The sequence below is a fragment of the Podarcis filfolensis genome (assembly GCF_964270895.1).
Source record: "Podarcis filfolensis genome assembly, chromosome: W".
NCBI lineage: Eukaryota > Metazoa > Chordata > Lepidosauria > Squamata > Lacertidae > Podarcis > Podarcis filfolensis.
In genome coordinates, this window is record NC_139619.1 from 27,427,603 (window position 1) to 27,571,781 (window position 144,179).

Here is a 144,179-nt window from a genome sequence, read left to right on the forward strand (position 1 = left end):
AAAATGCCAACATCACCCCTAACCCCAAAGACTTCTACAAACACATGGAAACCTTCAGAGAGACTTGCTAGAGTGAAACTGTTCAAATCTTCCATGTGACATGATCATAGAATTGTAGAGTTGGAACAGAAGGACCACAAGGATCATCTAGTCCAACCCCCTGCAATGCGGGAATTTTTTGCCCATCATGCGCTTGAACCCACAACCCTGAGATTAAGAGTCTCATGCTCTGCTGACTAAGCTTCACCATGTCTGAATGCACCTCTATTATTCCTTGTAACTGTGTTCAACCTTCATGGGAGAACCTCCATGTTATATTTTGTTGTTTGTTCATTAAGTTTTGACAATGTAATAAAAATACTTGTTTTTTTAAAGGTGGAAAGATTTATTAACCCAAAACATTCATGTCTTTGACTCTTCCTTAGGGCTTTCATAAATAATGTAAATCCAATCTCTTAACAAAACTCAGTTAACAACATTCATCAAAACTAATGAGGGTAGCCATGAGGAGAGAGCTCTGTTTTGAAGGACAGCCCTCTATTCTGAAGGGCCACTGACTCCAAGTCCTAATAAAGAATGATCAGAAGGCACTTTTGCAGCTGCTGATCAACAAACTGAGCAGGCAGGCACACAGGCCACCCCCTTCCATGATATTTATTATACTTCTGTTGAAATTGCAGTCATTATTTCTAAATTTGCATTTATGCTATCAATTGACATAAGCAAATTTTATGCAGACCTCTTTCTCCTTCCTTCTGGTGCCGATAACACCAAGGTTGCAGATTTGATCCCCAAAAGGGGCAGCTGCATATTCCTACATTGCAGGGGGTTGGACTAGATGATCCTCAGGGACCCTTCCAACCCTATGATTCTCTCTCTCTCTTTGGCAATGTGTAAGCCACCACCCTAAAACCAACCTTTCTTCTCTCTCTTTTTCCCCAAATAATCTTTATTAGTTTTTCAATTAGATACTCCACATAAACATATTGTATTACATTTTACATTTATACTTGCTCTTCAGAGCTGACTTCCCTCCTTCCTTCTTCTGGTTTTTTATATCACATGCAATTTTATTGCATTATTTTCTTCCATTTTATATATTGTGATTCATTTTCCATATTTGTCCATAGTGTATCCATAAACAAATAAGTCCTCATGTTTATACAATTCTTGTTGTCCGTCTGTATTCATTTACCACTACTGTTAGTTATATTAGTTTCCTTATACATTTTGCTTCTTCTTATTTTCATTATCCATCACTGTTCTTAATCTTTCCCGTTATGAGGTTTGTTTCCAATTCTACTGGTTTTACTATTTCATCTTATCTTTCCTATATACAACATAATTTTTTCCCATTCTTTTTGAAATGTTTCCTCGCCCTGTTGTCGATTTTCCCCTGTTAGTTTGGCTATTTCTGCATATTCCATTACCTTCTGTCGCCATTCTTCTACTGTTGGTAATTGCTGCTGTTTCCAAACCTGGGCTAGCAGTAGCCTCGTCGCTGCTGTTGCATATAAAAACAGTTTCTGATCGTTCTTAACTATATCTTCTCCTACCATTCCTAACAAGAATGCCTCTGGCTTTTTCAAAAACGTATATCTAAACATATATCTTCTTTAGCTCATTGTATATATTTTTGGGAAAACAAACCTTTCTTCTCGGTGGGCTGTGTCTCCTTAATGTTGCTTGAAGTGCTATCTCATATGTCTACTCAGAAATGAGCCCCAGATACTTCAAGGATGCTTATTCCCAAGCAAGTGGGCCCAGGACAGGTAAGCTAGAGCCACAGCTCAACAGGGCACATGATCCACATTCAGAAGGCCACAGGTTTGATCAGCCACATTGATTATTTGTTAAATTTATATCCTGCCTTTCCATGTACCGTATGGTAGGAATGTGTATTTATTAGATCTTATCCTTCCTTCCTCATGTTTGTGAGTTCAGCAGAGAGCATCTCTTTGCAGCTTAAAAGTCTAGATATCATAGGCCAGTTTTAGCCTTTTACTTCAAGTAATCCAGGATGCTTTAAAGCAGGCTGGATTTTCCTGGTATTTCCTCCTTTTCTCCCACTTAAAACAATAATCACACAAGCAGTCTTGTAAAAGATAAAAATAACATTTACTCACTCAGGATACTTGTTGAAGAGTAACAGATACAGCAGCTTTGTTCAGGCTCAACATGGCAATTCAGTTACAAAGACATACTTAAATCCCGCTTAAGATGGGAGTCTGAGCAATGGAGCTCAGACATGCAGGTTCTTCTTGTTAGAATTCCTGGCTCTGTGATTGCAGTTCTCACCTTTCTGGCTTGGTGATGAGATGAAGAAGTAAGAGTGAAGAGAGGCCAAAAAGAGCCCAGAGGAAGAGACCAGCCAGGTGTGGAGGTTTCCTATGGCTACACCCTTCCGCTGTCAGGGCTCAGAGTGAGTGGCTCTCTCAGAGGTCTCTCTGGCAAACTTTCAGGAAAACTTAGCAAAACCTAACTATGCAACTTTTAGAAGACATCTGAAGGCAGCTCTGTACAGGGAAGTTTTTAATGCTTTATTATGTTTTGCCAGATGGGCAGGGTATAAATAATAAAATTATTATTATTATTTAAATAAGAATGGCTGAAAACAATAATTAAAAAACACACTGATAAACATTTATATATGTTATATATATCTATATCTATATCTTCATAGAATTGTAGAGTTGGAAGGGACCATGTGGGCCATATATTTGTGTGCGTTAAAAACATACAGATAATACACTTAAAAAAGCACAGCACCAGTCCTTTCCTTAAAAACAGTCAGCCAAAGGTCTGTTGGAATGAAACAGTCTGCCAGCAGAAAGACAGCGAGGAAGGAGCCATCCTGGCTTCTCCAGGGAGGGAATTCCAAAGTTGCCTGGGAGGAGCCAGCACTGCGAAGGCCCTCTCCTGCATCCCCACCAAAGGTCGTGGGGGCCAAGAGAAGGTCCTGAAGACCTCAGAGCCTGGGCAGGTTCTTTTGAGGTCATGTGGTCTTTTAGGCACACCTAAGCCGTGTAGCTTTTGGGTTTAGCTTCTGTTAGTTTTAAGTTGCAACCTCGCATACATATGCAAATATAAAAGTTTATTATTTATTTGGTGATTCTGTCGGGCCTTTTAAAGTTAACATAGCTTAGGGCCTCAGCATGTCTTAAACTAGCCATCCGAGTCACCCTCACCTGGTGGAACCTTCACAGCGTCCAAACTGGCCCCTACAAATCAACCCGGAATGCCAAGTACCTTTCATACATATTTGTAAAAAGAGCCGTATCAAAAGCAAAAAAACCATAAGAAGGCAGTTTGTGTCTGTGAAAAGGAACCGTGATGGTCTGCTGTGGGCCAGCTGCTGTGGTTTAACCAGTGCAGAAGAAGCCAGACCACAGTGCACAGTTAAACTAGGGAACTCCCTCCCACAGGAGGAGAGGGCTATGGGAGGCTCTTGGCCACAATGGCTGTGCTCTGCGTCCACAGTTGGAGGCAGAGGTGCCTCTGAAGCCGCAGGAGGGGAGAGGGCTCCTGCATTCAGGTTGTGATTGAGGGCTTCCCATTGAAGCATGTGGTTGGCCACTGGGCTAAACGGGCTCCTTTGGCCTGATCCTGCAGGCTCTTCTTAGGTTTTCATGGCACCAGCCTCCATCTCAACAGAGTGCCTGGCTTGGCAGGGCATCTCTCTGCCCCGGGGAGACCTTGCTAAGGCCCAGCAGGGCTGAGCAATAAATCAGGCTGAGTTCCTCTTCCTCCCTCATTTTTTTTAATGAGCTTCTTCTCTGGCCATGAAAGCCCCCACAAGCATCCTTTAGCAACTTCCTTTCCCCTCCTTCTTTATTTATGGCAAAGGTCCCAGTTTATCTTCCTTGCTGCCACATTCTGATGCTGGTTTATGAGCCGCATTTCATATCACAATTTCTTTTCTTTTTTTAACATGGTCACGTGGCCTTGGAGAAAGCCAAGGAGGCAACTAATCTGTGTCCACCTTGGCCACCATTTGGAGGCGGGAAGTGAATTGGATGAAGGTCCAGTAGCGGCTGGGACTCCTGACACAGGGGTGCCCACGTTGTGAGGGTGAGGGGAACCCCAGTCAATCCTTTTTGGATTGAAACCTAAGCCCAAGGATCTGGCTGTTTCTGCTCCTGGAGACTCACGTGAGGGCCCTTGGCTTCTCCAGCTCAACAGACAACGCAGAGCAAGAAGGATTTCCCAAGTAAGTAATTTAAAGCAGGCCATGCCAAGGCCATTTGCAACAGCTGCAACTCCTCCACTCCTGAAACGATCCCAGCTGAACTGTCCATCCTGTACTCTCTGTGCATTGGTCGCTTGGAAGATTGAAACCCCAGTAAGGTACTGAACTGGGCCTAGGTTTCTGCATTGGCTTCCTGCACAGATCCTCTTTTTCTTGGTGTTGCCTTCACAACTCCAGCAAATCTGTGCCTGTCAGACCAGGAGGTGGGAAGGGGGAAGGGGGGCAGGGGTGGGGGAAGAGGCTGAGCTGCCAGCCTGCTTGCTCCCCACACAAGGAGGGCCAGTGCTACTCTCTTCCCCAGTGGGCAGGGTGGACGCTAAGCTACAATTCAGGACAGTTTTTGCAGGATCCATCTCAGCTCCAACCTGGACTTAACATGCGTCCATACACAGCCCCCCCCTTTAGACCGCAAGCTCTGTTCTGGAACTTACGTGTGAAAGAAGGAGGTTTCTTTGTGGATAAACAATAGTGCCTTATATATAACCACAGCCTTCTCATACCTGGATGCCTAGAAGCCACCATGTTTCAGTTTAGGAAGTTAGGGCCTCAAAGGGAGTGGAGAATGGCTCAAAATGCTGTAAATCCAGACACCAAGTGAATCTCCTTGGGTGGGGCTCTTTCGTGCTTGACTTATCTTTAAGTGTTAGTTGTGCATCTTATTATAGCTATAGCGATGCATCACAATTTTATGTGTGATTCTTCTGTAAGCTTAAGACTTTTGCAATAAAAATATAAAGCAAGGAGGGGGAGAGATAATAATAATAATAATAATAATAATAATAATAATAATAATAATAATAATAATTGTTGTTGTTGTTGTTGTTGTTGTTGTTGTTGTTGTTGTTTGTACCCTGCCCATCTGACTGGGTTGCCCCAGCCACTCTGGGTGGTTTCCAAGACATAAAAACTTCCACCAAACACCAAACATTAAAAAGTTCCCAAAAGTTCTCTATTTCCTTGACATCTGAAGGGAGGGTGTTCCACATGGCGGGCACCACCACCGAGAAGGCCCTCTGCCTGATTCCCTGTTGCTCACTTCTCACAGTGAGGGAACCACCAGAAGGCCCTCAGAGCTGGACCTCAGTCGGGGTGGAGACGCTCCTTCAGGTACACTGGGCTGAGGCTGTTTAGGGCAGGGGTCAGCAAACTTTTTCAGCAGAGAGCTGGTCCACTGTCCCTCAGAACTTGTGGGGGGCTGGACTATATTTTGAAGAAAAGAAATGAACAAATTCTTTTTGTTCATTTTTGTCCACAAATAACCCAGAAATGCATTTTAAATAAAAGCACACATTCTACTCATGTAAAAACACGGTGATTCCTGGACTGTCCACGGGCCAGACTTAGAAATTGATTGGGCTGGATCCAGTCCCCGGACCTTAGTTTGCCTACCCATGGATTAGGGCTTTAAAGGTCAGCACCAACACTTTGAATTGTGCTCGGAAACGTACTGGGAGCCAATGCAGATCTCTCAGGACTGGTGTTAAATGGTCTCGGCGGCCACTCCCAGTCACCAGTCTAGCTGCCGCATTCAGGATTAGTTGTAGTTTCCAGGTCACCTTCAAAGGTAGCCGTACGCAGAGCTTGTTGTAGTAGTCCAAGCGGGAGATAACCAGAGCATGCACCACTCTGGCGAGACAGTCCACGGGCAGATAGGGTGGAGCTGGTAGACAGCTGCCCTGGATACAGAATTGACCTGCGCCTCCATGGACAGCTATGAGTCCAAATGACTCCCAGGCTATGCACTTCAGGGGCACAGTTACCCCATTCAGCGGCGGAGCAAGCCGATTGGGTGCCTGGGGCAGCACGCGCGCCCTGTGCCCAGGGACAGGGCCAGCTACCCGTGGGGCAGGGCAAGCCAGGGCAAGGCGGGGTAGGACACTCTGTGGGGCCTCCAAGGAGTGTTCCTGTCTCCTCCCACTCAGCCGCCCTACAGCTGAGGGGGAGGTGGCGAGTGGACCGTTTGGGGCATTGCAGAGCCTCCGCGCGTCCAAGCCACCGTGTCTCTCCCAGGAGAGATGTGTGGCTTGGGTGCGTTGCAGGCCCCACAGTGAGTGCCGCCCTCAGTGGTGACATCCAGCCTCTACTTAGAAACCTCCAAGAAAGGAGAGTCCACAACCTCCCAAGGGAGACCATTCCACTGCCAAACAGCTCTTACTGTCAGAAAGTTTTTCTGTTTGTTTAGTCGGAATCTCCTCTCTTGTCACTTGAAGCCATTGGTTTGAGTCCTACTCTCCATTGTAGGAGAAAACAAGCTTGCTCCCTCTTCCATGTGACAGCCCTTGAGATATGTGAAGATGACTATCTCATCTCTGCTCACTCTCCTCTTTCCCAGGCTACACAGACCCAGCTCCTTCAAGTGTTCCTTATAAGGCTAGGTTTCCAGACCCTTGATCATCCTGGTTGCCCTCCTCTGTACACCTTCCAGCTTATCAACATCCTTCTTAAACTGTGGTGCCCATAATTTTTTTTTAATATAATTTTTATTAAATTTTTTCATTATATCAATTCCAACATCAAACAAATTTTCACAAATTTCAGTTTTTGGACTTCCATCAGCTTCTCTGTCAAACATCCATATTTTCCCATTTTTACACATTTTCTAAGTTTAATATTGCATTTTAATATTACTTTTTCAATCCTCTTTCTGTTTAACAAATATTCCTCTACCTTTCACAAAGCCTCTTTAAATCCTACTAGCGTTGTTTGTTCATCACATGTACCTCGATGAACTTGTGTTCCCATTGATATCTAATCTTCCCAGTTAGTTTATCCAGTTCAGCATAGTCCATAAGTTTCATTCTCCATTCTTCAAGTGTCGGTATTTCTTCCTGTTTCCATTTTTGGGCCATTAATATTCTTGCTGCTGTTACTGCGTATTGAAAGAGTTTATTGTCCCTTCTATTTATTTCACTTCCTATTATTCCTAACAGAAATGCTTCTGGTTTTTTTTACAAATGTATATTTCAACATTTTCTTCAATTCATTATATATCATTTCCCAGAAACATTTCACTTTCTTACACTCCCACCACATATGAAAAAAGGTTCCTTCTTTTTCTTTACATTTCCAACACTTATTACATGTCTTATACATTTTTGCTAGTTTAACCAGTGTGATATACCATCTATATACCATTTTCATAATGTTCTCTTTTAACGCAGTACATGCTGTAAATTTTATATTTACATTCCATACTTTTTCCCACTCATTCAATTGTATATTGTATCCAAAATCTTTGGCCCAATGTATCATCACCGACTTTACTTCTTCAGCCATCGTTTGCCATTCTAACAACATTTTATACATTTTTGACAATATCTTATAATCACTGTTAATTATCTCTGTTTGAAATTTCGATTCTTTTTCTGCATATCCACTCTCTTTACAGTCCTTTTTAAACATTTCATTTACCTGAAAATAATGCAACCAATCAAACACAAATTCTTTTACTTGTTCGTATGGCTTCATTTTCCACTTTCCTCCTTCTTTAATTATTAATTCTCCATATGTAATCCAGTTCCCTCTCATATTGATTTTCTTTACGCTCATAACCTCTAATGGGGACAACCAGTGTGGAACTTTAGGTTCTAATATATTTTTATACCTATCCCATATTTCTATTAAGGATCTCCGGAAAATATGACTCTCAAAACCTGTCAGGGAACTGCCATCGGAACTAGAGGAGGAGGCGAGGCTCCACAGCGATGCTGGAGAGGGGCCAAGCAGGGAGAGAGGCAGGTCTCCGGCTGGGGAAGAAAATCAGCGCAACACCAGGGATAGAGGGGGGCCGATGGGGGAAGCAGAGAGGAGGCTCCAGGACTCCTCGCAGGAGACCAGCGAGGAGAGCACAGGTCCTCCGCTGCCCACACCCACCCTGCACAGAAGACTTCCGCGCAGGGAAAGTAGGCGGCGACTTGGCGTCAAAGAACTTCTTTGCTGGAAGAGGTTCAAGAAACGCCCACTGACGGATTCTGCTAGCGACTGAACAGCCACAGAGTGGATGGCTGTCCAGACAGAAACGGTTTAACCAGGCAACCTAGCCCAGAGCGGCGGTAACTTACGCACAAGCAACCCCTAAAGCCATTACAAAACCCTTGTGGCTTTTCTTCTTCTCCAACCATAGAGAAATTTTTTGAGAAATTTATTTATTACGGCCATAGGCCCATACAGGTAAAAACAACACCTAAATAACAGCTTGAGCCGTAGGGAAATAAAAAAAAAACAATCGCTAAAACACCACTATAACAATAAAATACTATAAAATGGAAAGGCATACTACGCCTTAATTTGCTTGTAGTGCTCCTTGGCGTCGCTTTTGGGAAAGGACAGCAGCTAGGAACCTAGCCACCTTCAGGGTCGTGTGGGTATCCTTGTCCTGCAAGATTTGGGCAAGGTGGAATTTTGGTGGGGTACCCTCTAGTTTCTGTATGATTGATCCCAACAAATTTGCCCGTGGCACATTGAACAAGGGGCAAGTGAACATAATGTGCTGGAGCGACTCCGGCGTCACCTTATCACATTCGCACACGGCGGGGGCTTGGCCCTTTGAGAACCTATGTCTCAGGACATTGGAGGGAAAAACGTTAAACCTCGCTTTGGTGAAGGCCAGTCTATGGGCAACAGTCGAAAGGGAGGAAAGGTATGATGGAACGCAGTAAGTTAAAGTGATACCAATGTTCTGGGGCGAACAAACACCTCCCCCCAGCGTATAATTTCGCTGTAAATCGATGTCATCCAGTCTTTGGCGGATCAGTCTTTGAGCAGTGATTTGGTCTAGTTTTAGGGAATCTGAGGGAGAGATTCCATAACTCAGGAGTTTGGCATGAATTCTACTAGTCCAAAGGCTAGAGAATTCATCTCGCCATAAGCATTGGACAAGGTAATGGTTTGGTAATCTATGCCACAATGATAACCAGTAATTGAAGACTTGCTTCCACAGGCAAGTTTCTAAGGATGCGACCTTCAATTCTAGTCGCATGGTTCTCCAACCATAGATACGCGTGCCATCCAAATCTGTTACCAAATCCTTCTAAATCTAAAAGTTTGTTATTTTTTAATTTTATCCATGCTTTTAACCAACGGAGACAGGACGCTTCGTAATATAATTTCAAGTCTGGCAGGGTAAAGCCTCCTCTTTCTTTCGCATCTGTTAATAACTTAAATTGTATTCTTGGCTTTTTACCCTGCCAAATATATCTTGAAATTACTCTTTGCCACTCTTTAAAAATCACAGTCCCTTTGATTATAGGAATCATTTGAAATAAAAATAACATCTTTGGAAGCACACTCATTTTAATCGTTGAGATTCTACCCCAAAAAGAGAGTTTCATCCTTCGCCATACCTCCAAATCTTTTTTAATTCCGTTCCACACTGGTACGTAATTATTTTGAAATAAATCAATATTTTTGGAAGTTAACCATATTCCCAAGTATTTCACCTTCTTTGCCACTTCAATCGCTATTTTTTTGTTGCATTATTTCTGTTACATTATGGTCCATGTTTTTTACAATTACTTTCGTTTTTTTCTTATTTAGTATAAACCCGCCTACCTTACCAAATTGGTCAATCTCCTCCAGTACCTCATTTAGACTTTTTAATGGATCTTCTATCGTTATTACCAAATCATCGGCAAAGGCTTTAACTTTATATTCATTCTGACCTACTGTCACCCCTTTTATTAGTTCATTTTGTCTAATCGAATTCAAAAGAACTTCCAGGACCATTATAAATAACAGTGGCGAAAGAGGACATCCCTGTCTTGTACCCTTTGATATCTTCACTTCTTCCGTAATCACATTGTTAACAATCAGTTTTGCTTTCTGTTCTGTATAAATCACACTTATTCCATTATAAAAATCTTTTCCAACCTCCATATACTCTAAATTTTTTAACATAAATTCCCATGATCAAAGGCCTTTTCTGCATCTACAAACATTAGTATAGCTTGTTTCTCATTCCTGGCAGTCAGATATTCCAAAATATTGATTATATTTCTAATATTGTCTTTCATCTGTCTGCCTGGGAGAAAACCAGCTTGATCTTCATGGATGAGTTCTTGCAGAACCTTTTTTAATCTTTTTGCTAATATTCCAGAAAAAAAATTATAATCTGTATTCAACAAAGAAATCGGCCTATAATTCTTAACTTGTGATAAATCAGAGTCTTGCTTGGGAATAAGTGTAATGAAGGCTTCTTTCCAAGATTCCGGGATATCTTTTTCCTTCAAAATGTTATTCATAACTTCTTTCAGTGGTACCGTCAGGATATGTCTCAGTTCTTTATAATAACAAGATGTAAAACCATCTGGTCCTGGAGCTTTCCCTCTTTTTAATTCTTTTATGACCTCTATTATTTCCTCATTCACAATTGGGGCGTTCAGTCTGTCTTTCTTTTCTGTCGGGATCTTCTGCACCTTTTTATCTTTTAAGTATCTTTCTATTTTCTTCATATTATTCTTTTCTCTGTTTCTGTACAAATGACTATAAAAATCCAAGAATCCTTTCCTGATACCTTTCGGATTTTCTATTTCTTCTCCATCCACAACAATTTTATTAATTGTGTTTTGTTCCTTTCTTTTCTTAATTTGCCACGCGAGCCATTTGCCTGACTTGTTAGCAAACTCAAAGTTATTTTGTCTTAACTTTTTGATGTTCCATTCCACCTCTTTATTTATTATCATAGCAAATTGCGTTTGCAGAACTTTAATGTTTTGTTTTATCTTTGAATTATTGGGTTTCTTGATTAATTTTTGTTCATTCTCCATTATTTGTTTTAAAATTTCCTTCTTTCCTCTCTCTCTATATTTATTTTAATTGCATTTTGCTGAATGAAGAATCCTCTCATTACCGCCTTACTTGCATCCCAAACTGTGCTCATCTTTGTGCCTTTATTACAGTTGTCCGTGAAATAGTCCATCAACTTCTTTTGTGCCTCTTGTATGATTTTTTGATCTTCTAAGAGAGAATCGTTAATTCTCCATCTGAATGATCTTTCTTCATAACCCTTTATCTCCAATTTTATTGGGCTGTGATCCGAAATTACTCTAGGTTGAATTTCAATTTGAAGAATTCTTGGAGTTAATTCATTTGAGACCCAAATTTGATCTATTCTTGACATTGACTGATTTGGATCTGAGTAGAATGTAAACTGTTTTTCTAATGGATGTCTAAGTCTCCAAATGTCAATTAGGTTACAATTCTTCATCATCGAAAAAAAAGGCTTAGGTAGTTTCCCCTCTTTGCTAACATCTTTGTCTCTTAATCTGTCCATTTCCATTGAAACTACTCCATTCATATCTCCCATGACTATAATTTTTTGGTCCATATATTCAAACAGTCTTTCTTCCAAATTTTTATAAAAATCAGTCTTATTTCCATTAGGTGCATAGATCCCGACAATTATTAATTTTTCGCCTTGTCATTTGATCTGGATAGCAATAATTCTTCCTTCTTCATCCTTAAAAATTTGTTCAGCTTCAATTTTTTTCTTTACATATAGTACAATCCCTCTTTTTTCCCTTTGTCAGAAGATATGAATTCGTTTCCTAATCTGTTATTAATCAAAATTTTTCTATGTTTCCTTGCCACATGTGTCTCTTGTAGACAAATAATGTCCAAATTTTTCTTTTTTAAATAATATTCAATTTTATTTCTTTTTTTATCATTCATTCCATTAATATTCCAACTCCACAATTTCAGCGCCATGATGACTTCCTGATTAAAATTAATTTAAATTATTAATCTTTATGATATGTCTATATCTTCTTCTTCTTCCTCTTCCTGTTCCTTGTCCGAATTCTCTCCGTTCTCTCCCCTTCTCTCTTTCAAGTGCTTCCCTCCCATAGGATCTACTCCTCCAGCTGCTCCCTTCTCCTCCTCCTCTTCTGCTGTCAATTCCTTGTGCCCATAATTGGACACAGTATTCCAGATGTGTGGGATGTGAAACACAAGAGCAGTCAAGCACAACATTCCTAGAATGAACATGTTTACACATGGGGAGGAATGTTTGTCCAGCCAGCAGGTAAACTTCCTGTTTCCTTCTGGGCTGGGACAGACTTCCTCTGCATGTGACTAGAGGTGGGTGTGGCCTCACCTGTGCAGGTAATGACAAAAGCACAGGGCAGGGCAGCCATCTCTCTCTTTTTGACTATATGCATCGAAGAAGCAACATCTGCTTATGAGATAGTTTCCAGGTGTATGTTACTTTTCTAAGATAAGTCTGCTTTCTGGGATCTGATTGTGAACAGAATGTGAGTAAACTCTTTTTATTCTTTTATAGAAGACTGTGTCGTGTCTTATCTTTTATGAGTGAATAAGGGGAAAATACCAGAACAGTTATTATAGAGGCTTTAGTGAGCCTGACCAAATGCATCCGCTGTGTGTTTAAAAAGGGGAATGTTACTCTGCTAAACTGTGAACTTGTTAACACAAGTTGGAAAGGCTATAACCAAACAATATATCCTCTCCTGCATCCCTGAACATTCCCACAAGATGTGGTCTGACCAAAGCAGAATAGAGTGGGACTATGACTTCCCTTGATCCGGACACTTGACTTTTGTTGATGCAGCCTAGAATAGCATTAACTTTTTTATTTCTGCTGCTGCATCACACTGTTCACTCATGTTCAGCTTGTGGTTCACCAAGACCCCTAGATCCTTTTCACATGTATTGCTAGTAAGCCAGGTGTCCCCCTATCTTATATTTGTGAAGCTGGTCCTTACTGCCTAACTGAAGAACCTGACTTTTGTCCATATTGAAATTTGTTTTGTTAGTTTGGGCCCAGTTCTCCCATCTGTTATAAGGTCATTTTGAATTCTGGTTCTGCCTTCTGAAGCATTAGCTACCTTTCCCGTTTTGGTGTCATCTGCAAATTTACTTCCTTCACCTAAGTTGTTTATAAAGACATTGAATGACAACAGGCCCAGGACAGAACCTTGCGACACCCCACTTGTCACTTATCTCCAGGATTACAAGGAACCATTAGTTAGCACTCTTTGTGTTCAGTCAGTTAACCAGCTACAAATCCACCAAACAGTTTCTTTGTTCAACCCACATTTTACCAGCTTCCTTGCAAGAATATCATGGAGGACTTTGTCAAAATCAAGATACACTTTGCCTAGAGTGTAAGGTCCAACAAATTCACCCATTGCCTTGCTGACAATTTCATTTCCCAGAAGGTGGAAGAAGCAACAAGGGGATCACCCATCTTGGACCTGGTCCTCACCAACAGGCCCATCTATTCCAACATCCATTTCTCACAGTGGATAAAAACAGTTACCTCTGAGAAACCAGCAAGCAGGACTCAAGCACAAGAGCCCTCTCCGCTCCTGTTGTTTCCAGCAACTGGCATTTGGAAGCATAACAACTTCAAACTATGAAAGCAGAGCACAGCCATCAGGATTGGTAGCTATTGATAGCCCTCTCCTCTTCCATTAATTTGTCTGATCCTCATTTAAAACAGTTCCAAGTTAGTGTCTCCTGTGGGAGCGAGTTCCACAGTTTAACAATTTGTTAAAGTGGAAGGGTGCAGCATTCCCTAAAATGGGCCAATCACCAACCAGGGCAGGCAGTGGGAAAGGGGGTTGGTTTTTGGGTGCAGCAACCTGGACACTGAGGAGGCACTTGGGGTGAGGGTGGGGCACACAATTAAAAAAATAATAATAATATTTTTTTTTTATTTTCAATGCAGAATCATAACAAAAATTACAAACATTGAATCCAAAATAATACTATACAAAAAAAAAGGAACATACAAAAAAAAAGCAAAAGAAAAAAAGCAGAGGAAACAAAACAAAACAAAACAAAACCGAAAAGGCACACATCTACAGAAAAAAACCATATCACCATTATAATCTAGTCATTACATACATATACACATATTGACTTCCTTCCTTTGTTCTAAGACCTCAAAAAATTTACTTACTGTATTGTTGTTTCTAATTAGATTACTTCCATCTTTGTACTTTTTTTTTACACACCATTTTTCTTTTTCTTTAACCCTGTAAAGCATCATTCATTACATACCGATATACTTACTCCAGAACAATGTTTTTTTATATACTCTTTAGCACATCCCCATTCTTTTAATAATTTCTGGTCCGATTGTCCCCTTATGAATGTTGTGAGTCTTGCCAGATTTATGTATTCACAAAATTTAATTTGCCATTCTTTCACTGATGGAATTTTTCTCCCTTTCCAGTTTTTTGCTATAAGCATCCTGGCAGATGTTGTTGCATAAAGGAATACTTTCCTTTGATTGTCGGGAATATCATTTGTGATTAAACCTAAAAGGAATGCCGGACTTCCGGTGCAGCGCGATCTCGTAACAAGCGGGGATCTTACCGAGACGAGATCCCGGGCTATTTTGGAGGAGTAGGGGGGGCTTCAGGGCGCGGAGGCCCCCAAAACCACTTCTGGAGGGTGTTCAGAAGGTCTGGTTCCCGGCGTGACCAGAAGCGATCCATCCAGCCGTCAGGTAGCTTCAGGAGAAGCGAAGAGAGCGGTGGGGCGGTTCAGCGGGTCGAGGGAAGCCATTACCTACCTCCAAATAGCGAAGCCCCGAGCTTGCCGAGAGAGCGCTACGCTCTCAATTTGAAGGACTCCGATTGCAAAGAATTTGGAATTTGGGAAATCTAACAGCAAGAAGCTTCGGAGTATTGAGAGAAGTAAGAGGAGTTCAGCTGAAACCCGGAATCAACTTTGGCGCAGCGCAACCCCAGTGCTGGGGGAAAGTGAAAGTGAGTCGCTCTAGCGGATACTTTGTTTCCTCCTTCTCGAATCCCTTAAAAAAGTAACTTTTTATGTAGGTATAGGATACTAAGAGGATTGGGGAAGAGAAGGGGGATCAGGGGCGAATCGCTGGAACTAAGAGCCCTTGATGAAACGGAGGGTTTGATTAGGAGAAAGGAGCACTTCTCCATTATTATTCTTAAAGTGCAAAAGGACAGAGAAACCGGAAGAGAAGGCTCCGACGCCATTAAGAACTTTAGAACGCGGTGGATTGAAGAAAGCCTAAAATAAGGATTACTGTACCAATATTGACTGTGGAAACTATATATTCGCTGGACTTCCTGTAGTTATTTTATCCCTTCTTTTTTTGGAAATCTGGAGTTATAGGAAACTTTACTGTTTCATCAAAGAGCCAGGGAGACCTCCAGCGGTGAGATGGAGACTGCGTAATTTGGTCTCTAATTTTCCTCCTCCCCCCCTCCTTGTTACTCTTCCTGCCTTTTTCTTTTTGGTGTATTTCCTGTTTTTTTTCCCCCTTGCTACATCTTGGTGACCCCCCCGTTTGTGTGGATTAGCCTGTTTGGAGGCAAGAAGAATCCCCCAGTGCAGTGGAGTAGCCTGAGTGGAGGCAAGAAGAATATACAACAAGAACTTCATATTAACTATTTGAAAGATATATATAAGTGGAGAAAGACTATTACTGACGAAAGTTATTAGATAAAAGATTATGAACTGGGGAATTGGTAAAATTGAGGTTAATTAGTCTTAAGTGGTAAGCAAATAATCTGTGTGGGGGAAGTAGGCAGAGGGTGTTGCACGGGGTAGGGAAGAATACAAGAGTCTAAGATGTCGCATACAGTGAAGAAGGGAGCGAATGGAGGGACCCCTGGTGAGAGGAAAGGGTCCAAGCAAGAGATGGACTTCAAGGCAGATATCTTAAAGATGTTTGCGGAAATTAAACAGAGTGAAAAAAATTTAGAACACAAACTAGAGCAGGTAGATAATAAAATCGGGAAAATGGATAAAAAAATGGATGAAACAGTTAGTGAGTTGAAAGGCCAAATTAAAGAAGCGTTTAGAAGAACACAATATGTAGAGGAAGGGTTGAAAAAGACGAGATTGGAACTAAAAGACATTAAACGGGAAGAAGAAAGGATCAGGGTAGAAATAATGGATTTAAATAAAGCACAGGAAGATATGAAGGATGTTATTGCGATGAATGAATTGCGGCAGAGGGAAGTGAATTTGAGGTTTAGAGCTGTGCCGGAGATACAAGGGGAAAATATTAAAGAGAGGTTGATAGCAGAATTGGTGGAATGGATGAACTTACCAGTAGAAGAAATGGCTGGAAATGTTCAAAACGCATTCAGAATGCGTGTGAAAACAACAAGAGTAAAGAAATTTATAGGAGACTGTCTGATTACATTTAAGGATAAAGAAATGAGAAATAGAATCCTACAAAGGAACAGGGAAAAGAGACTGAATATAGGGGGGAACTACATAATTATTTTTAAAGATGTCCCAATCAGATTACTTAAACGAAGAGACTCTTATAAATCTTTGGCACAGACATTGAAGAAAAACAAAATTGAATTTAGATGGGAGTTCCCAGAGGGATTATCATTTACGTATAGAGGTAAGAGACATAGGCTAGTAAACTTAGAAGAAACCGGGAAATTTCTCAGGAAATATAAGGAATTAAGAACAGACGAGAATGGAGTTAAAGGCGCAGAGGGAGGATTGCTAGGAGAACCAGGGACGGAGGAGGAAGAAGAAGGGAGCGAAAGACTGATGGAGGAGGAGGAAGAGGAGGAGGAAGACTCAGCGAATCTATAGAGAAAAAAAAAGGAAAAAAAAAGTTGGGCACTATGGGGTTAAAAATTTGGAATTGGAATATTAATGGGATGAATGATAAAAAAAAGAGGAATAAAATTGAACAATTTCGGAAAAAGAAAAATTTAGATATTATTTGTTTGCAAGAAACGCATGTAGCCAGGAGGCATAAAAAAGTGCTAATTAATAAAAGATTAGGGAATGAATTTGAATCTTCGGATAAAGAAAAGAAAAGAGGGGTGGTATTGTATGTCAAAAATAAGATTGAAGCCAAACAGATCTTTAAAGATGATGAGGGAAGGATGATTGCGGCCCGACTCAATTGGCAAGGAGAAAATTTGGTTGTAGTGGGGGTCTATGCCCCAAATGGTAACAAGACTGAATTTTTTAAAGTTCTAGAAGAGAAACTACTCGAGTATATGGATCAGAAAATTATCCTAATGGGTGATATGAACGGGGTGATTTCCTTAGAGATGGATAGACGGAGAGAAGGTGTAAGTAAAGATGGGAAACTGCCAAAATCTTTTTTCTCTTTGGTAGAAAACTGCAATTTGATTGATATTTGGCGCTTTAGACACCCGTTAGAAAAACAATTTACTTTTCACTCCGAACCGAATCAGTCGATGTCACGGATAGATCAGGTATGGATTTCAAGGGAACTGTGTCCAAGGATCAAACAAATAGAAATTAGACCGAGAGTAATCTCTGATCACAGTCCGATTGAACTGGAACTAGAAAGTTTTGAGAAAAGAACCTTTAGATGGAGATTAAAAGAATATCTTTTAGATGATCAAAAAATTGTAGAGAATGCACAAAAGAAGTTAAAGGAGTATTTCATGGACAATTGTGATAAAGGAACAAAGGTCAAAGTGGTATGGGACGCAAGTAAGGCAGTAATAAGAGGATACTTCATCCAGCAGAATGCAATTAAAAATAAGATTAGAGAGAGAGGGAAAGAGGAAATTTTAAAACAGATAATGGATAATGAACAAAAATTAATTAAAAAACCTGACTGCCGGAAAACAAAAGAAAAGATCAAAATTCTACAGACTCAGTTTGCTACAATAATAAATAGAGAGGTGGAATGGAATATTAAAAGATTAAGACAAAGGAATTTCGAATATTCAAACAAATCAGGCAAATGGCTTGCGTGGCAGATTAAAAAAAGAAAAGAACAAGGGACAATAAATAGAGTAACAGTGGAGGGGAAAGATATAACGGACCCAAAAAGAATTAGGAAGGAGTTTTTGGACTACTATAGAAACCTGTATAAAAATAAGGACAAGAATAACCTGAGGAGAATAGAGAGATTTTTGGAGGACAAAAAGGTGCAGAAAATCCCAACTGATAAAAAACAATACCTAAATACCCCAATCGAAATAGAGGAGATAGAGGAAGCAATTAAAGATTTAAAGAGGGGAAAGGCTCCAGGACCCGATGGCTTTACTGCAGGCTATTATAAAGAGATGAAATCTATTTTGGTGAATCCACTGAGGGAGGTTATGAATAACATTTTAAAAGAAGAAGAAATTCCGGAAACATGGAAAGAGGCATATGTTACGTTCATCCCAAAGCAAGATGCAGATCTAGCCCAGGTTAAAAATTATAGACCGATCTCACTGCTGAACGTAGATTACAAAATCTTTGCAGGAATTCTGGCGAGAAGGATGAAGACTCTACTACTAGAATTTATTCACAGAGACCAAGCGGGTTTCCTCCCAGGAAGGCAGATGAGGGATAATACAAGAAATATAATTAATGTGTTAGAATATCTGTCTGCCAGGTACGACAAACAAGCTATAATGATGTTTGTGGATGCAGAAAAAGCATTCGATAACGTGGTCTGGGATTTTATGCTTAAAAATTTGGAACATATGGAAGTGGGTGAAGATTTTTTGAATGGGATAAAAGCAATTTATACAGAACAGAAGGCAAAATTGATTATAAATAATGTAATAACGGAAGAAATAAAGATACAGAAGGGAACAAGACAAGGTTGCCCACTTTCCCCACTATTATTTATATCGGTGTTAGAAGTCCTTTTGAATTCAATCAGGCAAAATAAAAGAATAAAAGGAGTGAAGATCGGACAAAATGAATATAAGATCAAAGCGTTCGCAGATGACATGGTCATTATGACTGAAGAACCAACAATGGCAATTGAAGAAGTCCTAAAGGAAATCGACCAGTTCGGAGAGATGGCAGGCTTTAAATTGAATAAGAGGAAAACGAAAATGATTGCTAAAAATGTAGACCAAAAAGAAATAGAAATAATTCAACAACAATCACAGATAGAGGTAGTGAAAAAAGTTAAGTATCTTGGAATCTGGGTGACTCCCAAAAATATAGATTTATATAAAAATAACTACGAACTGGTATGGAAGGAAATAAAAAAGGACCTGGAAATCTGGGCTAGGCTGAAATTGTCATTCTGGGGAAGGATTAATACAATTAAGATGAATGTATTACCAAGGTTGCTGTTCCTATTTCAGACCATCCCTATAATTAAGGGGAGTGGAGTTTTTAAAGAGTGGCAGAGAGTACTCTCAAGATACATCTGGCAGGGTAAAAAACCCAGAATCCAATTTAGATTGTTGACAGATATAAGGGAAAGAGGAGGTTATGCACTACCGGACCTGAAATTATATTATGAGGCATCGTGCCTCTGCTGGTTGAAAGACTGGGTCAAACTAGTGAATAATGAGCTGCTCGATTTAGAGGGTTTCGACAACAGGTTCGGTTGGCATGCCTACCTATGGTGTGAGAAAAGGAAAGTACATAAGGGATTTGAAAACCATATCTTTCGAGGTCCACTAATTGAAACATGGGAGAGGTATAAAAACCTGCTAGAAGCTAAAGTTCCACACTGGCTATCACCTCTCGAAGTGTTAAGTGTGAAGAAAATTAATATGAGAAGCAGTTGGCCAACATACAGTCAATTAGTAATTAAGGAAGGCGGGAAATGGAAATTAAAACCGTACGGACAGGTTAAAGAACTTGTATATGATTGGCTACAGTACTTCCAAATAAATGAATTGTTTAAAAAGGACAGCAAAGAAAGAGGATATGTGGATAAAGATTCGAAATTCCAGAGCGAAATTATAAACAACGATGTGAGAACACTATCTAAAATGTATAAGATGCTGTTAGAGTGGAATTTAGGAGATGAGGAAGTCAAGGCAGTAATGATCCACTGGGCTAGAGATGTGGGACATAGTATACAATTTGAAGATTGGGAAAAACTGTGGAAAGAGGGTATAAACTTTTCAGCATCTATGTCAATAAGGGAAAACGTCATGAAGATGTTTTACAGGTGGTATATAACACCTTTAAAACTATCGAAAATGTATAGGGTTTGTAATAAATGCTGGAAATGTAAAGTTCAGGAGGGCTCCTTTTACCACATGTGGTGGGAGTGTAGGAAAGTGAAAGGATTTTGGGAAAAAATATATATTGAACTCAAGAAGATCTTAAAGTATACGTTTACAAAAAAACCAGAAATCTTCCTGTTAGGGATATTAGGGAATGAGATAAAAAAGAAGGATTGTAAATTTGTGTACTATGCGGTTACAGCAGCAAGGGTAATTCTAGCCCAGAAATGGAAACAGCAGGATATACCAACGGTGGATGAGTGGAGATCGAAGTTATTGGACTACGCGGAGTTGGACAAACTGACAGGAAAAATTAGATATCTAAGAGACCAAAAGTTCATTAAGGATTGGGGGAAATATGTAGACTACCTGGAATATGTAAGTGAGGGACTAACAACGCTAGTGGGATTTAAAGAAGCACTGTGAAGCATTAAGAGTTATTGTCTAAAGGAAATAGATGAAAAGAGAAATATATAATGTCAATATAAATTAGGGAATGCGTAATCTAGATTATAATTACGAATGATTTTCGGATAAGCTGAAGGAAGTCCCAAAAGAGAAAGCAATGTAAAATCTTTGATGGAGTACTTAATGTGGTTTTTTTTGTTCTTTTTTCTTATTTGTATTTTATTATTTACATATATATTTTTGTTATTTCTCTATTTGAAGTAAATTAATAAAAATTCATATGAAAAAAAAAAAGAATATTTTTAAAAAACAGTGTCCTCAAGTCAAAACCTGGACATGCTTTGATTAATTTTCTCAAATTACAAGATAGATTATAAGTATAGCATTCAGATAACGGAAGAAATGGGGAAATGATCAAAGAAGCACTTTAACAAATAGATAAGACAGACCCTGTCTTTGAGGAAGACAGAAGCCTACTGGATAGGATAAGTAATTGGGAATTAAGAACACGGTGGCATAAGTTTTGTAAGAACTTATGGGTTTATGGATGTATCTATGTTTCTTTTTTTGTTATTATTTTATTATTTTTGTTCATTTGTGTATGTGTGTGTTTGTTCAGTAAGAAAACTAATAAAAAGCAGAGAGAGAGACTTCAAAAAAAAAAAAAAACCTAAAAGGAATGCCTCCGGTTTTTTACTGAAAGATATTTTAAACATCTTTTTGAGTTCTTCATAAATTTCATTCCAGAATTGTTTAATAGGTCGGCATTCCCACCACATGTGAAACATTGTTCCTATTTCTTTTTTGCATCTCCAACAGGTATTTGATTTTAATTTGTAAATTTTAGCCAATTTTACCAGAGTTAAGTACGGTGGGGCACACAATTTGTGGGGCACACCAAAGGTTCACCTTCTTCCAACTTGCCTAAGCCTTGGGGGATGGCCTTCTGTGATACCATTTCCTCTCCTCTGATTTTTCTCCTGCCGTAGAGGTTATTCAGGGGTCAGCAAACTTTTTCAGCAGGGGGCCGGTCGACTGTCCCCCAGACCTTATGGGGGGCCGGACTATATTTTTTTGGGGGGATGAATGAATGCCTATGCCCCACAAATAACCCAGAGATGCACTTTAAATAAAAGCACACATTCAACTCATGTAAAAACACGCTGGTTCCCATACTGTCCACGGGCTGGATTTAGAAGGTGATTGGGCCAGATCCGGCCCCTGGGCCTTAGTTTGCCTACCCATGGGTTATAATCATTTGTAGGAGGAGCACTGCATTCAGCTCCCTCAGGGCCCGTTTTTGTTTTTCAATTGTTTACAAAGGTATTTCAGGAAGAACTCTTGCTTTGCTTGGTCTTTAGCTTTTTCTGTCTTTTGGTTGTGGTGCTGAGGTCCATCTGGTTGTTTTCTATCAGCTGTAACTCACTAAAAAGATGAATACATTTTCTATAGAAGATTAAGCTGTAGCTGTAAAATTTAAAATGAAGTGTATTTTCACTTCGTGTGTGTGTGTGTGTGTGTGTGTGTGTGTGTGTGCGTGTTACATAACTACCAAGCAACTCCACGGTCTATCTATTTCATTTATACATAAAAAAGAATTCCAATGTATGTACTACTTGAAAACTGATTGCCTTCTTCAAAATATAAAATAAAAGTAAACTATGATTAGGAATGTATAACTGTCAGAGCTGCCCAAGGTCCCAGCTCACAAAGGACCAACGCTGCTTCTTTGTTAAGTACAAAAGTCTTTATTGAAGTTCAGTTTCACTTCCAGAGCCACAGCGCGCAGCTCTACGTCTCAACTGTTAGACTGCTGATGCTCCATCTGAGTCTCCTCCCCCCTGACACCAATTTAAGATTCTAGCCTTACTCCACCTCTTCCTCAGTTCCTTCCGCCTCTGGTTCCGCCTGGCCGTTGGGGTCTCGCCCTTTCTAGCCTCTTCTGACGCTGAGTCCCCTGAGCCTTCCCCCTCCCTCCAGTGGGCTTTAGGAGCTGGTTCCCCATCCGGGTCTCCTGCTGTTCCCCGCGCCTGTACATTTGAACTTGGCGCGCGCGCCCAGCCGGTAACTTTTCTCCTGACCGTTTCACTGCTGCTGCTGTCACTGCTTCCCCCTCTGGGGGGGCTAGCTGCAACTGACCTCCTCTCCGTTGGAGGCGTGGTCAGCCCTGACTCACTCTCTCTCCCCGCTGGAGGAGACGCTGGCCCTGACACATGTGACTCTTCCCCCCCACTACGCTCTGGTGGGGAAACTGGTTCCAATCCCCCACTGCTGCTTTGGGGTTCCCCTCTGTCTCCTTGTTTCTGGTGCGTCCCCCCTGGGACCCCCCTTGCCCTGATCATAGGCGCCCCCTTCTGGGAATTTTCTGATTCGCTGGAGAAGCTCATGGAATCTCTCGGGCCACTGTCATACTCCCCTACGCTGCCCTCGGATTCTTCCCCTTCGCTCTCCATTTCCTCTCTCCCCAGAGCTCCTGCTCCTGAGTCCCTGACAATAAGATATAACAAAAACTAATCTGAATAAAACTGTGCCTCTCAGAGTTCTCTACGGCCCCCCCCCCCCCGACGTCTGCGCCCTAGGCAGCTTTCTAGATGTCCTGATGAGAGCCCCAGCCCTGTGTGCGTGTGAGCGGGGGCGGGGGCGGGGGGAGGCTGCACAGAGCGCCTTCAGGGGGTCCTTCCCGGCCTCTGACAAGGATCTCTTGGCCCTTTCGGCCTGGTGGGACTCTGACTCCCATCAGCCCGAGGAAGCACGGTCAATGGCCAGGGACAATGCGAGGAAACCTACTGTTTTGTTCGCTTTCGATTCCTTTTGCAAGTGCATTACATTTTGCCTTTTCAACTGTCTGAAGCAAGTTGAACTCGTGTATAAAAAAGTGTTTCAGCTCAGCCTCTCTGAGACAACCCACGAAATAATCCAGTAGTCTATTGAAGCATTCGTCGAGATTTGCTGCAATCCATTCATCATCATCACGGGACCACTTGGTACATGCATGAAAAAAGGCAGTTTTGGCAAGGTAAGAATGGACGCGCAGCAACATCGCGCTCGCTGGCCCTGCCGGAGAGTGGTGCGCACGTTGAGGAAGAGCGCAGGGGAAGAGCGAAGCCAGGCTGGAGCGCTTCTGTCTGTTGGTAGATGTTTCTGGGGTTGCTGAAAGCCTGCAGAACCCGAACCAAACCCCTGGGTCCGCCTTGCTCAGGGCCTCAGAGGCTCTCCAAGGATTTCAGGCAAGGAGAGTCTCTCTCAGCCCTGCTTGGAGATGCTGAGCAGGATACACTCGAGGACGTCCTGAACGCGAGGCGGATGCTCTGCCACTGAACCTTGTTGGTCCTTCGCCTCTGCGCCCTGTAGCGCATCAGCAGCACCCAGAGGAGACCTGGTTGGGGGAAATACTCTTGTGCGAAAGGGGGAACCGCTGCAGAAAGAGGGGCTGCGTTGGCCACTCTCTTTTGTCATGTGGATTTCCCCATCACCGCGTTAAAAAAAGATAAAATACTAGGAGCACGTTCTTTTAAATTGCTCATCCCTTCGTTTGAAGGTGGTTCGAAATCCTTTTTCAGGCTTGCTATGGGACATTGGTTTGGCGCGTTCCTCCGTCTTCCGACGCTTCTTTATGTTATGATGATCACGTTTAATGTATCTATTAGCGATACGTGTGTGCTGCGGCTGCTGCCTGAGAGCATAACGCGCTGGTGGCTTACAATATTATTATTACACAATAAAAAAATTAATACATTACAATATTTTATCATAATTACCATTTATAATATGTTACAAAGTATAAATTTTAATATTATATAAAATGTATAGTGTACAATCATAGTATAACAAAAATAATATTAATGTACCCCCTGAATTAATAATAATAATATAAATATTTTATAATATTTTATCGTATTAACATTACTATATCTTACAGAGTGTGCTATAAATTATATAACACAATATTGTATAACAACTCTAATATTTATATGTCTTCTGCCCTCAATATATTATTACATAATTATCATACATTCTAATTTATATTAACATGCTATGAATTGTAATATATTATATTTAAAGTATATAATGTTATGGTATAACAGTAAGATTGATATTTCTCCCCGCCTTCCGAATTACCCAAATCTCTAATAATTTGGAGCGTGATTTGCTGAGTGGGTGGAAGAAAATAAAAACGGCACATGAGGCTGGGCGCGGGGAAAACAAATAAAAACCGCCACCCCCGTTTTTTTTTCACCGGCGGTAGCGGCATGAAGTTCTCCGGCTGACGCGTGTTCTCTTTCGACACAGGCAAAGAAAAGATCCTTCCGAGTCTTGTTTGGTTTTTTCCTGAAAACAATCCGAAACACATTTTGGAAGGGGGGGTGTAATTTTCCCTCCTCCCTCCCACACACTTTTGCTTGGTCCCGGACTCCCCTGAAATCCAGGAAGTCTCCTGGCCGAGGCGAACCGGCCCGGCTGAATCTCCGCGGCGCCTCAGTCTGCGCGCTTTGGGCTGCTGGCCAGTTCCCCGGGCTGACCGTGAGGAGCGAAGTGCGCCACTGGGGAGGCCCGGTCGATGTCACACACGCGTGCACCCACCCAACCATCCAGGGTGAGAGAAAACAAACCCGGAGGGAGACTTTTCCCCCCAAGAGGAGAAGGCCGCTGAATACCCCCCCATGCCCCCGCCCCATGTTTTCCCGAGGAGCACAGAGTTTCGGTCGCTCCAATCTGGAGTGGGGGGGTGGGGGTGGGTGGGAAACCAGGGAGGGAACCAACAGAAGGCCCTCGGCGCTGGACCTCAGTGTCCAGGCAGAACGATGGGGGTTGAGACACTCCTTCAGATATCCTGGACGGAGGCCGTTTAGGGCTTTAAGGGTCAGCACAAGCACTTTGAATTGTGCTTGGAAAGGTACTGGGAGCCAGTGTAGCCCTTTCGCCTCCACTGTTGCTCCTGAGTAGCCAGTGCGCCCCGTCGGGGCCTCAAGTGCATGGAAGCCAGTCTCCAGCTGGGCTGATGAGGATGGGACGTTTCGTCGTCGGGCTGCGCCAGGAGGTGGGGCAAGCGGACATCTGCTCAAAAGGCCGCGGTGGGGGGGGGAGCACTGCCCCCATCGGGTGGGTGGGGGTTCTGACTCCCCACGCCCCACCCCATGGGTATAATGGAGCCCTAACTCTCCACTCCCCAGCGCCCTCCTTCCTCGGCTGGGCGCTTCTTACTCCCGCCCACCCCCATCCCCCCCACCTCAAGAGGCGGTGGAAGAGACTGGGCTAGCGCAGCCTCCCTGCCCAGTTATAAAGGCGGCTGCCCTCCCCTGCCCATCGGTCGGTCGGTGCCGCTGCCAGTCCGCCCTTAGGTCCCGGACCCGCCGCCACCATCACCGCCGATTAAGGCTCAGACGCTGCCCGGCTCTCCTACTTTCAAAGGAGATGATGGATTGCTCCTACGACGATGATCTGGACGAGCTTTGCCCAGTCTGCGAGGACAAGGTATCCGGTTACCATTACGGACTGCTCACCTGCGAGAGTTGCAAGGTAAGGGCCGGCCGTCGAGGGACAGCGACCCGCTCGGGACTGCCTTCCGCAGTCGAGAAAGGGGCTTAGTGGTCTTCTTCTTAGGAAGGAGAGAGGGAAGAGGTTTGAGATCAGGGATCCCCAAATTTGGACCCCCAAAAATGTTTCAGGGCAGCAGCGTGGGCTTGTGGGGTCGGATGCCCTTCTTTTAAAAAAATCCAGGCTCCCCCTTCCCCAATGATCTCCGCTCCACCCGCCGACTGAATAATGACCCCCGGATGGGATTATCATAATAAATGCCGCATTGAAAATTGGCTATCGCCCTGGGCTTCTTAACTGCAGCGCCCTAAAACACCCCAGAGCAAAACCGTCAGTGCAGAAAATTATGGTGGCGTATTTTAATACATGACGCTGGACGTGCGTATTTAAAAGAGGTTCATCTCTCGGCTAGGGATGGGGTTTACAAATATTTGCAGGGCAAAACGGTGAGTACAGGATTGAAAAGGAAATAGTTAGGATGCAAACAAAATTTGAATTATTATCGCTATCACTGCTTCATGGTTATATGAAATAGTGATAACTGCTTCAGTATTATTAAAAATAATCATTAAAATTAAGCCATGCTACTAATATTAGCAACATAAATGCAAATCATTATATTGATTAAAATAGCTCCAAAATTATTGTTAAATATATTTTTCTTAAGCACCAAGCCATCCACATCGAACTCTGGATTACCCAGCGCTTCAGAACAGTATTTCATTAACCCCAGAACCTTTCCCATATTCTGTTGAAAATCCCGGTACATATTTCGACCTGTAGAAGCCGTCAATCATCTTAATTTTCTCGGGCCCATCTCTGTAGCGCAGCCCCACAACGCTCGCCCTGTAGAACCCACAATACGGCCTCAGTTCCTTTGGGGGTTTTGTTTTCGATCATTTGTGATATTTTAGAGGCCACAGGAGGACTGCGAATGTTTATCACTTCTCTTCGAACCCCGATTTTACGGATCGCGAGTTTTAAGGAGTCCGTGATCCGGCGCCCAAAATCGCATGTAACGCCGATTTGATGTCACTCCCATTCAGGAGCGATACGTTCCCTAAGTCTGCTCCGGGGAGGGGGTGGGGGCCGGGGGGCAAATGCTTCCCCTGCGCGGCCTTTTCGTCCCTAAAACTCTTTTCGAAAAATGCGCGGTAGGAATTCTTTGGAAATCTTATCTGAGAATGAATAAAATGCTTCCGGCATAAACGAAATCGACTGGTTTGCGGGCGACTCGATCAGGAAATGTGTCCGGGAAAATGCATCCCGGTCTGGAGTTCTCAAAAGGTGATTCAATGAAGGAGATTCGTCTTTTGGGGAACCGCAAGTCTTAGCAGTTAATATTATTAAAAAACTGAACCTAGGGGAGCGTTTGGCGGTTGGGGATCTGGGGACGCTTTCCGGTGAGCAGCATGTGCACGTCGGGGTGTGGATGTGATGGCAATTATTTTCCAAGAAAGTGCCTTGTATATTTTTAGGCGCGGGAAAATATATGGCTGCGCGAAAGACGCCCGAGGACCCTGCGCGCCTCTTTCCCTGGAGTCGAGGGGGTGAACCAAATGGAGCCCCGGAGCGCTGCACTCGGCCCTTCTGTGCAAAAGGCCTAGTGGTGCTCAGGACCAGACCCGGCTGGCCCGCTCCGTCCTTCTCTCCAGGAACGGGTTTGCGCCAAACAGGGTCTCCGGAGGCCGCCAGAGGACGGTGCTCGGCGGGGGCCCCTGCTGGGAAGGGCCGCTTTGCAAGCGGTGGGTGCGAGAAGGGTTAGGGAGAAATGGGGGGGGGATGAGGCGAATATTGCCCTCCACCCCCCCCCCCACCAAATGATGGCACCCAGCAAGGGCATCCCTTTAAAGTGAGGTTACAGGGAACCAGGCAGAGGGCCTTCTCGGTAGTGGCGCCCGCCCTGTGGAACGCCCTCCCATTAGATGTCAAGGAAATAAGCAGCTATCTTATTTTTAAAAGACATCTGAAGGCAGCCCTGTTTAGGGAAGTTTTTAATATTTAATGCTGTATTGTTTTTAACACTCCATTGGGAGCTGCCCAGAGTGGCTGGGGAAACTCAGCCAGATGGGCGGGGTATTATTATTATTAATAATAATTAAAAAAAATAAAATAAAAATGTCTGTTCTTGGTCATTTTTCTGCTTTGTGGATTTATTTATTTGGGAAGACATTATTCTGTTTTTCTTCGTTCAGTTCGGTTTAGTTTCTTTCCAGTTTCCCCGTCCTCCCTTGCTGTCTCTAAAGGTGTTTTTGCTTGCTTGCTTGCTTGTTTTGAGACGGTGCTTTTGAGATTCCCACCTTAATGGTAGGATCAAGGAAGGTGGGGGAGGGAGAGGCCCAAAGACGGAAGCCTCAGTTTACCAGGATGTGTCTCGGGGTATGTCTGTCACATTTGTCGTGAGGCTCCCACAAAGGAAGGGCAAGGTCCATGGAGTCTCTTCAAACTTCCGGAGGTGCCCCCCATCATGTGTGTGTGTGTGGGGGGGGGGGAATCGGCAGCTCCAGCTTGAAGGCCCGGCCGCCCCCACCCTCACCACCAGCAAAAGGGAGATGCGCTTTCCCTGGGGGACTGATAATGCCCTAAGCGCCTTGCGGGGGTGGGTGGGTTGCCAGTTAGGCCCTGTGAGAAACTCTAGTCTTAAGAAACATCTGCCACCCTGTCTCAGTCTCTCGCTGGAAAAAGTGTATTCCTTCACTTACACTTCAGAATTATAATTAGAATTATTAAATGTATTGCTCACTCTTCACCAGTAGGTCCCAGGGCGGCTTACAACAATCTGAAATTCAGAATTAACAATGTGTGGTAAGCCGGCACTGCTCCCCCCCCCCCCCCCGTGGTTCTTGCAGTTTAACATCCTGGCTGAAGGTTAGATTCCAGGAGGCAGAATATGACAGGGCATGGGGTATCTGCAGACAGGTGCCGGGGCTGAAGCGAGGGGGTCTGGGCAGTGGAGCCAACTGAAGAACCGTGCCCATCTTGCATTCTGAGAAGAGGCGCGCTCTTGAGGCTCCCTTTCCCCAGGGTGAGGCCACCTCTTCTAGGGATTCATCCCTGGAGCTGAGCCGCCCCCCCTGTTCTGAGTCGAAGATCTTTTTATTTAATTGCCTGAGGTTGTGACGTCATTGGCGGCGTGCAGAAGTTCACAAGACAAAATGACTTGCGGAAATGTGCTTTATTTAAAATAATCACAATATAATGTGGTTCTTCTCCTTATGTGGAGGTGGTGATGGTGATGTGATGTGATGGAATTGGAATAATAATAAGAAAAAAATATTTTTACTCCGCCCATTTAATTGGGTTGCCCCAGCCACTCTGTGGGTGGCTTTCAGTATATATATATATATAAAATAGTAAAACACAGTAAAACATTACACCTTACAGAGCTTCCCTATACAGGGTTGCCTTCAGATGTTTCCTAAATGTTATATAATTACTGATCTCCTGATGGGGGGGGGTGTTCCACAGGGCAGGCGCCACTACCGAGAAGGCCCTCTGCCTGGTTCCCTGTAGCTTCACTTCTCGCAGTGAGGGAACTGCCAGAAGGCCCTCGGAGCTGGACCTCAGAGTTTTGGGTGCTTGTCGCCCCTCCTTGATAGGAGTCAGGGAGGTGGCGATGGTGGGGGCCAGAATGGGACAGCTTGATTAGATGCTAATTATATTGGAGCTGTGGTCCCCAAAGGGGTCCCTGGCTTCCCAATTCTCCTCTGCCCCAGTCAGCATGGCCACCGGACTGGTTAGGGGTGATGGGAGTTGTACCCTTTGCTATCAAGTGCTTGGGTCCAGGGTGCTCCGGTTATTGTCCCTGCTCAGCCCTGAAACTCTCCCCGGTTGTGCCACATTTCCCTCCTCCTCTCACCGTTGCTCCATCCCTGCTTTGCTCAAACGTCTCCCTCTTCCATTTCCGAGCTGCCTCATGTGGATATGATATGATATGATATGATTTCACTCCTGGTGCGATGTGTGGTCTTCTGCATGTAGTTCCAAACTGTGATAATTTACAACAGGTACTTTATAATAAGCAAACATCCAAACGTGGAAACTATTATTTTATTTTAAAAGCCACATGTTCGATCTCCAGCTTTTCTAAGTAGCGCTGGGAATGACCCCTGCCCGTGAGCTCTGCTGCCAGTCCATACAGGCAGTGTTGAGTCAGGTGAACCAAAGTTCTGCCTAGGTATGAAGCAGATTTCCATTTTCCTGAACTGCTAAGACCAAAAAAATTAACATGGTATAAGCTTCTTCATCAGATGCATATGGGGACATGACTCTTGGGTTGTGGTATTGTTTAGAGATTGTTGTTGTTGTTGTTTATTATTTATGACTACTTTGGAATGTTTGTAATTGTGTGGGTTTTTTTACATGTTGTAAGCTGCCTTGAATATGGTTTTAACTTTGGAAAGGCAGCACACAAATAAAATGATTGAAAGACAGAGAGAATGTTAACTGTGAAATCAGAGGGAAATTAAATGGATTTATGATTACTAATAGTATCACTATCATCTTACAAAGGGCCCCAAAGTGTCTATCAGCTGTAAAGACAAAAACAGTCTATGCCCACAGACTCACCACCAGAGAGACATGGCACAAAAGAAATAAACAAGGAGGAAGGCAGAGGAAAGCAAGTGTTGGAGCAGTTGCTTCCTGACTGGCCCACGGATGGGGCCAGGTTGGTCTCCCCTTTGCAGTGTTGCTGTTCCTTGAACAGTCCTTCAGATACCCGTGATAAAGGATGCAAAAATGGTTACAGTCACCCTTCCCAGAGCAGAGTTGATGATCATAATGCTTTGGTACATGTGTAGTGGGATACACTCTCACACATATTCAGGTCTCCCGATTCCACCCTGCTGCTTTCCCAGTTGCCCCCCTTGTGTCCCAAAGAGCGCCAGAGGGAACTGGGTTTTGAGACAAGGAGCAGAGCTAGCTATCTAAACACATTTAAAAGGACACAGAATGTTAATTGGCTGAATGCCTGGCTGAAGTAAAACATTTTCGCCAGGCGCCGCAGATATGTATTGGAGGCGACAGCCGAGCCTCCCTGGGGAGAGCGTTCAGCAAGCGGGGAGCCACCACTGAAAAGGCCCGTTCTCCTACTGCAGCTCTCCAGGTCTCCAGTGGAGGGGGCAAACGAAGAAGGGCCTCAGGTGGTACAGTCTTCTCCCTCCTGCACCCGAGCTTCATCTGTGTCGGGTTCACCGTGAGTTCCTCAGAATCATAGGCTCTGCTCTGGAAGGTCTGGCATATTTACTGTACTAAAGCGAGAGCTATAATAATAATAATAAATTTTTATTTATACCCCACCCTTCCCAGTTCAGAAAACCGGGCTCAGGGCGGCTAACAACAAATTTAAAGCACTTAATTGAGGCAACAAAAAACAGCTTAAAATACAGTATAAAACGTGAATAACAATAAACTCAGAATTCAAAAATCAATTGGGGGGGGGGAAATCCATCCAACAAACATTAGATGATCACCAGGGCTAGCTGGCTGAGTTAGTCCTATTTGGGCCAGCGAGGAGACCAGGGGAGAATGAGCTGTGGGATCCCAGAGCAGGTAATCTTCATAAAAAGGGGAGGGGGAGTGAAGAAAGGGGAATAAAAGATTAGGCTAAGTTCAAATTGAGAGCCAGGTGGAATAGCTCTGTTTTACAGGCCCTGCGGAAGGAATTAAATCCTGCAGGGCCCTGGTCTCATGGGACAGAACATTCCACCAGGTCGGAGCCATCACTGAGAAGGCCCTGGCCCTGGTGGAGGATAATCTGACTTCCTTAGGGCCCAGTGTGGGAATGTTCAGGGATGCAGGAGAGGATATATTGTCTGATTATATCCTTATCCAACTTGTGTTAACAAGTTCCCCAATTTCAGCAGAGTAACACATTCCCCTTTATTTTAAGTTTGCAACGGCAGCGTTTGCTCAGGCTCGCTAAAGCCTCTATAATAACTGTTCTGGTAATTTCGCCTTATTCCCTCATAAAATAGAAGAGACGACACAGTCTTTTACAAAAGTATAAAAAGAGTTTACTCACATTCTGTTCACATTCAGATCCCAGAAGGCAGACTTAGCTTAATGAAGTAACATACACTTGGAATCTATCTCTTAAGAAGACAGTCCCTTTGTCCTCTCTTGGGAAGCCAAGAGGGCATCTTTGGCTTAGTAGATGTTGTGTCTTCGATGCATGTGGTGAAAGAGAGAGAGATGGCTGCCCTGCCCTGTGCTTTTGTCATTACCTGCACAGGTGAGGCCACACCCACCTCTAGTCATATGCAGAGGAAGTCTGTCCCAGCCCAGAAGGAAACAGGAAGTTTACCTGCTGGCTGGACAAACATCCCTCCCCATGTGTAAACATGTTCACTCTAGGAATGTTGTACTTGACTGCTCTTGTGTTTCACATCCCACACCCAGGACCTCTAAACTATGATTATTCATGGACCTTAAGGACCTCTGCGGGGCATACCAGGAGAGGTGATCCCGTAAACAGTTCCACTGGGCATACTCAGAGAGCATTTCTGAATTCTCCTCCCAAGTGACAGCTGCTTTGGGCAGGGTGGGGTCTTCAAGGCAAGGAGTGTGGGACCCACCTGTGATCCCTGTTTCTGGGGAATTCTTCGCACTTCCAAACTCCTTGAACTTCTCACACTTCCCCCGCACATTTTATTAAGATGTGGTGTTAAGATGTTAAGAACGGTGGACTCATAATCTGGTGAACCCGGTTCGCTTCCCCACTCCTCCACATGCAGCTGCTGGGTGACCTTGGACTAGTCACACTTCTCTTTTTTTTTTTTTTTTTTTGTTAATTTTTTAATGATTTTCCAACATAAATTAAAACACATTACAACTGACAATACATAGACAAACAAACAAACATATAAACACGTATAATTTCATAACCTCTTTTTCTTAAACTTTATTTCAACTACTTCCCCATACCTCCCTTTTCTGCATCCCTATTTTAAATTTTTCAGCAACCCCTGATTTCAATTACTTATGATTCACTTTCTTAAATCCTTTTTCTCTCACCCACTCATTTATCACTGCAATTCTGTTTTACATTACCCATGACATTTTAGCACTCATTAATTTTACAACAGTTCTTAAGATAAACTTTAAATTTCTTCCAATCTTCTTCCACCGTCTCTTTTCCTTGGTCGCGGATTCTGCCAGTCATCTCAGCCAGTCCCATATAGTCTATCACCTTCGTCTGCCACTCTTCCAGCGTGGGTAGTTCTTGTGTCTTCCAATACTTTGCTAAAAGAACTCTTGCTGCTGTTGTAGCATACATGAAAAACGTCCTATCCTTCCTTGACACCTGTCAGGGAACTGCCATCTGAGACGAAGGAGGTGAAAGGGCTCATGGAGGGTGAGAGAGACCACTCAGCGGAGGAGGGGACCAGCAGGGGGAGAAGTGGAGTTCCAAGGGAAAGTGAGTCGGAGGGAGGGCTCAGAGACACTTCAAGCGAGAACAGTGGGGAGGTTTCAGGACCTCCCGTAGGGACACCCACTCCTCGGCGGAAACTGTCACGCCGAGAGTCCAGAAGACGCGTTTCCGTTAAGGAGCTTTTATGCTGGAAGAAGTTCCGTAAACGCCCACTGTCCGATTCAACGAGCGATTGATGGAGCCATGCTTAAGGAGCTCCATCACAGACAGAGGTTTGGGAACTTAGCCAAACTCTGAGGGATCAGGATTTTACGCACAAGCAGCTCACCATCCCATCACAGCAATCGGACAGTTCCTGAAAGCAGCTTGTGCAGAGAGGCATCATGAGCAACCCAGCCAGAGCCGGAGGAGCAGCAGGTGCTGGAGAAAGTCCAAGTCTGGAAGAAAGGTACAGAGTGTTGGAACTCCAGCTAGCAATGCAAACGGCGAGGCTAGAAGAAAGGAGGGCGCAGGATGCAGAAAAGGCAAAAGGCGCTACACTAGCAAGAAAGATGCCAGGAATGGTGCAGAAGTTTGGGGGGGACCCCAGGAACTACCAAGCTTTTAGGACAGAGATGCAGTATGCTCTCGAACTGCAGTTTAACGACTTTCCCGATGAGGCATTGCGAGTGGCGTTTGTGATTGGCCATCTCGAAGGAGGGGCGAGAGACTGGGTCAGGCCCCTGATGGCAGGGAATAGTGACATGCTGAAGGACGCGAGGAAGTTTTTTCGCGCCATGGATTTGATGTTTTCCAGCGAGATTGAACAGGGACTGGTGCGCAGACAATTGATGGCTTGCAAACAGGGGAGCCGATCGGTTCGTGAGTACTGGACTGAGTTTACAATGTTGATACATAAATTGGGGTGGGACCTATCGGCGGAACCCATTCAAATGCTCTTTGAAGAGGGGCTTTCTTCGGCGGTGAAAGACGAACTTTCCCGGGCGCCCAGGACGGAGTCTATGGACCAGCTGACCAAATCAGCGCTGACCATTGGAGCGCGCCAGGAGGCAAGAGCCTTGGAGAAGCGGGAGGGGAAAGGAGAGCGTTGGAGGGATTTCCGCATTCCAGAGATTCCAGAACCAAGTTTCCCGCCCGGAGAGCCGATGGAAGTTGGAACAGCGCGCGCGCGCGCAGTTTCAAATCCCAGTGAAGGGAGGAAGAAGGAGGGAAAGAGCGCCAAGAAATGTTATCTCTGCCAGCAGCCAGGTCACTTTGCCAGAGTCTGCCCGCAAAGAAAGGAATGGCAAGGGATGGCGGGAGCTGTTGGGGGGAAGGAGGAGGAAGTCCAGGAGCCAGTAAAAGCCAACGCCTGTCTGCCACTGTCAGGGCACTTCAGACAGGCCAAGGAGCAGTAAAAGTGCCCACTCCGGAACCTCCAAGACCAGCCCTAGTAATAGAGGTGTGGCTAGAGCTGGCAAACGGATACCCACTGAAGACCAAGGCGCTGTTGGACTCAGGCAGCTCCTGTAATTTTATGAGCAAGGAGTTTGCAGCTGAACACCAGATACAGACACTCCCTTTAAGCAACCCCCTGCAGGTCACCACGATCGATGGGAGGGAGCTGTTGGGGGGAGAAGTTAGCCTACAGACCGTCCCAATGGTTATGAGGGTGGCAAGGCACACCAAAAGGATAGCGTTCAATGTAGCCACCCTGGGAGGGGCGCCAGTCATTTTGGGAATGAGCTGGCTAGCGTTGCATGACCCGCTAGTGGGCTGGCATCAGAGAGTGGTCTCCTTTGGGTCAGCACATTGCCTGGAACACTGCAAAGAGGGGAAGGTGCCAGAAGGGGCAAAAGCCTCCCTAGCAGGGACGGAAGTGGCGGACAAAGGGAAGGTGCCCAAACAATACGCTGACCTGAGCAAGGTCTTCAGCGAAAGGGAAGCAGATAAACTACCACCGCATAGAGACTTTGACTGCCAAATTAACCTGGTCCCTGGGGCCCAGCTCCCCGTGGGCAAGCTGTACGCCATGTCAGACAGGGAAATGCAGGAGTTGAGGGAGTTTATTGACAAAAACCTGAAGAGAGGTTTCATCAGAGAGTCCAGAGCGGTGGGGGGCAGCCCAGTGTTTTTTGTGGACAAAAAAAACACGGATAAACCGAGATTGGTCGTGGACTACCGGCGGCTAAATGCCGTGTCAGAACCAGTGACTTTCCCCATGCCCAGGATTGATGACATTTTGACCAGGGTGAGGAAGGGAAAGATATTCACGAAACTGGACCTGAGAGGAGCTTACAACCTGATACGAATAAAGAAGGGGGATGAATGGAAGACAACGATGTTCACCCCCCTAGGGGCTTTCGAATATCTCGTTATGCCCTTTGGATTACAAGCAGGCTCCGCCTGTTTTCAATCGCTCATGAACCATGTACTGGGACCTTTGCTCTACAAGAATTGCGTGGCCTTCCTCGATGACGTGCTGATATATTCAGAGAATGAGGAGCAGCATGTAAAGGATGTCAGGGAAGTGCTGAGCCAGCTGCAAGCAAACCAGTTGTGGGTGAAATTGGAGAAGTGTCAGTTCCACACCAAGGAGGTGGAATTCCTGGGGTACCGCTTATCAGACAAGGGATTAGCCATGGATCCAGGCAAGGTCCAGGCGGTGCTGGAATGGAAGACACCGAAAACGAAAAAAGATGTGCAAAGGTTCTTAGGGTTTGGGAATTTTTACCGTAAATTCATCAAGAACTTTGCCCACTTAACGGCTCCCATCACGGACTGTCTAAGCAGCAAGAAGAAATTCGTTTGGACGGCGGAGGCGGAGCACGCTTTTGAGGAATTGAAAAAGGCATTCGCTTCGGAAGAACAGCTCCTGCATGTGGATTTACAAAAACCCATGAGAGTGGAAACTGATGCCTCAGACCGGGCGGTGGGGGCGGTGCTGCTTCAGCCGGGGAGCAATAAGTCGGAATGGAGACCGTGTGCCTTCTTTTCGCGTAAGCTGAACAAATCCGAGAGGAACTACACGGTATATGACCGAGAACTACTCGCCATTCACGAAGCGTTCCGGAGATGGAGACACTTACTAATTGGCGCACAGCATAAGGTGCAAGTGTGTACGGACCACAAGAATTTGGAGTATTGGAGAACGGCACGAGTGCTCAACCAACGACAAGTGAGATGGGCCCAGGAGTTCTCCAAATTCCATTTTGAAATCTGCTATGTGCCAGGTCCAGAAAACATCAGAGCGGACGCTCTCTCTCGCAAACCTGAATATTTGGAGGGGGAGGGAGCGCCAGAAGAGAGACATATTATCCCAGAGGACCACTGGGTGTGTGGTGCGGCCTGGGTGGGGCAAAGAGAACTGGTAGAGGGAACGGTAAATGATGAGTACGCCCAGGATAAGCTCAGAGGTTTAAGGAGAGAGGGAGAAGACCCCGGAGGTTTTGAAGAAAGAAACGGGGCATTGTATTACAAAGGGGCGCTATATATACCCGAAGGGGAATTGAGGGGGAGAGTACTCAAACAGCTGCACGACAATCCCACAGCGGGGCATTTTGGGCAACACAAGACCATGTGGTTGGTGACCAGGGAGTTTTGGTGGCCCAAGGTGAGGGAGGATGTACGGGAGTATGTGAGAAGGTGTGACCAATGCCAGAGAGCCAAAGGAGAAAGGCGGGCACCAGCGGGGTTATTAGAACCGTTACCCACACCAGAACGACCGTGGGAGGCGGTGTCGATAGATTTTATGACTGATCTGCCCAAATCCCAGGGGAAAACCGCCATACTAGTCATAGTAGACCTGTTAACTAAGATGGGTCACTTTGTAGCTTGCTCACATGCAGTCACGGCGGAAGAGACAGCGAAATTGTTTGTAGAACATATTTTTAGGCTGCATGGCGCCCCCTTGAGGGTGGTTTCCGACAGAGGGAAACAGTTCACGTCCAGATTCTGGAGGAAGCTTATGAGCTTGTTGCACGTAGAGGTCAACTTTTCGACTGCCAGGCACCCTGAGACCAATGGGCAGGCGGAGAGGGCAAACGGTATCCTTCAACAATACCTGAGGTGTTATGTCAATGACAGAGAAAACGATTGGGTCGAAAAGTTGGCACTAGCGGAATTTGCTTACAATAATGCAGAGAATGTGTCCACCAGGATGAGCCCCTTTTTGGCTAATTATGGGTGCCACCCCAGGGCGTTTCCGGGGGAAGGAGGAGAGAGATGGAGTGTTCCGGCCGCTGAACTTTTTGTAGAAGAAATGGAAGCGATCCATCGTCAACTCCAACACAACTTAGAAAGGGCCAAAGAAGAATATAAGAGGCAGGCAGACAAGAGCAGAAGGGAAGGTGAAACAATTAGGGTGGGGAGTCGGGTCTGGCTATCAACCCAAGGATTGCCGTTCAAGGGGGGTTGCAAGAAATTGAGACCCAAAAGATTGGGACCATTTGAGGTCATCCAACAGGTCAACCCAGTGGCTTTCAGACTCCGGTTACCGAACCACATGAAACTGCACCCAGTATTCCACAGGTCATTACTGTCACCATACAGGGGGGAAGGTGAAGGGGTATCCACACGGGGGCCAGCCATAGAAGAAAGGGAAAGCCGCAACTATGTGGCGGAAATCATCGACTCCAGGTGGAAGGGTAATCAGGTGGAGTATTTGGTCGCGTGGGAAGGGGAACCGGAGTCGGAAAACACCTGGGTGAAGGCAGAGGAGGTCCATGACGAGATCTTGATCGAAACATTCCACCAAAGGTTCCCCAGGAAACCTCAGCCAGTAGCGAGGTTCCGGAGGGAGTACTTTGGCACCACCGACGATGAGGAGGAACTGGAGGGATTCAGGGAATCGGAGTTGGAAGGAGGTACAGACTCCGAGGAGGAGGAGTACTTGGAAACTGGAAACAGCAAAAGGTGGAGGGAAGTGTTCGAAACTTCGGAAGATGAGGGAGGTTCCTTCAGGGGTTTTGCTCCCTCGCCTCCCGCAGAGGAGGGGAGGGAAGGGGGTGAAGGGGGCCCTGGAGGGGAGGTGGATGTCAGGGAACTGCCATCTGAGACGAAGGAGGTGAAAGGGCTCATGGAGGGTGAGAGAGACCACTCAGCGGAGGAGGGGACCAGCAGGGGGAGAAGTGGAGTTCCAAGGGAAAGTGAGTCGGAGGGAGGGCTCAGAGACACTTCAAGCGAGAACAGTGGGGAGGTTTCAGGACCTCCCGTAGGGACACCCACTCCTCGGCGGAAACTGTCACGCCGAGAGTCCAGAAGACGCGTTTCCGTTAAGGAGCTTTTATGCTGGAAGAAGTTCCGTAAACGCCCACTGTCCGATTCAACGAGCGATTGATGGAGCCATGCTTAAGGAGCTCCATCACAGACAGAGGTTTGGGAACTTAGCCAAACTCTGAGGGATCAGGATTTTACGCACAAGCAGCTCACCATCCCATCACAACACCATTTGGCCTACCATGCCCAGGAGAAAGGCCTCTGGTTTCTTGTGAAAGGTACACTTAAGAACCTTCTTAATTTCATTATAGATCATTTCCCAGAAGACCTTAATCCTTGGGCACGTCCACCAAAGATGGTAAAAAGTACCTTCAGTTTCATTACATTTCCAGCATTTATTATAGGACAAATGATAAATTTTTGCAAGCTTGACTGGGGTCATGTACCACCTATATATCATTTTCATAATATTCTCTCTTAAGGCATTACATGCCGTAAACTTTATACCGGTGGTCCATAACTGTTCCCAGTCAGCAAACATAATGTCATGACCAATATCTTGTGCCCATTTAATCATAGCTGATTTAACCGTCTCATCCTGTGTATTCCATTTCAACAGCAAGTTATACATTCTTGACACATTCTTAGTATTGGGTTCTAACAATTCTGTTTCTAATTTTGATCTCTCCACCTGAAAGCCAATTTTCCTGTCCTGTTTGAATACTTCATTTATCTGGTAATAATGAAGCCAGTCTCTTACTTTAGACTTCAATTTCTCATAACTCTGTAGTTTCACTTTTCCCTCCTCTTGTTCTATAATTTCCCAGTATTTTGGCCATTTAGATTCCATATTAAGTTTTTTCACTTCCTTAGCTTCCATTGGTGACAACCACCTAGGGGTTTTGTTTTCCAACAAATCTTTATACCGAATCCAAACATTATATAGTGCTTTCCTAACAATATGGTTTTTGAAACCTTGGTGAATTTTAACCTTGTCATACCATATATATGCATGCCAACCAAACCTGTTATTGAACCCTTCCAGATCCAAAATGTCTGTGTTTTCAAGAAGCAGCCAGTTTTTCAGCCAGCAAAAAGCCGCTGATTCATAATACAGTTTTAAGTCTGGCAGGGCAAATCCCCCTCTTTCTTTTACATCAGTTAATATCTTAAATTTTATTCTGGGCTTTTTGCCCTGCCAGACAAATCTAGATATCTCTTTCTGCCACCTCTTGAAACAGTCCATTTTATCCACTATCTGCAATGTTTGAAACAAAAACAGCATTCTCGGCAAAACATTCATCTTGATAATAGCAATTCGGCCTAACAAGGAAAGTCTCAAATTTGACCATATTTCTAGATCTTTCTTAACTTCTGTCCAACATTTCTCATAATTGTCTTTAAATAAATTCACATTCTTAGATGTCAAATTAATCCCCAGGTATTTCACTTTCTTTGCTACCATTAATCCGGTTTCACTGTGGAACCTCTCTCTTTCAGCATCTGTTAGATTTTTCTCCAGTACTTTCGTTTTCTGTTTATTCAGCTTAAAACCTGCTACTTGACCAAATACTTGTATTAGCTCTAAAACTCTTTTCGTACTAGTGTCTGGCTCTTGTAAAGTTAATACTAGGTCATCTGCAAACGCTCTCAGTTTATATTGTTTAGCTCCGACCTGAATCCCTTTAACCAGCTGGTCCCCTCTGATCATGTTTAATAAAACCTCCAAGACAGATATAAAAAGTAATGGGGATATTGGGCACCCCTGTCGTGTCCCTTTTTCAATAGCAAATTCTTCAGTGACCACATTATTTACAATTAATTTTGCTTTTTGTTCAAAATAAATTGCACCTATACCATTCTCAAAGCCTTGGCCTACCCCCATCCCTTCAAGATTCTTTTTCATAAAACTCCAAGAGATATTGTCAAAGGCTTTCTCGGCATCCACAAATATTAATACTGCCTTAGTATTAATATTAGCTTCTAATAATTCCATAATATCTATTATATTTCTCACATTGTCAGATAAATGTCTTCCTGGAAGAAAGCCAGCCTGGTCTTTATGAATCTCTCCCACCAAAACTCTCTTCAATCTTTTTGCCAAAATGTCTGCAAAAATTTTGTAATCCACATTAAGTAATGATATAGGGTGGTAGTTCTTAATCTGGTTCTTCTCAGTCTCCAATTTTGGTATAAGTGTAATATACGCTTCTTTCCACGATTCGGGTGCCTTCTTCCCCTCTAAAATTTCATTACAGACTTCCTTCAACGGTTGTACCAGCCATTCTTTCAGAGCTTTGTAGTATCTGGAAGTCAATCCATCTGGTCCTGGAGATTTTCCCAATTGCATATTTTGAATGGCTCCCTCTATTTCTTGCTCAGTTATCTTCTGGTTCAAAATCACTTTACTTTGTTCAGAAATTTTTTGTAATCCATATTTTTTAAGAAATTCTTCTATCTCTTTTTCATTCACCGGCCCTTGTGCGTAAAGTCTCCTGAAATAACTCTGAAAACAGTTTCTAATCTCATTTGGTTTATAAATATTCCTTCCTTCAACTTCTAGGCTTGTAACCATATTCAGTTTTTGTCTCTTCTTCAATTGCCATGCCAGAAGTTTCCCACATTTATCTGCCGATTCAAATGTCCTTTGTCTCATTTGTTTTATTTTCCATTCTATCTCCTGATTCATCAGTTCCATATACTGCCTCTGATAAAACTTAATTTCTCTCAAAATTTCATGTGACTTTGGCTTTGATCTCAGTTTTTTCTCTCCTTCTTTTATCCTTTCCAGAATCTTGTCCTTCTTCTCATTCTGTCTCTTCCTTTTTATAGCATTCTGCTGTATTAAAAATCCTCGCATAACAGCTTTACTTGCGTCCCAAATTACTCTTTTCTCCACCTCTGTTCTCAGATTTATCTCAAAGTAATCCTTCACCGCTTTCTGGGCCTTTTTGTACACCTCTTCATCTCTAAATAGGGAGTCATTCATCCTCCATCTGAAGGAGCCAGCTGTTGTTAAGTTCATCTCCATCTTTACAGCATTATGGTCGGAGCAAGTCTTTGGGCAGATTTCCCCTTTTTTTAATCTTTGGTGCCATCCCACTAGTTACCCAAATTTGGTCAATTCTAGTCCAGGTCATTTTTGCTTCAGAGAAGAAAGTTCCCTCCCTCTCAAGAGGGTTCCTTGTTCTCCAAATGTCAAACAGGTCCATATTGTCTGTCATTTCAAAAAAAGTCTTTGGTAGTCTCCCATCCTTGGAAACCACCTGTCTTTGTGCTTTATCCATGTTTGTAGAGACCACTCCATTCATATCTCCCATCATAATTACATTGTAATCCAGATAGTCCATTAATGTCTCATGCAATTTCTTGAAAAATTCTGACTTCCCTTCATTTGGAGCATAAATTCCTATTATCAATAATTTTTCTCCTTGGACTTGTATTTCAATTGCCAAATATCTTCCTTGTTCATCTTTAAAAATTAACTTAGGGGCCAACTTTTCCTTTGCATAGATCACCACTCCTCTTTTCTTCACTTTATCTGATGAAATAAATTCCTGTCCTAATCTTTTATTAATAAGTAATTTTCGGTGTACTCTGGTCACGTGGGTTTCTTGCAAACAAATCAAATCCAATTGTTCTCTTTTTAAAATATGAAAAACCTCACGCCTTTTTCTGGGAAGATTCAGTCCATTACAATTCCAACTTAGAAATTGCAGAGCCATCTTGTTATTTACTTAATTGTTCCCCCAACTGCCCCAAGCAGTTGTTCTTCCTCTGTCGGTGTTTTGAGCCCAAATGTTAAATTTAAAATATCTGTTACTTCCTTTGCATTTGTAGGTTCCACCACTTCCTTCAAGAAGTCCTCCTCGTTCCTTCCCAAAAATTGTTCTTTGTCTTGCACTGTTTTTATTTTAATTTTCTTTCCTTTGTAGTTAAAAGACAGGCCTTGTGGAAACTCCCATCTAAATAATATATTATTCTTTCTCAACAGAGTGACCAAGTCCTTGTAATGAGCTCTCACCTCCAAAATATATTTAGGGATATCTTTATATATCTGCAGATAGGACTCTTTAATCTCCAGAGTTCTTTGAAAGTGTAGATTTAATATTTTATCCCTCTCCTCCTTAGATCTTAAAGTTATCAGACAGTCCCTTGGACTCTTTCTATTTTGTCTCCTGCCCAATCTACAAGCAGTTACTATCTTGAATTCCTCCTCCTTCAAATTTCCCTGCCAAAATTCCGAAAACTCTTTTGTGAGAAAGTCTATCAAATTATCATTTTCACTTTCTGGAACCAGTCTCAGTCTCAGATTCCTCTCTTTTCTCTGCAATTCCAGTAAAGACAGGGCCGCCTCATGCTCATCCAGCTTTTTGCAGACTGGTACTAACTTTTCCTGTGTAGTTTCTGCAGAAATTTTTGCCTCTTCAGCAATCTTTCGAATTGTAACATTTTCTTCAATTAATTTATTTATTGTCTCTGTATTGGACGTGACACTTTTGGTATTTAAATCTAATTTTGTTGACAGTTCTGTCAACTGTTTGGAATTTTCTGTGCTCTGCTTAGTCAGAGCTTCCAAGGCCTCATTTATTTTGACTAATGCCTGTGTCACTGGCTCCATAGGTATAGTTGTCACTTTTTCCTGTCCAACTGCGCCTGCTGGAGTTGAACCTGATATAGAGCCCCTTTTCTTTTGTGCAGCTTTACTTTTAGCTCTTGTTGTTATCTCTTCTGCTGGGCCACTCATGTCCCAAGGTCTTTCCCACGGGAATTGCTTTTAGATGGAAAACTCCACTGGCTTGCTCTTTACAATCTAATTTGTAACTATTTCCCTACAACCCTGTAGAGGGAGCAGTCCAAAGTCCAAAATACAAAGAAACAAGGATTCCCTTCAAAAGTAGCAACAAATTTTCCAATATGTTTCCAGTAGTAGAGCTGTCAATTAGTAACTTCTGCAAAGTCCCAAACTTATAACAAATAAAGTCCCCACTTTATAGTAAATAGGCAAAGCACCAACTTTATAACAAATCTCTAATGGCAGTTCTCAGTCCCGGTGACTTACTTTCCAGGCAGTCCTTCCCAAGGATTTAAAACGGCAGAAAATTCCACTTCTTTACTTCTTTCATGCAGGTAATGCAAATTAAATCTTCCCCCCCGGCTCCTGCTTGCTAAGGGGGAGGTTCAAATTCAATGTCCGAGTTAATCAGTTTTAAAATTGTTTCCTGTCAAATTGCAGCTTTGTATTTCGTTGCTTTAGCTGTCATGCAGTCCGGAGAAGGCAGACTTCCTTACTTTTTACCTTCCCCGTTTTCAGCCGAATTTCAAAGGTTATTTTAAAGTTGTTGTTCAATCCTACTCACGGGTAATCAAATTGAGTTCCAAATATCAGGAAGGAATCGGCGCTCTCCGTCCATGGCGATGCGGCTTCACTCCACGGGCTGGGTAGCGACTCTCAGCACCGCACTCACACCCGATGCCGCTCCGGAGCCTTTAAAAAGGCTCCTTTGCAGTAAGGGGGGGCGCTTAAGGTACCCACCGAGCCTCCGTGTTCACAGACTTCCGCGCCTGTGATTTTAGGGGTCCCCGCTTCGCCGTAGCGGTCAGACCCAAACTCGTGGAGCAGTCTCCCTGAGCGGAGCTCAGCGGGAGACCGCCATTGAACGCTGGCGCCGACCGGAAGTCGGACTAGTCACACTTCTCTGAAGTCTCTCAGCCCCACTCACCTCATGTTGTGGGGGAGGATGGGAAAAGGAGATTGTGATAAAGCGGGATATCAAATCCAAACTACTCCTCTTCTTCTTCTTCTTCTTCTTCTTCTTCTTCTTCTTCTTCTTCTTCTTCTTATCCTCAGGGCTTCTTCAAGAGAACAGTGCAGAATAACAAGCACTACACGTGTACGGAGAGCCAGAATTGCAAGATCGACAAGACACAACGCAAGAGGTGTCCCTATTGCCGGTTCCAGAAGTGCCTTGTGGTGGGCATGAAACTCGAAGGTGACTCCAGTTGGCATAGTCTTGGGCGGGTGGGAGGGGGTGAGTCTTTGCAACACAGAAGGTAGGTGCTGACGGGAAAGTGCCTTCTGCCAAGTGGGTGGGGGAGGGATCCTGATATCCAGCCTATGTCCTGGATGCTGCTGCCTCTGAGCTAACCGCGGCCAGGAGGGCTTCTGCTTCAGCCCAAACAAGATGTGGGGACGTGAGACTTGACGTGGGCGGGAGTGGGTGGAAGGACTGGTGACTTGACTCCTACCAGCCATTTTCTTCCTCGTTCCCCCTCTTAACCCCCGTTGCTTTTCTACCTCTGAGGGGGCGGGGAAGCAAAACATATAGGTATACATGCATTTCTTGCCTAGAATGCAAAACCTTCCCTGGCCAGGACGTGCGTTTTTGAAAAGAACGCGCCTCCACACACAGCGTCCACCCAAACAACAGTGCCAGGTGGTTTAAAAGAGACTTTTTGAGATGTTCTAGATCTGCTTCCTTTATATCTTTAGCCTCTTTCCCCTCTACCCACCCCGTCCCCTAGTAATCCCCCCCTTCTCCTTCTGCTGGGTTTCCATGTGTCCCGTGTGGGTCTCTAGAAGGAGGGCAGGGACCTTACCCTGCAAGGACTCTTGGAAGTGAGACCATGTAAAATGTAAAGGAGCTGAGTGCTTTTTCTGTGTATGCTGTCAAGCTTAGTTGCAAGCCACAATATCCTTATTACTATTAATTCAGTGTTCCATTTGAGTGGAGGCCCCCTAAGGCCGTTATCATTGGGAAAGTCGGATAATGATGAAAGTATTCTTGTGGTTCCTCAGGAGCCAGTGATGGTAACCAACCTGGAAGGCTTTAAAAGAGGATTGGACGAATTCATGCAGGATGATAAGGCTATCAATGGCAGCAATGCTTTCAGACGTGCTCAGATCCTGCTTGCATGTTTCCCATGGGGGTATCTGGGTGGCCACTGTGAGAACAGGATGCGGGGCTGGATGCCCCCCCCCCCCGCTTGGGCTCCTCTTATGTTCTTGAGGCAAAATGCCTGTGCAGCCTCTTCTGACGCTCTTATGTCCAAAGAGCGTTTCGTGCCCGCAGCCCCACCCGCGTCATAATGCTGACTCTTTGAGAAAGGGCTAGCAATAGGGCGATAATTAAATCTGACAGGACTCCCTCCCCACGTCTCATTGCCCAGGCCCAATTCCTGATGCTCGGTGCGCTTTGCTGGAGAAGTCCTGAAAAAAACCCGCATTTATTTTTATATTGCTTTTAAAACCCGACTTTCCAGCTCTGTTTCCACTGAGTGAGCTGAAGATTGGTATATTTCCCATTTAGAGTCTAGCAATTAAAAAGCCGCAGTACCGATTCAATGCACACTATTTGCTGGTACTCCCAGTTTAAAACCCGACTTTCCAGCTCTGTTTCTGCTGCCGCTGCCGCTGCGGGTTGCTGTCTTGTTCGTGGGGACCTTCCTGCCTTGGAGAGCTGAGGGCTGCCTGTAGCTTGCAGCGGCGTGGCAGCCTGGAGAGCAGGATGGGGCGGCGGCTTTGAACGACATAAAGTGAAAGCAAATTCCTCCATGGGGTGGAAAGGAGGAGGCGAGGCTGGGCGCTGGTCCCGCAGGAGGCTGCTCCACAGCATAGTAGTCTAGGTCTGGAAGGACATGTATCTCCGGGAACCAGTTGGGGTTTCAAATAATAAAAACAAGATAAAAATAGACACACAGAGAGATCATATGAGAGCCATCTTCAAATACATAAAGGGTTGTCGCATGGAAAATGGACCATGCTTGTTTTCTCCTGCTCCGGAGGGTAGGACCCGAACCCATGGTTTCAAGCGACAAGAAAGGAGATTCATTCAGACTCAGCACCAGGAAGAAATTTCTGACAGCCAAAGCTGTTTGACAGTGGAAGGGTCTCCCGCGGGAGGTGATGGTCTCTCCTTCCTCGGAGGCTTTGAAGCAGAGGTTGGAGAGCCACCTGTCAGGGGTTCCGTAGTTGTGATTCCTGCACTGCGGGGGTTGGGCTAGACGACCCTTTGGCTTCCTCCCAACAAAGCCCAAGTAAAGACTACCAATTTTATCAGATCATTAAGGCTAGTTCCATAGTTGCCAGGCTTGCGATGAGGGTTGTCTTGAAAATGATGGTTCTGTTGCCTATGTCATAAAGGAATGCCAAATCATATAAAGTGTCCGGAGGTTCTACTCGTCTTCAAAATCTCAGATATGTGTGCTTCTCTCCATTAAAGCTGTATTCCAGAGTGTGTGGTACAAAGTGTCCAGTGTAAGATTTTGGGCTGTGTTCCACTGAGTTGAAATTATTATTATTATTATTAATTAATTAATTAATTAATTAATTACATTTCTAGGCTGCCCTTCATCCGAGGATCACAGGGCAGTGTACAATATAAAATCACAAAAAATACATCCCTTAGTAACAATTAAAAAACAATGTCCCCCCACAGTTTAGAAGGCCACAGATGATGATGATGATAATTATACCCCACCCATCTGGTTTGGTTTCCCCAGCCACTTTGGGTGGCTTACAGCATATCTAAAAACATAATAAAATTAGCCAAAGGTCTGGCTGAAGAGGAATGTTTTTGCCTGGAACTTAAAGATATGTAGAGATGGCACCAGGCTAGCCCCCCATGGGGAGAGTATCCCACAAGTGGGGAGCCACCACAGGAAAGGCCGCTTCTCATCTTGCTGCCCTCTGGATCTCTCGTGGAGGGGCCACATGAAAAAGGGCCTCAGAGCTTATGGATAGAAGCGGTCCTTGAGGAGTGGTGCTCCTGAGCCATTTAAGGCTTTATAGGTCAAAACCAGCACTGAATTGGGCCTGAAAACTAAGTGGCAGCCAGTTGAGCCACACTTGGCATTATATGCTCAAACTGTCTTATTCATGCTGCCAAGGTCATATATAAGACCGATTCTTTTGACAATATATTTACATTTGTATCATCAAAAATATTCAGTAACATTAATTTTGGGCAACGAACAATAGTTTCTTTAGCAATATTTATAATTCATGTCAAGAATAAATTCCAAAAATCTTGCACCAAATTACAGTAAATGATAATATGTACGAAGTTTATTGCAGTCCCTCCAACTAGTAGGTGATAAAGAAGGAAATACTTTTGACATTTGCAAAGGAGTGCAATACCATCTGTGAAATAATTTCAAGGAGTTTTCCCAAAGAAATCTGGAAGCAGATTTTAAGAACTGTGATTCCCAAATTTTATTCCCGTCCTTCCCAAAAAATATCCCCATATTTGTGTGCAAATATATAGTTCCCATATCTTTTTGAGGGGTTCCATAGATCCATTGATAACCTACATTAAGCAATATAGAGTATAATTAAAATCTAATCCTTTCCCTGCTCTACCCATTGTAATTTTCAAATTTTGTTAAGGGTGATTGTCCCTTCACCATCTCCAGTTGCACATACAGACTCAGACATGCTTATGGGTGAGCTGTGTGATAAGCCAGTGGAGATAGGGTTTTCGTGTATGTGTGCGGGAGATACTTTGTACATGCTCAGAAGCACCTTCTACACATATCCCAAGGCATGTGGATGAAAGCAGGCAGTGCCAAGAAGGCGTGTCTGTGTGTTTGTTTGGGCACTAGGGGTATACCAATTTCCTGTATCATAATGGGATGCACTTTTGCTTAAAAACACTGAAAAAGGGACTATGGAAAAAGGTTGCCCTGAAATGAAAAGTTGGAAACACTGTATATGTAAAGTTACTACTCATAACTATCAGCACTTTTAAAAACTTCATGGAACTGTTTATAACTTTTACAGCTGCCTGGAACTTCCTAAAACTGTGGCGAATGTTCAAGAAGAATCCAAATATTGGTCTATAGGGAAAGATTTTTGGGCAAACAACTAAACTTCTTAATTTTTAATATTTCTTTCTGTGGCAATATACAATTGTGGTTGGAGAAACCCAGCTGGATGGGCAGGGTATAAATATAATCATAATCATAATCATTACAATGTCGCACAAGATCCTCAATTTATTCTCAGCAATAGAAGTGATGAACCATGTATAAAACATTGTACATGTATTAGAAAATTTGCAAGCTCTATTTTTCCTGTATACATGCTATGCATAATACATTATACAGTTACATATACAAAAATTGATGTATTGATTTCAGGGTGACCTTTTTTCAAAAGGTTTGGAAATGACAGTTCATTCCTTTGTTTATAGGCAAAAGTTCATCTAACTAAGCTACAGGAACATGAGGTTGTAAAAAAGTTCTAACCCTAGCAGACACTTCCCTTTCCAAAGATCCCAGGGGAAAGGAATAAAAATAATATTAAGATTTGTTTTTTGTTTAAATTCCAGCAGTCCGGACATTTATTCCGGCAGGTGCTCAGCTTTTTCTACCGTTGCAAGGAAATAGCCTCCTATCCTGAGCAGTACCGAGTGTCTCGGCCACGGTCCCGACTCACTGGAGTCCATTGGGCACGCCCATTGTGCAGAACCTGGCTGGCTGGAACCCCTCTGATAGCAGGCGCCATGGGGGGGGGAGAGATCTGCTCGGTGGTGAAGTGCCCCCACTTTGCATGCCAAAGGCTCCAGGTTCAATCCCTGGCACCCCCCCCCCCCCCGTTTAAAAGGACCCTTGGCCGGAGAGCTGCTGCCAGCACAGCAGACAATACCGGTGGGTTAGATGGGCCCTTAGCTAGAACCCCCACCAGTGTCCGCCAGATTCTTCTGTTCTGTGCCTTGGCGGAGCAGGTGTGATGAAACCTTGGGCCTCATCCTGGAGGTTTCTGAGCTACAATTCCCATCAGCCCCAGCTGATGGTGGTTGATGGGAGTTGTAGTCCAAAATATTTCTTTGTTTGCATTTATATCCCACCTCGTTCTCCAAGGAGCTTAAGGTGGCAGAGGTACAGGGTTCTCCCTTCCCGATTGAATCCCATCACAACACTCTCTAGCAATACCATTGCAGTGCCTTTGAGTGCATGCAGAGTGCCCATACCCTTTGATGCCTTGCGACTGGCCTTCACGTGGCTTTATCCACCAGGGGTCGCCGTGAGGGGCGGAGAAGGGCTATAGTTCAGAAGGTCCCAGGCTTAGTCCCCAGGGACATCTCCAGGAAGCAGGGCTGGGAGAAGACTCATGAGGAGATGCTGCCAGTCAGTGTAGACAATTCCGAGCTCTATAGACCAGGAGTCTCTGACTTGGCAAAAGGCAACTGCCCCACGTTCTTATGTTCTTCTATTATTCTGTGTGGAGCAAATGGGTGCATGAAAAAGGGAACGAAAGAGAAGGAGGGGCACACATTCCAACACAACTCCCTGGTTGGATGCTATTTTTTCATTCATTACTTGCATTTATATCTCCTCTTTTCCTCGGAGAAGCTCAATGTGACATCCACGTAGCGTCCAGAGTGGTGCAATCTAATCCCAACGACAACCCTGTGAGGTAGGCTAGGGTGACAAGCAGTGACTGGTCCAGGGGGCAAACTTGTATGAAATATTGTGGGAGGGCAGGTAAGCCCCTTCCTGCACACACATCACATCACTTGAGTAGCAATGCCCATCAACCGGGGGGGGGGAACTGTCCCCCTCAAATATTTTGTTAGGGGGTGGGCAAAGGGACCTCGACCCCTAGGAGTTGGTTTCTATGGGCTGGCCTCTAATGCCACACCCAGGGAGCTTCGAGGCCGAGTGGGAGGATTTGAACCCAGGTCTCTCCCAGGTCCTAGTAAACTAATCACTATGCCACTATGACAGCAATTTTGGATGGCTTCGGGGCGTAGTGGTTTTTTAGCTTCTCTTTTAGCACGTCCCATGGCGCTGCCTGGACTGCTAGTGGCACGACCAAAACTCGGGCTGTCTCGAACACCTCGGGCTCGCAGAGGCTGAGGAATAGGCCCCACTTACGCTCCTCTGACCCTTCCGTCAGCTCGTTTGCTTGGAGGCAGCAGCCGAACCGAGCAAGATAGGAGTCCCATGATTCAGAGGCTGGGGCAAATGGCAGTAGAGGCACGAGTGAAGCCATGGTTCCGATGCCGACGTGGTGGGCGATGGATGGAACACAGTGCTCTAGCCAGTATGGTCAGCTCTGAATTGGGTTCTGTTCAGTGATTTTGCTCAGTGAGTGTCCAAATGTGGCTGTGCTCTGATGTCCATCTGATCCTATCCCCATCGTCAGTATTAAATAGTGGGTGGACATAGCAGACAACACAGAGATTTCTCCAAGTAGTTCTTTATAAGTAAGCTGGAACTGAACTGAACAGCAAACAGCTCAGCCGGCCTGCTTTTATAGGCAGCCAGCTGTCAGCATTGTAACAACAACAGCCCAGGGTTTCCCGCCTAAATTAACTTATGTGGACCTGAGTGAAAACTATATACACAATACCCCTGTTGGCCAGGGTGAGAACTTCAATACATAACACTGGGCCTTCCTGGCCGGATTTTGTCTGACGCCTTTTCCCCGCTTTCTCTCCCTTTGCCCCTTCTTCTCCTCCCTCCCTCCTCCCTCCAGCCGTGCGTGCCAACCGCATGCGGGGTGGCTGGAACAGGTTCAGGCCCATGTACAAGCAGGACCGAGCCATGAAACAGCAGAAGAAGGCGCTGATCCACGCCAACAGCTTCAAACTGGAGACGGCGGCCCAGCCGCCCATCGTGTCCCCGGTGCAGGCGGCGGAGGAGTCCGGCGGGCTGTCGGCCTTGCTCCACGGCCTGAGCCAACACCACCAGCCTGAGGTGGCAAAGGGGCTACCCCCACCGAGCAGCAGCAGCTCCAGCAGTGGCAGCGGTGGCAGTGGCAGCGGGATAAGCAGCTCCACCGCCATGACGCCCATCGACTATGAGTGCAGCTCCTACGGGACGCCCGCGCTGGCCAAGCCGGTGTCCTCGGGTCACGGGCTGCTTTCGGGTTACCACTACCCGCCCTTCGCCAGCTGGGCCATCAAGTCCGAGTTCCCGAACCCATACGTGATGCATCCAAATGAGGCAGCCCTGCCGTACCCCTAGCCAGAGGTCTACCCCAGTGGCGGCTCCCCAGCCACTGGGGCCGACATGCCCGACGTGATCCTGAAGTTGCTGGAGCAGGAGCCCGACGAGGCGCAAGTCAACGGCGAAGCGGGGACCCGAAAAAAATCACAGGCGGGGAAGCCTGTGAACTGAAGGCTCGGCGGGCTCCATTTGCGCCCCCCCCCCCCCGCTGCAAAGGAGCCTTTTTAAAGGCTCCGGATCGGACCGGGGGTGAGGGGTGCAGAGCTGAGAGCTGTCTACCCGTCTCCGCGAAGTGAAGCCGCACAGCCAGGGTCGGAGAGCGCTGATTTCTTTACTGGATAATTGGACTTGAAAACAACTACCCGTGAGTAGGATTTTGACATATATTCGGAAGAAAATTATTAAAGAATTTGGCCGAAACGGGAAAGGTAAAAACAGGAAGTCTGCCTTCCCGGACTGTTAACAGATCAAAAGCAAAGAGACTGTAAAGCTGTGACTAAGAAAGACGAGTTTTTGGAAGGATTAAAATCCAGCATCAAAAAGGAAAATTCCCCCACTGTTGGCAGGAACAGTGGGGAGACACTTGAAAGATATTTGCCCTGCAAGGAAAGGAAATTTTAAAATATATCTGCTGACTTTAAAACCTGGGAACGGACTGCCTATGACAGGGAAGCCGATTAGAGGGAACTGTCAAACGGAGAGTGGGGAAAAAAAAGTTTGATTTAGCTCTGCAAAGGATACAGTGTGGATAAAATACTTTGGAAATGAAAGTAACCTTTTGGGACTGAAAACTTGATACTAAGATACTGGGACTTTATTAGAACTTTATTTGTTATAAAGTTGCAACAAAAAGTTGGACTTGTGACCCCTAGAGGTGACTATGTTGCAATGACATTCTAGACAACAAGTACTGCTGTGGGAAAATTTCTCCTTTCCCCAAACAAATTCTCCAAGTGTGTGACTGACCTTGGGAGTGTATGTGAGTGTTATGGCAGATGATAAAAAAACAGAGTTGACACAGGAAAAAACTACCAGGTCTGGTAGACACTACAAAGCTGACACTACAAGAAGGCCTTCAACAGGGGGTGTAGCGGGCACAGCAGGAGCTGTTGCCCCACAGGTAAAATTAAAGGTTATGTCAACTGATGAACTTTTGGCCCAAGCATTGGGTAAGATTGATGCATCTTTGGAGAAGTTGGCCAATAAGGTGGAAGAGACAAATAGACAAGTAGCTGAGGCTTCTGCAAAAATTGATGTGAACACCTCAAGTATTAATTTGAATACCTCAAGTATTAATGAACTAGGGGAAAAGGTGAACTCTAATACACAGTCTATTGAAAAACTACTGGAAGAATCGGCTTCAACTAGAAAACTGGCTGAAGAGGCCAAGGAAATTGCAACTGCTGTTCAGGAACAGATTCCACCGGTATATAAAAAGTTAGAAGAGCATGATTTGACACTGTCCATGATAGACCTTGAAAGAAAGGCGAGAAATTTAAGAATAAGAGGTGTGCCAGAAAGTGAGAAAGATAATTTGGCAGAATTTCTCACAAAGGAATTGTCACAATTTTGGCAGAAGGATCTGGGGGAGGAAGAATTTAAGATAGTGAGTGCATTCAGACTCGGCAGAAGACAAGGAAAGAACAAAGCAAGAGATTGTCTGATTACCTTAAAAACAAAGGAAGAAAGGGATAAAATATTGAACCTACATTATCAAAGAACCTTGGAAATTGAGGATACCTTTGTGGAAATCTTCAAAGACATACCTAAATACATTCTGGAGGTAAGGGCCTACTACAGAGACCTGGTTGCCTTGCTGAGAAAAAATAAAATAATTTTCAGGTGGGAATTCCCCCAAGGCCTATCTTTTAAATATAGAGGAAAGAAAATAAGAATAAGGACAGTAAACGATAAGGACAAGTTTTTGAAAGACCACGAAGAGGACCTACAGAAGGAAGTGGAATCTGGTGAGGACTTATTGGTGCCAGGAAAAGGACTCTTGGAGATAGCAAATTTGATATCTGGACGCTCCGGCTTAGGGAGAGACAAGCCACCGACAGAAGAAGAACAACAACTTGGTGCAGTAGGAGGGAAAACTAATTAACCAATCATGTCTCTGCAACTTCTAAGTTGGAATTGTAATGGACTGAACTCTCCTAGAAAGAGAAAAGAGATTTTTCATATATTAAAGAAAGAACATTTGGACTTGATTTGTTTACAAGAAACACATGTTACGAGGCTACACAGGAAAATACTTGTTAATAAAAGATTAGGGCAAGAATTTATCTCGTCTGATAAAGTTAAAAAGAGAGGAGTGGTGATTTACGCAAAGGAGAAACTTTCACCGAAATTTATTCTCAAAGATGAACAAGGAAGATATTTGGCTATTGAAATTCAGTTTCAAGGAGAGAAATTTTTGATAGTAGGTGTGTATGCACCAAATGAGGGGAAGTCGGAATTTTTCAAGAAGTTGCATGAGACTTTGATGGACTTTATGGACTATAATATAATTTTGATGGGGGACATGAATGGAGTTGTATCCACTAATATGGACAAGGCGCAAAAACAGGTAGTCACCAAAGATGGTAGACTACCAAAAACTTTCTTTGAAATGATTGATAATATGGACTTGATCGATATTTGGAGAACTAAGAACCCTTTGGAGAGAGAGGGAACATTTTTCTCTGAAGCCAAGATGACATGGACCAGAATTGACCAAATTTGGACTACTAGAGGAATGGCACCAAAGATAAAAAAAGTGGAGATCTGCCCTAAAACTTGCTCTGACCATAATGCTGTAAAGATGGAGATGAAGCCAACAACAACCGGCACCTTCAGATGGAGGATGAATGACCCATTACTTAGAGATGAAGAAGTATACAACAAGGCCCAAAAGACTCTAAAAGACTACTTTGAATTAAATTTGCCAACAAATGTGGAAAAAAGAGTAATTTGGGATGCTAGTAAAGCCGTGATGAGAGGGTTTTTGATACAACAGAATGCATTAAAAAAGAGAAGGCAAAATAAGAAAAAAGATAAAATTTTGGAGAAAATTAAAGAAGGTGAGAAAAAATTGAGAGCCAAGCCAAAGTCACAAGAGATTTTGAGAGAAATAAAGGTCTATCAAATACAATATATGGAATTGATGAATCAAGAAATAGAATGGAAAATTAAACAAATGAGACAGAAGACATTTGAATCGGCGGACAAATGTGGGAAGTTACTGGCTTGGCAACTGAAAAAAAGACAAAAATTAAATACAATTACAAACCTGGAAGTAGAAGGGAAAGACATAAATAATCCAAATGAGATCAGAAACTGTTTTCAGAAGTATTTCAAGCAACTATACACACAAGGGCCACAGAACGAAAGGGACATTGATGGATTTTTGAAAACAAATGGATTACAAAAAATTTCACAGGAAAGTAAAATATTGTTGAACTGTAAAATAACAGATCAGGAGATAGAAGGTGCCATTTCAAATATGCAATTGGGCAAATCTCCGGGACCGGATGGGTTGACTTCCAGATACTATAGATCTCTGAAGAACTGGTTAATCCAACCTTTGAAGGAAGTCTGCAACGAGATTCTAGAAGCGAAAAGGGCACCAGAATCATGGAAAGAGGCTTACATTACACTTATACCGAAAACAGAGACTGAAAAGACTCAACTTAAAAACTACCGTCCCATATCCTTATTAAATGTGGATTACAAAATCTTTGCTGATATTTTGGCCAAGAGACTGAAAAGAGTATTGATTGAAGAGATACATAAGGACCAAGCGGGCTTTCTGCCGGGAAGACATATATCGGATAACTTGAGGAATGTAATTGATATTTTGGAAAAGTTAGATGTGAACATAAATACTAAAGCTGTTCTGATATTTGTGGACGCGGAGAAAGCCTTTGACAACATTTCTTGGAGTTTTATGAAAAAGAACTTACAGGGTATGGGGGTAGGCCAAGGTTTTGAAAATGGTATAAGTGCAATATATTCTGAACAAAAGGCTAAATTAATTGTAAATAATGTAGTTACGGAGCAATTTAAGATTGAAAAAGGGACACGACAAGGGTGCCCAATTTCCCCTTTACTTTTTATATCGGTCCTGGAGGTTCTGCTGAATATGATTAGAAGGGACCGGTTGGTTAAAGGCATACAGGTCGGAGCCAAACAGTATAAATTGAGAGCATTTGCAGATGACCTAGTTTTGACGTTACAGGAGCCAGAATCTAGTACCAAAAGAGTTTTAGAATTAATTCAAGAATTTGGTCAGGTGGCAGGATTTAAACTGAACAAGTCCAAAACTAAGGTTTTAGAGAAAAATTTGACATTGTTTGAAAAAGAGAAATTTCAGAATGAAACAGGTTTGACTGTGGTGAAGAAAGTGAAATATCTGGGGATCAATATGACATCTAAAAATGGGAACTTATTTAAAAATAACTATGAGAAATGCTGGTCAGAAGTGAAAAAAGATCTCGAAATATGGTCAAATTTGAAGCTTTCCTTGATGGGTCGAATAGCAGCTATAAAGATGAATGCATTGCCTAAAATGTTATTTTTGTTTCAAACATTACAAATTGTGGACAAGATGGATTGTTTTAAGAAGTGGCAGAAAGACATTTCTAAATTTGTCTGGCAGGGCAAGAAGCCCAGGATAAAATATAAGATTTTAACTGATGCAAAAGAAAGGGGTGGCTGTGCCCTGCCAGACTTCAGACTGTACTATGAATCAGCAGCATTCTTCTGGTTGAAAGACTGGCTGCTTCTTGAAAACACAGACATTTTGGATTTAGAAGGTTTTAACAACGTTTTTGGATGGCATGCATATTTGTGGTATGATAAGGTTAAAGCTCATAAAGCATTTAAAAATCACATTGTTAGGAGATCTTTGTTTAATGTTTGGATCAGATACAAGGATTTACTGGAAAATAAGACCCCAAGGTGGTTGTCACCAATGGAAGCGAAAGCCCAGAAAAAGCTCAATATGGAGGCCAAATGGCCAAAATATTGGGAAATTTTGGAACAAGAAGGAGATAGACTGAAATTGCAGAGCTTTGAGAAACTAAAAAATAAAGTGCGAGACTGGCTCCATTATTTTCAGATAATGGAGGCTTACAATTTGGACAAGAAAATTGGCTTCCAGGTGGAAAAATCTAAATTAGAAACAGAAGTGCTAGAACCCAAAACTAAGATTATGTCAAAAATGTATAACTTGCTGCTGAAATGGAATACACAGGATGAAACGGTTAAGTCAGCTATGATTAAATGGGCACAAGATGTTGGACACAACATTATGTTTGCTGACTGGGAACAGTTATGGACCACAGGTATGAAATTTACGGCATGTAATGCCTTAAGAGAGAATATTATGAAAATGATATACAGGTGGTACATGACCCCAGTCAAGCTTGCAAAAATATATCATTTGCCCGATAATAAATGTTGGAAATGTAAGGAGGTTGAAGGTACATTCTTTCACCTTTGGTGGACGTGCCCAAAGATTAAGGCTTTCTGGGAAATGATTTATAATGAAATGAAAAAGGTATTTAAGTATACCTTCTTGAAAAAACCAGAGGCTTTTCTTTTGGGCATAGTCGGCCATTTGGTGCCAAAGAAGGACAGAACTTTTTTTATGTATGCTACAACGGCAGCAAGAATACTTATAGCAAAGCACTGGAAGACTCAAGATCTACCCACTCTGGAAGAATGGCAGATGAAGTTGATTGACTGTATGGGACTGGCAGAAATGACTGGCAGAATCCGCGACCAGGGAGAAGAGTCGGCAGAAGAAGAATGGAAGAAATTTAAGGACTATTTACAGAAATACTACAAAATTAATGAACTCTGAAAAGATGTTGGATTGAACTTTTGTGGTCTCTAGCTGTTATGATAAAGATAATAGGGATTAAAATTGTTTAAGTCATAAAATTTAAAAAGTTGAGTGGAAAATAAGGTGTTATTTTAAAAGGAATGTTAAGAGATTAGGATTTGCTGGATTAACAATTTGAACTAGAAAACAAGAAGGGGAGGTATGAGGAAGTCAAAGAAACATGTTACTGAAAAATTGTTATTGAAATTGATTTGTTTTCAATATTTTTCCTTTTCTTTTTCTTTTTGTATTTGCATAAAATTGGAAAACTTAATAAATATTTATTAAAAAAAAGGCCTGCATCCTGTCCTGCCTGCAGGAGGAGCAGAGCAAGGGCCTCCACAACAAGCTCAGCGCCTTTGGCCTCATGTGTAAGATGGCAGATCAGACCCTCTTCGCCATCGTGGAGTGGGCACGCAGCTGCATCTTCTTCAAAGAGCTGGAGGTGAGGGGGGGGTTGTTGCTTTTCGCGGGGCGGGGGATGAACCCTGAGAGGAAATGGCTTCCCACGACCTACATCTCCCCGACTTGGACATGTTTCCAGCGGTTGCTTTGTTTGGTCCCGGGGGTGGGGGTGGGTGGTGAGGAGGAAGGTTAAACTGTGGCTGGAGCTGGCTGAAGCGAGGCCTGCTTTGAGCACATGCAGAGCTCAATGGTTAGAGTGTCAGACTAGGAAAAAGTTAACAGTAGATTGGGAGCAAAATTCTCTTAGCGGTCTGTCCTGAAATGATGACGAACTTAACACCAGTGTGTACCTCACAGCATACCGGTAGTTTTGAGGATAAAATAGAGGGGAGGCCAAGGTAGAATATAAATGTGATATAACAGTAAAAGGAGGGTTAGGCAAATGCGTGGGGTGTAAGGTGAACAGTGGCTACTAGTCATGATGGCACCTCCAGAGTGAATACTAGTTGCCTGGGGCTCAACAGTGGGAGAGAACTGCTAACACCCCCCCCCCGCAAATGTCCTGCTTGCGTGGCGAGTTCATGCCTCCCCCCCAGTGGAAATAAAGACACATGACACAATTATTAAGGTTAATGGGCTAAATAAGACCACAACTTTATTGGTTACAGGTGATGAACGGCATTGGCTTAGGCATTGGTCCTAACCGACTATATCCGGCTTCAGCCCATCCGCTTGAAGTCCAGGAAGGGTTAACCACCAGTAGGGGGAGTCCTGCTGATGCACATCAACTAGGAACTCCCCCGGGGTCACCGATAGGGGGCGTGCCTTAGGCCCTCACCTCTGTTTTTGTTTTTTTAAAAATAATATTTATTACTTTTAAAGATTACAGAAAAGGAAAAGAAAAAGAAAAAAGACAAGAGAAAAAAAACAAAAAATAGAAAAGAAACAATACAATACAATATATAAGCAATACAAAACACAACCTAAACACATTAAACTAAACTAAACTAAACCCTAACCCACCTTAACCCTAAACAAAACAAAACAATAACCATTTAAAAGCATACATCACACCTTTTCCATACTCTATCTTTCATTCCCTTGTTTCCTCGACTTCCTCTCACCTCCCTTTTTGTATTCCACTTCTATTAACTGTTTCAGCAAATCCTTTCCATCTTTCTCTATTTTCTGTCATATTATAAATATCTTAACATATTTTTTATCATTAAAACTAAAATACTTATATATGCTTAACTCCTTATAACATTTCTGCTAAGGCCATAAAATTCCTTTCCACCATTTTTCTATCATTCATTAATTTTACAGTATTTCTATATATAAACTTTAAATTCTCTAATCTTCTTCCACCATCTCCTCTCCCTGGTTTCGGATTCTGCCAGTCCTTTCCGTCAATTCCATATAGTCCATCAACCTGGAGATCTTATGTCCGAGGCTCTTAACTCTTTTCCAGGTCCCTTCTGCAGGTCTTCTTCATATTCTTTAATGCCAAAGAGCAGATCTCGGGAAGACTCCAACCTAACAATGCTTTTATTCCTTCCGGACAGGTCAGCCAAATTTCCATAGTTGAAGCTGAGGTCTATAAGATGTTTCATGACATGTTTCAAAATTCTTCCAAATCCAAAGGCCCCCAGAACTCCAATCTCCTCCAGACCCAAGTCCATGCCCCAAAAGTCAGTTAATCCCTGCATAGAGGGATCTTTCCAACTTTCCTTCGTCCGTCCAAGCTGGGATCCAATCCTCAAAATCTGGCTTTTTCTAGATTCAATCATAGAAGGCCTCAATTTGTAATCCTCAATTTGCTTCTGTAAGGCTGAGGATCCCGCTTGTATTACTTTAGGCTCAACAACCACAGCTTTCTCTTTCTCCTCCACAATCTGTCCTGCCAAAGTAGATTCTTGTACCAAGTCCTGAATTGTTTCTGTGTTGGTGCTCACTTTTTGACTCCAATTAGTCACTTTTTGATCCAAGTTGTCAATTTTAAAAGACATGTCATCCGTCTTCTTATGAAGCTGTTCCAGCGAGTAGCTTATCTTACATAATACCGTCACAATGGCTTCTCCTGTCAACATTTTGAATGGTCCAAGGTCAATCTCTGGTTCTCACAATTACTTATCTTGCAGCTGGTGATTCCCCAGTTGCACTCCTGTGACAGTTTCAAAGACTCCCTCTAGAGGAAAACAGTCTCCACTTGTATCAATCCTTTCGAACACAATTCAAGCCATAAAAATAGTTTCAATTTCCAGTTACTTTTCCTCCTTTTTAAACGCAGAAGAGGACAATGGAAACAGTAACTTTCTCTTATATAACTAGCTGTCAAAAATGTTCTGTTCGCAGTCAATGGACTCTCCCAAAACTTCACTCTTTCTGGCAGCCCTTTTCCAGGTTTGGAGCAGTGGTAATTTTGTTTTTCACTCTCTCCTGCAGGCTCGCTAAGTCCAAAATTTCCCCCCTCTTCTCCTGCTTCCAAGGGGGGTTTTGTAGTTTTAACCGATGAAAATTTAATCCTTTGCCAAAAGCTTTCAAAGACTTTAGCTTATAACGTCTTTGCTTCAATCTATTTACAAAAGGGGAAGGCGGACTTCCTGTTTAAGACCTTCCCCGTTTCGATGCCAAATTAAGGTATTTAAACATCCAATTTTCCGTTCTACTCACGGGTAGTTGTTTAAAATCCAATTGTCCACAGGAAAAAGTCAGCGCTCTCCGGCAACAGCAATGCGGCTTCACTCCGTGAAAGAAGCAGTCAATTCGAAGCACCGCGCCACTCACCCCACATCGCTCCGGATCCCCAAAACAGGGTTTCCCTGCGAGTAGGGGAGGCGCAGAAGGTGCCAGCCGAATCCCAAGTTCACAAGCTTCTCCCGCTTCTGATTTCAAAGTAGACCCTCACCTCTGGGCAGGGAGGTGGAATAGATTGCTCCTGGGGTTTTTCCTGGGTTTGGGCTCTTCTGTCCTCTTCCAGTGACAACCTATAATTTAATAAATTATATAGAGATGGATTTCTCCCGGTGATGGGAGCCTTGAGGGTGGCTCCAAGCAATGGGAATCTGACGGGATGGGTGCTGTGGCTTGATCTGGGCTGAGGTCTTGTGATTTGTATTTGAATGGCCAGCAGGGTGTGGATGGAGAAATCTGAGGCTGGCTACAAGAAAGAACCAGTGTGGTGTAGTCATTAAGAGTGTCAGACTAAGACCTGGGAGAGACCAGGGTTAAAATCCCCACCTGGCTGCCATGAAGCTCACTGGGTGTGACCTTGGTCCATTCACTGCCTCTCTCAGCCTAACCCACCTCACAGGGTTGTCGTGGGAATTGAATGAGGAAGGGGAGAAAACCATGTACACCACTTTGAGCTCCTTGGGGGGGAAAGCTGGGATATAAATGCTAATGCTAATGATGATGATACAGTCATACCTCGGGTTGCAGATGGTTCAGGTTGCGCACCGCGCCGAACCTGGAAGTACCGGAACAGGTTATTTCTGGGTTTCAGCACTTGTGCTTGCGCAGAAGCACTAAATCGCGCTTTGCGCATGTGCAGAAGTGCCGAATTGTGACCCGTGCGTGCGCAGACACGGCGCTGTGGGTTGTGGATGCTGCGGGTTGCGAACGTGCTTCCCGCACAGATCACGTTTGCAACCCGAGTGTCCACTGTAATAAAAAAAAAAGATAAAACATTTGAAGATATTAGTACTGTGCAAGTGATCAGTGCTGTGAATTGATGAGTCGACACGGGGGCAGGGAGTGGTGTTGTGTTCAAACTGTGGGAGATGGAAAATGTTTTGCAAAAGTGACTCTGAAATAATTGGAGAGGGCAGGAAAGTGCCTTGGTGGTAGAAGCTAAGACCCCCTCCACCCCACTCCCCGCCTCCTGCCGATAGATTGGACAATTGCAGTGTCTGGGCTCTCCCTCCAGACTGGTGTGTGGGTTCTATTTTGCAGCATTTCACTGACACAATAAGAGCGCGTTTGTGGTGGAGTTGCACCAGACTGTCCAAATATCATTCGGCTTTATTAGTTGTTCTGCAGTGTTATTGTGCTATTACTACCTGAAGGAGCAACTCTTGTGCAACAGATGCTGAATGAAAAGACGCCCCAGCCCACCGCTCCACACAATAGCCCTCACATTTCTGGTATGAAATGTTATAGGATTTCAGCAGGAAGTTATGGGGCCTGCACCAGTTGTGCTCCCTGAAACTTTTGCAGGGGCAAACTGTCCTGAAAGTGGGATAACCTATAACCACCCTGATACCTAGAGATGGGAAGGCCTGGAAAACCCCCCGGAAAAATCGAAAAAAACCCAGGTTTTTTTCTGTTTTTCCCCAAAACTCTTTTCCCCCGGAATTTTTTTTAAAAAATAATTTGATATAGTTTCAATATTCCACACATTTTTTTCCAATTTTTCTTGAAAAAAACGGCTTTGGGAAAAAACAGAAAAAAGCCTGGTCCCGCCCCCCCCCCAATTTTTCTTTTTTTTTTTTTTTGGAATAATTTTTATTAATTTACATCAAAAACAATAAATACATTAATTCACATCAGTTGTTTCACATCTTACTCTTTTTCTAGACTTCCTTCAGTTATTCCGTAAATCATTCGTGACTATCAAATAAGTTACGCATTTCTTAGATTTATATTGACATTCTTTATATCTTTCTATTTGTTCCCTTTAGCCAATATCCCTTAATTTTTCACAGTGCTTCTTTAAATCCCCTTAGCGTTATCTGTCCATTACATATACATTCCAGATATTCCACGAATTTCCCCCAGTCCTCGATGAAGTTTTGGTCTCTTAAGTATCTGATCTTTCCAGTCAATTTATCCAGCTCAGCATAATCTAACAATTTTGTTCTCCATTCTTCTACAGTCGGTAAGGTAATTCCTGTTGTTTCCACTTCTGAGCCATTAAGACTCTTGCCGCCGTCACCGCATATTGAAAAAACTTATGATCTTTTCTTTTTATCTCATTTCCTAGTATTCCTAATAAGAAGACTTCTGGTTTCTTTTTAAATGTGTATTTTAAAATCTTCTTAAGTTCGTTATATATTTTTTCCCAGAAGTCTTTCACTTTTTTACATTCCCACCACATGTGGTAGAAAGAACCCTCTTTATCTTTGCACTTCCAACACTTATTGCTTATCTTATACATTTTAGCTAATTTTGTAGGTGTCATATACCATCTAAAAAACATTTTCATTACGTTTTCTTTCAATTGCATACATGCGGTGAAGTTAAGCCCCTCTTTCCATAGCTTTTCCCAATCCTCAAATTGTATATTGTGTCCGATATCTCTTGCCCAGTGTATCATTACCGACTTTACCTCTTCGTCTTTTAAGTTCCACTCTAGTAACAACTTATACATTTTGGATAAGGTTTTTCCGTCATTATCTATGATTTCCCTCTGAAATTTAGAGTCCTTGTCCGCATACCCATATTCTTTACACTCTTTTCTAAACATTTCGTTAATCTGAAAATAATGTAGCCAGTCGTGTACATATTCTTTAACCTGCTCATATGGTTTTACTTTCCATTTTCCTCCTTCTATAAATAATAATTGGCTGTATGTTATCCATCTACCTCTCATATTTAATTTCTTTACCGCCATAGCTTCTAGGGGAGATAACCAGTGTGGGATTCTAGGTTCTAGTAGATTTTTATACTTCTCCCATATTTGTATTAGGGGGCCTCGAAAGATGTGGTTCTCAAAACCCTTATGCACTTTCCTTTTTTCATACCATAGATAGGCATGCCATCCGAATCTATTGTCGAATCCCTCCAAATCAAGAAGTTCTTTATTTTCTAATTTAATCCACTCTTTCACCCAGCAAAGGCATGCTGCCTCGTAATACAACTTCAAATCCGGCAGGGCAAAACCTCCCCTTTCTCTTATATCTGTCAACAGTTTAAATTGAATTCTGGGTTTTTTGCCCTGCCAAATATATCTTGATATAGCTCTTTGCCAATCTTTAAAAGTCTTATTTCCTTTAATTATGGGGATGGTCTGAAATAAAAATAACAATTTCGGTAGCACGCTCATCTTAATTGTAGAGATCCTTCCCCAGAATGACAATCTCATTCTTCCCCACACTTCTAGATCCTTTCTTATTTCTTTCCATACTGGCTCGTAGTTATTCTTATACAATTCTATATTTTTAGATGTTAACCATATTCCTAGGTATTTAACCTTTTTAACCACCTCTATTTGTGTCTTTTGCTGTAATAATTCTATTACGCTTTGGTCCATATTTTTCGCAATCATTTTTGTTTTTTTCCTATTTAATTTGAACCCTGCCACATCTCCGAATTGTTCCATTTCTTCCATTACCTCTTCTACTGTATTTATTGGCTCTTCAATCATAATTACCAGATCATCTGCGAATGCTTTAGTCTTATATTCTGTTTTGCCGATTGTCACTCCTTTTATTTTCTCACTTTGTCTAATAGAGTTCAGAAGAACTTCTAACACTATTATGAATAATAGTGGGGAAAGCAGGCATCCTTGCCTCGTTCCTTTCTGTATTTTTATCTCTTCCGTTGCTACATTATTTATAATCAATTTGGCTTTTTGTTCTGTGTAGATTGCCCTTATTCCGTTAAAAAATTCTTTACCAACTTCCATATGTTCCAGATTTTTCAACATAAAGTCCCATGCTATATTGTCGAACGCCTTCTCCGCATCGACAAACATCAATATGGCTTGCTTATCGATCCTGGCAGACAGATATTCCATGATGTTAATTATATTTCTTATATTGTCTCTCATCTGCCTGCCTGGGAGGAAGCCTGCCTGATCTTTGTGGATAATTTCTAATAGTATGTTCTTCATCCTCTTTGCCAAAATTCCTGCGAATATTTTATAATCCGTATTTAGCAGTGAGATCGGCCTATAGTTTTTAACTTGGGTTAAGTCTGCATCCTGTTTGGGGATAAATGTAATATATGCCTCCTTCCATGTTTCCGGGATTTCTCCTTCTCTTAATATGTTGTTCATAACTTCTTTTAGTGGTGTCATTAAGGTAAGTTTTAATTCTTTATAATAACACGCGGTGAATCCGTCCGGCCCTGGAGCCTTTCCCCTTTTTAGATCTTTTATTGCTTCTTTTATTTCTTCTATTTCAATTGGGGTATTCAGTTGTTCTCTTTTATCTGTCGGGAACTTCTGCACTTTTTTATCTTTCAGAAATCTTTCTATTTTCCTACAGTTGTTTCTTTCTTTATTTTTATATAATCTTCTGTAATAGTCTAAGAACCCCTTTCTAATCTCCTTCGGATTGGTTATCTCTTCTCCATCTAATGTTATTTTGTTTACTGTACTTTGTTCCTTTCTTTTCTTAATTTGCCATGCAAGCCACTTTCCTGATTTGTTTGAAAATTCGAAGTTCCTTTGTCTCAGGGTCTTAATATTCCATTCCACTTCTCTGTTTAGTATAACTGCAAATTGTGTTTGTAAAACTTTTATATTTTCTTTTATTCTCGAATTATTTGGTTTTTTGATTAATTTTTGTTCATTGTCCATTATTTGTTTCAGAATTTCTTCTTTTCCTTTTTCTCTATTTTTATTCTTGATCCTATTTTGCTGTATGAAAAACCCCCTCATTACTGCCTTGCTTGCGTCCCAAACCACTTTTATCTTTGTACCTTTATTACAATTATCAACAAAATATTCTGTTAACTTCCTCTGCGCTTTTTCCACTATTTTCTGATCATCCATGAGATAGTCTTTTAATCTCCATCTAAAAGTTCTTTCCTCAAAACCTTTCAATTGGAATTCTATTGGGTTGTGATCGGAGATTACTTTCGGTTGTATTTCTATTTGTTGGGTTCTTGGGATCAATTCGTTCGAGATCCAGATCTGATCTATCCTAGACATTGACTGATTCGGTTCGGAGTAATAAGTGAATTGTTTGTCTAACGGGTGTCTAAGTCGCCAAATGTCTATCAGATTACAATTTTTTATCATTGAAAAAAAAGATTTGGGTAGTTTCCCTTCTTTACTTGTTCCTTCTCTAAGTCTATCCATTTCCAATGAGACTACTCCGTTCATATCACCCATTAGTATAATTTTCTGATCCATGTATTCAAATAATTTTTCTTCTAGAGTTTTGTAAAATTCCGTCTTATTTCCATTTGGCGCATAGATCCCGACTATAATCATATTTTCTCCTTGCCATTTAATTCGAACCGCGATTATCCTTCCCTCTTCGTCTTTAAAAATTTAAACCCCCCCCCCAATTTTTCAATTCCCCCCCACTGACACCAGGAGGCAGGTGCTCTCACTGTACTCTTTCCAGCAACTGCTCAAAACATTTTTGTTAGGGCTGTTGTAAACAGCCCATCTGAACACATAGAAGCTGCATGTGATTTACTTCCTTTTAACCACTGCTGACTTTAATCATCTTTTGAATACTCTTAAATACCTGCTTTTAACTGTGTTTTATCAATCATTTTAATGTTCTGTTGTATATTTTTGTTAACTGTTTAGAAGCTGTCTTACTATCATGCAGTTTATAATATATAATAACAAATTCAATTAAAAAACCCACACAAACTCCTTTTCCTTTCAAACAGAGTTTGAGCCTTAGTGCAACACTTCTGGGCCTGGCATGCAAAAAAATTGAAAGCTGTTTTTTAGAAGTCGATGAGAAAAATGACAAAGAGGAAGAAGAAATGGAAATGATAGCAGTAGTTCAGGAAATGAGATAGAAGAAACTGCATGCATATTGTCAGGGACTAAGGAGCAGGAGCACTGGGGAGAGAGGAAATGGAGAGCGAAGGGGAAGAATCCGAGGGCAGCGTAGGGGAGTATGACAGTGGCCCGAGAGATTCCATGAGCTTCTCCAGCGAATCAGAAGATTCCCAGAAGGGGGCACCTATGGTCAGGGCAAGGGGGGTCCCAGGGGGGACGCACCAGAAACAAGGAGCCAGAGGGGAACCCCAAAGCAGCAGTGGGGGATTGGAACCAGTTTCCCCACCAGAGCGTAGTGGGGGGGAAGAGTCACATGTGTCAGGGCCAGCGTCTCCTCCAGCGGGGAGAGAGAGTGAGTCAGGGCTGACCACGCCTCCAAAGGAGGGGAGGTCAGTTGCAGCTAGCCCCCCCCCAGAGGGGGAAGCAGTGACAGCAGCAGCAGTGAAACGGTCAGGAGAAAAGTTACCGGCTGGGCGCGCGCGCCAAGTTCAAATGTACAGGCGCGGGGAACAGCAGGAGACCCGGATGGGGAACCAGCTCCTAAAGCCCGCCGGAGGGAGGGGGAAGGCTCAGGGGACTCAGCGTCAGAAGAGTCTAGAAAGGGCGAGACCCCAACGGCCAGGCGGAACCAGAGGCGGAAGGAACTGAGGAAGAGGTGGAGTAAGGCTAGAATCTTAAATTGGTGTCAGGGGGGAGGAGACTCAGACGGAGCATCAGCGGTCTGACAGTTGAGACGTAGAGCTGCGCGCTGCGGCTCTGGAAGTGAAACTGAACTTCAATAAAGACTTTTGTACTTAACAACGAAGCAGCGTTGGTCCTTTGTGAGCTGGGACCTTGGGCAGCTCTGACAGTATGCTCCGTCTCATCTGAATTAACCCTCGCAGCGTGAGTTGGTGCAGCGAGGGGCAAGACTTGGCGTTTTGCGAGCTCACGAAGATTAGCAAAGATGACTACAGAGGAACAGGTGAAAGAACTGCAAAGCGCAGTCACGAGGCTGTATGCAGAAGTAGAGGCATCCAGAAAAAAAGAAGACGAAGCAGTAGCGCTCTGCCGGGATCTACAAACCAGGTGGGAACGTTGGGGCAAAGAGGGGCTGCCAGGATCCAAGCCGGAGGGAGTTGGCCTCGGGAAGAGGGGGGGGGCAGCATAGTAGCCCACTTCGACGGGAACCTGCAGCAGTACCCTAACTTCAGAGCCGACATAGTTTACGCGCTCAATTTGCTTCGGAAAGACTTTAGAGATGAGGAAGAGAAAGTGGGATTCATAATTACTCATCTGCATGGGGAAGCTAAAGCGTGGCTGCGGAATTTGTGGCGCGAAAATGATCCAGCCCTCCGAGATGCTGACGCATTTATCAAAGCTATGGACGCTTGTTTTAAATCAACGGTAGATGTGGATGTGGCTCGGAGGGAAATGCATGGGCTGCAGCAAGGGAAAGCCACGGTGAGGCAATATCACTCACGCTTTTTTGCGTTAGTGAACGTGCTCGGGTGGGAGAAAGACTCCATTGCCGTCAGGGATCTGTTCTGGGAGGGACTGAATGGGGCCGTGAAAGATGAGCTGGCAAGAGGAGAAAGACCTAAAAGCACCACAGAGGTCGTCCAAAGAGCACTAGCGATAGGAGTGCGCCTGGAAGACCGCCCTTGGAGCAGAGAGGAGGGGCGCAGGGCGAACACTCCAGCCAGAACAACTTCCTTCCTACCCAAAGAGACAGGGAGCGCGTTATCCACGCCTCCACTGGGGAGGGGAGAAGAGCCGATGGAGATAGGTGGTGCTAGGGCTCAGACAGCAAACAGAGCCCAAACACCAGGAGCAGTCAAGGCGAAGACTCCTAGAGGGAGCAGGAAGTGTTACATCTGCGACAGTGCACAGCACATGGCCAAAGAGTGTCCCCAGAGGATCCGGAAGCACACTGCAGCCTCAGCAACAGTAAAGGGAGCATTTCAGCAGCAAGAACAACTGCAGGGGGAAGAAGAAGCCTGGTTGGAAACAGAAGCACTGGGGCCCAGCCAGGCGAGTCAGTGAAGCAGTCCCCAGAGATTTTACAGCCCACAGATCCCCTCCCACCCAAACCAGTGGTGCAACTCACCGCATCGCTCCAGCTGCCCAATGGGCTCACCCTGGAAGTCCCAATCACCATCGACTCTGGGAGCAACACAGACTTTGTAGGAGTGGACTTCATCAAGCAACATCACATAGCACTCCTGCCAGCCACGATGCCCCTAAACGTGGTCACGGTCGACGGCAGGAAGATACTGGGAGGAGAGGTGATACAGCAAACACCGCCTATGGTAATGCAAATTGGAAACCACCGCGAAGTCATCAGCTTCAACGTCACCCACCTGTCGGACACGCCCATAGTGTTGGGCATGAGTTGGCTGGATAGGCACAGCCTGGCATTAGCATGGTACCAGAGGCAATTAACATTCTGCTCTTCCTACTGCGCAGAACACTGCATCCGGACCCGCCAGGAAGAGGAGGGGCAAGAGGATGAACCGCAGCTACACCTAGGCATGGTGCAAGCGGTACCCAACAAGTACAAGGAGTTTTTGGAGGTCTTCTGCGAGAGGGAAGCGGATAAGCTGCCGCCCCACAGGCCCTACGACTGCAAGATTGACCTCCTGCCGGGGGCGACGCTGCCGACTGGAAAACTGTATTCCATGTCTGAGGACGAACTGCAAGAACTCAGGGAGTTCATAGATCACAACTTGAAGCGGGGATTCATCCAAGAATACAAAGCAGTGGGGGGCAGTCCCGTGTTTTTCGTGAAGAAGAAAGACACGCCCCAACGCAGGCTTGTAGTTGATTATAGGACCATCAATTCCAGGACGAAGCCCACAGCATTCCCCATGCCCAAGATCGACGACCTGCTCGCGACGGTGAGGAAGGGACGACTCTTCACCAAGTTGGATCTACGAGGGGCGTACAACCTTATACGCATGCGGGAGGGCGATGAGTGGAAGACGGCCATGTTTACACCTTTAGGCACCTATGAATATCGCGTAATGCCGTTTGGTCTACAAAATGGCTCCCATACATTCCAAGCTTTCATGCATCACGTGTTAGCGGGACTCCTCTACAAGAAGTGCATCTGCTTCCTAGACGACATCCTTATCTTCTCGGAATCGCAGGAGGCTCACGAGGGGGACGTCAAGGAGGTCCTGCAGAGGCTACAGGAGCACAGACTTTACGCCAAACTAGAGAAGTGCCAGTTCGACATGACGGAGGTGGATTTCCTGGGCTACAAGCTGTCCGACAAGGGACTCGCCATGGACAGCACCAAGGTCCGCGCGGTATTGGACTGGAAGAGCCCGCGCAATCGGAAGGAGGTCCAGAAGTTCGTCGGCTTCGCCAACTTTTATCGCAAGTTCATCAAGGGGTTCGCGAAGGAGACGGCGGCAATCATGGACACACTCAGCTCCAAGAAGAAGAAGTTCACCTGGACGGACCAGGCGGAGCAGTCCTTTCGGAGACTCAAGCGTCTCTTCGCGTCCGAAAAACAGCTGCTACACGTAAACCCCAGCAAGCCAATGAGGGTTGAGACGGACGCCTCGGACAGAGCGGTGGGGGCGGTCCTGTTGCAGCAAGATCCGCAAGGGAACTGGAGGCCGTGTGCGTTCTACTCCAGGAAACTCAGCAAGTCGGAACAGAACTACACCATCTGGGACAGGGAGTTGCTGGCCATTCATGTAGCCTTCAAGGCATGGCGGCACTTCCTAGTCGGAGCCAGACACACAGTGCAGGTCCGCACGGACCATAAGAACCTGGAGTACTGGCGCACGGCGCGATTCCTGAACCAGAGACACATCCGCTGGGCGGAGTTCTTTGCGGATTTCGATTTCCGGATAGAATACGTCCCGGGTGACACCAACGTCATGGCGGATGCACTATCCAGGAAGCCGCAGTATCTCGAGGAAGCGGCACCGGTGGCGGCCAAACACATTTTCGCACCGAAAGCGTGGGTGTGCGCTTCAGCCGCAGTGGACCTGGACACGGCGCGTCGAGCGCTGCAGACGGATTCGTTCGCGCAATCCAAAATGGAGGAGGTGCGAAGAGGCACAGCGAAGGACGACGAGTTCCAGATACGAGACGGACTGCTCATACGCAAAGGGGCTCTCTACATACCCGCAGACGACCTCCGCGCGAAAGTCCTGCAGCAGTTACACGACGCGCCCAGCGCTGGGCACTTCGGCAAGGACAAGACGGCGGAATTGGTAACCAGAGACTTTTGGTGGCCCAAGATGAGGGGTGAAGTCGCAGGTTACGTCTCCAGGTGTGACACCTGCCAAAGGGCCAAGCCAGTACACAGGAAGCCGGCGGGTCTGCTGGAACCCCTACAGACGCCGTTCGAACCGTGGGAGAGAGTGGCCCTGGACTTTGTCACAGATCTGCCCAGTTCGCGAGGCAAAACAGCCGTACTCGTGGTCGTAGACATGTTCACCAAGATGGCGCACTTCATTCCTTGTGCGAAGGTGGCCACAGCGGAACAGACCGCCAAGCTGTTCATAGACCACGTGTTCAAGGCGCATGGCTTGCCGCGGTCCATCCTGTCCGACCAGGGTCGCCAATTCATCTCGAGCTTCTGGCAGAAGCTACTGGGCATCCTGAACGTCAAGATCAACTTAGCGTTGGCACGACATCCGCAGACCAACGGACAGGCGGAGAGGGTCAACGCCATCATGCAGCAGTACCTGCGATGCTATACGAATCAACAACCCTCGACCTGGGTGGACTACTTACCGCTGGCCGAGTTTGCCTACAACAACACGAAGCACGCGTCTACAGGGGTGACACCGTTCTTCGCCAACAATGGGCGGCATCCCAGAACCTTCCCGGGGTTAGAGCCTGAGGGGGTGGGGGAGCCACGGGGAGCAGAGCACTTAGCAGCAGAGTTACAGGAGGTCCACGAGCAACTCCGCAGGCACTTAGAACTGGCGAAACACGCCTACAAAATGCAGGCAGACAAGCACAGGAGAGTTGGGAAAGACATTCAGGTGGGGGACTGGGTCTGGTTAGCAGCCCATGCAGTGCCGGCCAGGACGTTAGCTAAGAGGAAGCTCAAACACAAGCAGCTGGGGCCTTACCAGGTCGCGGCACAAGTCAACCCAGTGGCCTTCCGGTTGACACTCCTGGAGGGCTCCAGAATGCATCCAGTCTTTCATAGGTCAGTGCTCACACCCTACAGGGCACCCCACAGGTTTCAGGCGCCAGGGAACGCGCCAGACCCACTTAACGAATCTCCAAAGAGGGAGGGGTCACGGAGGGCGACGCCACTCAACGAGGTCACGGAGATTTTGGACTCGAGGTGGGGGGAAGAGGGGGTGGAATATCTCCTCGCCAGGGAAGGTACCCCAGCCAGCGCCAACAGATGGGTACCGTGCTATGCCGTGGAGGAGCACTACCTCAAAGACGAGTTCCATGCACTCTTCCCACACAGACCTATGCCGGCAGAGTATTTCGACGACTGGCTTTTCACACCCACACTTTCAGCCAGTACCATGTTGGCCTCCCCCGTCAGCGACTCCCGGCAAGACAAGGCGAGGTCTCTATCGGCCGATCCTCCTCAACGTGAGAAGAACACAACCACTCCCCCCTGCCATCCCCAGGGAGGGGAGAGAGACAGACAGAAATGTATTTACATGCCTTTATTTCTGTCTTTCAGCAGTGCAGAGGAAACATGTCTGCACCCTCTCACATCAGCAGCCACAGCAGAGAGAGAAATAACTCCACCCATGTACTTCCAGTACAGGGTCATGTGCCACTCTGTGCTAACATCCGGTGCCCAGTGCACATAATAGACTGTCCCTGGTTCCCACGGTACAGTCCCATAACATCAACATCCTGTTTGGCTTTCCAGCCACCTGGAGCACTCAGCAGCATTGCTCCTTTTTCGTAACATCCTCCCCCAAAAGAATCAATGTGTGTTGCGGCAAGCAAAGCGTGATCCAGAGAAGAAAACAAACAGTTGTTATACACATAACACTCCCCTGTTGTTTCAGTTCCACCCTTGGAACTACCCGCCACTGGTTTCCCCAGTGTACCTCTCTGGTTGTCTGGCTTCCAAGGAATGAGTGCATCTGCATTACCTTGGCTAGCAACTCTCTGTTGTGTCTTTGTCTCTGACTTAGACACAGCTCCAACCTGTCCTCGGTTGTGTCCAACAGCAACACATGCAACAGCTAAGTTTGCAAACTCTTCTGAGTACCTTTTGGGTGGTTCACCCTTTGTAACTCTCTCAGACCTGCGTAAGAGGTGCTGATCCTCTCTGCTCACTGGTTCAGTCTCAGGACTCTTAGAAGAACCAGTTCCAATAGCAAACAGTGGTTCATCCTTCACTTGTGAAGGTCTATCCATTGTGTGAGATTTCCTCTCAATGACTGTGACAACTGAGCTCTCTGAGCTATCACTGTCACTCTCAGTACCACTGTACTCTGTGAAATCATCATCATCATCTGAATCGTCCTCTGTGGGAAATGTGTGTACAATCACTCTCTCCTGTTTGGGAGCACTCTCTAGAAATTTTGTGAGAATCACCTGACCAGATTCAGACAAAATTACTCTGTAGAGACCCTTTTCATATCCCACAAAAATGCCTCTGGCATTCTTTACTCCACCTGGAGCTTCAGTCCTCACATGAGACCCAAAGACCTTGAAATGGGCAACAGAAGGTTTTCTCTGGAACAGTTTCTCAAAAGGAGAACTTCCCAACTCTTTCGAAACCTTTCTCACCCACGCATAACTAAACGACATGAGTGACTCCGCCCAGAACTCATGTGGCAGATGTGAACTAAGCAATTGCGCATTCATCCCCTTTTGCAATTCTTTGTTCACCCGTACACAGACACCCCTGTTCCACGCTTCCGCTGAAACAGCAACCTTGTGTCTAATCCCTTTCTTGTGCAGGAACCTCTGGAAATCCTGTAAAAGAAAAATTTGCTTCTCATCTGTGAAAAGACAATCAATGTTAGCATCATGCATATCTTTAACCTTGTCACAAAACTCCTGAAACCTATCCAAGGCTTCCTGTGGCCTTTTTAACACATAAACCCAGACAAAGTTAGAGAAATGATCCACACACACAAGATAAAATCTTGCATTGCCTCTAGATGGCTCTAGAGGACCAATCACATCAGCATACACCCGCTGAAACGCTCTGTCGACCCTGGCCACCTTCTTGGCGCTTGTTTTGGTCACACCTGCAAGAGAAATCATGTTAGACTCAGAATTACATTCCATGTAATCACTTTGCTTAAAGTCCAACAAATACAGTCCACCTTTCTCTCTGGCAGAAAGATACAACTCTCCATCTTTGAAGATCTTGCAGCTCTTATCATCATAGGACAGTTTCAGTCCTTTCTTTGCAATCTGCGAAACACTCAGCAGATTGAACTTCAATTCAGGAACCAAGTAAACATTGTGCATAGTCAGGTTCAGACTCCTGAGATACACAGTTCCAATCCCGGTCGCTTCCAGCTTCTGACCGTTGGCTTGTTCCACAGCGAAGCTTTGCTTCTTAAACGTTGAAAAGAGCGCCTTGTGTGGGGACATATGAAAATTACAGCCCGTATCGATCACAAACGAGTGTCCAACATCTGGCGTGGTTCCTTTCGCCATCAGGGCCTTTGCAGGTTTCACCGAAGACTTGGTATGACCTTTGCCTGCTGCCTCAGGCTTTGCTGAGCGGCCCTTCGCTCCTTTCGGCTGGCGTGGCTTCTTGCAGCTCCGCTGAAGATGCCCAGCCTGTCCGCAATTGTAACATCGGACAGCGTTCAAAGCTACAGCATCCTCTCCAGTAGCAACATCAGTGGGGGAATTAGAACTCCGTTCTTCCCTCCCCCTGTCCTTCACCTCCAGTGCAGCAAGCCTGTCGTGTTCATTCAAAACAACGGCAGACACCCTCTCCGCGGTCAATTCGTTCGCCGGAAGGGAACCCAGCTGACTGGCAACCGTTTTGTAAGTCCGATTTAAGCTGTTAATCATCATGAAGCAAAACACTTCCTTCTGCAGACGGAAATTGCGTTCCACCATCTGTTGGCGCAGATATTTCATTTCCGTCAGGTGCGCTTGAACATCTCCATCAGGCGCAAGCCTCAGATTGGTCAGCTTCTCAAAATACAACAACGCCGAAGAACCAGCATCTCTCTGATGTGTTCTTTGCAGCGTTTCCCAAATCTCACGCGCATATTCCAAATCCTGAATATGCACAAGTTGATCATCCGAGACACACAGAATTATAGCCGTCCTGGCCTTCACATTTTGTGATTCCCAACCTCTGGTTGGTGCTTGAGGGATGGGGTTCTCAATCACCCCAAAAATCCTCTGATTCTGCAGCAGGGCCTTCATCTTTACAGACCAAGATGAATAATTGTCATTAGTCAGTGGAGGCGGGTAAGGCAAGCCTCCCCCCTTCTTGGCATCCATTTTGAATCCAAGTCTCAGCTCTCCACTCTCGAGCTAGTAAAATCCAAAAGCTCTTTTTTGAGCTGTCTTTCTGCCTCTCTCAGGCAGGCAATCTCCAAGCTGTCTCACAGTCAAAACAACTTTGCTTTCCCGGCTCTGACTGAGCCAGCCCCAGGTGTCAGTAACTTTCCAAGCCGACCGACCGTCGTTGCTTAGCAACTGTGCATACCTCTTTGTTATCTCACCACAAAAATCTCTGGTATGCAAGCCTAGGCTCTCAGAGCTGTTTTTCCAAACGCAGCTCTTCTGTGAACCAGAGAATAAATCAATCTGCATTCACACTCTCAGCCCGATATTCAGCATACCTTTCCGGGGCTCCGATGCCTGGAAAACACCCCCTCTTGGTGTCCAGCCGTCTGTTCAGCTTCTGGCTGCAATGCAGACGTTATCTTCTTTCCTTGGTGCAGAGGATGGCACACGATCCATCAACCTCTCACCTCTCATGCTGATTCCCATGGATCAGATAACCAGCAGCGTCTGCTACCATATGTTGAATCAAGCCTTGTCAGAGGAACTTGGCCACTCTCCAGGTGCCCGGCTCGATTCCATGTTGGCCTCCCCCGTCAGCGACTCCCGGCAAGACAAGGCGAGGTCTCTATCGGCCGATCCTCCTCAACGTGAGAAGAACACAACCACTCCCCCCTGCCATCCCCAGGGAGGGGAGAGAGACAGACAGAAATGTATTTACATGCCTTTATTTCTGTCTTTCAGCAGTGCAGAGGAAACATGTCTGCACCCTCTCACATCAGCAGCCACAGCAGAGAGAGAAATAACTCCACCCATGTACTTCCAGTACAGGGTCATGTGCCACTCTGTGCTAACATCCGGTGCCCAGTGCACATAATAGACTGTCCCTGGTTCCCACGGTACAGTCCCATAACATCAACATCCTGTTTGGCTTTCCAGCCACCTGGAGCACTCAGCAGCATTGCTCCTTTTTCGTAACACGTTCCAGGGTTTTTCATCAGCTGAAGAGACGCCGCCGGAAACAAGCTCCCCGGAGGGGTCACTCTTGGGGTTTGCCACAGACCGCTCCTATTGGTGGGACACTCAACCGGAGGTGGGGTGGCGCAGGGAGCTGCTACGGGGACCTTTACACGCAGTCTCACCAGAGGTACCCGGGGGAGGACATGGACGTGTTGGGGGAGGATCCTGGATTCGAGCACAACAGCAGAGAGATGGAAGCAGAAGAAATCGACGTCGACGAGCCCATTGCGGTCCAGCCGGATCCCGCGGACCGGCTGCGCACCGGGGGGGAAGAATGGTATCCCGCACTCACACCCACAGCACTGGAGCACCCGGAACCCACACCCGAAGAGGGGGAGGGGGGAAGGGGGGGCTTTGAGGGGGGAATGGATGTCAGGGACTCAGGAGCAGGAGCACCGGGGAGAGAGGAAATGGAGAGCGAAGGGGAAGAATCCGAGGGCAGCGTAGGGGAGTATGACAGTGGCCCGAGAGATTCCATGAGCTTCTCCAGCGAATCAGAAGATTCCCAGAAGGGGGCGCCTATGGTCAGGGCAAGGGGGGTCCCAGGGGGGATGCACCAGAAACAAGGAGCCAGAGGGGAAACCCAAAGCAGCAGTGGGGGATTGGGACCAGTTTCCCCACCAGAGCGTAGTGGGGGGGAAGAGTCACATGTGTCAGGGCCAGCGTCTCCTCCAGCGGGGAGAGAGAGTGAGTCAGGGCTGACCACGCCTCCAACGGAGGGGAGGTCAGTTGCAGCTAGCCCCCCCCCCCCCAGAGGGGGAAGCAGTGACAGCAGCAGCAGTGAAACGGTCAGGAGAAAAGTTACCGGCTGGGCGCGCGCGCCAAGTTCAAATGTACAGGCGCGGGGAACAGCAGGAGACCCGGATGGGGAACCAGCTCCTAAAGCCCGCCGGAGGGAGGGGGAAGGCTCAGGGGACTCAGCGTCAGAAGAGTCTAGAAAGGGCGAGACCCCAACGGCCAGGCGGAACCAGAGGCGGAAGGAACTGAGGAAGAGGTGGAGTAAGGCTAGAATCTTAAATTGGTGTCAGGGGGGAGGAGACTCAGACGGAGCATCAGCGGTCTGACAGTTGAGACGTAGAGCTGCGCGCTGCGGCTCTGGAAGTGAAACTGAACTTCAATAAAGACTTTTGTACTTAACAACGAAGCAGCGTTGGTCCTTTGTGAGCTGGGACCTTGGGCAGCTCTGACACATATGTTGTGTCTTCTGTTTCTTTTCTTTTTTAAGCACTACTCAAAGGATAGATCTTCTATGGGGCTTAAATATTGAGGTGGACCTCAACTTCATTTGCTGTTGGTGCTAAGGGGCAAATCTGATTATTTTTTATGTTGATGGTTTCTTGCTTTTTTTTGTTGCTTTTGAGGGAAAGCGGGGTGGTTACCTGTTTCATTGCAAGCATAATACTTTTACATACATTGCATTTCATGCAATTTGTAAAACTACTCTACACTGAACATTTTTTCAATTTCCCCAAAATTTCTATTTTTTCTGGAAAAAAACAGGGGGAGGGGAACATTTTTTTCTCATGGCATCAAAATTTCTGGAATTTTTACATCTCTACTGATACCATCATGAATGTACAATGACCAGTTTTGGAACTTCGTTTGCTTCCAAGATCTGTGGCTAGTTTCCTGATGGAAGCCTTCTTCCCTGGGGTCTCCTGTGTCTGATAAATACTTTGAAAGCTCATTGGAGAGTCTGTAGCGGGATGGTCTGCAAAGGAGGGCCATGGCTGCTCTTGGACTCAGCTGTAATTATCTTCATAGAATCATAGAATTGTAGAGTTGGAAGGGACCTCCAACCCCCTGCAAAGCAGGAATCTCAGCTAAAGCATCCAGGACAGATGGCCAACCTCTGCTTAAAAACCTTCAAAGAAGGAGAGCCCACCACCACCTTCCCAGGTAGTCTATTCCACTGCTGGACAGTTCTTACTGTTAGAAAGTTCTTCCTAGTGTTTTGTTGGAATCCCATTTTTTAAAAAGTTGAATCCATTGGTTTGGGTCCCACCCATCAGAGCAGCAGAAAAGCAGATGGCTTCATTTGCCAAGTGAGAATCCTTCATATATTTGAAGACGGCTATCCCATCACCTCTTAGTCTTTTCTTCTCCAGGCTAAACATCCCCAAATCCTTCAAGCTTTCATCATAAGTCTTGATTGTGAACAGAGCTCCCCCCCCCCCGGAACTCACCAGAACTTAGTTCCTGCACCTCTCAGGTGGGCACCATTGCCATTATAAGAGAACAATAGAGGTGTTCAGGGTGAGTTGCGGCACCTCTTTTTCTGGAAAAATAGCACTGGTTTTGAGACCGTTGATCTTGGTCACCCTCCCCTGCACACATTTCAACTTGTCAACATCCTTCTTAAATTGTGGCACCCAGAACTGGACACAAGACTCCAGGTGGGATCTGTCCAAGGCAGAATAGAGCAATACTATGACTTCCAATGATCGGGACACTAGACTTCTGTTGACGCAACATAGCATTGCATTACAGTCGTACCTTGGTTGTTGAACGGAATCTGTTCCAAGAGTCCATTCAACTTCTGAAAATGTTCGACAACCAAGGCGTGACTTCTGATTGGCTGCAAGAGCATCCTGCACTCAATCAGAAGCTGCAGAAGCCACGTCAGACGTTCGGCTTCCAAAGAACATTCGAAAGCCGGAACACACACTTCCGGGTTTGCAGTGTTCGGGAGCCAAAACGGATGAGTACCAAGGCATTCGACAACCAAGGTACGCCTGTCCTCCCCCCCTTTTTTTCTTTTTGCTGCTGCTGCATCACACTGTTGACTCATGACAGGTTTGTGGTCTATTTATTTATTTATTTATTGTGAATATATAGCAAAATACACCAGAAAAATTTAAAAAACCAGTAATAATAATAGCAAAATTTGTTGTTGTTTAGTTGTTTAGTCGTGTCCGACTCTTCGTGACCCCCTGGACCAGAGCACGCCAGGCACTCCTGTCTTCCTCTGCCTCCCACAGTTTGGTCAAACTCATGTTCGTAGCTTCGAGAACACTGTCCAACCATCTCGTCCTCTGTTGTCCCCTTCTCCTTGTGCCCTCCATCTTTCCCAACATCAGGGTCTTTTCCAGGGACTTTTCTCTTCTCATGAGGTGGCCAAAGTCTTGGAGCCTCAGCTTCAGGATCTGTCCTTCCAGTGAGCACTCAGGGCTGATTTCCTTAAGAATGGATAGGTTTTGATCTTCTTGCAGTCCATGGGACTCTCAAGAGTCTCCTCCAGCACCATAATTCAAAAGCATCAATTCTTCAGTGGTCAGTCTTCTTTATGGTCCAGCTCTCACTTCCATACGTCACTACTGGGAAAACCATAGCTTTCCCAGCAAAATATCAAAATACACCAGAACAATGAAAAAACAGTAATAATAATATACCCCCGCTTCTTATAGCAATGTGTATACAGGAACAACAATGCGATGTTTCAGCAGCAATATTATCTGATACTAAAACTGAAAGTTATGATACATTTACAGCTCCATCTGGATGGGCTCATTTTGTTGATTTGCCTATAGATTTGTGGCGGAGGTTGGCTGGGGCAGGTGGGGACAGCCTTTCCACTGTGGAGTTTGTGCTTAACTTATGTGGATGGTTTTTGAATCTAGTTGAGCTAAACCTAGATGAAACCACCCATTTCCCTTGGAATGCCAAGTAATAGGGGGAATCTCCACTCCAATTAACTATAAGGGAGAGAATAATTTTTGTCTGCATTTTGATGAAAAAGTACCCAGTTCACACAATTTGAACCAATAACAACAACAACAATCAAATCCGTTTATTGTGAGGACCATGCCTGTGCACAAACATCAACAGAACCAATAACAGTATCCTTCAGAAGGATATTGAGAAGCTGGAACGGGGGCAGAGGAGGGCGACCAATGATAACGGTTCTTAAGACCCAGACTTAAAATGAATGTTTGAGGGATTTGGTGATGTTTAGTCTGGAGAAGAGGAGACTGAAGTGGCCATATTCAGATATCTGAAGGGCTGTCACATGGAAGATAGAGCAAGCTGCTCCAGAGGGCAGGGACCAAACTATCAGATTCAAGTTACAAGAAAGGAGATTCTGCCTAAGCATTAGGGAAGAATTTTCTGACTGTAAGAGCTATCCAACAGTGGAACAGATTTCCTCAGAAGGTGTGGACTCTCCTTGGAGGTTTTTAAGCAGAAGTTGGATGGGCATCAGTCATAGATTCTTTAGCTGAGATTCCTGCATTGCAGGGGGTTGGACTAGATGACCCTTGGGGTCCCTTCCAACCCTACAAATCTGTGATTCTAAGTGAGTTGAAGCACAATTATCTTTCAAAATTTGTACTTCTCTGAATTAATTAATGCGGTTCTCCATCCAGTGAGTACAAGAATGCATACATTAGGAGGAAGTGTGCCTAAAAAGGCATGCATTAGTAAAATTAGATATAGAAATGCATTCTGTTTGGGGAAACTGATTGCAGGAATGTTTTAAGTTCATCAAAGGTGCATCTAAAAATAGTGTTTGTTAGGTGAAATTCACAATTAAATGCTGATGAATTTTCATGAGGATTTCTTATTTTTTACTTGTGGAAACGTGGAAAGCTGAATTTAATATTAGAAAAACACAAAACTGAAATTGACAGATTCCTCTCATTAGCCCCAGCCAACATGGCTAGAGGTTCGCAGCGACAGGAGTTGTAGTCAGATAACATCCATTGGCAAGGCTGTGCAAGGAGCAAAGTTAGTTCTTTGCATTTTTTGCTTTCTTTTAGGTAGGGTTAAATGTCCTGCACACCCAGTTCTTGGGACTGAGGAGGAGAAGGAGAAGGAGAAAGTTGCAAGCCTGTTGTGCTGAACTGACATCTAGGCAGGCAATTAAACAACATCTTGTTTTCCTGATGATCTTGGTGGTAGTTGAGGGAGGGGATAGGTCAGTCACTGTGACATCTGAAGGGTGTTAACCTCTTATTAACCCCTTCAATTTGTGAAAGGTTTCGATTGTCATCTCCTGGCCCAGCTTTGTCCCTTCCCAATTGTCGAGGGGACACATCCAATCTTCACCAAATAATTGTGCCCTCTGCAACTCTTCCCCCCACCCCACCCCCGGCTGCAGTGGCTGCATCCATAGCAGCCTCTCAGAGAGACTTGTGGACATGTTTCATTTTGAGTGATCATAACAGCACAAGAAGAGGCTGCTGGATCAGGCCAGTGGTCCATTGAGTCCACCATCCTGCTCTCAGAGCAGCCAGTCAGATGCCTAGGATGGGAAACTTTGGAGGCTGAGCAGAGCCATCCTGGCTAGAAGCCATTGACAGCCCTCTCTTCCTCCTCCATGAATTTGCCCGGTCATCTTTTCAAGCCATCCAAGTGGGTGGTCATCACTGCCTCCCGTGGCAGGGAGTTCCATAGTTTAACTTTTCTTTCAATATCTTCCAATATTCAACTTCATTGGAATTCCTCCACACCATGTGTAATTTTACAAGCTTCTGTCATGACGCTTCTGACTTGCCTTTTCTCTATAAACTAAAAAGTCTCCAAAGTTACAACCTTTCTTCATAGGCAAGTCACTCCATCCAATCTATCATTTGAGTTGCCCTTTTCTGCACCTTTTCCACCTTGTGGTTGGCATCCATCTGTCTCGAGAAGGCAAGCTGCTTCTTTTTAGCAGCACCAAAGTGACCTCCCTGGGATGCGAACCCAGGCAGTGTGTCTGGAGGTTCTGGGCTGCCCAGATGATACTCTCAGCCTGCTTCCAAAGGAGAGCAGAGCAAGACGTTTGGCACCAGCTTGGCTGCAGGAGTTGCCGGAAGGAGGTGTGCAAGGCGCCACACTCCACATTTGTGTTGGGTTTGCTCCTTAGCCTTTTTTCCTCCCAAAGATATCTTGCAAGGCATCAGATGTTTAAGATCAGTTTTCTTTCTTCTAGATGGGCTCCCTTCCCAGGTGGACAAGCCCCACCTACCCCTCACTTTCCTCTGCAGAGCAGGCAGAAACTGCCTTCTTGACCCGCTCTTGGTCTCATCTGTTCAATGTGTGAGAACCTTGTCTTCGCATGCAGGGGAAGTTCCTAACTCACTGAGGGTTTGAAACCCATTAGCTCCCCTCACCTGATTTAGCCAGCCAGTCGAAGCCATTGCTGCTGGGCTTGTGGCTCCTGTCTCATGCTGACAGCTTCTGGGAGCCACAGTTGAGAGCTGAGTGCAGAGTGGGGACCAAAGGGGGATGAACTACCTCAGAAGGAGCATCATGTGTTCCCCCCACCTGAGGTACTGCCCCTCCCCTAACATGCCATACACCCCAACTCTACACTGTCCTTTTTTAAGATGAGGCAACCAGTATTCCAGGTGCATAGCGGCAGTATGGTACTGGCAGTTTTATTTTCACTCTTATTCCTAATGATCCTTAGCATGGAATATAGCTCTCTCTCCCTCCCTCTCTCTCTCTCTCTCTCTCTCTCTCACACACACACACACACACACTGCAAACAGCAGGCTGAGCACCTGCAGACATTTCTGCGGCTTGGAGATCAGGTGCTTGGGAAAGCCTCTGCCTCTCCTCTGCCTTTCCCCCTTTTTGTGGCTGCTCTCAATGGTGCAGAAGCAAGGGCAGTGAAAGCAGTTGGCAGCCCCAAGCTCCACAGGGCTCTCCTTGGTTTGGGAGCAGAGGCAATGGGTGACCTGTGCAACGCCCAAATTCAGCACCCCCCCGCCTCCTCTACATAGTTGCAGTGTCCCCAACGGTGCTCTGTGCCCATCACAACTGAACTGGTCCCGCTCCCCTAAACCTGCCTCTGGCGGAGGCTGCACGTCTTCCAACACACACACTCCTTTGGAGGCAAAACTGGTGTGTTCAAAACCCTCCTGGTGACTTGCATGGAAGAATTTGGCTTGAGATTTTCAAATCTTGTGGAGTTCTTGATTCATGGATAGGAGGGCTATTGACATCTACGTGCCACGATGGCTCTGCCCTGCCTCCACAGTTGGAGGCAGGAATGCTTCTGAATGCCAGTTGCTGGAAATCACAGGAGGGGACAGAGGGCTGCTGTGATTGAATCCTGCTTGCTGGTTTACCAATAGATGCACCTGGTTGTCCACTGTGAGAGCTGGATGCCAGACTGCATGGGCCCCTTTGGCCTGAACAACAGGGCTCTTCTTGTGTCCTTGGCCTGTTCCACCTGCAGTTCAAGGCACCCATTTCCTCTGTACTCCCTGAACTCTGTAGCACCCTTGTTACACAAGCCAAGCACGTTACCCAGACCTTGAAACAATTTGCACCTCTAAATAGCTACTTGGAACCAGTGCTCTTTGTGTTGGAGTGCTGTGCACCAAAGGTCATCGGTCAGAGTGACATGGGCTTGTAGGTGTCTCTCACCCCCCAGCCTAATTCCTCTTGGAAAGCTTTGATGCCAGAAAAGATACTTTCTGTAACTACCAAGGAGTTAATTGTCAGCCTCAAGCAGTGGAGTTCTAGCCCACATTGCATCCTGCTGTTATGAAGGTTTCCAAAGACAATTAAAAGCCCTTCTCCTTTCCCCACTAGCCCACCCACCCACCCACACACACACACACGGATTATACCTCTTTTTGGCTGTGAACCGAGGTTCATTGCCTAACACCATCAAGCAGCGGGCTCCAGTAGCATCATGTTTTGATTGGTGTGAGCTGTCTCTGCTTAGGTCTCCTGGATGAGATCTGTGCCTTGGCCATTAGCATGAAGGTCCTTAAAGCAAACTCTCAGTCTGCATGTGCAAAGAGGTGATCTCATGACAAAAAGAGACTGTGGGAATTGCACTTTGTTCATGTTCATTTCTTCCTTGTTTGCACCATGCACACACTTTGAAACTTTGTTTGCACTCTGTGGGCTGGAAGAGACAGTGCTTTGCTTACACCCTTGTAGGACAGGGAGGGAAGAGGAGACTCCTGGCAAGGTTGAAAGAGAAAGTGGTAGTCTCTGAGGTCTGGGTTGGCTGGTTGCAGATTCAACCGCTGTACTTGGGGCCCGTCTGCCTAGACTCGTGCTCAGTTGCTCATCTGCAAAATGGCAACAATGGGGGCCTATTTCCCCTCTAGGTTTGTTAGGTGGGCAGGCGTAATTAACATCTTTGCAAATAAGGAGCACGAAGAAGAAGAAGAAGAAGAAGAAGAAGAAGAAGAAGAAGAAGAAGAAGAGAAGAAGAAGAAGAAGAAGAAGAAGAAGAAGAAGAAGAAGAAGAAGAAGAAGAAGAAGAAGAAGAAGAAGAAGAAGAGGAGGAGGAGGAGGAGGAGGAGGAGGAGGAGGAGGAGGAGGAGGAGGAGGAGGAGGAGGAGGAGTTTGGGTTTGATATCCCGCTTTATCACTACCCGAAGGAGTCTCAAAGCGGCTAACATTCTCCTTTCCCTTCCTCCCCCACAACAAACACTCTGTGAGGTGATGTAGCACCCTGCTTGTGGTTAACGCTTAGCTGGAATGAAATATTCAACGCAGCAATAGAGAAATTAAAATAATAATTTATTTGTCAGACAAATAAATGTGAGGCACAGTGGTATATGGTTACCAAGCTCTGGCCTGGCCTCCTGTCATTATGGCCAGCACTTATATTCCCTCAGCTCAGCCCCCTTGCTCCTCCTTTGGCTGCCTCTGTCCAATCAGCCTGGTTAAAATTCCTATTGGCTGTTCGCTAGAACCAATCATAAAAGATACACCCATTTCCTATTACCTTTTATGGGAGACAAAGAGCTATATTTCCTTCTATTTATAATTGGCAAACAGCCATTAACCTCTACAAGGCACCTTAATTACCAGATAACCTTTTGCCCTAGACTAGGCGCCTTAACTAACATTTCATCTTTTGCCCTATTGCCCTATTCACTCCAAAACAGATCTTTTGTTCATCTTCCCACACATTATCAATGAAAGATCTCCTTCTTTGGAGGTCATTAAGCAGAGACTTGACAACCATATGTCAGGAGTGCTCCGATGGCGTCTCTCTGTCTGGCAGGGGTCCGGACCCAATGGCCCTCATGGTCTATTCCAACTCTTCTATGATTCTATGATTCTTACTTTCTAAATCCTTTGCATAATTACATTTAAGCCAATATATTTCATACATATATAGATTTTTTAGAAGAAAGGGAACTTAGTAAAAGCTAAGCTAAGTTTTCTAAATTCTCTGAAGCTTTAAAGCAGCTCCAAAGAGAGAGAGGCCTCTTCCTTAGCCAGCTCTGTTTGTATTAGCTCTTGCTTTTTTTTAACCTTAGGAAGATGTAGCTCAAGTTTAATGGGAGGCACAGTGTTTTTGCAACCTTGATTGATTGTATTCTATCATTTGTATGGTCAGTGTGACCTTTTGCTCCCAGCCTGTTTTATGACCGCAATAAACCAAAGGGGCCTCTGACAAAGACCTTGCCTGTTGGTTTCCCATCTCGAAAGAAACATGTGAATTTAAGCTCATTTTTTTGGAATACAGGAATCTGATCAAAATATAAGCCTTGATTAAAAATGCAGGCTATGATCAGATGCCTCATTCCCCCCTTTCAAGCTCAAGGACCTTCCCAAGTGTCCTTGATAGCTTGACCTTCATCATATTCCTGAGGTAAAGCTCTGTATAGGGCCATGATATGAGGTAGAGTTTCATTTGAAATCATCTTGCTAATTGTACTTCTAAAACATGAAATGATACATGGCACCATACACAAAACCATTACTACTACCGTCAAGAAAAACAAGCAAGACAATAGTATCCCTTTGAGTCCTGCGACATTTGGTAACCAGTTGGTGAGCCATCCCATATCCCATCCTTCCCATGTTTGTACTGGGACATGTGCTATATTCTCCATCTTTGTGGCCAACACACGGATCGCCTCACCATTATCAGAAATGTTAAAGCAACAGGCATTCCCTGTCAAGTTCAAGACTCCACATAGGCCTCCCTGCCTGGCAAGTACATAATCCATTCCCATTTTCAGCTGCAAAATGGCGGCTCTACTTTCATCCAACTGTTGTGCAATAAGTCTCAAACTCTGGGCCGTTGCATTGGTTACAAGTTCCACTACTGCTTGCAATCGAATTATTCTGTTTAGATTATAAATAGGATCTCGAGCCCCTTGTATGAGCTCATCAGGATTCCAGGAGGCAGGTTCATAATAGGCTATAATGCGCTCTGGTGGCCAATCATCAGTATCGCTCCAACTTTGGGTACTTCCTCCTGCTATATGAGAAATATCAGCGTTTCTTCGTGTACGCTTGGCCGAACTAGTGGGCATAATCCACATTGGTGGTAATACCCATCCCAGGAAACAAGTCCCACTCCATTTGGAAGGGAGTTTCTTGTATGCCCATTCTCCACATATCCACCACAACCATCGGGTCTGAGGTCTTTGGTACGTGGAGTGCATAAGGCGAAATATCAAAAGGGGCATAGAGCTCACAGTGCAGTATGTTAGATTGCCTTTTTCTGTCATAGTTATGTTCCACACCATTTTCCATGCATGAATAAAAGGAGGTGCACAGGGCAAGGTATTCCGAGTTCGATAGGTAGTACCGTTTGCCCAGGTTTGACTATTCTTAATATAATCCCAAGTATAGTGGCAATGAGAAGAGCCTATCATGGTAGAATCAGCTGCCTCTGATGATTTATGTACACAGAATTCCCCTTGTACAGGTATAACTCGTATTGGTTTAGTTGAGTTCCATCCGGGGAAATTCTGTACTTCTGTTTGGTGTGGCATTTCGCTTACCATACCAATGGCATTTAATGGTATTGGTAATAAGGGCATACCTCCCTCTGAATCATCTGGCCCAAGAGAGCAAACAAGGCAATTGGTCCTATTTGTAACATTGGCTACCATCTCAGCTAAGCCTACCCACATATTGTGGTTTTGACTGAATCCATATTTAGCAAATTTGCTCAAATTCAAGGACCCTTCCCCTTCCCAAGGGATCAGGATTAATAATAAAATCATGTTGATGTCTAGTATATGCATTCCTTCCACAAAAGATTACCTTATTGTGATAACAAAAAAATATTAGTCCCAATATAATTCCTCCAGTGACAGAAATGGGGAACCACCAAGACCAAAACATATGTCCCAAGGATCCCCAATGAGTAATATCTCTGATAATTGTTCCACAGGGGGGGGGGCAGTCAATCAATTGTATAAGAGAATCTTCCCGTTCACAATCGCTGGTTCAGATGCTCCTCAAGCTTCAGGCGTGCGCAGGTCAGCCAGCTTCCAGGTTGTGGCTGCAGCAGGCCGGTCGTCTAATGTTGCCCGTGACCTAGCCCGTTCCCCGTAGGGCTAGATACAGGGGTTTTTGGAGAGAGTCAGTTTTAAAGGATTAGAGGGGTCACCTTTGCACGTCCAACTGCCTTCGGACTTCTTCAAACGGGAGTGATGAATCCAGGGGGTCACCTCAGCTACCTTCACCGCTGTTGGAGTAGAGAGCAAGACGGTGTAAGGTCCACGCCACTTAGGTGCAAGTGGATCGCGTTTCCACTCTTTCACCCATACGCTATCGCCAGCCTGGAACTGATGAATCGGCTCGGCAATGCTGCACGGCGTGCGCTCGAGGGCCCACCTGTTAAGAGAAACAAAAACACGGGAGAGAGATTGCACTTGTCCCTGTGTCACATAGTCTCCTATTTGTTTGAGGTCAGCTGGAATATCCTGAACAAAGGAGGGCGGCCTCCCATACAGGAGCTCAAAAGGTGACAACTTAAGTCTTTTTGTGGGTGCGCACCGAACACGAAACAGTGTTATGGGTAACACATCTACCCATCCCAATCCTGTTTCCTGGGTTAATTTTGCCAATTGGGTTTTCAGAGTCCGATTCATTCTTTCAGTTTTCCCTGAACTCTGAGGCCTATATGCTGCATGCAGTCTCCATTTCACTTGTAGGACTCGACATACTTCTTGTACTACTTGATCAATGAACGCTGGCCCATTATCACTTCCAATGCATCTAGGTAATCCAAACCTTGGGATCAATTCGGTGAGGAGTCTCTTAGTTACCTCTCGTGCCTTTTCAGTTCTGGTGGGAAAAGCTTCAACCCATCCAGTAAGAGTATCTACAAACACAAGGAGATACTTGAATCCCTTAGAAGGGACCAGCTCTGTGAAGTCCACAATTAGGCTTTCCATGGGGACGTATCCCACATGTTGGATTCCAGGAGGTTGTACCGGTCCCTGCCTGGGATTGTTTTTAGCACAAAGAACACATTTCTGGGAAATGCAAGTTGCTAATTGTGATAGGTTAATAATATACAACTTCCGACTGAGACTCTCTCTGGTTGCAGTACCGCCAAGGTGAGTAGATTCATGATAATTTCTTACAATTGTGCCTGCTAAGTGATGAGGTACATAAATCCTATTGTCTGGCAGGATCATCCAACCGTCCTTCACAATCGCCCCTTCCTGTTCAGCCCACTTCCTCTCTTCTGGGGTATAGTGAGGTTTAACTTCTTCTGGAACTACCTCTGGTATGAGGGCTGCTATAAATCCTCCCACAGGCTTTTGGGCTGCCTCTCGGGCTGCTTTGTCAGCAGCATGATTTCCTCTGGTTATTGGATCCCTTCCACGTCCATGACCTTTGCAGTGCATTACAGCAATCTGTTCTGGAGCCCATACTGCTTCCAACAGGATTTCTAATTCAGGTCCATATTTCAAGGCCTTCCCGTGGGCTCCGATTAGACCTCTTTCTTTCCATAGAGCTCCATGTGCATGCAGGGTTAAGAAGGCATATTTAGAATCAGTATAGATGTTTGCCTTACATCCGGCTGCCAATTGCAGAGCTCTAGTTAAACCTATAAGTTCAGCTTTTTGTGCTGAGGTGCCAGCAGGCAAAGCTTCAGCTTCCACAACTTCCTCATTGGTGACCACAGCATATCCTGCTCGTCTGGCACCCTCATGCAGGTAACTGCTACCATCAGTATAATATACAACATCTGGATTTTTCAATGGTTCATCTTTCAGATCGGGTCTACTGGAATAAACTTCATCCATTATTTGGAGACAATCATGTGATTCTTCATCATCTACCTCTGGTAGGGGCAGCAAAGTTGCTGGATTGAGCATATTCACTACTCGTAGATGAATCCTGGGATTTTCACACAATAGGCCTTGGTATCTAGCCATCCTTGGGTTTGTTAGCCAATAACTACCCTTATATTCCATAAGTGTCAGAACAGCATGAGGTACATTCACATACATTGTCTGGCCAAAGGTAAATTTATCAGCTTCTTTGACAAGGCTTGCAGTGGCCGCTACTGCCCTTAGGCATGGAGGCCATCCTTTTGCTACTGAGTCCAATTGTTTTGACAAATAAGCTACTGGACGGTTCCAACTTCCTAATCTCTGGGTCAGGACTGCCGCTGCAATCCCATTCTGTTCATGTACATACAGCTGAAAGGGTTTTTCCGAATTAGGCAGTCCAAGGGCTGGGGCCTCCATAAGTCGTTGTTTGATAGCTAAAAAGGCTTGTTGCTGCTCAGGTCCCCATACGAATGGGTCCTTTTCTGCACCTCGAGTGCTTTCATGTAAGGGCTTGGCCAGACTGCTGAAATCAGGTATCCATAGTCTACAAAACCCTGCTGTTCCCAGGAATCCTCTGAGTTGTTTCCTTGTGGTAGGTTCCTTAATAAGGCAAATAGCTTCTTTCCTCTCTGGTCTCAATGCTCGTTGTTGGTGTGAGATGTCAAAGCCCAAATATTTGACCTTTTCTAAACATAACTGTGCCTTTTTCTGGGAAACTCGGTAGCCAGCTTCCCAGAGCAAGTGGAGCAGTTCCTCTGTCCCTTCTTTACAGGTATCAAAATCCTTTGCCGCTAGTATAAGGTCATCTACATATTGCAGAACCACCTTTTCTCCAGGTATTGAGGGGTAACTTGTTAAATCTTTCGCCAAGGCAGTACCAAATAAAGTTGGGGAATTTTTGAATCCCTGGGGCAATCTTGTCCAGGTTAGCTGGCCTTTTGTTCCTGTCAAAGGGTCTTCCCACTGGAAGGCAAATATAGGTTGGCTCTGTGGTGCCAGCCGGCAACAGAAGAATGCATCTTTCAAGTCCAATACAGTAAAAAATGTTGCTTCTGGTGGGATCAAACTCAGCAGGGTATATGGGTTTGGTACATTTGGGTGCAAGGTCTCGATAGCCTGGTTTACGAGCCTCAAGTCCTGTACTGGCCTGTATTCATCTGTCCCAGGTTTCCGAACAGGCAAAAGGGGTGTGTTCCATTCTGATTGGCAGGGCTTAAGCAGACCATATTTTAATAGGCGGTCCAAATGTTTCTGGATGCCCTCTGCTGCTCGCCGGGGTAAAGGATATTGCTTTACAGATACAGGGGTAGCCATAGGTTTTAGGGTTACTACAATTGGAGCTATATTCTTAGCCATTCCTGGTGGGCTATTTTCGGCCCATACTCCTGGTGGCACCTGTAGGGTTTGGAGGAGCTTGTTTAATCCTGTATCCAATGTGGGTTGGACTTGCAGGGCTGACATTAGGCGCCATGATTGTTCCTTAGGTACTGAGAGGGTAATTATTCCTGCTGCCTTTGATGGCAGTTTCATTTCTGGACCTTGAGGAGTGAAGGTGATTTGGGCCTGCAATTTGGACAGCATATCTCTACCTAAGAGAGGTATTGGACACTCAGGTATATACAAAAACTGATGGGTTAAACGATGTCCCCCAATCTGGCATTCCAAAGGTTGAAGGAAAGACCTCTTAGCTGACTGACCAGTGGCACTTTTAATGACTACACTTTTGGATGCCTTTTTCTGCAATAGTTCTGGGAGTACTGAGTATTCAGCCCCAGTATCAATCATAAAGTCTATTAAATGGCTCCCTAATTGAATCGTGACCGTGGGCTCCTGGAAGCCTAACTTTATGGAGTCCGGTCGTTCCTAGTCTTGGGTAAAATCCTCCTCTGCCAGTCCAATGAAATTGTCTCTACTCTGTCCTTGTCCAGGTCTCTGATATCTTCCATTTCGGATCATTCCCCGTCCCCGTCCCTGGTTTCTTGGGCCGGAGCCTGGGCCTGGGCCTGGGCCTGGGCGTACTTCTTCCAACCTCAGGGGTTCAGGACACTCCCGCTTCCAATGACCCTCCTTCTTGCAATTCGCACATTGATTCCTTCCCAGTGGTGGATTCCTTCCCCGCCCTCTCCCTCCGTTTAAAGGGCGGTAGTCTTGCTTCACTGCTGTGGCTAGCATCACCATCTTTTCCTTCTGCCACTTCTTCTTCTCTTGTTTCTCAGCCTCATCCCTATTCCGATAAACTCGGCGTGCAATGGCCATAATTTGGCTCATCAGCATCCCTTCCCATCCTTCTGATTTCTGAATTTTCTTACGAATGTCAGAAGCACACTGGGCCACAAATGTAGCAGTAATCATTCTGCTGTTTTCAGGGGCTTCAGGGTCAAAAGGAGTCCATATACGATAGGCTTCCTGCAGCCTCTCTAAAAAATCTCCCGGACTCTCATTTGGTTTCTGTTCTACTTCTGAGACTTTAGACATATTAGTGGGCTTCTGGCATGCCCTGCGGATACCTTGCACAAGCGTCTGGCGGTAGGTGGTAAGCCTGGCCAGGTGAATTGCATTGTTTGGATCCCAATTAGGATCTTCCAAAGGAAAGTTATCCTGGAGATGACGGTCAATATTAAAAATATTTCCCACTCTGGCCTGCTCACGCAAATATATCTGTGCCTTTTCAATTATGTCTCTTCTTTCCTCAGTGGTGAACAGAGTATTCAGGAGTTGGCGGCAATCTGTCCAAGTAGGACTATGAGTATTTACTATTGAAGTCACCAAGTCCATCATAGCCTGAGGTTTTTCTGCGAAAGATGGGGTGTGTGTTTTCCAATTCATCAGATCCGTAGTTGTGAATGGAATGTACTGGAGGGTCGAAGTTCGAGGTGGCCGTGGTCCGGGTTGCCCGTTAACCAGCACAGGCTCCTCAAGTGCATCAAATACTCTTCTAAGAGGGGCTACTACGTGACCTTTCTCTTCGCTTTGCTCTAGGGGCCTCAAATCATAGGGGATGGTATCTGTCCCAAGGCGTTCTTTTAGCAGCTTTATACGCCTGGCTGTATTGCTTGCTGACCGATCAAGGTCTTCCTGTAACTTCTGTAATAGTTCTCTAGGATTTGGATGTACAGGGGTTTGGGGTGGGCAATTGGTTGTTCCACTAAAGGAGACTGTAGATGGAGTTCTACTGGGACTCACAGGTGGAATAACCACTTCTGCTTGGGCTTTATTATAGGACTCCAATGCCTCCTGAAGATATTTATCATAATCTATCAAGGAATCAAGTTCTGTGACTCCACCCCCATTATTCGTTCCACTTTCTTGCCTTGGGGTTACAACTGGTGGAGTATTTGGATTAGGCTCCCTTCGATGTGGAGCATAGGGTGGAGGTGGAAGCACCTCTTCCTCTGGTCCCTCAAAAATGGGCTTGAGTTTATTTGGCAAGATTCCTTTCCTAGCTTCGGCTTTTACAGCCAATAATTTGCATCGTTGGACTTTGCATTCCCTTATCCATGGAGGATTTTTATTTAATGTGCTCAGCCAAGAATCTATATATGAAAATTGTTCTGGGCACCCTCCCGTTTCTTTGGCGATATTAGTCCAAAGTTTGCTTACTAAATTTATATCAAAAGTTCCCTGAGATGGCCATTCAGTATTTTGTTTCGGCCACTCTAATTCACATAACGTTCTCAAGCGCTCTGGCGTCATTTTGACTCCATATGCCCCTGAGAAGGCTTTCTTAAAATTATTTAACATACATTCAAGAGGTGTATTTTCCCCCTTTGAACCCCCAACTCCCATTGTATGGCCCTGTGAAGTATCCACTCAGTCACTCACACACTCGCTTCGTGGGGTTCCTTGCCCAGTGAAGTCGCCTTACTGGGAAACGAAGTACTACCCACTCCACACTCAGGTCAGCTACAGATTGTACTTTCTCACACATACAATGCGCTGGATACTTCACCACACTCTACTTCCCAACCTTTCCCTTTTCCTCCACCAGACCACCGTCTGATGTACCCAACCACCTAGCGTACTCAGTTTCCCCCTTACTGAGACGCAGAAGTTTGATCAAGACTTCTCTTCCTCCCAATTAATTGGAGGGCCAAAACCCCTTTGTGCACTTACCCTTAGCGGATCCCTCTTTATTTCTCTGGTTCCCCCCGGTCCGTCGCCGTCGGTGAGCAGGGTATCAGACAGACGAGACTTCTGCGTTCCCCTGGAAAAATGTTCCAGTGCGCGCTGGGTAAGCAGTTAGTGGTCCTCCCTCTTGTACCCTGCCCAGTAAGGCGAAGGGGCTGCGTTCCAGCAGACCACTTATCCGAGTCACAGAGGCACCATAAAATGTAGCACCCTGCTTGTGGTTAACGCTTAGCTGGAATGAAATATTCAACGCAGCAATAGAGAAATTAAAATAATAATTTATTTGTCAGACAAATAAATGTGAGGCACAGTGGTATATGGTTACCAAGCTCTGGCCTGGCCTCCTGTCATTATGGCCAGCACTTATATTCCCTCAGCTCAGCCCCCTTGCTCCTCCTTTGGCTGCCTCTGTCCAATCAGCCTGGTTAAAATTCCTATTGGCTGTTCGCTAGAACCAATCATAAAAGATACACCCATTTCCTATTACCTTTTATGGGAGACAAAGAGCTATATTTCCTTCTATTTATAATTGGCAAACAGCCATTAACCTCTACAAGGCACCTTAATTACCAGATAACCTTTTGCCCTAGACTAGGCGCCTTAACTAACATTTCATCTTTTGCCCTATTGCCCTATTCACTCCAAAACAGATCTTTTGTTCATCTTCCCACACATTATCAATGAAAGATCTCCTTCTTTGGAGGTCATTAAGCAGAGACTTGACAACCATATGTCAGGAGTGCTCCGATGGCGTCTTTCTGTCTGGCAGGGGTCCGGACCCAATGGCCCTCATGGTCTATTCCAACTCTTCTATGATTCTATGATTCTTACTTTCTAAATCCTTTGCATAATTACATTTAAGCCAATATATTTCATACATATATAGATTTTTTAGAAGAAAGGGAACTTAGTAAAAGCTAAGCTAAGTTTTCTAAATTCTCTGAAGCTTTAAAGCAGCTCCAAAGAGAGAGAGGCCTCTTCCTTAGCCAGCTCTGTTTGTATTAGCTCTTGCTTTTTTTTAACCTTAGGAAGATGTAGCTCAAGTTTAATGGGAGGCACAGTGTTTTTGCAACCTTGATTGATTGTATTCTATCATTTGTATGGTCAGTGTGACCTTTTGCTCCCAGCCTGTTTTATGACCGCAATAAACCAAAGGGGCCTCTGACAAAGACCTTGCCTGTTGGTTTCCCATCTCGAAAGAAACATGTGAATTTAAGCTCATTTTTTTGGAATACAGGAATCTGATCAAAATATAAGCCTTGATTAAAAATGCAGGCTATGATCAGATGCCTCAGTGAGTGAGGCTGAGAGACTTCAGAGAAGTGTGACTAGCCCAAGGTCACCCAGCAGCTGCATGTGGAGGAGCGGAGACACAAACCCCGTTCATCAGATTACCAGTCCACCACTCTTTTTCTTTCTTTCTTTCTTTGCATCCTGACTGCATTTTATTAAAGGATGTATTTTATCATTTTGGATCTCTCACCTGCAGACATTTCTAAAGCATGCCTCAGGAAATGTGAACTTAGAAAGCAAAGGAACCCCCTATATTGAGAATGCCAAAAAACCAAAAAGTTTTGTGAATGAACTTAGAGCCAGTTCTGTATTTCAATATATTTAATCATTTGAAATACACATTATCTTTAGGACCCACATCCAGACCCCAAACACATACTGCTCTTAACCACTACACCACACTGGCCCTCTGCTAGCAACAGGAACTGCTTGAGTGGGGCAGCTCCTGGGATTATGCATTGGCTGAGGCAGGAATGTTGAGTCTTGGAAGTCTCCTGCAACTCCACCTCCCATTCCCTGAGTAATCTTTCTCCTGGCTCCTGCTTTATTGCCACTCTCTGCTGGGGAATCCCGGTGTCCTCTGCTTCCCTAGTTCCACACCCATCTTTTTTCTATTATAAGTGCCTTGCACAATGGGTGCAGAAGCCAGAGCTCTCGGGAGGAAGCGTAGGGCTGTGTGTGTGTGTGTGTGTGTGTGTGCATCTTCACAGTCCATGAAATGCTCTGCTCACTTTTGCCAACACTGTTGTTACGGAATTGAAATGGAGGAAACTGGCAAAGGAGTTGATTTTAGATTATTGTTAAAGCTAGGTAACTTCCCTGAGCTGTCAAGTCGAAAGGATATATTTATGCTTAATATTTGTAACATTTAACAACTTGAAAGATGTGCCCCCCCCCCGTAATTTCCACAACACTGTCTGTTGGGAAAACGCCCCCAGGAAGGGTGCCACTCTCTAGCTGGAAATTGCCCTCAGTCCAGAGAGACGGGTAATAAGCGACCCCTCCATCCTGAGAATAGCACACTCGTCTTCTGGTATCCCATCACAGAAGAAAGAAACAGTTAGCAGTCTACACACTACTTTATTTACAGACTGTACACGCAGCTCTCATCCAACATGTCTGCTCTCCTGAGCAGCAAGCACAGAAGTACGACTCAACACCCGCTTCACTCAGAAGTGAAAGTAACTCTCCAGTTACATGAGAACAAGCAGAGACTTCCTGTCTCACGCTCACAGACATCACATGATGTCAACAACCATTGTGCTGCTCCTAGCAGCTGGTGAGATATAAAAATCCCAACACTGTCAAGGTGTCTGTTGCAGGAGAGTAGCAACATTTTGAGGAAGCAGGTGGACTGAGGGGAGCTTGAAAGAGGGTCAAGGTAGCAAGTAGCACTCTTTTGTGGGGCAGAGGGAGAAATGAGGGAATGGCATAATGTAACTTTGTCCAAACTGACACTGCCCAGAGCTTTTGGGACTATGACAAGCTTGATTGAGAGTCAGTTTTGCTTTCTCTGCTGGATTTTGGATTTTGCTGTGGTATTTTTGACTGTCCTGTGTTTCAGCTGAACCCTTCCCCCCCCCAATAAATTTTTATTATTTTCTTTACACATTCTTTCTTTCAATACATTAATCAACATATAAACATTTTTGCTCTGCCGAGCTTATGACTTCCCTCCCTCCCTTCAGTTGGTATCCCTTATCAAATCCATTTGCGTATTTTATCTTTTCACATCTTCTATCATCTACATTGTAGGAGTTACTTCAGTCCTGCTAGTGTCTTTAGATTTATACAGCTGTCCTTTAAATATACAATAAATTTACTCCAATTTTCCTGGAATCTCTGATTGTCCTGATCCCGAATCCTTCCGGTCAGTTTGGCTAACTCCGCATAGTCTGTCATCTTCGCCTGCCACTCCGCAATGGTAGGAACTTCTTGTGATTTCCAATTTTGGGCCAACAAAGTCCTTGCAGCAGCTGTGGCATACATGAATAATCTTTGATCTTTTATCTTACAGGTAATCTCCTTTCCCATCAAGCCAAGTAGAAAAGCCTCTGGCTTTTTTGGGAAGGTCTATTTTACTATCTTCTTAAGTTCATTATAAATCAACTCCCAAAATGGCTTCACTTTATCACACGTCCACCACATATGGTAATATTCTCCATCCACTCAGCTGAACCCTTTCGGGGGGTTGGAATAAATTTTTTATTCTGCTTTGCCCAGAGAACTATACAATGGGACAATTCACAGTTATCTAAGTACGTACACTAAACTAATAATAAACTGCCCTTCTTACTGAACTGTTCCTTTTTTTGGGGGGGGGAGAGGTCCCCCTGACACTCAGTTTCACTTCTGTGTGCCATCCTCAGTTTCACTTCTGCCTCCTAGACTGAAGACTGTTCTCTGCGGGTGGTGTCCCTGGAGAAGCTGAACCCCTGGCTTGGCTGTGCTGGCAGCCGCCTTGGGCAGTGGGGATGCCAGGATTTGCTTTGCATTTGAGGGCGTGTTTGTGATGACCTGTTCTCCTCGTGGAGGCATCTGGGTACTTATGGGCAATCTTGCTATACTTGGTGCGGTATGTCCTCACTGAAACGTTTGCAGGTACAAACTGCTTCCTTTCCAATCAGTGCCTGTCCCATAACTTCCTGCTGAAACCCTGCAACATTGCATACCACAAATGTTCCTGTTTGCTTATTTGTTTGTTTTGTCCCACTTTTGTTGAGCTATAACACAAGAGATGCCCCTCCAGGTGTCAAAAATATGGGAACTTTCGGAGAACTTTGTCCAGAACAAATCCACCACTAATGAGCTATTACTATTGCAGAAGACACCTGACAGTGTGTGTGTGTGTGTGTGTGTGTGTGTGTGTGTGTCCATCCCTGGTTTGGAGAGGCCCCAAAGTGTTTTTTGGGGAGTTTCATGTATTCAAAGCACATCTTGCAAGTCTTGACAGAGGAAGGGCCACAGCTCCGGGGGTAGAGCACCTGCTTTGCATGCAGAAGTTCTCTGGTTCAATCCCCAATGGCCTCATCTTGAGGTAGGGCTGGGGTCACGCCCTTCCTGAGACCCTGGAGAGCCATGGCTGTTGGAGGTGCACGTACTGTGTCTTGGAGGGCAAAATGTATCGACAGCAGCCTCCTGAGAGACGCTGGCCTTTTTGTGTGCAAACAACGGGGTGGTTTTCCCTCCCTCCCTCAGGGATGTTGGACGGGGGATGTGCCCAGCAAGACACTGTGTTGAGAACTGGGCGAGATGCTTGGCCCAGGAAGGGACTCAGATAAGAGTGCAGATGAGCCAAGCAGCCATTGTTGCTCTCCCGCTGTGGGCTGTGTTTGCTTTGTAGCTGGGTGGTGGGTGGTGGGGTCTCCAAAGCCAGCCTTGCTGAGCTACCCCCACAAACTGTCCCTGGAGCTCGAGGAGGAGGTAGGGAGGCTGAAACAATTCATTGCACTTCCCTCCTTCTTTCCTGCCTTCCTTCCAAGAGAACCTTAAAGGCCAAGAAATTTATTGCTGCGACTCCAGCTCACTCTGCCAGATGCCTGAATTGAAATCTTAGTTGGGGGAAACGGTATGGTGGGAGCAGAATGGCAAGGAGATGCAAGAATTAGTCAGTGACACTTCCGCTTGAGGCGCCACGGAAGATGGCTGACAATACCATCGCTCCAGCTCCCACGAGGTAATTAGAGGCTGAGATGGGAGTAATCAGCCTCCCAAATTCTTCCTGGTGTAAGGGAAGATGCAGTCTCATCCGCGGATGCCCAATAAACTACCCCCAAGTTCGTAAAGAAGGAGGGGGTGGGGGCACTGGATGGAAAGCCCCCAAGGGAGTTCGGTGCGAGCGCACCAAGTTCCATTTCTTAAGATGAAAATTTGGATTTAAGTTTTCGGATCTCCTGGACGCTGTCCCCGCAAGCGCACCAAGTTCCATTTCTTAAGATGAAAAATTGGATTTAAATTTTGGACATGCTTCAAGTGAGGAGGGGGAAATTAATCTGCCAATTAAGCCAGCCACTGAGGTGCCAAGAGTGATGGAGAGGAAGAAAGAATAACATCTAAGAATAACATCTAAGTTGGTATGTTGGAACGGAATGGAAAAGGAGGGGGGGTAAAGCCTTTTTTACTATGATTTATTACAATACCTGACAAATCCCCTCCCCCCCAAGAACTGTTTACATTATTTACAGCAAGTGAGATTGGAAAATATAAACTGTGTGGAAATAACAATACTATATAATTAAAGCTTTTGTTTGTTGAATTGCTTGGAAGAAGATAAAAGACCCTCCAAATATTGATATTAGAAAGAAGCAGGATCTTGTTAGCCGCTGGAGAGACTTAAAAAAACTTTGGACGGATTATGAGAAGGGTGATGAGATGCATTATTTAAATGAGATCCGCCATTATGGGATAAGACCGAGCTGCAGAGATAGTCATAGGGGGAGGTGAGCTCTTAATTTGTTATTATATCTGCACTTTAAGTCCGATTTGGCAAATCTCCCCTGGAAAGGCTAATGTTTGATGCAACCGGTCTGGGAAAATTAATGAGCAAATGCCTAGATTTGATTTCATCGGAACTGAGAGAAGATGGCGTCTGCCAGCAGCGAAATGACTTTTGGATTGATTTGGCATAAACACCAGCGTGTGAGGAGATACTGTAGCAATAGGAGAGTCAAGTACACAAAATTCACACAGAAACACATCATTGCTTACTTCATCTCGCCTGTGGAAACAACTCAGAGGCCATGAAAGAAGGAAGTTTAACAACAGGAAGATTTAAAGGAACTATTGGAAACTCAAGGCAGCAGAGATATGAGATGACCAGAGCCCCCCCCCCCCAACTTGAAGCATGGGAAGTCCCAATAAAAATTTATAATTTGGCAGAATATTTGGACTATATGATATGTATTTGTATAATTTGGAATCTTTAATGTGATTTGATTGGATTGTTAAAATGGAAAATTTGATAAAAAATTATTTAAAAAAAGAATTAGTCAGTGACAATTAAGGCTTAAATATATGTTCAACTGGCACACCTTAAACCTTTTACAGTAGCAGGTTGGTGATAATTGACCTAGAAGCCAGTGAAGGACACTTTGCATTTGCCCCGTGGAGTTATGGCAGGGCTGGCTCCAGGTTTAAGTGGGGCCCATGTGTTTGCTGGTGGGTGGCCTTCTCCATTGGTGGCCCAGGTGGGCTTACCTGGCTGTGGGGACCAGCCTTCTAAGCACCTCTGGTTCTTAGGTGCTTTTAAAAGATCCCAGAATGGTGTTAGGTCAGGTGCTGTGCACAATTTTTTTAAAAAGTGGCTGTATGTAGCCACAAGGCACCCATCAGTGTGTCTGGCTGGGGGCAGGGGGGAATTACAGGGTGCATGGTAGGCAGGCATCCTCAGTAGGTCTTGCTGAAGTCCTGGGGCCCTGCCTATAAAGTGAGAAAAGAGTCCTTACATCAGATGCATAGCCCTGTTGCCTCTCGTTTAACTGATCTGTAACACCTAGCAGGACCTGGACCTGGAAAGAGCCCCAGCTCAGTGGCAGAACATCTGCTCTGCATGCTGAAGGTCATGCCACACTTGTCAAAGCCCTGGAATATCCAAATGACGCAGACCATTGACACCAAATGCCCCGGAGTTCCTTCTCCTGCTTCATGGAGCCCACCTGGCTCCCTGGTATACGCCAGAGCTTAGGAAACAAGCTAGGAAGATGTGGCAAAAACAAGCCAATGGAAGATGTGGCAAAAACAGTACAAAATGCATTCAGAATGAGAGTAAGAACAACAAAGGCAAGGAAATTCCCAGGTGATTGTTTAATTACATTTAAAGATCGGGAGATGAGAAATTTGATATTACAGAGGAACAGAGAGAAAAGACTGTACATTGATGGAAATTACATAATTATTTTTAAAGACATACCGATTAGGCTGTTGAAACGAAGAGATCCATATAAGCCATTGGTACAGATACTTAAGAAAAATAAGATTGATTTCAGATGGGAATTTCCGGAAGGAGTTTCCTTCTTCTACAAAACTAAAAAACGCAGGTTGACAAGCCCAGAAGAGATTGGGAAATTTACGAGAAGGTACAAGGAATTACAAGTTGAAGAAGAAGAGGTGAAGGGTGCAGGAGCAGGAAGAGGATCAGGACTAAGAGATGAGTCAGAATCAGTGGAAGAGGAAGAGGAGCAGGGTAAAAGATCCGAGGAAGAAGAAGAAGACGAAGAAGGAGGTGAAGAAGAAGAAGAAGAAGCAGAAAAGGAAGACAGGCTATAGATAAACAAATAAAATTATTTAATTTGACTGCAAGATGGCGTTAAAATTATGGAATTGGAATGTTAATGGGATGAATGATAAAAGAAAACGAAACAAAATTGAACAATTTCTCAAGAAGAAAAATTTGGACATTATATGTTTGCAGGAAACGCACGTGGCAAGAAGACACAGGAAAATTTTGATAAATAAGAGACTAGGGAACGAATTTATATCATCAGATAAAGAGAAAAAAAGAGGTGTGGTTCTATACACCAAAAACAAAATTGAAGCCAAACAACTCTTTAAAGACGAAGATGGGAGAATTATAGCAGTACAGATCAAGTGGCAAGGCGAAAACTTAATAATTGTCGGGATCTATGCACCTAATGGAAATAAGACTGATTTTTATAAAACTTTGGAAGGAAAACTATTTGAATATATGGATCAGAAGATCATAATAATGGGTGATATGAACGGTGTGGTCTCTCTACAGATGGATAGATTAAGAGAAGGAAGAAACAAAGAAGGGAAACTTCCAAAGTCTTTTTTCTCAATGACTAAGAATTGTAATTTGATTGATATTTGGAGGCTTAGACACCCGCTGGAAAAACAATTCACGTACTATTCAGAACCAAATCAGTCAATGTCAAGAATCGATCAAATTTGGGTTTCAAATGAACTGACTCCAAGAATTCAAAAAATTGAAATTCAACCTAAAGTAATCTCAGACCATAACCCAATAGAATTGGAATTAAAAGGATTTGAGGAAAGATCTTTTAGATGGAGAATTAACGACTATTTACTGGACGACGAAAAGATTATGGATAAGGCACGAAAGAAACTAACCGAATATTTTATAGACAATCTTAATAAAGGCACAAAGATTAGTATTGTTTGGGATGCAAGCAAAGCAGTGATGAGAGGTTTCTTTATTCAGCAGAACTCACTGAAGAACAAATTTAGGGAAAAAGGGAAAAAAGAAATCTTGAATCAGATTATGGAAAAGGAGAAAAAATTAATTAAAAAACCAAACAGCTTAAAGATCAAACAAGAAATTAAGATCTTACAGACGCAATTTTCAATTATTATAAATAAAGAAATAGAATGGAACATCAAAAGACTACGACAGAGAAACTTTGAATTTGCGAATAAATCAGGCAAACTGCTTGCATGGCAAACTAAAAAGAGAAAAGAACAGAATACAATCAACAAAATTACTGTGAATGGAGAAGAGAAAGTCTCCCCAAAAGAAATTAGGAAAGGATTCTTGGACTTTTACAGTCAATTATATAAGGATAAAGAAAGAAATAATGTGAAGAAAATTGAAAGATTTTTAAGAAATAAAAAGGTGCAGAAGATCCCGACAGAACAAAAAGACAAGCTGAACACCCCAATTGAAGTTGACGAGATTAAAGAAGTCGTAAAGGAATTGAAGAGAGGAAAGGCCCCGGGACCAGACGGATTTACATCAGGATACTATAAGGAAATGAGCGAAGTTTTGATGACCCCATTGAAAGAAGTAATAAATAATATTTTAAAAACAAGAGAGATTCCAGATACATGGAAAGAAGCATTTATAACATTAATTCCCAAACAAGATTCAGATCTAACACAAGTTAAAAACTATAGGCCTATTTCTCTATTGAATACAGATTATAAAATATTTGCGGGTATCTTAGCAAAGAGAATTAAAAAGATATTAATGAGTATCATCCACAAAGACCAAGCAGGGTTCCTGCCAGGCAGACAATTGAAAGACAATGTTAGAAATATAATTAACATTTTGGAATATCTGCATGCCAGGAACGAGAAGCAAGCGATACTAATGTTTGTGGATGCTGAAAAGGCCTTCGATAACATAATATGGGAATTTATGTTGAAAAATCTTGAATATATGGGGGTAGGAGAAGAGTTCTTTAATGGTATCAAGGCAATATACACAGAGCAGCGAGCTAAATTGATAGTTAATAACGTGGTTTCCGAAGATATAAAAATATCTAAAGGAACAAGACAGGGATGTCCGCTCTCACCATTGTTATTTATAACGGTTCTGGAGGTCTTTTTAAATGCAATAAGACAAAATAGTCGAATAAAAGGGGTAACAGTAGGTCAGAACGAATATAAAGTGAAAGCTTTTGCCGACGATCTGGTTATAACGATGGAGGAACCTTTAGAAAGTGTTAGAGAGGTACTGGAGGAGATTGAACAATTTGGGATGGTGGCCGGGTTCAGATTGAATAAGAAAAAAACCAAAATAATGGCTAAAAATATGGAGCAGGATAAAACAGAAACATTGCAACAACAAACGGAGATTGAAGTAGTGAAGAAAGTAAAATACTTGGGAATATGGTTAACAACTAAAAATATTGACCTGTACCAGAATAATTATGTTCAAATATGGAAAGGTATAAAAAAAGACCTGGAGGTGTGGAATAGAATGAAGCTGTCCTTTTGGGGCAGGATTTCTATAATTAAGATGAACGTGCTCCCAAGGTTGCTATTTTTGTTTCAGACAATCCCCATAATTAAGGGGAGCGGAACCTTCAAAGATTGGCAAAAAGTGATATCAAGGTATATCTGGCAGGGCAAGAAGCCAAGAATAAAATATAAACTACTCACAGATGCGAAAGAGAGAGGAGGCTTCGCCCTGCCAGATTTGAAACTATATTATGAAGCAGCATGTATTTGCTGGCTAAAGGATTGGATTAAGCTTGAAAATAAGGAATTATTAGATCTTGAAGGTTTCGACAACAGGTTCGGGTGGCACGCCTATTTATGGTGTGATAAAAAAAGGGTTCACAAAGGATTTGGAAACCACATCTTCAGAAATTCGTTAATAGAAGTATGGGACAGGTACAAAAGTCTTTTAGAACCAAGGGTCCCACATTGGTTATCTCCGTTGGAGGTCATGTGTGTAAAGAGAGTGAACATGAGAGGTAATTGGGCTACATACGGAGAATTGGTAACGAAGGAAGGAGGAAAATGGCAACTAAAACCATATGAACAAGTAAAGAACTATGTATATGATTGGTTACACTACTTCCAAGTAAATGAAATGTTTAAGAAAGATGTAAAGGAAAAGGGGTATATAGAAAAAGACTCTAGGTTTCAATTGGATATAATTAATAGTGAAAATAAGACTTTGTCAAAAATGTACAAGATATTGTTGGAATGGTGTACGAAGGACGAAGAAGTTAAATCAGTAATGATACACTGGGCTAGAGATTTTGGACACAATATTCAATTTGATGATTGGGAGAAACTATGGAAAGAAAATTTAAAATTCACTGCATGCATGGGATTGAAGGAAAATGTGATGAAAATGTTCTACAGATGGTATATCACACCGGTCAAGCTAGCCAAAATGTATAAAACGGATAATAAGTGTTGGAAATGCAAAGAAAGGGAGGGAACATTTTATCACATGTGGTGGGAATGCAAGAAGGTTAAGAACTTCTGGGAAGGGATATATAATGAACTAAAAAAAATGTTAAAGTATACTTTTGTCAAGAAACCAGAAGCCTTTCTTTTAGGTATCACAGGAAAAGAGATAAGAAGGAAAGACTTTAAGTTATTCCAGTATGCGGTTGTGGCAGCAAGAATTTTACTAGCCCAGATGTGGAAACAGGAAGAAACACCGACAATTCAAGAGTGGAGATCGAAATTAACAGATTATGTGGAGTTAGATAAACTGACTGGAAAAATAAGATATCTTAAAAATCAAAAGTTCATCGAACATTGGGGAAAGTTTGTAGATTATCTGAAAAACTTATGTGATTCACAAACAACGCTAGTGGGGTTTCAAGAAGCACTGTAAAGGCTAAGATGTACTGTTTGGAAAATAGATATTGGTAAAGGTGAAAGTTAAAAGGCAATGCAAAAAAGGAAATGCGTTATAGTTAAGAGTATATATGGATGATTACCAGAAAAATCGAAGGAAGTCTAAAAAGTATAATCTGTGAAAATTTGGTTAGAAATATATGCTCTTTGTTGTAAACTAATAAAAAGTATATTGAAAAAAAAAGGAAGTGGCTTGAACATGAGTGGAGAACTCCAGTCAGATTCTTGCTCTTGATGGGGTTACAGTCCTTCTGAAGAAGCAGGTATGTAGCTTGGGGCCCTGGATCCATTGCTGTCACTTGAAGCTAAGGTGGCCTTGGTGGTGTGGAGTACCTTCCATCAGCTTTGGCTGGTGGCCAGCTATGTCCTTATCTGGACAGGGAAAGCCTAACTTCTGTCATCTATGCATAGTTCAGCCTCTGAAGATGGTTTGGAAACTTAAGCTAGTGCAGAGTTTGGTGACCAGGTTGCGCTCACTGGGACAAGACAATTTGAGCGTGTTACACTGAGGGTGACCCAATGGCACTGGCTGCCAGTTAGTCTCTAAGCCTGATTTAAAGTGCTGGTTTCGGCCTCTACAGCCTGAATGGCTCAGGACTGCAGTACCTCAAGGACTGCCTCTCCCCATATGAACTAACCTGGACCCCAAGATCATCCTCTGAGGCCCTTCTCCATGTGCCTCCTCCTTGAGAGGTCCAGAAGATGGCAACATGAGAAGGGGCCTTTTCTGCAGTGGCTCCCCATTTGTGGGATGCTCTCCCCAGGGAGGCTCACCTGGCACCTGCATTATATATCTTTAGGGGTCAGCTGAAAATGTGTTTCTTCAGCCAGGCATTCTATGTCCTTTTAAATGTGTTTGTAGGAGGAAGGTTATTGGTTTATTTTTTTGGTTTTTTTAATGTATTTTGTGTTCTCATTTTGTATTTTTATGTTGTGAATTGCCAAGAGATTTTTGGATGAAGGATGATATACAAATGCTATTATTATTATTATTATTATTATTATTATTATTATTATTATTATTATTATTATTATTATACAAATGCTATTATTATTATCATCATCATCATCATCATCATCATCATCATCATCTCAACTATTAATCCTCTTTGGAGGAAGCTTCTCAGCTATTTTCTTTTCCTCCTTCTCCTCCTCCTCGTCCCAGGTGGGTGACCAGATGAAGCTGCTGCAGAACTGCTGGAGCGAGCTGCTGGTCTTTGACCACATTTTCCGCCAAGTGCATTATGGGAAGGAGCACAGCATCCTGCTGGTGACAGGCCAGGAGGTAAAAGCACTAGTGTTTGCAGGTTCCACAATGGCCATTTTCAGAAATACTGCCGCAAAATGTTGTAGCATGAAGTGCCACTGCTGCGGCTCAGGATTCTGGCCACTTCCTTTCCTTTCCCCATGCCCACCCCCCTTGTCTCATCTCCCCCACCCCCAAAGGTTGGTCAGCCTTCTTTGCCCACTGGGCTTCTGTTTTTTTTTGGGGGGGGGAGTGTGGGTGTTCCCTCTACATTCTTCCGCCCAAAATCCCACCACCACCACCAAGCATGGGTGGGACAGTTTTGGCTACATAAACAACAGCACACATGGAGAGCTGTTATTGCTGTGGGTATATAAGAGCGATGATTTGCCAGGAATGTACAAAGTGTAAGAGGACACAGGTCCCCTGCCCCATGGGAGAGGGAGATAGAGGCGGGAGTAAACATGGGGGTGGGGGAAGAGAATCTGCAAGTACTCCATTGCACATATTTAGACTTTGGGTTGCAGTTCTCTGCACACTTACTTGGGAGGAAGCCCTATGGGATGCTAAGGGACATCACTTGTGAGTCAGCCTGCATTGGATTCCTGGCTAGTTAGACTTTGGTCGTTATTGCTTATCCTTCTGTGTAAAGCCAGCACCCAGATATAACCATATTTATTGTAATTTAGGCAACAACTGAGTCCATTAACTGCTTTAAAGCCTTAACAGCTGATTGCTCAAAAGTCTTTCTGATGGAGGTTGTCCCCCACCACCCAGCTCTTGAACCTCCTTGTTCCCCTGACAAGATGGTACTTCTTGGGGGTCCTGAGCCCTGCCCATCTCCCCTTTCTTCCAGGTAGACATGTCGACCGTTGCCATGCAGGCGGGATCCATCCTGAACAACTTGGTGCTGAGAGCGCAGGAACTGGTGCTTCACTTCCATTCTCTCCAGGTGGACAGGCAGGAGTTTGTCTGCTTGAAGTTCCTCATCCTCTTCAGCCTTGGTAAGTGCCAAGGGGTGTGGATGGGGCAGCGAGACACCTGGGAAGAGCAAACAGGGGCTGCCATGGAGAGCTTTGTGCTTCAGCCCCCCCCACCCTGAGATCTCAACCACATGAGGTGTTTGGAGGAGACTTGCTTTGCTTATAGGTTCGTCTGCTTGGCGGGTGGGGCTGGAAGCAGAGCCCCCATTGTCTTTGCCTTCTCCCTACTGCCAGAAGCACGCGATAAGAGCCTGGCTGCTGGACCAGGTCCATCTATTCCAGCCTCTTGTTCTCATAGTGGCTAACCAGCCTCCCAGGCAAGCAGGACATAAGCAATGAGCGCCCCCCCCCCTTGCGGCTTCCAGCAGCTGGTAATCTGGAACATTGCTGGACAGGCCTTTCCAAAACATGGATGTTGGTGGTCTCCTTGAGCATGTTGTTGAGAGCTGAGGGGGTGAGGGGCAGTTCCTGTTCATCTGTGTTTGTGTCCAGAGGAATTCAAGGACAGCCTCGGATGTGGTCAGCCACACTGGAGATTGCAGGAGATTCCAGCCCTGCCTATTGCCCAGAGGAACTGTGCACAACATCTGACCTTGACACAATATATGCAGGGAAATGTGGGAGTGCAGTCTGCAGAGGAGCCAGGTTTGGCTTGTCTGGTACCTGCTTCTGATCCCCGCCCCCAAAGACCCCTTCTTTCTGCTCAGAAGTTGATTTGCACCAGTTCAGGCAGCCTTGCCTCCTCCCCTCCTGCGCATGGCAGTGGAGCAGGGCCGTCTGTGTGGGTATGAGCGACACCTCGCCCCCCACAACCTCTCCTACAAATAGTTGCACCAGCAGTGGTTGAGGGTGGTATTGGCTGCATCTGCTAGGCCTGCAAGGTTGCACACCAGCCCTGGGGCGGCAGGGGTCAAGCAGTGACCTTTTCTGCACTGGGAAGCTGCTTTGTTAGTGCTGAAGTCTCAGGATCTTGGTCAGTCCGGCCCAGCGTTGCCTACACTGACTGGCAGCAGCTGCTGCTCTTTGGGGTCTCAGGCTTGCGGTTTTATCCCAGCCTCTACCCGTAGAATGCCATTTGGCAACTGAACCCAGCAACTGAAATGCAGAGCTTCTGCCTGTTCTGTGGAAGTGCTCAGCGCTGCAGTTCTCTGAGGAAAATGACACCAGCAGCAGTATCCTTCCTGACGTTTGCCAAAACTGTTGTCCAGGCTCCTTTGAGAAAAAAGGTTCAGAAAAGTTTCCTCCTTTTGGCAAATGCTGTGTTTCCCCATTTCATGCCTAAAACCTGCCCAGGATTCTGTACTTGACTTGTGCAACCTGAATGCAAATCAAGCCTCTTTATTTTGCATAAATCGAGCCGTGAGGCTGGATGAGGCCGGTGGCCCACCTAGTCCAGCCTCCTGTTCCCACATTGGCCAGCCAGGTGCCCCTGTGGAAAACCCACAAGCAGGGCTTGAGCACATGAACACTCTTCCCTCCTGCCAGAGCTATAGCTAGGTGATCTTGCACCCCTGGCAGAACCGTCCAGATTGTGCCCCCCAGCCATGGACAAATTAGCTCTTCTTTCCACCTCTCTCCCCCCCCCCAATTCAATTCACTCTCTATTCTTATGAGGCAATAATCAATATTTATATTTATGGACATATTTTTAGCCAATTTTGAGGGGCCCCCCATCACCTGCACCCCTGGCGGGGGGCCACCTCACTACCCCCTAGCTATGGACCTGTCTCCCATCAGCCAGTTATGACCCAGCTGCAGAGTGGCACAGCTGTGAAACGGCTTCATGGTACATTCTGTACGGCATCCCTCTAGGGACGCTTCCTGTAGTGGTCAAGAGACTAGGGTATGGAAGTCAGAACCGCTAGCTAAAGGTTGCAACTTGAGCAATAATGGAAATTAAGAACTGGTATAGACACACACAGCTCTTCTAGCTCCTTGATCTTGAACTCAAAGCATGAGCTCCATAAACAGACAAAAGAACGTTGCAGGTTTGGCTGCTTCAGATTTAGCACACACAAAAGCTTCTAAATACCACCAATTCCCTGCCTTGTCCCTTAGCCACATGGTGCAAAGCAACAGGAACTGCAGCCGTCCCCATTCCCAAAGAGAGCAAGGTTTCAAGCTCGGGAACTGAGCAAAGGCAGTGGAAGCGGAGCATAACCATTGTGACTAATCATCATCATCATCATTTATTATTTATACCCCGCCCATCTGGCTGGGCTTCCCCAGCCACTCTGGGCGGCTTCCAACAAAATATTAAAATACAGTAATGCATCAAACATTAAAAGCTTCCCTAAACAGGGCTGCCTTCAGATGTCTTCTAAAAGTCTGGTAGTTGTTGTTCTCTTTGACACCTGGTGGGAGGGCGTCCCACAGGGTGGGTGCCACTACCGAGAAGGCCCTCTGCCTGGTTCCCTGTAACTTGGCTTCTCACAGTGAGGGAACCGCCAGAAGGCCCTCGGTGCTGGACCTCAGTGTCCGGGCAGAACGATGGGGGTGGAGACGCTACTTCAGATATCCTGAACCGAGGCCGTTTAGGGCTTTCAAGGTCAGCACCAACACTTTCAATTTTGCTCGGAAACGTACTGGGAGCCAATCTAGGTCTTTCAGGACTGGTGTTATGTGGTCTCGGCAGTCGCTCCCAGTCTCCAGTCTGGCTGCTGCATTCTGGATTAGTTGTAGTTTCTGGGTCACTTTCAAAGGTAGCCCCACGTAGAGCGCATTGCAGTAGTCCAAGCGGGAAATAACCTTTGTAGTAGCTTTTGTACTAGCCTTTGATAGCCCTCTCCTCCTCCTCCACGAATCTGTCAAATCCTCTTCTAAAGCCATCTAAGTTGGTGGCCATCACTGCCTCCTAGGGGAGAGCGTTCCATAGTTTAATCATGCACTGTATGAAGAAGGGCTTCCTTTCCTCCTGCCGGAAGAATTCTGGGTCAAATGATCTTCTTCAGAGCATATAAGACAAGCTCTGCACTTGGGTCAGGCCAAAGGGGGCCCATCGAGTCCAGAACCCTGGTCTCAAAGATGCCCCAATGGGCAGCCCATAGGCAGGACCTGAGTGCCAGTGCACTCTCTTCTCCTGTGGGTTTTCAGCAACTGGTGTTTCTCTTTGGCTTTGCGGCAAAGGACACCCCCCCCCCCCGCCTCCATGATGCCTTCCCTTCCCTTTTTGCGCATTGCATTAAAACTTTCACCTGCCGGTGTGGAAGCTTTTCTCCTTCACCGAAGAAAATCAGGAACAAAAGGTTGCCCTCTGCCCATGCCCCATGCCCAACTTCCCTCTCTGAGCATGGTGCCGATTATGCTGCAAGCCATGTGCCCTCTGCAGGCTCGGCTGTACAGGAGCTGCCACCTCCTCGCTTATATATGCCGGCTGTATTTGCCCTGAAGAAAAGAATGTCTTCTCTCTCTCTCTTTCTCCCTCCAGCTCACAAGCTGCACTTGGGATCTGTGTGTGTGTGTGTGTGTGTGCGTGTGCGTGTGCGCGCACACACACACACACACACACAAACACAGGCGTGCGAGAGGGGGAGGAAAGGGCGCCATTTGAGTCTAAATAGATTTTTCTCATGAGCAGGTAAAAGAGGTTTAATTAAAATTAGGGCTCCTCTGAACAGCAATATTTATGAGGGGCGGCACAGGTTAGCTTTGTTCTCCAGAAGGGCTTAATAGAAGCTTAATGGATCAACACCCCCCCTCCACATGTGCCGGCCTGACTTCCATTCTCCAGCCAGCCACTCGAGGGGATGCGAAGTGTTATGTACAGTGGACGCTCGGGTTGCGAACGTGATCCGTGCGGGAGGCACGTCCGCAACCCGCAGTGGCACGTCTGCACACGCACGGATTGCAATTCATGGGCGACTGCCGAAAGCCGGAAGTAACCCATTCCGGTGCTTCCAGGTTTCGGTTGCCTGCAACCCCAAAAAACACAACCTGAAGTGTCTGTAACCCGAGGTATGACTATATTAAGATCAGCTGCAGTTCTCACTCAGGGCCACCAGTATGCAAATGAAGGACTGAGAACTGTCGCTCACTGACTGGTTAGCTAGTTGGGAGTTGTTACTGTTACAAGTTACTTAGTATTATATAAAGCAGCCAGCTAGGCTGCAGTCAGTCTGACTCCAGGAGCAGTTCTAACTGCTGTAATAAAGAGCTGAGAATCTAACAGAGCTGTGTCCTTCATCCATCTTCCCCACTATTTAACATGGAGCAAGAGCGGCTTTTGTGCGCCTGCATTCCCTTAAGCGATTGCAATTTATCTGACGCCTCCAGCAGACAAAAGCGGCACTGAATGCAAAGAACTCTTAAGGGCATAGAAATGGTCCCGGCAGCTCTGCCTGTGTGTGAGGCGGCTTTTGTCGCAGGACGGAGTCTTTGCGGCCGCTCTCTCTCAGTGGAGTGCGTCAATGTTATTTGGACAACATTCTTTATGCCTTACAGGAATGAAAAGATTATTCAAATATTCAATTAAATCGTGAATAGGGTTTCTTCTCCAAACCAGGTGAGTTGATCAAGACGAACCCTCTATTTTTGTGCCACCTCAAAGTGTGTGTGTGGGGGGGTGGTAGGGAAGAGAAGGCTTTAGCAGCGTAACTTCTAGGGTGTGTGAGTGTGAGGACTACGTGTCCCCCCCCTCTTTCTCCTGAAAATGAAAATCACAATACAGTTCCGGAGCCCCGTTCACAACCTGAGCAGAATACAACCTGTGTCTGCGCGTGCGCAGGTTGCCATGTCTGCGTATGCGCGTGACGTCATTTTGAGTGTCTGCGCATGCGCGAGCGGCAAAACGTGGAAGTAACCCATTCAGTTACTTCCTGGTCGCTGCTGTACGTATCCTGAAAGAACGTAACCTGAACTGAATGTAACAAGAGGTATGACTGTAATGTTATGCAGATGAAGAGATTCCATAATTGTGTGCCTGATTATCCCAGCAGTGACTCAGAAATGAAAGGGGGCAGTCAGCACTTCAACTGCTAAGCACAAGGCCCAGGTCAGGGGAATGTCAAAAGAGCCCTGAGGCAGGATGGGACCAGTGGCCCTCCCCGCCCTGCGTTCTGTTCTTGCAGTGGCCAGTGAGATGCCCATTATGGGAAACCCACAAGCAGGGCCCAAGCGCCAGAGAGTGCCCTCTCCCCTCCTGCTCTTTCCAGCTGGTTCTCCACCTGTGGGTCCCCAGATGTCGTTGGACTACAACCTTTTGGGAAGGCCTTGTTGGCCTTTAGTTGGGCTGGATCCAGAACTTGGCACGGCTGAGAGAAGCATGACCTGAGTGTTTTTATAGGGATGGGAGCCATGAAGTCCTCTAACTGCCATCAGCCGTGGCCAGCCTGGCCAGGGACTATGGGAGCAGTGTGTCCAGCAATGTTTGGAGGGCACCAGGCCTTCCAGAACTGCTTTACAGAGGACGCAAGGGCAGGTCCCTGCCCCAAGGACCCTGCAGCCTAAAATTCTACCCAGGTGGGATGCAGCAGGAAGCAATATGTTGTTGTTGTTTTCAGTTACAGGTGGTTAGGCTCGGTTGTATCCCCTGGGAACTGTGTGCAAGCCTTAGGGTGAGGTGCCACTGAAGCCAGGCTGTCCACAGTTGTCTGCAAGACCCCTGGGGGAAGGAGATGTCTCTTGAGACATTGGCGGACACTTGAGGGCCTTTTGACAGCGAATCTGGGCCCTGAAGGAGGGCTGCCACTCATGGTGCCCCCATCTCCAACATTGCTGCTGGATGCCTTGAGAGTCTACAAAATGAGAGCTTGCCACTGTCAGGAGTTCAGCCTACACTCGAGTAGGACCCTGGCAGAGACACATGCCTGACTGGCATGTTCTCCCCCTCCTGGTCTTTTGTTCGGGAGCTTCATAAGCTTTCTTCAGCCCGAACATCACAGCGACCGATGCCAACCGACATCGGCACACTTAGGGATCCGCAGAGTCTTCGCAGCATTGCGTAACAGACCTCAGCAACTCAGCATTTTGGCTAATCTACAGTGGTACCTCAGGTTAAGTACTTAATTTGTTCTGGAGGTCCGTTCTTAACCTGGAACTGTTCTTAACCTGAAGCACCACTTTAGCTAATGGGGCCTCCTGCTGCCGCCGCGCTGCCAAAGCACGATTTCTGTTCTCATCCTGAAGCAAAGTTCTTAACCCGAGGTACTATTTCTGGGTTAGCGGAGTATGCAACCTGAAGTGTATGTAACCCGAGGTACCACTGTACTTTATTTACATACAGTATAAACACACACGGAGCACTGCAACATGGCTCCCTCCCTCTCTAGCATCAGACAGCAAAGAGAAAAAGAACAAAGGACAATAGTCCCACTTCATGGAACACAGTGACACAAACATCCTGCTGCCGTCACTTCCCACTCTGTGGAGTCAAAACATATACCGTCATGTGATAAACAATCCCATGACAGCAATCATAGATCAGGAATTCTAACAGCCACTTCTCCAGAGAAGGTTCTAGGAAGGGATCTCGAGGAAAAGCAGATTTGCAAAAAGGCTCCCGGGGGAGGGCAATAGCTCAGTGGAAGAGCTTCCGCTTTGCGTGCAGAAGGTCCTGGGTTCAATCCTCAGCAGCATCTCCAGGTAGGTAGGCCTGGGAGGGGGCTAAATATCTCCTGCCATGGAGAGCCATGGCTGCCAGTACGTGTAGACAGTACTGATCCTTTTTTTAAGAATCCCCCCCCATGCTTTATTAATTTTAAAAACATAACATTACAAAACAAATACAAAACAAAACAAGATGCATCAAGCCACAAAGGGCAATCCAGTAATTAATACTCCCTACACCATACGTACATACCGAAAAAGAAAAGATTAAGTTCATCCATCGCTAATTCTAACGTAACTTCCGGTCCCCCCACTGTGGTTCCTAAATTTCATTACGCTACGCATTTAACTTTTTCTCTCCTAAATTCTTCTGTTATTTTAATTCTGTAATGATTTCTTAATTCATGCAGAAATCAATCCAGGCCTGCCAAAGAATTTATGTTATTACAATGTTTGTTTAAATATTCTCTGTAGATATTCCACTCTTTATTAAATACTTGATCTGTATGGTCTCAGAATCTTGCTAGTTCTGCATATTCTAGCATTTTATTTTGCCAGTCTAATTTTGAGGGAATAGAATCTCCTTTCCATACCTTAGCAATTAGAATCCTAGCTGCTGCTACCGCATACATAAAGATTTTCATTACCTGTTTAGGGATTTCATTGCTCATTATGTCTAGCAAGAAGGCTTCGGGCCTCTTTGGGAAGGAACATTTAAACAATTTTTTAAGTTCGTTGTAGATTGTTTCCCAAAATTCCCTGATTTTTTTGTCATTCCACCACACGTGGATCATGCTGCCTTCCGCCTCCTTGCATCTCCAACAGATGTTTGATCTAGATTTATACATTTTGGCCAGTTTTACAGGTGTTAAGTACCATCTGTAGAGCATCTTCATGAAATTCTCTTTCAAATCGTAGCACACTGTGAATTTTAGGTCCTCCTTCCACAACCTCTCCCATGATTCCATCTGGATGTTGTGCCCAAAATCTCTGGCCCATTGTACAAGGACAGATTTTACTTCTTCCTCCCTGACCTCCCAGTCAAGGAGGCACCTGTACATGTTAGAGAGCGTTTGTGTGTGTGTGTTTATTAAACAGTAATAATAAAAAATTTAAAAAATTATTTGTACCCCACCCTCCCTGGCCAGAGCAGCTAACACCAGTAAAATTACAATAAAAACATAATGGGGGGGACCGACCAATTTAAAATGCAGGTTAAAATGCAATTTAAAATGCAGCCTCATTTTCAAAGTAGCCCATAGATCAAAACCGTAAGGGGAGGGAAACGTAAGGGTCAGACTGAGACCAAACCAAAGGCCAGGCAAAACAACTCTGTCTTGCAGACCCTACGGAAAGATGTCAAGTCCCGCAGGGTCCTAGTTTCTTGTGACAGAGCGTTCCACCAAGTCGGGGCCAGTACTGAAAAGGCCCTGGCCCTAGTTGAGACCAATCTAACCACCTTGCGACTTGGGACCTCCAAAATGTTGTCATTTGTGGACCTTAAGGTCCTCCATGGTGCATACCAGGAGAGGCGGTTCCGTAGGTACGTGGAAATCTTGAAATTTCTGTGGAAAAGCCTTTCTGTTTGTCCTTTTGGAATGTTTCATTTAACTGAAAATACTGCAACCAATCAATCAAATGTGTCCGAATTGCTTCAAATTTCTTTAATTTTAGCTTATTTTCTTTTTCTTCCAATAAGTCTTTATAAGTTGCCCAATTACTTCTCTCATGCTGTTTTTTTAAACTGAGAACGCTTCTGCCGGGGACAGCCACCATGGCGTTTTTGGTTCTAGTAAGTCCTTATATTTGGCCCACACCATGTAAAGCAATTTCCTGATCATGTGGTTCAAAAACCCTTTGTGGACCTTCTCATATCCCAGATGGGCATGCCAGCCGTATCTGTTATTGAATCCTTCTAGATCCAGCAAGTCGGTGTTTTTTAACGTTAGCTATTCCCAAATCCAGGCGAGACAAACTGCATTGTGATACAATTTCAGATCTGAAATAGAGAGTACTGATCTAGGTGGGTGAGTGAAGCAGCTTCCTCCATCCCTATTTAAACCAGCCCTTTCTTCAGAACCCTGAGGACTGAAATCTCACTGTTGTTTTTAAGGGAAATGCTGTAGTTTTGCAGGAGAGCACCTGCTTCACCTGCAGGAGGTCCCAGGTTCAATCCCAGGTTCAGTGAGTGGCATCTCCATGCAGTGCTTGGAATGTGCTTTGCCTGAGGCTCTGGAGTGCTGCTGTCCTTCAGTGCCAGGAAACTCCAGCTTCATTGGAGTTCTCTTGTTTTGAGAGAGGGAGAAAAACTTTCTCTTTCCTCTGTGCCTTCCATCATTTTATACACTTCTGCCACACTGCCTCTTACTCACCTTTTCTCCAAATCAAAAAGTCCCCAGTGCTGCAGCCTCCATCCGTTGCTCCATCCTCCCCTTGGTCATTCTGACGGCCCTTTTCTGAACCTTTTCTAATGTGTGGGATTGTTCAGGGATGCAGGAGAGGATATATTGTCTGATAATAGCCTTTCCAACATGTGTTAACAAGTTCACAATTTAGCAGAGTAACATTCTCCCTTTTAAACTTGCAGCGGATGCATTTGCTCAGGCTCGCTAAAACCTCTATAATAACTGTTCTGGTATTTTCCCCTTATTCCCTCAGATACACTGAAACCACTCTCCCCCTTGGGGCTTCATTTTGGGAGACCTTTCTCCGAGGCCTTGCAGCTATGAGTTGAGCAAGTCCGGTGCTCCTTTTATAGTTTGCGTTGGTTATCTGTTAGTTGCATTCTCATATATATTTCCCTGTGGGTTTTGATTACACTTTGCAGCATTTTCTGCTCCACATATAATGTTTGGACTACTTTTGTGTGTCTCTTCTGGTTTGAAAGAGTTGGAGAAGACAGTTTGGAAGTGCCAGGCTCTGCCTGTATGTGTTTGTTTTTTCTGAAATAAAAAGTGCTCTTAAGTGTCTCCCTTCTCAACATTTTACTCAGAAGGTCCTTCTGAGCATTGGTTAGTGGTGAACTATCTTACCAAATAAGACATTCCAATAAAGTTTTCAATTCAGCTATAGCTCTGTGTGTGCGTGTTTTCTTTTCCTCCCCTCCTCAAAAAAGTCTGCATCTTTGGTTGGGTACCATTCAGGGTGGTAGGCAGAAAGGCACTCTGCACCTGATCAGAGACTCTGCTCAATTTATCACTACATTACAGGTTCAGGGCTGAGTCCTGCCATGAGAGCATGATATGGGTGGTCAACACCTTGGGTGCAAGAAGTTTCCAGCAGCAGGGCCACATCCCTGTCTCTGCACATTTCTCTCCCTCTCTGAAGGACATCTTTTTGTAGCAGATGGTAGGCAGGCTATTTACAGACCTCCCATGGCTGAAGCTGTTTGAATAGTGTCCTCACAAGTGAGCCTGGGAATAGCAGCAGTTTGGGGGAGTTTGAAATTCTTATGCATGGACAGTTGGCCGGCTCTGTACGGAAAGGCAGGGGCACACACGCATGCACACACACACCACCCTCCCCATAATCCTCAGCTAAAGACTCATTAGTCTCCTGCACTAATTGGCTTCAGTGGGCAAATGCTGGCCTTCTGCAATGGCATTTGTCTGGGCACCAGAATTAAAATACGAGCCACCATTTTTCCTTTTTTCCTTTTTTTTCAAATAATCTTTAGAATGGGGAAAATTTATGTTGTGTACAGGAAAGATAAGATGAAATAGTAAAACCAGTAGAATTGGAAACAAACCTCATAACAGGAAAGATTAAGAACAGTGATGGATAATGAAAATAAGAAGAAGGGAAATGTATAAGGAAACTACCGCATTTTTCGCACCATAACACTCACTTTTTTCCTCCTAGAAAGTAAGGGGAAATGTCTGTGCGTGTTATGGAGTGAATGCCTACGGATGGCGGGGGGATCTGCTGCAGTCGTGAGCAGAGGATCCATGGTTCCCCTTCCTTCCCTCCTCCGTGGCTCGCTTTGAAACAGCAAAGTGGGAGAAGAGCCGCTGAGCGAGGAGGAGAGAGAGACAGAGAGCCTGCTTGCTTTAAAGGAGCAAAGCGGGAGAGGAGAGGAGAGGAGCCGCTTACACGAATGTAAGCGGCTCCTGTCCGGTTGGCTCCTTTAAAGCAAGCAGGCTCTCTGTCCCTCTCTCCTCCCCACTCGCTAAATAGCAGCAAAGATTTTTCAAGCAGGCTCTCTGTCTCTCTCTCCTCCACACTCGCTAAATAGCAGCAAAGATTTTTCAAGCAGGCTCTCTGTCTCTCTCTCCTCCCCACTCGCTAAATAGCAGCAAAGTTTTTTCAAGCAGGCTCTCTGTCTCTCTCTCCTTCCCACTCGCTAAATAGCAGCAAAGTTTTTCGCAAGCAGGCTCTCTGTCTCTCTCTCCTCCCCACTCCTCTTATAAGAGCCTTCTCCTCTTATACCCCTCTTCTGCATTATTAACAGCATCCTTCTCCACCCACCCCACGCGTGTTTCTTGTCCCTTGAGTGCTTTTCCTTCCCTCCCCACTTAAAACATGGTTACAAAGCACGGATCCACACAGATCCTCAGGATTTTTGCACTGGGTCACCCCAAATTCACCATCAGATCACATAGCATGTCCATGGCTACAGCTTGCACCAAAATAATCACACACCCACTGTTGCCTGGGGCCGCAGTGGTGCAAAAACATGGTTACAAAGCACGGATCCACATGGCTCCTCAGGATTTTTGCATTGGGCTACCTCAAACTCACTGTCAGATCACATGTCTGTGGCCACAGCATGAACCACAAAAATCATACATCCACTGTTTCGTTTAGAATATTTTTTTTCTTGTTTTCCTCCTCTAAAAACTATGTGCGTGTTATGGTTGGGAGCGTGTTATAGAGTGAAAAATACGGTAATATAACTAACAGTAGTGGTAAATGCATACAGAAAGACAACAAGAATTGTATAAACACAAGGATTTAATCTGCAAGTATTTGGTTCTTTGCTTGCAACTCTCTGAGTTCAGCAAAGCCAAACAGGATCTATTGTCTTGATACACTTGTATAGGACATTTCACAGAAGCTCTGATGTGCTGAAGCAGTTGCACCAACCATTCACAATCCATGAGTGAAAATGACAGGGCATTGAGTTCTGCTTCACAGGAACTTGGGTTTACTGTTGTCTGCTTTTTGCACAACCAGTCAAACAGACAATGGTTGTACATGTAGCATACTCCAGAAGTGCTTGTACCATCCGTGGTATCACTTCCAAAGCAAGCATCTGCAAAGATTTCAAGACCTGCAGTCTTCTGACTAGTGAACATCAGTCCGTAGTGCAAAGTCCCTTTCAAATAGTGGGCTATGCGTTTCAGAGCTTTCCAATCCTGAACAGTAGGATTGTTGGCATGTCTGCTAAGCAGGTTAGTGCTTACAGCTATGTCAGGTCTTGAACATCTAGCAATGAAATTCAGCTTGCCTAGAATGCATCTGTACAGTGTGGTGTCAGAAAATGCTTCAGCAGTACTATCTACCTGGTAACCTGTCACCATCGGTGTGTCTGCTGGGTTTGCATCAACCAAATTCAGCCTGGTCAATACATCAGCAATTTTCTGTGTCTGGTGTACCAGAAAATTACCTGTTTGGTCCTTCTTCACCTGCAAAGAAAGATAGTTGGATACCTCACCAAGATCCTTCATGTCAAAGTGCTCCTTCAGCTGAGCTAGGGTGCTTTCGTACAAAGCCTGATTCTTCCAAAACAAAAGAAGATTATCAACAAAACATAAACAATACAGTTTGTTTTGCCCCTCCTCCTTGACAAACACACATGGGTCAGCTTTGCCTTGGTGAAAACCAAGAGAAAGCAATGTCTCGGTGAGTTTTGTGTTCCAACACCTGGCACTCTGCTTGAGACCATATAGGCATTTCCGTAGTTTACAGACCATTCCCTTCTGTACCTGCACTCCATCAGGTGGAAGCATATACAGTTCCTCCCCCAAAACCCTGTACAAAAAAGCTGTGTTCACATCGTGATGAGAAACATGCAGTTTCTCTTCTGCAGCAATCTTGAGCATTAGCCTAATGCTCTCATACTTGACGGTGGGTGAGTAGGTCTCGTGGTAATCCTGTCCTGGTACCTGAGAAAAACCTCTGGCGACCAATCTGGCTTTGTGTCTGACAACCTTGCCAGTCTGGTCTGTCTTGGCCTTTTGCTGCCAACCAGCCTCATTCCTGGAACTACTGGCACTAGGTTTGGTTCCTATCCAAGGAATCAACTTCAGCCTTCATGGCATTAAGCCATGGTTCAGCATCTTTAGAGGTTAACACCTGAACCTCTTTGAAGCTTGCAGGTTCCCACACCTTCTCTGAGCTACCAAGAACCGCAGTTGCTGTCTTAGCAAACTCATCAGCAAATCTGTTTGGAGGTTTGTCTTTTGTGACCCTTTCAGATCTGCGTACTAGACGCAAGTCTTCTGCACTCATCTCCTCTTTCTTAGGAGAAAAGTGGCCAATGGTGAACAGTGGTTCTTCCAGTTCAGTGTCAGATGTATCAGATGGTCTGACTGAGGCCTTTGTGCTCTTGTAGTCTGCTGTGTCATCACTGTCGCTGACATCAGCAGCAGCGCCGCCCACTGAGCTGGAATCTGAACTCTGATCATCATCCTCAGCTTCCTCTTCTTCCTCAGCCTCTTCATCCTCTTGTGAGTGACTCTGGAAAATTCCCACATTTTCAGGGGGCTCTGCTAGGGGCGCCACAGAAGATGGCCGACAATACCATTTCTCCAGCTCCCACGAGGTAATTTAGAGGCTGAGATGGGAGTAATCAGTGTCCCAAATTTTTCCCGGTGGAAGGGAAGATGCAGTCTCATCCGCGGTGCCCAACAAACCACCCCCAAGTTCGTAGAGAAGGAGGGGGTGGGGGCACTGGATGGAAAGCCCCCAAGGGAGTTCGGATCTCCTGGACGCTGTCTCCGCGAGCGCACCTAGTTCCATTTCTTAAGATAAAAATTTTGATTTAAGTTTTGGACATACTTCAAGCGAAGAAGGGGTAATTAATCTGCCAATTAAGCCAGCCACTGAGGTGCCAAGAGTGACAGAGAGGAAGAAAGATAACATCTAAGAATAACATCTAAGCCGGTATGTTGGAACGGAATAGAAAGGAGGGGGATAAAACTTTTTCTTTTTCTACTACGATAATACCTAACAACCCCCACCCCCCGAAGAACCGTTTACATTATTTACAGCAAGTGAGATGGGAAAATATAAACTGTGTGGAAATAATAATACTATATAACTAAAGCTTTTGTTTTCTGAAACGTTTGGAAGAAGATAAAAGACTCTCCAAATATTGATATTAGAAAGAAGCAGGATCTTGTTAGCCGCTGGAGAGACACCAAAAAACTTTGGACGGATTCTGAGAAGGGTGATGTGACGCGTTCTTTAACTGGGATCCGCCATTACGGGATAAGAACGAGTTGCAGAGATAAATAGTCTTGGGGGAGGTGAGCTCTTAATTTGTTATTATATCTGTACTTTAAGTCCGATTTGGCAAATCTCCCCTAGAAAGACTAATGTTTGATGCAACCTGTCTGAGAAAATTAATGTGCAAACGCCCAGATTTTATTTCATCGGAACTGAGTGAAGATGGCGTCTGCCACCAGAGAAGGACTTTGGATTGATTCGGCATAAACACCAGCATGTGAGGACATTCTGCAAACAACAGACTTACCAGCTGCAAAAAAAAAGGAGAGTCATACAAATTTCACACAGAAGCACATTATTGTTTATTTCAACTCGCCTGTGGAAACAACTCAGAGGCCACAAAAAGAAGGAAGGATAACAACAGGAAGATTTAAAGAAGGAAATATTAGAAACTCAAGGCAGTAGAAACATAAGATGATTAGAGCCCCACTGAACTTGAAGCATGGGAAGCCCCAACAAAAATTTATAATTTGGCAGAATATTTGGATCCTTAGCATGAATCTCACTTACATATTCTGTTGGAAAATATTGGGTATGTACCTTTTATTGTGTTTTGTATACTCTGCTTTATTTTACAATGTGTATGCAGGTAGCTCAGTTTTGTTATCATTCATCGGTTGTATGCCTTGTATCTTATTTCCAGCTGATGAAGACTATTACAAAACAGTAGTATCATTCTGGAGACACTGTCCTTTTGAGGCTTTTGAGACATCTTCCGTTGAAATTTTTGAGCTCAGGGACTTGAGAGCAGGATGTTGTTTAAGTTGGGGGGGATGTACTAGAAAAACTCTTGGCCTGCAGTTGTGTTTCTGAAGGTTCATCAACTGAGACTTCTGAGGTGGCTTCCTGTCTCCGAATGCAAGAGAAAGAAATGGACCAAAGGAAGTGTCATTTCACACAACACACAGTTAATTCATTTGTATTGTATTTGTTTGAGACATCACTGAACCTCTCTTTGTTGCAAGTGCCAGCTCTAGAGCAGAAAACGCCAAATGTGCTGAGAGGAGGAAGAGGAAGGTTAGACTTCTGCATGCAGTGCCACTTTTATTTTGAAAAATGTCCAAAGGCCCTTCATTATGACCAGACAAAATGTCACAAAATAGTGAGGTAAGCTTCTGAATCCACCAGAGCTCTTCTTCTTCAGGATGTGGGCAGGGGTGGGGGGGACTGAGGGAAACAAAAATTTGGCTAGGTATTGAGGCCATATTGGTCAAAAGTTAGTTTTTGCTGTACGCTGCCTTAAAAGGGGGCTGGTTTCGGGGCTCACATACACACACAGGGCCTGTGTTCTACCTCCAAAGTCGGAGGCAGTTTGTCTCAGTTACTAGGAATAAAAAATGGACAGGACCCTTTCTCTCACTTTGTCTACCAATCCCCACACTTTCTCTATTCTGCCCCCCCCCCCTTTGTCCTCCTTTCCCCCTGGATGAATTAAGCCAACGGTTGCATGAAATCAGGCCAAGGGCTGGCAATTGCCCATCTCTTTGTGAAAGGGGCAGTTCTGCCCCTTGGTTGGGAGAGAGACATCATTTGGCCTTGGTTGGGAGAGAGCCAGTGTGGTGTAGTGGTTAAGAGCGGTAGATTCGTAATCTGGGAAACCGGGTTCGCGTCTCCGCTCCTCCACATGCAGCTGCTGGGTGACCTTGGGCTAGTCACACTTCTTTGAAGTCTCTCAGCCCCACTCACCTCACAGAGTGTTTGTTGTGGGGGAGGAAGGGAAAGGAGAATGTTAGCCGCTTTGAGACTCCTTCGGGTAGTGATAAAGCGGGATATCAAACCCAAACTCCTCCTCCTCCTCCTCCTCCTCTTCTTCTTCTTCCCTATATGTCTGTTTGGGGGGCTAACGAAGCAAGGATGCTGGCCCAGCGGCTGTTTCCAGGTCATTCTTTCCTCTGTCTTCCTACAGGGTCTCTACATCTCCTTGAGTTATCTTGGGAACTTGCAAATAATAACATCTTAGCGTGTTAAGCATTTTATTCATTTGAATATTATCATCACATTTCCATATAATTATCATTATCTGCTAAGTTTGTTTGCTTTCCTTCACTTAGTTACTCCTCCTCCACCTCCACCTCCACCTCCACCTCCTCCACCTCCTCCTCCTCCTCCTCCTCTCTTCTTCTTCTTCTTCTTCTTCTTCTTCTTCTTCTTCTTCTTCTTCTTCTTCTTCTTCTTCTTCTTCTTCTTCTTCTTCCTCCTCCTCCTCCTCCTCCTCCTCCTCCTCCTCCTCCTCCTCCCCCCCCCATATGTCTGTTTGGGGGGCTAACGAAGCAAGGATGCTGGCCCAGCGGCTGTTTCCAGGTCATTCTTTCCTCTGTCTTCCTACAGGGTCTCTACATATTCCTGGTCTATGCAATCTACAACAGCCAGGTGAGAGACAGTCACACTATGCAAGGGGGGGGGGATTTGGCACCCTGTTTTCTCTGCAACAACTCTTCAGACTTTGAAAATGGGCTTGGAAGGGTGTGATCAATGGCTTGTGAAACCAGCTAGGAAAGGACATCTACCCTCATGGTCACGGCCTTGGGGGTCCCTGAAATTTGCTGGATCCTCCCGTGTGTGTGTGTGTGGTGGCATTCTGACTACTTGCCATTCTGCTGGTGAGATCTCCTAGGGCAGGCTTGGCCAAACTTGGCACACCAGCTGTTTTGGGACTACAATTCCCATCATCCCTGACCACTGGTCCTGTTAGCTTGGGATGATGGGAGTTGTAGTTCCAAAACATCTGGAGAGCCAAGTTTGGCCATGCCTGTCCTAGGGTCATCCAAGTTCCCACTAGATCTTGTGCAAGCAATGCTAGTTTTCTGCATATACGTGGAACCCTAGGAGTCAAACCCCCGTGTAAGACGCAGCCACACCACAGAGCAGGAGTGCGGAAACCTCCAGCCTGTGGGACAATCTCAGTCCTCCAGGCAGCCTGCAAAGCTAGCTGCAAAGTCTGTTGCATGTCAACTTTGCTCCCCAACTGACTCCTCTGTGGACAGATGGCACCCAACGGAGGGTGGCAGTTGCTGTTTTCCCCGCCTTTTCCTCTTCAGCTGAGGAAATAGCTACATAAGACTAGCAGGTGCATTTTAAAATACCAGGATCCCTGCCCCCCACCATGGTGCCCCTCCCCCACAGGAATCAACCTGGACCCTGCAATTGTCACCTGAGGCTTTTTTGTGTGTGCCCCCCCCCCCTTGGGATATCTGGAGTGTGGCAACACAAGAACTGGCCTTTTCTGTGGTGACTCCCTGCTTGAGGAATGCTCTCCCCAGCGAGGCTTACCTGCCACCTTCATTGCACCTCTTTAGGCACTAGGCGAAAACCAGGCCTTTGGCTTTTAACTATCTCTACAGCCTTTTAGAGTGGGTGGGATTGTTGTAAACAAAATCTTCCCTTTTCCCTTATGGGGTATCCAAGAGCCCGTATAGAGTCCTTACATAGGTTCCCTATTGGTAGGAGAAAATAACAGAAGCCAACCAGAGAATATTGAGAAGCAAAGCACCTAGTAAGCCTGATCTTTATTGATCTGTTGCAACAGGGTCCTCACTCATCACATCGCAGGAGGGAGGAGGAACCCAGAACAATGACGCGCAAGGCCTTCTATAGACTTTTGAAATTGCCGCCCTGTAGATCAAGACCACCCCCAGAAACACCATACATACATCACAGAAGGGGTGTAACCTAAGACCAGCCCCCAGATACATCATACCTACATCACAGAAAAGGCGGTCTAAAACAGAAATTTGAATGTTGTTTTTGTGGGATGTAAACACAGGAGCAGTCAATAACAACATTCCTAGAGTGTACATGTTAGAACATAGGGAGGGATGTCTGTCTAGCAAGCAGGTAAACTTCCTGGGGACGGACTTCCTCCGCATGTGACCAGAGGTGGGTGTGGCCTCACCTGTGCAGGTAAATGATAAAAGGACAGGGCAGGCAGCCATCTCTCTCTCTCTCTCTGCCATCTTCCTTCGATGAGGAAACATCTAAGGATGCTCTCTTGGCTCCCAGCCAAGAGAGGAGATAAGGACTATCTTGCTACAAGATAGATTCTAAATGTATTTTACCTTTTTAAGCTGTCTGCCTTCTGGGATCATATTGTGAACAGAACGTGAGTAAACTCTTTTATACTTTTATGAAGACTCTGTCGTGTCTTGTATTTTAAGAGGGAACAAAAGGGGAAATTACCAGAGTAATTATTATAGAGGTTCTAGCGAACCTGTGCAAGCCTTACCGTTGCGAACTTAAAGGGGAATGTCTATAAACTCTGCTGATATTTTGGGAACCTGTTAGCACAAGTTGGATTAGGATATAATCTCACAATATATCCTCTCCTGCACCCCTGAACATTCCCACAAAGGGTTATTGGCCCCAGTATTGCATATTTCTGCATATTTTTGAAGGATTGCGTTGGATTGTGATTTTGAGTTGAGTAGTATTTTTCTGAGTTAACTTCCTGGTAAGCACATGGCCCTTTGTTCCATAGTGCAGTGGGGATTAAGCAACCCCCCCCCCCTTCCCTCAGAGTTCACAGTGACCCAAGGCAGTGAAGAATTGTTTTGTATTTTGAGATTTTTGAGATTTGGATTTTAAAATTTGGAGGAGGATGAGGAAGCTGATGCGGTCGCAGAACCAGAGGTCAGGCGCTCGTCCAGAACCAACAAAGGTGTCCCACCATTACGGTTGTCCTACTTTGCAGGGTTGGCGTTTCCACAGGAACCTTCCACTTGGGAAGAGATACAGGAGATCATAGAATCATAGAATCATAGAATCATAGAATCATAGAGTTGGAAGAGACCACAAGGGCCATCGAGTCCAACCCCCTGCCAAGCAGGAAACACCATCAGAGCACTCCTGACATATGGTTGTCAAGCCTCTGCTTAAAGACCTCCAAAGAAGGAGACTCCACCACACTCCTTGGCAGCAAATTCCACTGTCGAACAGCTCTTACTGTCAGGAAGTTCTTCCTAATGTTTAGGTGGAATCTTCTTTCTTGTAGTTTGGATCCATTGCTCCGTGTCCGCTTCTCTGGAGCAGCAGAAAACAACCTTTCTCCCTCCTCTATGTGACATCCTTTTATATATTTGAACATGGCTATCATATCACCCCTTAACCTCCTCTTCTCCAGGCTAAACATGCCCAGCTCCCTTAGCCGTTCCTCATAAGGCATCGTTTCCAGGCCTTTGACCATTTTGGTTGCCCTCCTCTGGACACGTTCCAGTTTGTCAGTGTCCTTCTTGAACTGTGGTGCCCAGAACTGGACACAGTACTCCAGGTGAGGTCTGACCAGAGCAGAATACAGTGGCACTATTACTTCCCTTGATCTAGATGCCATACTCCTATTGATGCAGCCCAGCATTGCATTGGCTTTTTTAGCTGCCGCGTCACACTGTTGGCTCATGTCAAGTTTGTGGTCAACCAAGACTCCTAGATCCTTTTCACATGTACTGCTCTCAAGCCAGGTGTCACCCATCTTGTATTTGTGCCTCTCATTTTTTTTGCCCAAGTGCAATACTTTACATTTCTCCCTGTTAAAATTCATCTTGTTTGTTTTGGCCCAGTTCTCTAATCTGTCAAGGTCGTTTTGAAGTGTGATCCTGTCCTCTGGGGTGTTAGCCACCCCTCCCAGTTTGGTGTCATCTGCAAATTTGATCAGGATGCCCTTGAGTCCATCATCCAAGTCGTTGATAAAGATGTTGAATAAGACCGGGCCCAAGACAGAACCCTGTGGCACCCCACTAGTCACTCTTCTCCAGGATGAAGAGGAACCATTGATGAGCACCCTTTGGGTTCGGTCAGTCAGCCAGTTACAAATCCACTGAGTGGTAGCATAGTCAAGACCGCATTTTACCAGCTTCTTTACAAGAATATCATGGGGCACCTTGTCAAATCACATCTGCCAGTTCTTTTAATACTCTTGGATGCAGTTCATCTGGCCCTGGAGACTTGAATACATCTAGACTAGCCAAGTATTCTTGTACTATCTCCTTAGTTATTCTGGGCTGTGTTTCCTCTGCTGAATCATTTGCTCCAAATTCTTCAGGTCGGGCATTGTTTTCTTTATCGGAGAAGACTGAGGCAAAGAAGGCATTGAGGAGTTCAGCCCTTTCTGTGTCCCCTGTTTGCATTTCACCATCTTCTCCTCTGAGTGACCCCACTGTTTCTTTGTTCTTCCTTTTGCTACAAACATACCCATAAAAGCCTTTTTTGTTGCTTTTAACCTCTCTAGCAAGCCTGAGTTCATTCTGTGCTTTAGCTTTTCTGACTTTGTGTCTACACGTGCTGGCTATTTGTTTGAATTCCTCTTTGGTGGTTTCCCCCCTTTTCCATTTTTTGTACACATCCTTTTTTAGTCTTAACTCAGTTAAAAGTTCTTTAGATAGCCACCCTGGCTTCTTTAGGCACCTTCCATGTTTCCGTCTCATTGGTATTGTCTGAAGTTGTGCTTTTACTATCTCCCTCTTAACAAACTCCCAGCCATCATGAACTCCCTTTCCTTTTAGTATTACTGTCCATGGGATCTCACCCAGCACTTCCCTAAGTTTTATGAAGTCGGCTTTCTTAAAGTCAAGAAATTGAGTCCTAGTATGCTTGGCTGCTCCTTTCCGCTGTATAGTAAACTTCAGAAGAGCATGATCACTCGCGCCTAATGATCCTTCCACTTCTACCCCACTAACCAGGTCATCAACATTGGTTAGGACCAGATCTAAAATGGCTGTTCCTCTTGTTGCTTCTCCCACTTTCTGGACAATGAAGTTGTCTGCAAGGCCAGTGAGGAATCTGTTTGACCTTATGCTCTTGGCTGAGTTTGACATCCAACAAATATCCGGGTAATTGAAGTCCCCCATTACTACTATCTCCCTTCCTTTTGCATGCTTGGCCATCTGTTCCAGGAAGGCATCATCTATGTCCTCCGTTTGGCTTGGGGATCTATAGTAAACTCCCACAATGAGGTCACTGTTAGTCTTCTCTCCCTTAATTTTGACCCAAATGCTCTTACTTTGGCTTTGAGGTTCTAAATCTTGGATCTCTTCACAGGTATACACATCCCTGACATATAACGCCACTCCTCCTCCTTTCTTGTCTGGTCTGTTTCTCTGAAATAGATTGTATCCCTCCATTATTACATTCCAATCGTGGGACTTATCCCACCAGGTTTCAGTGATTCCTATTATGTCATATTTAGTTTGCTGCACCAAGAGCTCAAGCTCATCTTGTTTATTTCCCATGCTTTGCGCATTAGTGTACAGACATTGAAGTCCATTAATCATTCCCCCGTGTCTCTTATTTAAGGATTTTTTCCTCCCACCACTAGGTCTGCGTGCTGTTTGCTCCATTCGGTCTATGACATTTGGATGATCATCTTCATCAATTGATAGACTCCTACCTTCAGGACCACTGTCTCCCTCCCCCACATTAGTCAGTTTAAAGCCCTCCTGATGAGGTTTCTGAGATTTTTTGCAAAAACATTCCTCCCAACCGTTGTGAGGTGCAGCCCATCGCTTGCCAGAAGTCCATCTTCAAGAAACTGCAGTCCGTGATCTAAGAATCCAAACCGTTCCTGTTTACACCATTTGCGAAGCCAGTTGTTCACTTCCACTATTTTTCCCTCTCTCCCTGGGCCACGTCGTTCAACTGGGAGGACAGATGAGATGACAATTTGTGCATTTAATTGCTTCAATTTCCTGCCCAGAGCCTCGTAATCTCTTTTGATCTTCTGGAGGCTATTGCTTGCAGTGTCATTGGTTCCCACATGAACCAAGAGGAAGGGGTATTTGTCAGTGGGTTTTATGATTCCTTGCAGTCGTTCAGTTACATCTTGGATCTTAGCCCCGGGGAGACAGCACACTTCCCGAGACATCTTGTCAGGCCCACAGATAACTGCTTCTGTTCCCCTCAGTAGGGAATCCCCTATCACCACTACACGCCTCCTCTTAGGTCTGGTCGGGGTTCTTCCATGAGCTGTCCGTTCCAAGGTCGCCTGCACATTCCCTGAGGGCTGACTTTGCTGCTCGTCTTCATATACCTGATCGACTGTAATGAGGGAGAGATCCTCAAATGGAGTCTGCTCTTTGTCTTCCATGCTAGGGGAGAGGACCTCAAAGCGATTGTGTATTTCTAAACAATCAGAGCGAACCCTGGGCCTCCTACTTCTTTGAGTCACGTTTCTCCATATATCTGGCTCCTGTGTTGGTGAACTAGCCTCCTTCTCAGGGGAGTCCCCTGTCTCCTCCTTGGTGGAGACGGTGTGCTCTGTTGCTTCCAAGAAGAGCTCCAGGTCTCTAATTCTTTGGAGCGTAGCTACACGTTCCTCCAGTTGCTGGACTTTGTCTTTTAAGAGGGCAATCAACATGCAATTGCTGCAGGTAAAGCTGCCTGCAACCTTTGGCAAGATGTCAAACATTGCGCAGGAACCACAGGCGACTGCAGCTGTTCCCTCACCCTCCATCTTGAGAAGGTGTTGTTTGGGCTGACTACAGCGGTCCTCCATCATAAAAAGCGTGAAGACAGGACAAATAAATCCCCCCCAAAAAACCTAGGTCTCCCCCAACAAACGTGTAAGACTAGCTCCGCTAAATCTAAAAGATGGATCAAACAGTCTCTTTCTGTCCCCCCCCCCTTACTTCTGTGCCAGGTAAATTTACTCCCGAGTAAGCTTCCTTTAACAAGGAAACTGCAAGGGGGGGGGGCAATCTTTACTAAAGGTACCCCGCATCTCACTTTCCTAAAATAGGCTTAGTATTCCTATTCAAGTTCAGGAAAAAATGTTCACTTTTGTATTCCTTTTAAATCAAATCTATGGCTGTTTTATTATTTGTGAGTGGTTATATCAACTCTTGAACTAACCCTATTCTTTATAAAAGATTCCCTCCCTATTTTATCTTAGGAAAACTGTTCACTTATATCTTTCTTTAAAGATCATTTCTCTAGGAACTTTCACTCTTTAGTCTAAGGAAGTAAACTCTCACTCAAACCATCTTAAGATCTACTAAAAGGGTTCTGTATAAAGTTGGGTACTTTTATTTTCCTCTTCCTTAGTATACACGTGTGTGCTTGCATGATAGGAGCATAGCTTGTGTTTCCTTCCCCAGTTGTGTCTGTGTACATAAGTATGTGTGTGTCTCTCTGGTAGTACAAATCCTTGGACTAGGTGACCCCAGGGTCCCTTCCAACTCTCCCAATTTTATGGCTATGTGGAAGGCAATGAGTCTGCAAGCATTGGAGGATAATTTTTAAATTCTGGTGTATGGTGATGGGTTGAAGTTCAGCCCAGCTTTGCTTTTTGGTACAGTGTTATGTACTGAGTTGAATAGGATCCAAACTGCAGCAGTCTGATTGGTCCTAGAACAATAGGATCCAAAATGCAGCAGTCTGATTGGTCCTAGAACAATAGGATTCAGAATGCAGCAGTCTGATTGGTCCTAGAACAATGCAGCAGTATGATTGGTCGGCAGGGGCCACCCAATCCAGCTCCAGATAGAAGTGAATCCACAACCTGATTGGCCTACAGGAGAATTCCGGTATTAGCCAATCACGTGCAGCCCATTGTGTAAATAATGTATATAAAGCAGATACTTTGAGGGGACATCCATTCCCTCCTCACCACTATGAGCTGAATAAAGAGCATGAAATCCACTCTCGACGTTGAGTATATTTCATACAAAAAGATGGAAAGATTGGTTTTTAGAGTTTAGAATAAAGTTTTAAAAGGTGAGAGGTGAAAGTCGTGATGTTTTTTGAAGCAGAGCTAGTGATATCAAGTATTTGAGTGATTAACAGTTTTTACCATTTTGTCTATAGTTTAAAAAAATCAGACTTCAAAGTATTCAAAGTTTTTTTTTTATAATATATTTATTAAGGTTTTAGGAATTTATATAAAATAGAAAAAAACAGAACAAAAAACAAGAACAATAAAAATACATACAAACCAAACAGAACACATACAACCACAAGTATAATTTCAATCCCTTATATTCATAAAACTTACTTTCCCGACCTCCTCATACCTCCCCTTTCTGTATTCCATTCTCTAATTAAGTCAATTCAGCAAATCCTTCCCCTAATTTCTGTATAATTTTTAACCTTTCTTTTCTTAATCACATAATCATTACAGCTTTTAACCACTTAATTTCTGAATCAACATCGTTCTAGCCTTCAATAATTTTACAATATTTCCTAAGATAGTCCTTAAATTTCTTCCAATCTTCTTCCGCCGTCTCTTTTCCCTGGTCTTGGATTCTGCCGGTCATTTCTGCCAGTCCCATATAGTCTATCACTTTCATCTGCCATTCTTCCACGGTGGGTAGATCTTGTGTCTTCCAATACTTTGCGATGAGTATTCTTGCTGCTGTTGTAGCATACATAAAAAATGTTCTGTCCTTCTTTGGCACCAGTTGGCCGACCATACCCAGGAGAAAGGCCTCTGGTTTCTTCAGGAAGGTATATTTAAATACCTTTTTCATTTCATTATAAATCATTTCCCAGAAAGCCTTGATCCTTGGGCATGTCCACCAAAGGTGAAAGAATGTACCTTCAGTCTCTTTACATTTCCAACACTTATTATCAGGCAAGTGGTAAATTTTTGCGAGCTTGACTGGAGTCATGTACCACCTATAAATCATTTTCATAATATTTTCTTTTAAGGCATTACATGCCGTAAATTTTATACCGGTGGTCCACAACCGTTCCCAGTCCTCAAACATAATGTTATGACCAATATCTTGTGCCCACTTGATCATAGCTGATTTAACTATTTCATCCTGTGTATTCCATTCCAACAGCAAGTTATACATTTTTGACAAGTTCTTAGTTTTGGATTCTAACAATTCTGTCTCCAGTTTTGATTTCTCCACCTGGAAACCAATTTTCCTGTCTGACTTAAACACCTCCATTATTTGATAGTAATGGAGCCAATCTCGCACTTTATCTTTCAATTTCTCATAACTCTGCAATTTCATTATATCCCCTTCTTGTTCCAAAATTTCCCAATATTTCGGCCATTTAGACTCCATATTAAGTTTTTTCACGGCCTTTGCCTCCATTGGGGACAACCACCTAGGAGTTTTGTTCTCCAGCAGGTCTTTATACCTAATCCAGACATTATACAGTGCTTTCCTGACAATATGGTTTTTAAAAGCTTTATGAGCTTTGACCTTGTCGTACCACAAATATGCATGCCACCCAAAAGTGTTATTGAACCCTTCTAAATCCAAAATATCTGTGTTCTCAAGAAGTAGCCAGTCTTTCAACCAGCAAAAAGCCGCTGATTCATAATAAAGTTTAAAATCTGGCAGGGCAAATCCCCCCCTTTCTTTTGCATCAGTTAATATCTTAAATTTTATCCTGATCTTCTTGCCCTGCCAGACAAATTTAAAAATATCTTTCTGCCACTTCTTGAAACAGTCCATCTTATCAAGGATTTGCAATGTTTGGAACAAAAATAACATTCTAGGCAATACATTCATCTTTATAGCTGCAATTCGACCCAACAAGGAAAGCTTCAATTTTGACCAGATTTCTAAATCTTTTTTTACCTCTGTCCAGCATTTTTCATAATTATCTTTAAACAAATTCACATTTTTAGCTGTCATATTAATCCCCAAATATTTCACTTTCTTAACCACAGTTAAACCTGTCTCATTCTGAAACCTCTCCCTTTCCATAGGTGTTAAATTTTTCTCCAATACCTTAGTTTTAGATTTGTTCAATTTAAATCCTGCAACTTGGCCAAAATCTTGAATTAATTCTAAAACCCTTTTAGTACTAGATTCTGGCTCTTGTAACGTAAGTACCAAGTCATCTGCAAATGCTCTCAATTTGTATTGTTTAGCTCCGACCTGTACCCCTTTAACCAGCTGATCCCTTCTGATCATATTCAGCAAGACCTCCAGGACTGATATAAAAAGTAATGGGGAGATTGGGCACCCCTGACGTGTCCCTTTTTCTATCTTAAACTCTTCCGTAACCACATTATTTACAATTAACTTTGCTTTCTGCTCTGAGTATATTGCACCTATACCGTTTTCAAATCCTTGGCCTACCCCCATCCCCTGGAGATTCTTCTTCATAAAACTCCAAGAAATATTGTCAAAGGCTTTCTCCGCGTCCACAAATATCAAAACTGCTTTAGTATTTATGTTCACTTCTAGCTTTTCCAAAAAGTCTATTATATTCCTTACATTATCTGACATATGTCTTCTCGGGAGAAAGCCCGCTTGGTCCCTATGAATCTCCTCCATCAAAACTTTTTTCAATCTCTTAGCCAAAATATCAGCAAAGATTTTGTAATCCACATTTAGTAACGAGATAGGGCGGTAGTTCTTAAGTTGGTTCTTTTCAGTCTCAGTCTTCGGTATAAGTGTAATATAAGCTTCTTTCCACGTTTCTGGTGCCCTTTTCCCCTCCAAAATTTCATTACAAACTTCCTTCATAGGTTGTAGTAGCCACTCCTTCAACATTTTATAGTATCTGGAAGTAAGCCCGTCCGGTCCCGGGGACTTGCCCAGTTCAAAGTATTCAAAGTTTAAGCACATACAAATTTATAATCAAGTAGAATGAGCCTTGCCTATCCCTGTAAATAAAGGGCAGAAAATTTTGTCTGCAAATGGTAGGGCTGAAATGACTGAGAATGTTAAATATCTTATGAATTCTGACTCTCTGGCCATTTTTACCCATACATAAGGGAGCAGGTGATTGTTCCGCAAATGACCAGAGGGGGAGCACACAGAATAATGATAGCCCACATTTTTTAATAGAGACCTGCACCCCAATTTCCTGTACATAAAGAAGACAGTACCACGTATATGCAGAAAACTAGCATTGCTTGCACAAGATCTAGTGGGAACTTGGATGACCCTAGGACAGGCATGGCCAAACTTGGCTCTCCAGATGTTTTGGAACTACAACTCCCATCATCCCAAGCTAACAGGACCAGTGGTCAGGGATGATGGGAATTGTAGTCCCAAAACAGCTGGTGTGCCAAGTTTGGCCAAGCCTGCCCTAGGAGATCGCACCAGCAGAATGGCAAGTAGTCAGAATGCCACCACACACACACACACGGGAGGATCCAGCAAATTTCAGGGACCCCCAAGGCCGTGACCATGAGGGTAGATGTCCTTTCCTAGCTGGTTTCACAAGCCATTGATCACACCCTTCCAAGCCCATTTTCAAAGTCTGAAGAGTTGTTGCAGAGAAAACAGGGTGCCAAATCCCCCCCCCTTGCATAGTGTGACTGTCTCTCACCTGGCTGTTGTAGATTGCATAGACCAGGAATATGTAGAGACCCTGTAGGAAGACAGAGGAAAGAATGACCTGGAAACAGCCGCTGGGCCAGCATCCTTGCTTCGTTAGCCCCCCAAACAGACATATAGGGAAGAAGAAGAAGAAGAAGAAGAAGAAGAAGAAGAAGAAGAAGAAGAAGAAGAAGAAGAAGAAGAAGAAGAGGAGGAGGAGGAGGAGGAGGAGGAGGAGGAGGAGGAGGAGGTGGAGGAGGAGTAACTAAGTGAAGGAAAGCAAACAAACTTAGCAGATAATGATAATTATATGGAAATGTGATGATAATATTCAAATGAATAAAATGCTTAACACGCTAAGATGTTATTATTTGCAAGTTCCCAAGATAACTCAAGGAGATGTAGAGACCCTGTAGGAAGACAGAGGAAAGAATGACCTGGAAACAGCCGCTGGGCCAGCATCCTTGCTTCGTTAGCCCCCCAAACAGACATATAGGGAAGAAGAAGAAGAAGAGGAGGAGGAGGAGGAGGAGGAGGAGGAGTAGTTTGGGTTTGATATCCCGCTTTATCACTACCCGAAGGAGTCTCAAAGCGGCTAACATTCTCCTTTCCCTTCCTCCCCCACAACAAACACTCTGTGAGGTGAGTGGGGCTGAGAGACTTCAAAGAAGTGTGACTAGCCCAAGGTCACCCAGCAGCTGCATGTGGAGGAGCGGAGACGCGAACCCGGTTTCCCAGATTATGAATCTACCGCTCTTAACCACTACACCACACTGGCTCTCTCCCAACCAAGGCCAAATGATGTCTCTCTCCCAACCAAGGGGCAGAACTGCCCCTTTCACAAAGAGATGGGCAATTGCCAGCCCTTGGCCTGATTTCATGCAACCGTTGGCTTAATTCATCCAGGGGGAAAGGAGGACAAAGGGGGGGGGGCAGAAAAGAGAAAGTGTGGGGATTGGTAGACAAAGTGAGAGAAAGGGTCCTGTCCATTTTTTATTCCTAGTAACTGAGACAAACTGCCTCCGACTTTGGAGGTAGAACACAGGCCCGTGTGTGTGTATGTGAGCCCCGAAACCAGCCCCCTTTTAAGGCAGCGTACAGCAAAAACTAACTTTTGACCAATATGGCCTCAATACCTAGCCAAATTTTTGTTTCCCTCAGTCCCCCCACCCCTGCCCACATCCTGAAGAAGAAGAGCTCTGGTGGATTCAGAAGCTTACCTCACTATTTTGTGACATTTTGTCTGGTCATAATGAAGGGCCTTTGGACATTTTTCAAAATAAAAGTGGCACTGCATGCAGAAGTCTAACCTTCCTCTTCCTCCTCTCAGCACATTTGGCGTTTTCTGCTCTAGAGCTGGCACTTGCAACAAAGAGAGGTTCAGTGATGTCTCAAACAAATACAATACAAATGAATTAACTGTGTGTTGTGTGAAATGACACTTCCTTTGGTCCATTTCTTTCTCTTGCATTCGGAGACAGGAAGCCACCTCAGAAGTCTCAGTTGATGAACCTTCAGAAACACAACTGCAGGCCAAGAGTTTTTCTAGTACATCCCCCCCAACTTAAACAACATCCTGCTCTCAAGTCCCTGAGCTCAAAAATTTCAACGGAAGATGTCTCAAAAGCCTCAAAAGGACAGTGTCTCCAGAATGATACTACTGTTTTGTAATAGTCTTCATCAGCTGGAAATAAGATACAAGGCATACAACCGATGAATGATAACAAAACTGAGCTACCTGCATACACATTGTAAAATAAAGCAGAGTATACAAAACACAATAAAAGGTACATACCCAATATTTTCCAACAGAATATGTAAGTGAGATTCATGCTAAGGATCCAAATATTCTGCCAAATTATAAATTTTTGTTGGGGCTTCCCATGCTTCAAGTTCAGTGGGGCTCTAATCATCTTATGTTTCTACTGCCTTGAGTTTCCAATATTTCCTTCTTTAAATCTTCCTGTTGTTATCCTTCCTTCTTTTTGTGGCCTCTGAGTTGTTTCCACAGGCGAGTTGAAATAAACAATAATGTGCTTCTGTGTGAAATTTGTATGACTCTCCTTTTTTTTTGCAGCTGGTAAGTCTGTTGTTTGCAGAATGTCCTCACATGCTGGTGTTTATGCCGAATCAATCCAAAGTCCTTCTCTGGTGGCAGACGCCATCTTCACTCAGTTCCGATGAAATAAAATCTGGGCGTTTGCACATTAATTTTCTCAGACAGGTTGCATCAAACATTAGTCTTTCTAGGGGAGATTTGCCAAATCGGACTTAAAGTACAGATATAATAACAAATTAAGAGCTCACCTCCCCCAAGACTATTTATCTCTGCAACTCGTTCTTATCCCGTAATGGCGGATCCCAGTTAAAGAACGCGTCACATCACCCTTCTCAGAATCCGTCCAAAGTTTTTTGGTGTCTCTCCAGCGGCTAACAAGATCCTGCTTCTTTCTAATATCAATATTTGGAGAGTCTTTTATCTTCTTCCAAACGTTTCAGAAAACAAAAGATTTAGTTATATAGTATTATTATTTCCACACAGTTTATATTTTCCCATCTCACTTGCTGTAAATAATGTAAACGGTTCTTCGGGGGGTGGGGGTTGTTAGGTATTATCGTAGTAGAAAAAGAAAAAGTTTTATCCCCCTCCTTTCTATTCCGTTCCAACATACCGGCTTAGATGTTATTCTTAGATGTTATCTTTCTTCCTCTCTGTCACTCTTGGCACCTCAGTGGCTGGCTTAATTGGCAGATTAATTACCCCTTCTTCGCTTGAAGTATGTCCAAAACTTAAATCAAAATTTTTATCTTAAGAAATGGAACTAGGTGCGCTCGCGGAGACAGCGTCCAGGAGATCCGAACTCCCTTGGGGGCTTTCCATCCAGTGCCCCCACCCCCTCCTTCTCTACGAACTTGGGGGTGGTTTGTTGGGCACCGCGGATGAGACTGCATCTTCCCTTCCACCGGGAAAAATTTGGGACACTGATTACTCCCATCTCAGCCTCTAAATTACCTCGTGGGAGCTGGAGAAATGGTATTGTCGGCCATCTTCTGTGGCGCCCCTAGCAGAGCCCCCTGAAAATGTGGGAATTTTCCAGAGTCACTCACAAGAGGATGAAGAGGCTGAGGAAGAAGAGGAAGCTGAGGATGATGATCAGAGTTCAGATTCCAGCTCAGTGGGCGGCGCTGCTGCTGATGTCAGCGACAGTGATGACACAGCAGACTACAAGAGCACAAAGGCCTCAGTCAGACCATCTGATACATCTGACACTGAACTGGAAGAACCACTGTTCACCATTGGCCACTTTTCTCCTAAGAAAGAGGAGATGAGTGCAGAAGACTTGCGTCTAGTACGCAGATCTGAAAGGGTCACAAAAGACAAACCTCCAAACAGATTTGCTGATGAGTTTGCTAAGACAGCAACTGCGGTTCTTGGTAGCTCAGAGAAGGTGTGGGAACCTGCAAGCTTCAAAGAGGTTCAGGTGTTAACCTCTAAAGATGCTGAACCATGGCTTAATGCCATGAAGGCTGAAGTTGATTCCTTGGATAGGAACCAAACCTAGTGCCAGTAGTTCCAGGAATGAGGCTGGTTGGCAGCAAAAGGCCAAGACAGACCAGACTGGCAAGGTTGTCAGACACAAAGCCAGATTGGTCGCCAGAGGTTTTTCTCAGGTACCAGGACAGGATTACCACGAGACCTACTCACCCACCGTCAAGTATGAGAGCATTAGGCTAATGCTCAAGATTGCTGCAGAAGAGAAACTGCATGTTTCTCATCACGATGTGAACACAGCTTTTTTGTACAGGGTTTTGGGGGAGGAACTGTATATGCTTCCACCTGATGGAGTGCAGGTACAGAAGGGAATGGTCTGTAAACTACGGAAATGCCTATATGGTCTCAAGCAGAGTGCCAGGTGTTGGAACACAAAACTCACCGAGACATTGCTTTCTCTTGGTTTTCACCAAGGCAAAGCTGACCCATGTGTGTTTGTCAAGGAGGAGGGGCAAAACAAACTGTATTGTTTATGTTTTGTTGATAATCTTCTTTTGTTTTGGAAGAATCAGGCTTTGTACGAAAGCACCCTAGCTCAGCTGAAGGAGCACTTTGACATGAAGGATCTTGGTGAGGTATCCAACTATCTTTCTTTGCAGGTGAAGAAGGACCAAACAGGTAATTTTCTGGTACACCAGACACAGAAAATTGCTGATGTATTGACCAGGCTGAATTTGGTTGATGCAAACCCAGCAGACACACCGATGGTGACAGGTTACCAGGTAGATAGTACTGCTGAAGCATTTTCTGACACCACACTGTACAGATGCATTCTAGGCAAGCTGAATTTCATTGCTAGATGTTCAAGACCTGACATAGCTGTAAGCACTAACCTGCTTAGCAGACATGCCAACAATCCTACTGTTCAGGATTGGAAAGCTCTGAAACGCATAGCCCACTATTTGAAAGGGACTTTGCACTACGGACTGATGTTCACTAGTCAGAAGACTGCAGGTCTTGAAATCTTTGCAGATGCTTGCTTTGGAAGTGATACCACGGATGGTACAAGCACTTCTGGAGTATGCTACATGTACAACCATTGTCTGTTTGACTGGTTGTGCAAAAAGCAGACAACAGTAAACCCAAGTTCCTGTGAAGCAGAACTCAATGCCCTGTCATTTTCACTCATGGATTGTGAATGGTTGGTGCAACTGCTTCAGCACATCAGAGCTTCTGTGAAATGTCCTATACAAGTGTATCAAGACAATAGATCCTGTTTGGCTTTGCTGAACTCAGAGAGTTGCAAGCAAAGAACCAAATACTTGCAGATTAAATCCTTGTGTTTATACAATTCTTGTTGTCTTTCTGTATGCATTTACCACTACTGTTAGTTATATTACCGTATTTTTCACTCTATAACACGCTCCCAACCATAACACGCACATAGTTTTTAGAGGAGGAAAACAAGAAAAAAAATATTCTAAACGAAACAGTGGATGTATGATTTTTGTGGTTCATGCTGTGGCCACAGACATGTGATCTGACAGTGAGTTTGAGGTAGCCCAATGCAAAAATCCTGAGGAGCCATGTGGATCCGTGCTTTGTAACCACGTTTTTGCACCACTGCGGCCCCAGGCAACAGTGGGTGTGTGATTATTTTGGTGCAAGCTGTAGCCATGGACATGCTATGTGATCTGATGGTGAATTTGGGGTGACCCAGTGCAAAAATCCTGAGGATCTGTGTGGATCCGTGCTTTGTAACCATGTTTTAAGTGGGGAGGGAAGGAAAAGCACTCAAGGGACAAGAAACACGCGTGGGGTGGGTGGAGAAGGATGCTGTTAATAATGCAGAAGAGGGGTATAAGAGGAGAAGGCTCTTATAAGAGGAGTGGGGAGGAGAGAGAGACAGAGAGCCTGCTTGCGAAAAACTTTGCTGCTATTTAGCGAGTGGGAAGGAGAGAGAGACAGAGAGCCTGCTTGAAAAAACTTTGCTGCTATTTAGCGAGTGGGGAGGAGAGAGAGACAGAGAGCCTGCTTGAAAAATCTTTGCTGCTATTTAGCGAGTGTGGAGGAGAGAGAGACAGAGAGCCTGCTTGAAAAATCTTTGCTGCTATTTAGCGAGTGGGGAGGAGAGAGGGACAGAGAGCCTGCTTGCTTTAAAGGAGCCAACCGGACAGGAGCCGCTTACATTCGTGTAAGCGGCTCCTCTCCTCTCCTCTCCCGCTTTGCTCCTTTAAAGCAAGCAGGCTCTCTGTCTCTCTCTCCTCCTCGCTCAGCGGCTCTTCTCCCACTTTGCTGTTTCAAAGCGAGCCACGGAGGAGGGAAGGAAGGGGAACCATGGATCCTCTGCTCACGACTGCAGCAGATCCCCCCGCCATCCGTAGGCATTCACTCCATAACACGCACAGACATTTCCCCTTACTTTCTAGGAGGAAAAAAGTGAGTGTTATGGTGCGAAAAATGCGGTAGTTTCCTTATACATTTCCCTTCTTCTTATTTTCATTATCCATCACTGTTCTTAATCTTTCCTGTTATGAGGTTTGTTTCCAATTCTACTGGTTTTACTATTTCATCTTATCTTTCCTGTACACAACATAAATTTTCCCCATTCTAAAGATTATTTGAAAAAAAAGGAAAAAAGGAAAAATGGTGGCTCGTATTTTAATTCTGGTGCCCAGACAAATGCCATTGCAGAAGGCCAGCATTTGCCCACTGAAGCCAATTAGTGCAGGAGACTAATGAGTCTTTAGCTGAGGATTATGGGGAGGGTGGTGTGTGTGTGCATGCGTGTGCGTGCGTGTGTGCCCCTGCCTTTCCGTACAGAGCCGGCCAACTGTCCATGCATAAGAATTTCAAACTCCCCCAAACTGCTGCTATTCCCAGGCTCACTTGTGAGGACACTATTCGAACAGCTTCAGCCATGGGAGGTCTGTAAATAGCCTGCCTACCATCTGCTACAAAAAGATGTCCTTCAGAGAGGGAGAGAAATGTGCAGAGACAGGGATGTGGCCCTGCTGCTGGAAACTTCTTGCACCCAAGGTGTTGACCACCCATATCATGCTCTCATGGCAGGACTCAGCCCTGAACCTGTAATGTAGTGATAAATTGAGCAGAGTCTCTGATCAGGTGCAGAGTGCCTTTCTGCCTACCACCCTGAATGGTACCCAACCAAAGATGCAGACTTTTTTGAGGAGGGGAGGAAAAGAAAACACGCACACACAGAGCTATAGCTGAATTGAAAACTTTATTGGAATGTCTTATTTGGTAAGATAGTTCACCACTAACCAATGCTCAGAAGGACCTTCTGAGTAAAATGTTGAGAAGGGAGACACTTAAGAGCACTTTTTATTTCAGAAAAAACAAACACATACAGGCAGAGCCTGGCACTTCCAAACTGTCTTCTCCAACTCTTTCAAACCAGAAGAGACACACAAAAGTAGTCCAAACATTATATGTGGAGCAGAAAATGCTGCAAAGTGTAATCAAAACCCACAGGGAAATATATATGAGAATGCAACTAACAGATAACCAACGCAAACTATAAAAGGAGCACCGGACTTGCTCAACTCATAGCTGCAAGGCCTCGGAGAAAGGTCTCCCAAAATGAAGCCCCAAGGGGGAGAGTGGTTTCAGTGTATCTGAGGCACAACAAACTCGCTCTCATGGTGGCCCATGGGCCATAGAAATCATCCTTGTGGCCAACCTGGCCACTACCTGCAGAGGGACAGACGGGGTGCAGGGGCCTTCCAATGGGTAGCTGTACTGGGCCTTTTTCTCTCCATCTTTTCCCAGCCATCTAGCTAGAGGACCATGCCTGGAGAGCAGGTGGGGAGCTCGGGCAGATGCCTCCTCTCTCACACACCCTGGGAGAAGACTCCTCTCCCGCCCAGTTAGGAAAGCCAACCCCCACCCAAAGCATCCCCTAAACAGCCTCCAAGGGCAGTCCCCACACAGCTTAGCCCCATGGCTTTTAGAGAGCGAGAGCCTGGAACTCAGGAGGAATCACACCAAAATGCAGGCAAGGGTTGGGGTTTGCACCCGCAGCTGCCTGGTGGGGAAACCAGGCGACCTGGAGCTTCTCAATGGCATGTATGAAAGTCACAACTGGGAGAGGTCGCCTGTGGGGAGGGGATGACAAGACACTCACCCTTCCCTGTCACCCTACACACCCCCCCAATCCCGGGGCCTGACCTATCTGCCACCACCCTTGCACCTCTGCTGCCGTGAGTCTCTTCCCCAGACGAAGGGGGGACAGAGAGCCTTGCTTTGCGCTCTCAAGTCCGCTTGGCATGGAGCATTTGAATCAGGAGGCTGTTGCAGGGCACGTCCCCGCTCAGGTGCTTGTGGTACAGGTACTCCTCCGCTTGCATGCTCAGGGACCGGACGTCGGCCAGCTGCATCAGAAGCTGGCAGAACTTGTCTGTGGCGTGTGGGTAGTTGCAGAGGGTGTACTCCATCAGGGCTGCGTTGGCCTTTTCCTGGGCTTCCTTCACCACACTTGAATTCTCCACGAATTTCACATCTGCAGCAGGGGGGAGGGGGAGGGGAAATAAGGGGGGGATGCATTGAATGGGGTAACCTCTCTTGAATGGAGGGACTTCCTCCTGGGCACACAGGCTGCAAACATGGAAGGTGTCGCTTGCAAAGCTCGCACAAGCCATCGGCTGAAATCTGCAAAACGGCTGAGGTTGATGGAGAGGCTCCCCTGCGAGGAGAGCCTGCAGCGGTCGGGGCTTTTTAGTGTAGAGAAAAGGGGACCGGAGGCGACCTGACGGAAGCATAAACAATTGCATGTGGTGTGGAGAAAGCAGAGTTTTCCCCCTCCCTCTCGCATGATGACACCAGAACTCGTGGGCATCCAATGAGGCTGAATGTTGGAAGATTCAGGACAGAGAAAAGGAAGTAGTTCTTCAAGCAGCGCAACATTAAACTATGGAACTCCCTCCCACAGCAGGCAATGATGGCCACCAATTTGGAGAGCCTTGATGGAGGTTTGGACAAATCCATGGAGGAGGAGACGAGCCACAATTACTGCGCTCTGCCTCCATGGTCAGAGGCAGCGACGCTTCTGAATACCAGATGCAGGAAACCACAGGAGGGGAGATCTGCTCTTGTGCAAGGATCCTGCTTGCTGGTTTCCCACAAGCATCTAGTCAGCCATTGGATAGAACAGGACTAGATAGCACATTGGCCTGATCCAGCTAATGGCTCTTCCTACCTTCATAAACTTCATCTGGCCATCTGCCTGGATGAACAGGGTCTGACCTTGCCAGCCTTATGCTTTGCAGATGAGCATCAGGCTGGTAAAGGCTATGCAAGATAAATAAACCATATCTGACAAGCGATCTTCTTCTTACTTTCTGATGTTCCCTAAACAAACCTTCACTTCAAAGCCACTCTGTTGTGTTCCTCTCTAAACACCAGCTGGAGGGATTGGGGCTTAATCTGTTTGGCCTTCCCAGGTGAAAATAGGGCTCAGCTGACATGGAAACCATGATCCAAGGTGCCTCAAGCAGCTCAGCCAAAGAACAAGGGGTAGGAGGATGAGAGAGACGGGTGTGAAGGTGCAGTGATAAGCACATCCCTCTTAAGCTGTCGCCCACCTGCCTGAAAATGTGCCTGCTCTATGCACACTGCTCTTGAAAACTCGGCAAAAGCTGCCAATGCAAACTTCCTTCCTTGGGCCTGACTTCATCTGTGGGGCGTGGAGGGGGGCCACTGGGGGAGGGCAGGGGCCAAGCAACAGCAGTGGGATGGGGCTTTAGCTCAATGGTGGGCAGCCACCTGTTCCTCCTATTTTTGCCACGCTCACAAGGGGGAGATGAGACAGGGCCTTTTCAAGGCTAACTGGGAAGACACAGCGGGCCCTCTGGGGGTGTCGCCAAAATCTCTCCTCCCTCCCTCCCTCTCACTTCCAACACTCAGCCTAGAACCACAGAATTCTGGCCTCACCTCCAAAAGAGCATTGGAGGGGCTTTGAAAAAATGGCAGACGAGGTGGAGCAGCAACAAACCACAAATACTGTAGAAGAGCCCTTGGATCTCATCAAGCTTAGTCTTGATGAACGAATTGATGCAAAAATGAGAAATGACCGAAAACTTCGAGGCAGATTATTTGCTTGTTACCAGCACTTAAATAAGATTTTGGGTGATGTTGAGGAGACTGTGACAACAATAGAAATGGATGAAGAAACCTATGAAGAGATTTATAAATCTACCAAAAGGAATACAGTGGTACCTCGGGTTAAGTACTTAATTCGTTCCGGAGGTTCGCTCTTAACCTGAAACTGTTCTTAACCTGAAGCACCACTTTAGCTAATGGGGCCTCCTGCTGTCGCCGCGCCGCCAGAGCACGATTTCTGTTCTCACCCTGAAGCAAAGTTCTTAACCCGAGGTACTATTTCTGGGTTAGCGGAGTCTGTAACCTGAAGTGTATGTAACCCGAGGTACCACTGTATTCCGATGCTGTTTGTCCGAGGAGATGGAGTTGTACTTGTAGCTCCTCCACTGTGGGTTGGCTGAAACCATGAAGAAAATGGTCATTGAATGTTGGAAGATTCAGGACAGAGAAAAGGAAGTAGTTCTTCATGCAGCGCATTATTAAGTTATATCGTGCAAGAGAGTGTGTTCAGAAAGGACTCATTCAGGTGTCCTACATGCCCGGAAATGAAATTCC

General features: G+C 44.9%; 1 protein-coding gene and 1 pseudogene across 2 annotated transcripts; both read left to right on the forward strand.

Moving 5' to 3' along the window:
- Positions 1–26,001: 26,001 nt before the first annotated feature.
- LOC310753722 (steroidogenic factor 1-like) lies at positions 26,002–107,624 on the forward strand (annotated as a pseudogene). The gene is made up of 7 exons: positions 26,002–26,106; positions 44,547–44,688; positions 51,180–51,766; positions 57,817–57,966; positions 105,733–105,852; positions 106,670–106,817; positions 107,521–107,624. The product of its transcript is annotated as a steroidogenic factor 1-like (transcript).
- A 35,864-nt stretch (positions 107,625–143,488) lies between these two features.
- LOC310753684 (U6 snRNA-associated Sm-like protein LSm3) lies at positions 143,489–144,025 on the forward strand (the record flags this gene model as incomplete). Its single annotated transcript, XM_083595035.1, has 2 exons — positions 143,489–143,734; positions 143,963–144,025. 2 exons carry the CDS (start codon positions 143,489–143,491, stop codon positions 144,023–144,025), a joined length of 309 nt encoding a protein of 102 aa, XP_083451161.1.
- Positions 144,026–144,179: the final 154 nt, after the last annotated feature.